Below are 144,179 nucleotides of genomic sequence, written 5' to 3' on the forward strand. Positions count from 1 at the left end.
AAGGTACTCAGGCAGGAAGGTGATCCAAACACTGCAGAACACCAGCATGCTGAACATCAGGAACTTGGCTTCACTGAGGGCATCAGTCAGGTTTCTGGCCAGGAAAACCACCATGAAGCTGAGCAGGGCCAGGGAGCCCAGGTATCCCAGGACACAGTGGATGGCCATGAGGGAGTTCTTGTTGCATATGATGATGATGTGGCCACGTTCAGAGTGTGCGTCTTTGTCAGTGTAAGGTGGTTTGTCCCCATCTACACTCCACATAGAGTGAGTTGGACCAGGGTGCAGATAGGGATGATGCAGTTTAGTGCCCCTGATACCAGAACTACCTCATCCTTCTGCCTGGAGCAGTGACCCTAAAGGCCAGCACCACAGTAATGCTTTTGACCAAGACAGAGGAAACAGCCACAGTGAAGACAACTGCAAATGTGGTCTGTTTCAAGTTGCACTTTACTGTGTTGGTATAGCCAATGAAGAGTTGAGGAGCAGAGAAAACAGAAGGTGAAGGAGATGGGCAGGGTGTAGCTGACAGTTCAGTTGTTGGCCTTGACAATGTGGTGTCTTAGTGCTTCATAAAGAGTCCAAGGACAGCAGCTGTGATGACAGTGAGACTTAGGCCGGTGAGATCCAGGACCTTTCTTAAAGCATTGTTATAAGCCAGAAAGTCACAAATTTTGCAAGCAGTGGTTTCTCTGAGTGTTGGCATATTGATGATCTAAAAACTTCCCGTACTGTTCCATATTAGGAAAAATAAAAATGTCACTTGTCTAGCTTTATTGTTTCTTTGTTTTCCTACAAACCCATTCATGAAAACTTAATAAATTGTCAATTTTTATTTTGTCTTCCTTTTTCAATACGTGGGTTTAAACTAAGAAACTTTGCACTGAGACACATTCCCATTTTGCAAAATGATCTCCTTAAGTCACTCTGTTACCAAGGCTGTATTGCCACAGAAAATGCTCCTGCCTCAATTTCCTGGAGCCCTGGATATCTGGCATGCACACCTCCCTTTTCTATTTCTTTCTAGACATAAATTAACAGAATGATATATAGAGAATAACTTAAATAATACTCTTTGTTGTTTATTATTTGAAAATCTGGCAGATCCATAAAAACATTCAATTTTTACAAAGTAATCAATGATCTAGTTCTATACGTTATTTCACTTACTTCACTTTTTTGATTTAAATTGAATCTTTAGAAAAGATTGCCCAGATATCCAATGAGTAACCTCATGATAACAAACCAACATAACTTGCTAAGTCCCAGGGCAATTCGTAGGAAGAAATATGTTGAATGATAAGTAGTTCCATTATTGACCCTCTCCAGCTATGAACATTTTTCAAACAAACATTTCTTTAATATTTATTGTCAAAGGGGTATTAAGTAGTTTGACTTTGGTATCTTTAGCAAAATTACAGGCTATATCACTACACATATAAAGATTTTTAAATCAGTTTTCCAAAATTTATGTATGAGTGCCTAATTTCTGAGGTATGGAAACAGGTTTTCACTTTTTTGTAACTCTTCATGATCAAGAAAGCCAATCATTTTAATCATTTACATGTATATATACTCTCCACACACTGCTTTGATCATGATGTAGAGTGTAATGTCTGGCCAAAGTAAGATACAGAAAGTTCTTATTTTGTTCTTGCTTTCAAAAATAGTTCACAAATTACAAAGGGTGCTACAGGTTAATATAAATACCACCTGGGGGGCATTTGCACATTTTTCTCCTGCACTTAATTTGGTAAAAATTATTTGTTGTTTTTCTGTGAATCATATTGATTTCCAATTTTATTGTATTGTCTCCACTTAGTAGCATCATTTTTATTTCTCCAGGAGCTAGTGCATTTAATTATATTTTAAAAACTGAGTTTGCTTATGGGATTACTACCTGTGAAATATATACCTTAATTTGAAATAGAATATGTGAATTTAGTTTGAAAATGAATGTAGATTGTGAACTTTGTTTCTTCTAAGTGCTTTTTCAGCCATGAGTGACACAATTTTGTTCTTGCCTTAAACGCATTGATTTTCCTCTTTTCCTTTTCTCTGAAACAAAGAGGTCAGCATTAATATGTGTTTGAGTGTTTATAAGTTTCACTTCTACTAATATCAATAAACAAAAATTTGGAGTCAAATATTATACCATGCACTTCTTTCTGTTAGTAGACAAGGTGCTGTGAAGATACTACTGCTATGGAGATTTTAAATTATTTCATAGGACTGTTTGCTAAATTTTCCTGTTGTTTTATAGATTTCAAGGCATTGATTGATGTGAAATTACTCATATTTTCATAGGAAATGTTTCTATATAACTGTAACTATTGGACAGTTTTCTGTCATTGTATACTAGCTTTCCATTATTGTCTTTCTCCTTGATCAATTATACTGAGTTGTCACTTTTTGTTATCACAATCACATTTACTTCTGTTCAGTTTAACTTTGTCTTAATTTCTTAAATATTCTTTTCAGTATCCCATCTTTCATTTTCTTTGTGTTTCATTTGCTCTACCTTTTTCTAGTGTATGATGATATTTCAAATGTAGAACTTAAGCTTTTTATGTAAATACACAACAGCATAAAAGCATACCTAATATCAAATGTATATTTTTCTTAGTAGGGTTTAATTTCAACTCATGGGGTTTTCAGTTGCCCATGATCTTTGATTTGCTTTGATCTATTGTATACATAATATATGATTGAAAATTACACATAAAGCAATTATCAACTGATATTAGTCGGTATATTATTCTCTAAATGTGCACATACAATATTTTTTGAAAGGTACCATATTGTTATACTTTCTGAAGAATATATTTTCAAAATTATTACATGATACATGACATAATTGGTCTTGATGTATTTCAGAGAACACTTGAAATCCTATTAAATATGTTTTAAAGTCAAGACTTGCATCATCTAAATCAGAAAATATTTAGTAGAAAGATGATTCCAATATATCATAATTTTTTAGAAATTTAAATATTTCCACATGGTACTTATGGTATGCAACACATTTCATCATTAGATTTCTATAAATTTTATAGACTATGTTTCAGCCTTCATCCTCATTATATCTGTGTTTTGATAACATAGTGTTTTCCTTTAGGATACTTGAATATTCCATGAATGATGCTATGCCGTTTTGACCATTTCTCATAATCCTAAAAGGATTTATGCCTCCTCTTTGTATCCTGATATAATTCTAGCACTATCTCATCTGTGTCAATGCCTATGAAACTCTCCTGAAGTGGAAATGTTAAGACTTGTAAAATCCCATATTCTGCATGCATATCTCATCCTTGCATTTGTGAAGTACACTCTAATTCATGCCAGGGTCTATCTCCCCACTCACGTATGCATTTTAAGTGAATGAGGCTTACATTCTAGGAATTAGATTGTGTTGTGTTTTATATCAGAAACATCACCCTATGTCCAATCAAACTCAATCTCTCTGTACATCTTCTTTGTGTGAAGAATAGCATCAGGCACTGGAAAATGAAGGATACCTGATCATGTCTTGACTGTAATCTTCCTGTGGACCCAGAGGTTGTAAACAGTTCGATTTAATCCTACTTCATGTTAAATTTCACAATGCAGATGGAACTTCGAAGCTGTGGAACAGGGAAAAGGGCTTGAGCAAAGAATGTTTTTAATGGGACTAGAGAAATAAATTAATGTAGTTAGATGTGGAGTTCATAAGTGCTCTGCCAGAGAATACAGGTCTATTGAATTTATGAGGGAGTCTGAAGCAAATTGATAATATCCTGTCTCATAATGACAAATAAGAGTAGCAGGAACATAAATCATTGACAGAATACATTTTGCATTAATTTCTAGAAATGCAAAAAGCCAACACAAAATTAGTTAGAATGAAATGAAAGGAAAATGAACTAGAATGCATTTCAAAGGGAAAAATGTGATACCCAACTAGACAATGGCACTCAATATAACAAATGATTTGATAAGTGATGGAGGCATTTATCATTTGTGTCCCCTACAATATATTTTCCCTCTCCTGCATGGAGGAAGTGAACATAAAAAAGAGTGAAAATAGAGTGAGCATCTCATGGAGGGCATGGGCCACAATTCCTGCTTGAGTCAGTGGTGATCTCATTGTCTGAACAAGGTTGTAATCAAAACAATAGGCAACCATTCCCTCCTGAGAGATTTTTCTAAATCCAGGACTGCAACTCTCACTATACACCAAGTGGGGAGTCTAAGGGAAAAATACATGGTGGTAACTTCTTAGGTATTTACTTTTTCAGAGGTACAGGAATGAATTTAAGTTGTATACATGCATAAACAAAATTAATTACATGATAAAATTATTTCAAAATATGAAATATATATTTACAAAAACAAAATGAGGTAAATGCATTTCTTTCTCACTCACTAGAAAGCTTATAAACAGATTTTCAAAGTGAAAGTTTGGTTATTCAATTTCTACATGTGACCTTTGCACGAGTAAAATTGTGAGCACAAAAGCTATGAAAGGATTTAGCTCATTCATGGCTAAGGAAGTGAGTCATGATTAGATTCAGCATGCCTCTGTAATTCTATAGTTCACTCTATCATAGCCTCAGATAAAGTCATTATTTGGTCACGTTGAGCATGTGAAGAAAATGTACCTAATTTAGTCTTACATCTAAGACCTTATAGAAAATCCAAATAATTGAGAATGTCATATTCTGAATTCTGTTTCCTTCCATCATTCAAGTTCACTTGATCTCCAGCAGGATTGTTAAACTGGATATTCTTCAGATAGGAATGCAGCTAAAAGAGATGAATCATTCTATGTGAACAGGGCTCCAGAATAAAACACAGAAAATATGGGTGAAGGAAAGTTCCAAAGTGTTGTTAATTCCATTTATATAAAAACAACCTTAACACTGGACATCTATTAAATTGGAGTACATGAATGTCTAATATCTAAATATCACCATGGAATCAATAAATGCCAATAATTTTCAGGAAAATAATCTATGCAAACCATTTAAATAAGATACACAGTTGGGTTAGGGAAAAATATCAACTGTGGAATCAAATCTTCTAAAAGCCACAATTTTTATTGTCTATTTCCCTATTCTCATAGCATCTTCCAACAGAGTTCAATAATTATCAGAAGATTTAAAGACAAATGAAATTTAATTACATGCATTGTCAGGTTTGCTGCCATTTAGGTTAGTCAGTGACTACAGCCTTTCCAATTGCCCTTAAAGAAAATAATGAAACATGTTTTTATGGGTAAGACATTGACATCCTATATGGATAGAAGCAATGACCTGGCCTTCTGATTCTTCCTCTTTGCCAGGGGCTCTTTGTTTGAGGATCATTTCAACTCAATTGAGAATCAACTTTTTAACAATAAGTTTGATATACAATAGCTTGCATTTTCTAGAAATGGTTTAATATACTTGGATGAAATACATAAAATAACTTTAGAGATTCAACTTGATGACACTGCACGCCATCCAAAAGAAGACACATTACCTTTCAGGGAGAAATATCATCACTTGTCTACCTCTCATTGGTTGCCTTTGTATTTCTTTGAAAAGCATCGCATGGACAGCATGGGCTACATTTTATGTACTGTAGCTCCCATTACTCGTGGCTGTATCAAGACTATTTTGAGGCAACCAAGCCATAGAAGTATTAAGTGTACAGTTCTCTAATGCATAGTCAGACTCAGAGAAGGAGCAATGGAAATTCTTGTACCAATACATAAAGAGATAGTGTTTTCTGGGTTCCTGAAAAGGGTGGCTTCTTTGACAAAATTTTTGAAACCTGAAATCTCTTCATGCTTGTGTGAAAAAATAAGAATCCCATGGAATGGATCAAGTATGAATTTTCTGCCCTCCAGCTGAGCTTGCCATCATGAATTTGTCATCCAAACTTTCTGTGACACTAATGTTGCACTCTGTTCTGATTCACATCATTTCAACTATCAGTATCATAGTAAATAACCTCCACATTGACTGATGTATCTGCAGTCAGGATATAATGTTTCTGTGTGGCTGACAAATGTAACACAGTCACAGTTAGGATGATTTTCACAAAAGATATGCAGACTCTGTTCCTGTCCATCTCAGCACTCACATCTGAGAGAAACTGAAGACCCTTAGGGCCTTCTGTGATGAGCAGTCCCGCCCAGGTCCTGCAGAAAAGAAGCATCAAGGACACCATGGTAAGAGCCAAAAACATGTCCTTTGGGGTCATCTAATAGAATAAAGGACACTTGACACTGTCAGTGTAAAATCAAATAAGCCAAAGGTAACTTAAAAGAAAAAAATAGTAGTGCTGAAATGTACTGAGTAACATGTATAAGTTGTAGAAGGAGACACGTGTTCTTCCCATCTTTTTAAACATCTCACTCAGGAGACATCTTTAAAAATCAGTGAATTATTCTGATATCCCAGAAACATATTTCTTTCTCTCTTTTCCTTCTCTTTGATCCAAAGGAAAGAAAAAGTTGTGAGAAGCCCAAGAAGTCTCTGTATATGGACTCTGGTAACTTTATACTCTTGGATAGATGCTAATCTCAGGCCCTTTATACTCTTGGTAGCTGAAGCACCATGGATGTGCTTCCATCATTTCCTGTTCCACCACCCCTCACCAGTGGAAATTTTTAGGGTTCCAGCAGTGGTCCAATCTCAGCTGAGGTTCCCCAGGGTGTTTCTGTCAGTACTTCTGCATACTTGCTTTCTCTTCTACATGTGTAATTAGGGATCTCATGTTGTCCTATGAGCATTTTGAAGGAATTCTCTAGCACCCTCCCATGACTGTGAATGAAATTTTGGAACTTGCAGCCCAGAGAAATTTTGGGTAAAAGCTTAGAATTCAGACCAAACTAGGAAACTCAGCTGGTGGCTGGGGTAAGTCCGTGTGCCACCTCAAGCCCTGGGAGACTATAAGATCATCTCTTCCAGAGCTCAATGACCTGCCCAGAGCCCAGCCACACTAGACTGGCTTAGCAAGTTTCAGGCCTATCAGGGGCATGCCCAGTGACTTTCTCCCAAACCGGGAAACTCAGCTGGCAGCTAAGGTAAGTCTGTGTGCCATCCAGGGCCCCAGGAGATTATAAGATCATCTCTTCTGGAGCTCAAGGACCCACCCAGAGCCCAGCTACACTAGGCTTATCTCAGCAGTTTTCAGGCCTGTGCAGGAAATTCCTAGTGACCTTCACCCAAAACTGGAAACTCAGCTGGCAACTGGGGCAAGTCTATGCACCACCTCGAGCTTCGGGAGACTTTAAGATCATCCCTTCTGGAACTCAAGGACCTAAACAGAACCCAGCTACACTAGACTAGCCTTGGGAGGATTTGAGGACCAACTATATTATGCCCAGTGACCTTCTTCAATTATGGGAGCAGCTGAAATGAGTTCCAGGGCATTAGTCTTCACCAGAGGAGAGCTTTAGCTCATCATCCACAGTGGTTAGGTGCCTTCCCAGCTAACTGGAGAACTGAAGGTGGCACAAGAGGGCCTGAGCACCTAACTAGTCCAGGTAACTAGTCCTCCTAACAGCAACCTCCATTCAGTCCCAGGAGCCTAGGGCACAGGACTTGATTTCCAACACATCCAGGGGAAGCCTTGAAACACTTGAAGCATAGAAATATAGGAAAATGACAAAGCAAAAAACCAAAATGAAATCTCAAACCTCCAGCCCATCCCAAGAAACCTCAGGAGCTATGCACATAGAATAAAATATATGCCATACATCTGAAATATCTTAAATAATAGTTACTGAAATAAAGAAGCAACTCCAGGAAGCTTTAAAGGATTTCAAACTAGAAATAATCTCCCAGGTAAAGGAAGAAATGATAAAACAAATGAAAGAGATGCTAAACATATCTAAAGATGACACAGTTTAAAAAAATTGGAGGAACTAAACAAAAAGGTAGAATACCTGGATAAACAATATAAGAAATAAACAGAATACAAAGATCAGATGCAAAGAGATATACAAGAAATCAAAAATTCCATTGAAAGTTATAAAAACCACTGTTATGGTTTATGTCTATGGCCCCCTGATTGCGAGGAAAAGCTTCTCTATGTTGCCACCATTCTGGAACCTCATGTGGCCTCTGTCACCATTCTGGAAAATGGCACTCTGCAGCTTTTCCCTCTAAGCAAATTCTTTCACCTTTGCAGTGAGGCTGCAGATGGTGGGGACCCAATTCCTGGGATGCCCCAGGGCCATCTTTCTTGTGTCTCTGAGTTTGCATTGTGCATTTGTGATTGGTACATTGTTTAGAGTTTGGATTGATGATGTCAGTACTACAGCCACATAGGAGTGGAGCCAGGGTGTGATATAATGGCAAGCAGAAGGTTATAGAAGAATACACTTGAAATTCCTGAGAGGATAGCAACTGAAGTAAGGAAACAACTCCATGAGATTGTAAAAGCAGTCAAATCAGAAATAATGTCTCAGATAAAAGAAGAAGCCACAAATATGCTGAAAGAATTGTTCAGTAGGTCTAAAGAAGACATAGACAAAAAAGAGGAGCAGAGGAAAGTGATGGAAAACTTGAATGAATGTAGAAAGGAATTATAATGTATGAAACAGCTTTAAAGAGAGATACAGGAAATTAAAAATTCAATCAAAACCTGGCACAACCTCTTAAAAGAGACTGAAGATAGACTCTCAAACCTTGAAGTTAGGATTGCAGCTAGTTACCATGAAAGAAAAGATCTCTTAAAAATAACATGAAATCAGAAACTAATAACCCAAAGGCAGCAGGATGATGCAAAGAAGCATAAATTAAGACATAGGTGTAGGTGAAGAAGGGGGGTCAACATAAATGAAATTAAAAGGATATTCACAGAAGTAATAGAAGAAAACTTCCCAAACATGGGAAATGAATCTGAAATGCAGATAAGTGAGGCACATAAGACTCCAAATAGCCATATCCAAAGTAAATCTATACCCAGACAATAATCAAGGTCCCAGAAATTCAGCACAATAATAGAATATTAAAAGCTCTTAGAGAAAAGAGACAGATCACCTATGAAGGAAAACCAATCAGATTCACAACAGACTCATCAATAGAAACTATCAAGTCAAGAGTGAAGTCTTTTAAACCCTGAAAAAAATCTTGCAACCCGTATTGACCAACCAAGCAAAATTATCTTTCCAAGTTGAAAGAAAAATAAGATACTTCCATGATAAAGAACAACTGAAGATATTCATGACTTCCAAAGGAACCCTAACAGAGAGAGCTACAGGATGTTCTACAGAGAGATAAAGCTGACCATGGTTCCAGGAACAGCAGCAGAGGAGGATCACCAAGCAAGACACACAATTGAATGAAGGGGAAAAGTGGAGGGCAAACAACATGATAGCAAGACAGAGAAAAATAAATGTATGGCAGTTGTAATCATTAATGTAGATGGTCTCAGGTCAGCAATAAAAAATAACATAGGGAGAGCAGATCAAGAACCAGGATCCATTGATACAGCATACACAAGAAACACATTTAACTGGAGAGCAGATTCACAGACTGAAAGTCAAAGGAGAGAAAACAATTGCTTTGTGTGACCGGAGACAAATAAAAAGCAAGAGTAATTTGCCTATGAACTTCAGAGTGGATAAGAAGGATATGGTATTTTTATGCAGTGGAAAGCTACCCAGCTGTAAAGTAGAATAATATTAAAGCTCCTGTAGGTAAATAGACGCAAATGGAGATCATGCTTATGGCTGAAGCAGTTCAAAATCATGTGTGTGAACCCTAGCATAAGAAACAGGAGTTAAAAGGATCCAAATGCAAAATAGATCATGAAAGAGCAAAAGGGAGGAAATACCTTGGAGGAAAAGGTGGAAACTACTGTCAATTTGTTATTGTCTTATCTTGAACTCTTGCATTTTTTACCCAATTTTGTTAGGTTTGGCTTTGTTCTGTCTTTTTTTGTTAGGTTCTATGCTGTCAGATGGTAGGGGCAGTTATTATGAATATAATGGGATATATTATGGTAATCACGGTTTCCTATTATATTGCTTTGAAGTCTTATAATGCTTTCATTCATTTATTTAATTGGTTTTATTCTGTCTTGTTTGATTTTATTATATGTAATGGTACGAACAGCTATTCTGAATAAAACAAGACATTATGGTCGCCATTGCTGATTTCTTCTTATCAAGCTTTAAAGCCTCACCATGCTTTTGTTCTTCTGTTTTGATTGGTTCTGTGCTGCTGTGGTTTATTTGATTTCATTATGTGTGATGATATAGACAAATTTTTTGAGGAAAATGATGTATTATAGTAGCCATTGTTCATTTTATTTTATTTGGTTTTGAAGTCCTCTAATGCTTTCATTCTTTTGAATGGCTTTATAGTATTTTTATATTTGATATTACTATGTGTGAAGATATGCTCAACTATGTCACAGAAAAGAGACATTATGTTAGGTGATATTGATGACTGGTTGTCTTGTGAAGTGCTGTGTTGCTTGCATTGTTCTGTTCTGATTTGCTTTGTTGTGTTCTCTTTTGTTTTATTCTCTTTAAAACAAAAAAGTCTGAAACTGTGTCCTCACCTTTATTCAGTCAATTGTGTATACATTCAATGGAATTTTCAATCTCCTGGATATCTGTTTCAAAGTGTTTCACAGATTCCATTTCTTTTCTAGTTGGACATTTATGGTTTCCATTATTTTCCTTAGCTCTTCTGTGTTCTCTCTGTGTCTAGTCTAGAATCATTCAGAAAATACATTTTTCTGATTGCCATTTCTTTTTTATTTGATAGATAAATTTCTCTGTAGCCTCATTTACTTGGGTCTTTTTTAAAATTTTATTTAAAAGGAAAAAGAGAAAAAACAAACAAAACAAAGCGGTATAAAGGTACAAGTAATACAGAACTGCAAAAAAAAAAAAAAAAAAAAAAAAAAAAAAAAAAAAACCAAAAAAAAACCCCAGTAAGAAATCACCAGTTAATAGATTATACATTATCGTTTTAGAGATAGTTGCTCAAGTCACAGTATCAAACATACAAAGTGAACATTCAAACAGAGAGACTGTTGCAGAGAGACGGCAAACAGTTGTGTTCAATGATCCAACCAAAAACATAAAAGTTTTCACTTATTAATTGGAAAGGCTTTATTCTGGGCTTCTTGAGTCTTTTTTTTTTTTTTTTTTTTTTTTTTACTTCTGTTGCTATCATTCTGGAAAACAAAGGTTGTTGGCTTTTGATTTCCTCTACCTCATTGTACCCTGGACTTGTCATTTGTGGCTTAGAATTCTGGTTTGTATTCGGCTTATGCATCTTGTAATTTTCTATTCTTTTTATTTTAACATGCTTTTTGGGTTGATGCGTGTATATTGTTTTATGGTACATAGATTTAGTATTGAGGCTGTCCTAGGAAACTTCTATTCCTCAGAGTTGTCTTGTAGGTGTATTTGATTCTTGGTCTTTGTGTCTACCTGAAGATATAACTTTTCCAATGTAATGTGGAAGACAAATGTCTATTTATTTAATTCAGCACACAGAGATTTGATAGTAGGCTACTCTGATGGTTATGACCCCACACAATCACAGTATTGTCATACAAGGATTACAACAAGTGTGACAACCTAGCTAAGATAGTACAACAGACAATAGCATCAAACACAGCTAAGAAACTGTCAAACGTTGGCAAGTACTGACTGGAGCAAATTAATTCAGTTGAAAATTTTCACTGCTTCTAGAGTTACATGTGGTGTTTGGTACAGAAGCCCTGATAACAAGCCATCTTTAGATTTGCCAACCAATGGTATCTCCTTTGGTCCATTAAATTTATAGCCAAGTGTGGCATTTTAATGATCAATTGTGGTCCCAGAGATAGCTAGTCAGCCTCCTACAGCAGTAGGCAGTGACAGCAAGTGCCGTGAAGAATGGAGGATATAATCGGAACACAGAGTACAATAGTTTTGATAAGTATGGCACCAGGAAATGCCAAGATTCCATGTTCTGGATTAAGAACCCTATGGCCATATCCTTCCATTCATGGACACATGGGAAAAAGGCTTAAGTATATCTGAGTGTCCTAAGCGTGGGGCCAAAGCCAGGGCTTCTATGATTTGTTCAAATGCTTTTTGTTGATTAGCTATCAAGAGACTGGCCTCTCCCTCTTGTGTCTTTATATAGGGGTCAAAACCATAAATGAGAAATTTGAGTTCCAGTTGTAACAGAATCCCACTGTCTTCAAGAATTCTCTTGTCCTGTGACCAAGTGTTTAGAATTAGGAGGGCATGGACATCTTTTTCCTTTCAGTGCCCAGTTGGTTTTCTCCTTGTGTCACTATGAAATCTTTATATGTGGTCTTTACTTGGCAGATTTGTGCTATTTCCTGGACAACATATTTCTAGCCCTCCACAGCAAATGATGGAGGTTTGTATTTTCCTGATAAGCCCTTATGGGTTACGACTACCAGAAGAATGTCATCTACATGCTGCACCTAGGTGCAATTTTCCTCTGGTGTGGTGAAAACTTTCAGGTCAGGAGCCAGATCCTCTCTAAAGATTGTGTGAGAGAGTTTAAATCCCAGTAGAAGCTGAGTTCAGGTGAGTTGTCCTTGGATGCCCTTGACACAATACTCCCATTGCAATGCAAAAATGAGCTAACTGTTGCAAAGCAGAGGTAGCAAAAGGCATCTTTTAAACTCAAGCAAGGAAACCAGGCAGCACTTGCTGGAGTAAATCCCATCAGTGTGTGTGAATTTGGTATTATTGAGTGGATGGTTTAACTGCCCTGATTCACACAACAAACATGTACTGGCCCACATTCTTTAGTTGTTTGTTTACAAACTCACAAGAGTTCCTGTGCTCCAGGATGACAGGCCTCTAACCAAGATAATCTGTTCTAAGAGTTGCATTAAATGTCCTTGAATGCCTTTCATGGCTTTCTGGGGGTGGAGCTACTGGCAGATTTGGACCAGAATTGTCCCTAGTTTCATTTCCACTATTACAGTTGTCTGATTTACACCCAGCTCAGAAGGTCATCTATAGAATACATCCTGGGAACCTTATGTGTCTGCCTATATAGCTCATCATTCCCCAGCTTGGCTGACTTATCTAACTACAGTCTCCATTCCTCTGCTTGTGAGATTGTAGGAGTCAGCATTATGCCCCAAGGTTGAGCCAACCTTCAGTCTTATTTCCCTGTGTCCCAAAGGTAAACTAGGCCTGTAGTTTTTGGAAGAAATTCCTTTCTAGAAAAAGAAATTTGGCACTTTGGGACATACAGCAATTCATGCTCGACTCTTCATAACCCTATTAAATTCTTTTTTGGCTAGTAACGTGGCTTCATTTCTGGGACCCCAGAGGATTCCAAAATATTTACATTTCATTTGGATACTGGTCCAATAGGTTGTGCTACTCCTGAGTGTTCAATCCACTATCTATTATAAAGTCCATCAGTTGGCACCCTCCTTTCATTGTGAGCATATACATTCTTTGGGAGGCTTAAGGACATGGATCGCAGTCTTGCCTACTCCTCATAGCCTGAAGTTCCTGAAAGTCTAATAATGTGGAGTCTGACTCCTTTTGAGGGTGGTAAACTTTAGCAGGTGGCTTCCTAGATTCATAATTTGCATCATTTCTGCCACCATTTTCTGGAGATTCATTTTTTAAGTTCCCATTGTTTTTACATCACACACACTGATCCCAGTATAACTGTGCTGGGTTGTGGGTCCCTGCCCTGTTTGAGCTCTGCCTTGTCAATGCCCAATCACTTGCCTTGTGATTTTTGCCATCTTTTTGTGAGTAGTGCTGCCAGTAGGTGTGCTTTTCTCTCGAGTTTCCTATCAGCTTGCCATTGGATCTCCTAGTCACAATTTACAAAGCTTTTTTGGTCACCTTCAAAATCTAGGCCACCTTCATGAAAGAAAAATCCTCTATATGTTGCAGCTTTTGCCTACTGTCAGAATTTCTGAGCCTGTTCTATAAAAGCAGCATTTATCATGTGCTAGTTTTCAACGGTTTAGGTATTAAATGGAGTATAGAGTCAAAGCACTGCTGATAGCCTCTCATAAAACTGATTAGGACATTACTCAGTTCCCTGGAGCACCCCTGGAATCTTTCCCATGTTACTGTTTTCCTTCCACCCTCTTTTATGCTTTGTAAGAGAAGCACTTGGTACTTTAAGCACTGTTAACTGTTCTCTATTTTGGGGTCCCTTTTGGGGTCTTTGAGTATTGTTTCTGATCAGATGTTCAACATTAAACATACCCACTTTGGCATTATTTTCTAATCAACAGAGGGCTTTTTGTGCCACCCTCTGGCCGTTCATGTTCAACAGCATCAAGAATAGTAGTCTCACCAAACTGAGCTTTAAATATGAAAGATGAATTCCATTAAATCTGTAAGAGCACAGGGCTTCTTGTAGGATGACAATAGTGTTTCTCATTCAGGAAAGCAGTGGTTGAGGATTGGCTGACAAAGCTATGCTGTCATTCTTGGATTTGGCTCTCCAGATCACAAGTGGGCTCATCTAGTGTCTCACAGGGATATCTGAAAAGCCTACTTATGGCCCAAGCAAAGGTGGCTCATTTGATCATTTGGCTTGTCTCATCTTCCCTCTGAGACAGAATATCTGATTCTTTCTTCATAGGTGCTGTCAGATCCAGAAGCTATGGGGAGAAGGAATTTGAGGAGGGAGCTGCTCAAGTAGGAAAAAATTAAATTCTGTTTTAATATGTGCTAGAAACAAATCTCAGTCATCCCTTTCTCATTGTTTGAGAAACCAGTAATTTTGGGATTGCAGAAATCCCAAAATTAGTAGATAAAAATCAATGCAGAAATAATTTGTATTTCTGAACACTAAACTTTGGCCAGCTTTCAACTAACTATTCAGATTTTTACTAACATGCTAATTCTACGCTAATTATATTGCAATGCTGAAAGCTGGAGCTCTCCATTTTTATACTTTCGAGAGACTATGGAAATATCTCAGAAATTGTGAAATTCTCACCTTAAAGCAATGGGGCAATACTAGAACATACTTCTATATTTTTCACCATCAAAATTATTGAGAACAAGAGTACATGGATAGACTTCAGTAACACTTGGATTCAGAGGTCTTTTTAAAATAGTAGAATTACTTCTGATTTTGTTATGGTCAAGTATATTTCAATTTGAGTTTACCAATTAAGGATCATGTTGCACAGGAATAGTAAATGGCAATGTAAACTATTTAAAATTTACCTGTCAACATCAACTTATGAATTGTGAAATGTAACTAGATGACGAGAATGAGAGAAGTGTCAAATGGAAATATTTTCAACTTACTTTTAAATTTAAAACTTGAAAAATAATGTCACTAAAGTTTAAGGAAATACTTGTCAGTTTGAGAAATGGTAACTCATGTCAAGACTGTGTATACAAACTAGGTATATAAATTAAAGATGTGATTTATATTTAAAGTAAATGAGTTTCAAAATTCAAAACATAAAAAAGAGTGAATTAAATTTCAATTTTAGTATTAAGTACATGTCTTCTCTTTTCTGAGTTCCTGTTGCATAAAATACGGTTTTCCATCCTTTGACTTTTAATCGATGAGTTTCCTTTTGGGTCACATGTGTTTCTTATATACAGCATATTGTGGGAACTTCTTTCGTGATCCATTCTGTCAACCTATTTCTTTTGATAGATGCATTGAAGTCATTTACATTTATGGATATCACAGATATGTGCTGGCTCAAAGTTCCCAGGTGATGTTCCAGTTGTTTGCTTCTGTTTTCCCCCATTGTTTAATTTCTTGTCCTATCTGCTGTTTCTTTCTGCTGCTGTCCTGGGAATTGTGGCCACTTTTGTCTCTATCTAGTATGTGTTTCAATTTCTTTCTAGGGTTGGTTTTGTAGCTATGAATTTATTCAGTTGTTCTTTATCATGGAAGTAACTTGTTTCTCCATTAAGTCTGAATGAAAGCTTTACTCAGTACGTCAGTATGAGTTGAAAGATCTTTGCTTTCAGGGCTTGAAATACCTCACTCCAAGCTCTTCTTGACATGAGGGTTTGTACTGAAAAGTCTATGGTGATTCTATTTAGCTTTCCTTGATAGGTGAGTTGTAAATTTTCTCTAACAACTTTTAGTATTCTGTTTTTGTGCTGTATGTCTGAGATCTTAATTATCATATGTCTGGGTATAGATTTATTTTGGTTGTGACTATTTTGCATTCTATATGCCTCACTTTTGTGCATATCAGATTTTTTCCTATGATTGGGGAATTTTCTGCTATGATTTCTGTGAATATTTTAGTTATGTCATTTGTATTGACTCCTGCATCTTCACTGATGCCTATTAATTTTATATTGTTCCATTTAGCTTCATCTTGAAGCTGTTGGATTATTATTTCATGCTGCCTTGTTATCTTCAACAAAAATCCTTTCATGATTTCTAGTTGCAATGATGTCCTCAAGGTTCCCAATCCAACCTCAGCTTCATTTAAATAGTTCTTCCAGCTCTGAATAGAATTTTTTTTCTTGAATATCTCTTTGATATTGTTTCATGAACTCTGCTTTTCTTTTTATTTTATTTAAGGTTTCCCGTGCTCCTGTAATTTTTTCTCTATTTCCTCTTTAGCTGTGCTCAGCATCTCCTTTACTAAGGTTGTTATTTGTGTCTTTATATGGGAGAGTACTTCTAATTTGATTTCCTCTATAGCTTCATTGAATATTTGTTTTTTTGTTTGTTTCACTTACTATCTTTTCAGAGATTTCTGGTGTGTTACTTTTAAAGTCCTCCATTTCAGTGTGTCCTGCACTTGTGCCTGGTGGACTAGATGTTTGAGGTTGCATTTTGCTTTTTCATTTTGTCATTTTCCCCTTTTGAGTTAATATTTGGTCCTTCAATCCCACTAGTGTCAACTGTTTGTAGTATGTACTTGTCACTGCAGACTCTGTTGGGTGAGTCCTATTTCTTCTTGGGCTGACAAGCCTAGTAGTATTGATGGAGATCAACATTTAGTTCCTGCTATTAACTTATCTTCACGTTATTCCATCTCAACAACTCTCCCTGTCTATAGTGTTTCTGTGAGCTTAGGCCCTAGTGTGCTGCTATAGTGTTCCTCTGTGTCTCATAAGCCTTTTTGATTTTCTCCAAGTGGAGGGAGTTCTTACTGGCACACTCCTCATCCTATCTGATGTTTTCTGTGTGCAGCAAGGAATCATCCACACTCTTGCCAGACTCATCAAGGTCTTACAGTTAGTTGGAGGGAGCTTTACTACAGGGCTTATTTAACCACTGTACACCTCTATTTTAGGTGCATACTCACCACACTGACTGAAGCCTACTGAGATCTTTTGTTTGGGCAAGGCAGTTACTGAATCTCCCTTCCAGGTAGCACAGCTAATCACCGTAGTACAAGGTTCTGAGAGAAAGGGTGGGCGCTGAAGATCAACAGCAATATTAGGTCCAGGAGGTAGAGAGTGCCCCAAAGGTATCAGCAGAAATCCTGCATCTGGCCATCTTCTGGGCATGGACCAAGGTCCGAGGGCAGCAGGCATGCCCCACAGCCAGTGGGCATGATGCAGGAAGCTCACAGAGGCCCAGGCCAAGGTCCCAGGGCAGTGTGGCATTCCTCAGTGCTGGCTGGAGTTCCACCTATTTACAGGTTTTGAGGGATGTTTCAAAGCTTCCTTGGTGCACTGGGAATCACCTGGCCCACTTATGGCTCATAAGGCAGACTTCTGGCAACTGCTGCTTGGAGCTTGCTGTGTGGGCCAGTTGTGCAAGTGGGGATTCTGTGTGTCCTTTGGTGATTTCAGACACAGAGAGTGGTCTTACTGCCTGGAAGCAAACTTTTAAGTAAGGCTTACCCATGCACTGGAATTAAACCAGCACTTGGTCAGGCCCTGGGACTGGATTCTGGGCCCTGCTTGCTGGTTGGAAGTTGCTGTGCATGGCCTGGTTAGGCTTGCTGGTACCTTCTGTGGGTCTTAGGGTGATTTCAGATGCAGGGAATAGTCTTACCTCCTCGAAGCAAAGTTCCAGATTTTCATGGGACACTGAAATTCAATGAAGTTGCACTGTCAGGGCCTACAACTGGAGCACCTGGCTTTTTCTAACTTCTTAACAATTACGTTTTGATTTAGACACTACCATAGGACTCGGAATGCTGCATTTCCTTTTTCATTTTCTTTCTGTTTAGGTGTTTGTTTTATTTTTTATTTATTTTTTATTTATTTTTTTTTTGGTTTCGGATTGTTGAGGTTTACGTCTATATTTTGTCTTCTTTCTCATTTTGCACAACTAGTTCACTTGCTTTATGATATTTTCATGTTACCTTACATTGTCTCTAGTCTCCCCACTCCATTTGGATAATCTTTGGATTTGTCTATTCACTCCATTCCCTCCCTCTTATTCTTTTCTCCAGTTTGCCAAATACTGCATAATCATGCTTTGTCCTCAAGCCTTGCTTCTACTGTATTTCACTTCAAATGTTAGTTTTCTGTTCCCTATCCCTATAAAATTTCTCTTCCCCACAGAATAAAATCACTCTACCAAGGAGAAACTTATGGAATACAATTTCCAGGTTTAGATTGGATGTTCTTAAATAACTGTAGATCTTACTCCTGTCATTGTAGATATCAAATTAGCAGATACCAATTTCTAAGCTTAGTTTGGTGATGTTGTTATTGGATTGCACTGCTTTATCCAGGATGTCTTACCAGTTGTGACCAAATGTTCATTGTGACTGTTTGGGGTGATAACTATCACCATGCTCCAGTAACAAAGGACTAGCTGGTGAGTCAAATAGGTAGCAACATCCAGTGCTCCATAAATAAGATAATTATGACCTTGTGACACACAAAAGCCAATAAACACCAGAAGATCTTAGTAAAAATGATGGCAAATATCAATTCCCACCATGGAAAAGGAATGAAATCCACACAAAACAGTTTCAAACAGATAACCAGGAGATTTAAAATTCAACTGAGTATATTCATAATTAACTATATGAAGCCAAGGATAGCATATCAGATTGAGAAGACAGGATTAGTGAACATGAAAAGAAAGATGTATCAAGAAGAGAAAGGGGCCATGAAAATGAATCCAACACCTGCAAAAAATGCAAAGAACAACAGTATATAATTGACTGAAGTTAGCAAGAAAGCTGGAGACATCAATAAATACCATGAAAAATGTGTTCACAGAAATAAAGCAGAAAATTTCCCAGAAGTGGATAAATAATTTGACATACAAATGAGTGAGGCATATAGAACTGCAAATAATCATGAGCAAAATAAACCTACATGAAGGCATGTACTAATCTAGATTCCAGAAATTTAGCAAAATAACAAATTATTAAAAGCTATTGGTGAAATGAAAGAAATCACCTATAAAGGAAAGCCAAACTGAATCACAGATTGTCATCTCAAATACTCAAGCCAATGTGAGCATGAAGTGAAACAGTTCAGGCTCTGAAAGAAAAAAAGCTCTAATCTAGATTAGTGTACCTTGCAAAAACTGTCTTTTAGAATCAAAGTAGAAATAATATACTTTCATCAAGGCTGGGGATTTAGCTCAGCATCATAAGTGCCTGCCTTGGAAGTGTGTGGTCCTGAGTTCGATCCCTGGTACCTATTTAAAAAAAGACAAAAAAATAAAATACTTTCATGACAAAGAATAATTGAATGCCTATTATAAAAAAAATCAACAGACAAATACTATTGAGGCTCTGGGGAAAAATAGAACTGCTTTCCACTGTTGGTAAGAGTGTAGACTGGTGTAACAGCTGTGCAGACTGGTGGGAAGATCCCTCAAATTTTAGGACAATGATCTTATTTTACCCAAATGTGACCCTTCTTTGTATCTTTCCAAAATTTAAAAGCATTATATCACAGTGATGTATTATAGCAGCACAATTTGTAATAGCTGAAGCTTGGAAACAGTCCTTATGCCCATTGTTGGATGAATGCATGAAAGTGATGTTTTATTTTAATACATTTGAGTACTACTGAGCCATAAAGCATAAGTCTGAGATATTTCTAGATATATAGATGTCCCTGGAGACCATATTCTTAAGTGTGATAAATCACACATGTATGTATAAATATCACATTGTCTCTCAGGTATAAAAGCTGATAGAATAGTTAAAAAACAACTGCACAATACGTATCATGAAATAGGAAGAAAATGTTCAAAAAGAAAGGAAAACTGGATGTGGAGGGAATGAAAGGAAAAGTAAAGAATGAGAAAAAATATAAAATGGAAACAATGCTTTGCAATTAAGAAGAGTAAAATGAGTTGAACTGAGGGGAGGGAATAGGATTAAGCAGAAACTAACTAAGATGCATAATTAACATGTAAAAGACCCTTATAACTAATGTGATCACTATGTATATCTAAAATGTGCCAATAAACTTAATTTGAAAAATTCACATTGTCTTAATATCTAATGAAATAGTATTAGGAGAATGGTGTGTAGGAAGGGAAGTATGAGGAGGGTTTTAATGCTCACAAATGAGCTTAGTGAACATGTGCAGAGTGAAGAGTGAGCTGAGCCATTCATACTGACCGCTGTGAGATGCACACCATTCCAGGCACCTTTTTACATGCACAGACTGAACTCTCCCAAGGGATGGAAGATGGAAAATACCATGTCAGAGCTGGAAGAGCCAATGAAAACCAAAGTTTTACAAATACATGGAAATTAAACAAGATGTTTCTGAATGACTGATTTATCAGGGAAAAACAAAAGAGAAATTTTAAAAAACACTGGTAAGGAAACACCTAATATCAAAATTTTTATAGATGCAGTGAAAACAGTTCCTTTCCTGAAGTAAACATAAATCATAAAAGAGGAAAAAAATATTTGTCAGTACTTTAACGTTGATGCTTGATACTCTAGAAAGAGTAAGAACTATCTTCAGAATATATTTTAATTTGAAATTTTTATTTTAGGAGGGCATATCTAAAAATACGAACAGTGAAAATGAAAGGCCAGCAGTCTCCTACGAGGATGCAAATGGGCTAGAGGAGATCATTTGTTTGTCTAATGAGGTGTGGTAATAGCTCTGTGGACCCAGTCTTCATGAGCAGACTGAGATTTCTGAGAAATAGACGCATGAATGGATTGGCTCTGTGAAGGATGGAGAACGTCACTTTGTAGTGCTCCACTTCACAGGCTACATCAAGGCCTGGCTTGCAGCACATGTTTTCCTCCTAAATGACTACCACAGGCTGTCAAGGGAAGCAAGTTTTGCCTGGCTGACATGGGTGGGTTCAGGGTACCAGTTCCCCTAATTGTACAAACATGAGTAATGTTCGTCGACTGGCAGAGTTCATCTTCCATCACAACATTGTGAGGTTATTCATTTTTGTGGATAACCATTGCATGGTCACTATTGGCTACCAGCCACAGGAACTCTTAGAAAAAAGTATTGTACAATTCTGTCACCTTGAAGATCAGTAGCTTCTAAGAGAAAGTTTGTAACAGATAGTGAAGTTAAAAAGGGCAGGTATTGTCTGCCATGTTCTAGGTTTGATCTAAGAAGGATCAAGAATGAGTTTTAAGTGTACAGGAATGCTATTGATTTTTTAGTGTTGGCTTTGTATCCAGCTACATTCCTAAATTTGTTTATGCCATCTAGAAATGTTTCAGTGGAGGTTTTGAGGTCTTCTACGTAGAGTACCATATCATCTGCAAATAATGTATTTTAACTTTTTCCTTTACAATTGCTACTACATTTATTTCGCTCTCTTGTCTAATGCCTGTGACTTATGTTTCCAGAACTACATTATACAGGAGTGGGGATAATGGACATCATTGTCTTGACCCTAATTTTATGTTGAAAGTTTTCAGTGTTTGTTCATTTGGTAAGATGTTGGCTGTTTATCAGACTGGCTATATCAGAGTGAGATAAAGACTATTCTGATTTTTATAGGGTTTTTATCATGAATGAATGTTGGACTATATCAAAAGCTTTTTATGCATCTATTCAGATAATCATGTAGTTTTTATCTCTTGTTTATTCATATGATGTATTACATTTATTGATTTGCATATGTTGAACCATCCTTGCATTCCTGCGATGAATCCAACTTAGTCCTGTTGTATAATCTTCCTTATCATTCACTGTATTCTTTTTGCCAGTATTTTATTGAGAATTTTTGCATCAATGGTGGAATATTCTGCCATTCACTTTTTGGTTGGTTCTTTCTCTGGTTTTGGTATTAGGGTAATACTTGCTTTCAGAAATGAATTAGAGAGAATTGCTTCCATTTCAATTTCACTGAAGAGTGTGAAGAGCATTGGCATTCAGTTTTCCCTAAATTTCTTGTAAAATTCAGTCACGTATTCATCGGGACTGGGGATTAAGGTGCTAATTACATTTTCAATTTCATAAACCCAGTTAACTGAAATTGGGTTTTTCACAGTGTTAACTCTTCTTGATACAGTTTTGGTGAATACATATATTTCTAGGAGTTCATCCATTTTCTCTGTGTCATCAAACTTGTGAAAGTAAAGGTTTTTGAAGTAGGTATTAATGATCTGCATTTCCACAGAGCCTATAGAGATTTCACCATTTTCATTTCTTATTGCATGAATTTGTGTTTTTTCTTTCCTTTTTTCATCAGGTTTGCGAGGGTCTGGTAAATTTTAGTTATTCTTTCAAATAAGCATCTCTTGGATTCATTAATTCTTTGTATTGTTTTATTATTCTCCATTGATTGATTTCTGCTCTGATCTTTATAATTTCTTCCATTCTTTTGGCTTTGTACTTGACTTACTTTTCTTTTTCTAGATGTTTGAGTGGTAGGATCAGGTTGTTTATTTGTGTTTGTTCTGTTTTTCTGATGTCGGAATTGATTGCAATAAAGTTTTCTCTGAGGACTGCTTTCATTGCATCTCACATGTTCTTTTAAAATGTATTTGTATTTTTGTTTGCTTGTAGATATTATGAATCTCTTCTTTAATTTCCTCTGTGATTCACTGAACATTTAGGAGGGTAATATTTAGTCTCTATGTATTTATGGAGGTTTTACAATTTCATTTGTCATTAATTTCCAGTTTCATGGTATTATGGTCAGATGATATACATGGGATAATTTTGATTCTTTTGCATTTGCTTAAGCATGTTATATGTCTTTGTATATGGTCTGTTTTAGAGTATGTCCCATGTACTGCTGAGAAGAATGTGTATTCTGATGCTGTTGGTTGGAATTATCTGTACACATGTACTACATCCATTTGTTCACAAGTTAGATTCAGTTCTGTTCTTCCTTGGTTTTTTTGCCTAGTTGATATGTCTTTTTGGGACAATGGAGTGTTAAGGTCAGCTGTTTTGATTGTATTACTGCTTATTTGACTTTTCATTTACATTACTATTTATCTTATAAAGCTGCTTGCTGCTATATTTGGTGCAATACATTTTTGATTGTTATCTTTTTCTCTTGAAGATTTTCCCTAATTACTGTGTAGTGAGCTTCTGTATCTTTTTTATCATTTTTTTATTTAAAGAAATACTAAACAATACAGAAGATTGGTAGAAATAATACATACGTTTAGTGAAAAAAATAAACAGTAAGAAATCACTAGTTGATGTCTACATATTGTCATTTTACAAATAGTTGTTCAGGATATAAAAATGGAACATGTAAAGTGGGAATTCAAACAGTGAGACTGAAAACAGTTCTTTTCAACTGTCCAACAAAAACTTAGTAACATGGTTGTCAATGCTACACTTAAACATACATGCAGTTACCCATATCTTCATTTATGTTTAGATTAAACAAACTAAAGCAGGTTAAAATCATTCTGAAGAATAATAGTATTGCTAGATTTCACATCATGACACTCCATGATCAGCACTGGGTACTGTAGTGTCCTTTTTAAAATTTAATGTAAAGAAAGACTAAACAAAACAGAAAACAGGTAGAGATAATACATAATTTCAAAGAAAAAATAAACAGTAAGAAATCACTAGTTGATGATTACAGATAGTCTTCTTACAAAGAGTTATTCAAGATACTAAAGTGGAGCATATAAAGTGGGGATTCAAACAGTGAGATTGCAACTGGTTCTGTTCAACTATCCAACAAAAACTTAGAAATATGATTATCAAACCTATACACTTAAACATACATGCAGTTATACATATCTTTAATTATGTTGAGATTGAACAAATCCAAGCAGGCTAATATCACTCTGCACAAAGAATAATACTATTGCTGGGTTTCACATTATGAAACTCCAGGATCAGCCCTGGGTATCTTAGTGTCTCTTTTTCTTCAAAGTATATTTTCTTTCTTGATTTGAAATTCATTTTGTCTTCAAACAGAGTAGTTACCCATGCGTTTTTCTTGCTTCCTGTCACATGTAGTATTGTTTTCCTTCCTTTGACTTTCAGAGTATGAATTTCATTTTGAGCTACATGTGTTTTTGTATACGGAAAATTGTTGGATATTATTTCCTCATCCACTCTGCCAGTCTCTTTCTTTTGATTGAATTTAGGCCATCATATTAATGGCTATAACTGATGTGTATTGGCTTATTTTTGTCATATTATTTTTCTATTATTATTCTGTTATCCTACTATTAAACCCCTATTAAACAGGGATAACCCTGTTTAATTGTTTGTTCTGCTTGTTAGTTGCTGGTTCATTCTCTTGTTGTCCTTGGAATTTTGGTTATTTCATCTCTTTCTACTATATATTTCAGTGCTCTTTCTAGGGTTGGTTGATTTGTCATTGTCATGCTTTATGTCTGTGACCCTAGGACTCATGAGTTTGCATTGTGCATTTGTGACTGGTTCATTGTTTAGTTCTTGGATTGATGGTGTCAGTGCTCCACCCACATAGGGGTGGAGACAGGATGTGATGTAATGGCAAGAAGAAGCTGTGTCTTGCTCTTTGCTGGTTCCTGCTTGCTGTTTGCAGCCACCATGAACTGGGGCCCAGCCATGCCAGCCTCCCTTGGAGCCAACTGAGTATGGATTGAAACCTACAAAAACTGTAAGAAATAAAATTTTCTTTTCCCAAATTTGGGCTTCAGGTATTTTTGTCTCAGCAATGAGTAAAAAGTAAGTAAGACGGAATTTGGTACTGAGGAGTGGGGTCGTTTGCTGTGACTATACCTGACCATGTTTTTCAAGAGGCTTTGGAAATGGCTTGTAGGCAGAGTTTGGAAAGGTTTGGACATGTCGCCTGGATGCATAGAGCTGGAGCAGCTTAGGCTGTGCTGTAAAGGAGATTCTGGTCAGAGCTCAGGAGACCAGAAGGCTGATGATAGAAATCCTTTGGTAAAGACCAGGCTTGGGAGGTTGCTTCTTCAGGGAAGAAGGACTGCATTGTTTGTTGGACTTCACATGATGTGTGTTACGGCATGTATGCATTTTGCTCTTGCCCAAATACTTTGCCTGAGACTGAGACAAAGGGCAAGGACTGCTTGATCTTGAAAAAGAAATTAAAAAGCAATCTAACATTGAGGCTGTGGCATGGCTATTGTTGAGGGCTTTTAGCCAGGTTTATGCTGCAAATCAAGAGCAAAGAGCTCAGCAGGATAATTTGCAATACTGTGAATTTGGCCAGAAGAAAAATTCAAGGAAGGCTATGGATTGTAAAGACAGAGTTGAGATTTTTATTCTTGAGGAGAAACAGAGACATAAGAAAGACGGCCCTGGGGCATCCCAGGAAGTGGGTCCCCACCATGTGCAGCCTCACTGCAAAGGTGAAAGAATTTGCTTGGAGGGAAAAGCTGCAGGGTGCCATTTTCCAGAATGGTGACAGATGCCACATGAGGTTCCAGAATGGTGACAGCATAGAGAAGCTTTTCCTCATAATCAGGTAAACAGAACCCTGTGATCCAGGCAACTGACTCCTACAGCCAAGAAAGAGAAAGCCTGGCTACTGCTCCAGCTAGCAGTAAACCTTGGTGGCACCCACAAGGTGCTGATTTTAGGTGCAAGGAAAATGCACGAATTCTGAGGGTAAGACAGCTTCCACCTCGATTGCAAAGTGCCTGGTAGGCCAAGCAGTGTGCCCTTGAGAGGGCAAGTTTTGAAGACGTAAGGGTGAAGCTGAAGGTGCAGTGGAGACCCCAGAAGTTTGGAAAAGCCAGGAATGTGGATGATTCAAGGGGAGCTACAAAAAGTGAGCAAAGAGGATTTAAGAGAAAAGCTGCAGGAGTTGAAATCACCAGAGGTGCCCTGGAGGTGGAATCACCCAAGCCTTTTGGAGCTTGTAACCAGATTGCTTCAGATGCTGAGCATGGAACTCTAGGACTTAATGTTCGTCCTGCTGGATTTGGACTTGCTTTGTTTCCAATGCTTTATATTCCACTGTTTGTAACTTTTGGAATGGTCATGTTTATCTTTTATTTGCATTTCAGAAATTGTTAACCTTGTTTCATTTGTACACTGGGTTACAGTAAAGTTTGCCCTAGATTTTGGAGGAGACTTGGGACTTGGACTTTTCAGCAATGCTAAAGCTGTTAGGACTTTGGCAACTCTTGGAGGTGGACTAAATGTCTTTTGTATAAAGAATGTACATGATTCAGGGGGGCCAGGGGTGGAATGTCATGGTTTATGTCTGTGGCCCCCAGGCCTCATGAGTTTGCATTGTGCATTTGTGATTGGTTCATTGTCTAGAGTTTGGATTGATGATGTCAGTGCTACACCCGCATAGGGGTGGAGCCAGGGTTTGATGTAATGGCAGGGAGAAGGTGTGTTTTGCTCTTTGCTGGTTCCTTCTTGCTGTTTGCAGCCACCATGAACTGCGGCTCAGCCGTGCTCGCCTGCCTTGGAGCCAACTGAGTGTGGACTGAAACCTACAAAAACTGTAAGAAACAAATCTTTCCTTTCCCAACTTGGGCTTCAGGTATTTCATCTCAACAACGAGTAGAAAGTAACTAAGACAACCACCTCAATGAAAGTGAAGATAAAATTTCAGACCTCAAAGACAAGATTACAGCTAGTGAACAGGAAAGGAAAGATCTTTTAAAAATAACAAGGAACTGAACATCTGCAAGATGATGCAAAGAAAAACAACATATGATTGATAGGGATAAATGAAAAAGAAAGAGACAAAATAAAGGATGTCAAGAGGGTATTCAGAGAAGTAATAGCTGAAAATTTCCCAAACATAAAATTGGAAACTGACATCAGGATCAGTGAAGCATATAGAGCTCCAAACAGCCATAACCCAAATAAAACTAAACCCAGACATATAATAATTACATCCCAGAAATCCAAAATAAAAATAGAATACTAAAAGCTATCAGAGAGAAAAGATAGATCACCTATAAAAGAAAATCCATCAGAATCACAGCAGACTTCTTAGCACAAAGAATGACGTCAAGAAGAGCATGGAGTGAAGTATTTCAGATCCTAAAGGAAAATGATTTCCAACCTAAACTGATGTACCCTGAAAAACTGTCCTTCAAAATGGATAGAGATATAAGATATTTCCATGGCAAAGAACAGCTGAAGAACTTCATGATCACCAAGGCAACCTTGAAAAAAATACTGAAAGACAGTGTAAACACACTTAGGAAAAAAACATTAAGCAAAGCAGACAACTAAACAGAACAGAAAGATAAAGATGCAACAGCAGAAAGATAACATGTCAATAATAAACCAACATATAACAATGAAAACCATTAATGTAAATGGCCTCAACACACCAAGTAAAAGAAACAGACTGGAAGATTGGATCCAGAAGCTACACCCAACATTATGCTACAAGAAACCTATCTAACCCAAAAGGATAATCACAGACTAAAAGTCAAAGGATGGAAAACAATACTTCATGAAACAGGAACCCCCCCAAAAGCGGGAGTAGCTATTCTGTTTGCAGACAATGCAAACTTCCAGCCAATAATGATCAGAAGAGATAAAGAAGGTCATTACATACTGGTGAGGGGGAAACTTCAAGAGGAAGACATAACAAACTTAAATATGTGTGCACCAAATTCCAGAGCACCCAGGTATATAAAGCAAGTATTAACAGAAAGTAAAAGCCAAACTAGCAGTAGCACAATTATAGCAGGATACCCTTCACATACCATTTACACCAAGGGACATATCAACCAGACAGAAATTCAGCCAAGAAATAACAGAACTGAATCACACCTGTGAACAAATGGACTTAGACATATACAGAGTATTCCATCCAACAACATCAGAATACACATTCTTCTCAGCAGTACATGGGAAGTTCTCTAAAATAGACCATATATTAGTGCACAAAACATATTTAAATAAATGCAAAAGAGTTGAAATTATCCCATGCATGTTATTGGATCATAGCACCATGCAATTAGAAATTAATGATAAAAGATACAGCAAAAATCCCACAAACACATGGAAACTGAATAACACTCTGTTGAGCAATCAGTGAGTTACAGGGGAAATTAAAGAAGAAATTAAACAATCCCAACAAGCAAATGAAAATGCAAATACAACTTGCCAAAATCTGTGAGATGCAATGAAAGCTGTCCTCAGAGGAAACTGAAAGAATAAAATAAATAACTGATGCTACATCTCAAATATCTAGAAAGAGAAAAGCAAGCCAAGCCCAAAGGCAAAAGAAGAGAGGAAATTATAGAGATCAGAGTAGAAATTAATGCAATAGAGACTAAGAAAACAATCCAAAGAATCAATGAATCAAAGAGTTGGTTCTTTGAAAGAATAATTAAAATTGATAAGCCCCTAGCCAACCTTAATATAAAAAGGGAAGAAAAAGCTCAAATTCATGCAATAAGAAATGAAAAAGGTGAAATCACTATAGACTCTGTAGAAATACAGAAGATCATCAATACCTATTTCTACTGTCATAGATTTGATAACACAGAAGAAATAGACAGATTCCTAGAAATATCTGAAATACCAAAGCTAGGTCAAGAATATGTAAAACTGCTGAATAACCCAAATTCTATAAATGAAATTGACAATGTAATTAAGTCCTTACCTACAAAGAAGACCCCAGCCCAGATGGATTCACTGCAGAATTCTACAAAAATACAAAGAAGACTTAATGCCAATATTCCTCAAATTCTTCAGTGAAAATGAAAGGGAAGCAATCCTTCCTGACTCATTCCTGTAAGCAATTATTACTGTAGTACCAAAAACCTGAGAAAGACCTAAATGAAAAAGAGAACTACAGACCAATCACCCTAATGAATACAGTGCAAAAATCTTCAATAAAATATTGGCAAATAGGATGCAGCAAATCGTGAAGAGGATTATACACTAAGACCAAGTGGGATTCATCCCAGGCATGCAGAGATGGTTCAACATATGTAAATCAATAAATGTAATCCACCATGTGAATAAATACAAAAGTAAGAATCACATGACCATTTCTATAGATGCAGAAAAAGCTTTTGATGAGGTCCAACATTCATTCATGATAAGAACCTTATAGGAAATTAGAATAGATGGTCTTTAACTCAATATGACACAGACCATCTATGACAAACCAACATCCAGTATCATACTAAATGGCCAAACCTGAAGGCCTTTTTTAAAATCAGGCAGAAGACAAGCATGTCCCTTATCACTGCTCCTATTTAATATAATACTGGAAATACTGGCCAGAGCAATTAGACAAGAGAGAGAAATAAAAGGGATAAATCTAGAAAGAAAGGAAGTTAAATTATGATTATTTGCAGATGGCATGATACTCTACATAGAAGGGTCCCCAAAACTCCATTGAAAGTCTCCTAGATATAATAAATAAATCCAGCAATGTAGCTGAATACAAAGTCAATACTCAAAAATAAACAGCATTCCTATACACTAACAACAAAACCACTGGGAGAGATAAGAGAAGCCACACCCTTCACACTAGCATCCAAAATAATGAAATATTTATAATTATTCTCAAGAAAGTAGTGATACATCTATATATGGAATATTATAATACACTGGAAAAATTTAAGAGGATCTCAGAAAATGGAAAGACATCCTTTGCTCATGGATAGGAAGGATAAATATTGTGGAAATGGCCATGATCCCAAAACTGTATACAGATTCAATTCAATCCCAATAAAAATACCATCAACATACCTCTTAGATCTAGAGAAATCACTCCTCAAATTCATCTGGAATCAGCAGAGACCTAGAATAGCAAAGGAAATTCTAAGCAGCAAAGGCAAGACAGGTGGCATCACAATCCCTGACTTGAAGTTATACTACAAAGCAATTGTAGTAAAATCAACATGGTAGTGGAATAAAACAGAGCTGAAGATCAATGGACTAGATTAGAAGATACAAACACAACTACAAACACACTCAACCACCTTATCTTAGATAATGAGGCCAAACATGCTCACTGGAAGAATGACAGTCTCTTTAATAAATGGTGTTGGAAAAACTAACCCTCCATATAATGAAAACTAAAACTAGACCCATGCCTATCACCATGTACTAAACTAAAATCTAAATGGATCAAAGATCTGAATATTAAAACAGAAGCACTAAATCTATTGGGAAACAAATTGGGTGAAAACCTTGAAGACACAAGGTTAGGTAGAGAATTCATGAACGGAATCAAACCACATGGGAAATGCTTCCCAGAATCAATAACTGGGATCATCTCTTATTAAAAAGTTTCTGCACATCAAAAGAAATCCCCAGAATAGTGAAAAGAAAACCCACAAAGGGAAACAATCTTAGTGAATTGTCCCTCAGACAAAGGACTTCTGCCTAAAACTTATAAAAAATCAGACTCTAAAATTCAACCATTCAATCAAAAATGGGCACCTGAGATAAATACACAATTCTCAGATGAAGAAATACAAATGGCAAATAAATACAAGAAAAAATGTTCATCACCATTAGTCTTTAGAGAAATGCAAATTAAAACCACACTGAAATGCCATCTCACTCCTGAAAGAATGGCCAGGGTCAAGAAAACCACCAACAACAAATGCTGGAGAGGCTGTGGGGAAAAAGGAACTCTAATTCACTGTTGGTGGGAGTTGTAGACTAGTGCAACCATTGTGGAGGTCAGTTTGGAGATTTCTCAAAAAGCTGGGATTGGAAGTCTCATTTGTTCCAGATATTCCACTTCTAGGCATATTCCCAGAAGAACTGAAAACATCATACTACAGTGATATATGTGCGCTCATATTTATAGCAGCACAATTTGTAATATCCAGATCTTGGAAACAACTTAAGTGTCCATCAACTGAGGAATGGATAAAAAAGTTGTGGTATTTTTATACAATAGAATACTACTCAGCTATAAAGAATGATCAAATTGAGATATTTATAATAAATGGGTGCAGCTTAAGATCTTAGTCATAAGTGAAATAAATCAAACTCACATGTATAAATACCGAATAGTTTCCCTAGTGTAAGGAATGATAAGAAAACATAAAAGTATGTGGTAATCATACTTCCCCATGCTCCTGGAACTGCAAGCTGGGCTGAGAATAAAGAATAAGTCTCCTGTGATAACCTCCCACCCCCAATATGGTTCTTCCTCAGTTGGATGCATGTATCTTTGCTCTATTCAGATACTCTTTCATTGGGTCTCATGTCAAGCATATAATTAAATAATGAATTTCCAAAGGGTCAGAGAATTCTAGCAAATGTCTCATGCTTTTGTGAGAAAAAGAGATGTCATTAGAACAGTGATAGACTGAGTATTATAGAAGATTTGGATTCTATATCATACTTCTGGCAGCTGCCCATGCAAAAGATTAAAATGAAATATAGAAAGATCTTCCTGGGTCATAGCACAGTGTATTGACATCATTGTAAATATTAGACCTTAGGCCACATGTTGGATAACCCAATATGAGTGGAGACTCACTGTTAGCCTGGACAGCCCCCAAGGAGTTCCTTCTTACCTGTCTAGAGGATGCAGATGTTTGTTCTCTCAGGTGTTTGGCCAGCTCTTGGGGGCTACAGACTCTCTGCTTCTGATCATGGGGCCTCACTGGTAGGAGGATTTGGGGATTTCATCTGTTGAGAGGACAGTTTGCCTGAACCTTTCCTATATGAAGGAGCTAGCCAGTACTGAAATTGAAATTTCAGGGATGGAAGCTCCTCCATCCCGCTGATGTCATGTTTTCTGTGATTTCTTTTCCTTGTAATCATGTTTGTGTTAACTAACAGTTTTAAAAGTCTTTTATTGTTTTTACTTTGCAGATAGAGGATTTTGTTCGTTGTAACTCCAGGCACCTACATTAAGCAGCTGTCACTGTAGTCTCTTTAAGGCAGCAACCTATTTGGAAGCAGACACAGCAGAATAAGGGATTCTGTCCTTTTCTTTTTGCAAATGGGATCTCTATCTATCTCATACTACTTATAACATCCAGAGGTTTGCTTGTATTTTTATCCCTACACACTTTCCAGATGTATACAGAGTTTTGAAGACAGGGACCTACTGTGCTGACAATGCTACCAGCAAACTCCTGAGCTCAAAATTTTCCTCTGCTTAAACTTCTTGAGCAGCTTGTGTTAAGGCATTTTCATTACACCTTGAAAGTGTGTGATTCTTCCATCTTTTTTCTAAGAGGTGTGTTGTTACTGATTTGCTTAATATAGAAGGTTTGACTCCGGTTCCTTGTACTGAGTGTCTGTTAGCAGCAGGTCAGAATTTTTTTGTCTGTTTTCACCAGAGAACTCTGCTTGAAATCAGCTAAATCTTGTGAAAGATTAATTACTCAGGTCACTTACTGAAAAGATTAAGAAGGGTTTCATTTGATCAAGCCATAACCCTTTATAGAGAATCCAAGGAAATGTGCTTTATTTAGGAAAGTGCATGCTGAAAGTTGGATGGGCTAATGTGCACTAGTGCTAACCAGGAGGATAGAGGCAGGAAATCAGGGAGTCTGACTAAACCTGCCTGAGAGGATTCTAACTATAAACTCCCAGTGTGATCAGACATCACCTGAATATAGTGGGGAATGAAAAACTGATTAGATACCAAGCATTATCAGATTTCAACAGCAGGTCAAGCATGTAGGCCCTGCGTCTATTCCTAGAAGGAAAGAATAAGCCACCCACTTTTCAGTTGTGCTCTGCAGTCCCCACATATGCTCAGAGATTCATGTTGGTTTTGCAGTTGGTCCTGTTCTAGACCGACACAGTGAGCTCTCTCTGTGGCTAGAACACATTTGGAATTCTGAGTTTTTATGCCTAAGCTGATGTATCCATGGAGAACAAGAGTTTAGGGACTCAAAAGAAAAATTTGATTCCTGATAAAATCAGAAGGAAAAGAAAAGAATTTATGAAAAATAGAAATGCTTACACATGAGCGCTTTATATATTTTATATCAACTGTATATTGAATTATCTAATATTAATATTTTAAAGAATCATATTGCCCAGATATGCAGAAAGAGTGGTCACACAATTTATACTTAGGCTTGGTAATAATTTGACTTTTCTGTACAAAAATATAAATATATTCAAGGTAGCATCACTCTGTCTCTGTTTTGCATCAATGTATTTTCCTTACATAATGTAATATTGTATACATTCATGCTAATTCTTATGCATGCATAATTTATATACTTTCAACCTATCATACCTCAAGTCTCACAGTTTTTTTCAATATTCTAAAATTTCTAATTAATTCCTCTTGTCATTTAGGGTCATAATAGATATATGATATGTAGATGAATGTTCCCTGATTAAACATAAAGAATGTTGAAGAGTAAAATGGCTATGTTAAAAATTATCTATTTTTACATTATCATACATGTATTATCAAATCACATCCTGCAACAAAATAATAAGTATTTTCAAACAACCACTCAGGGAAGCAGCATTTTCTTCACCTTTCCATGGGACAACTGGACTAAGTTGAGGTAAAAGAAATAGCAGTGTTTTGATGTATAGGCTATCTTTTATTCACACCTGGATTAATTATATTGCAGATATTTTCCTGAGTATTTTACTTGGTGATTTATCCTTTATCGATATTTTTGTCTTAGAAAAGACCTTCTAATTTGTGAAATAATATTTTGCATATTAAAAAAGGAAAATATTCAATTAGGTATTTTAAAAATGAGTCACTAGGCTTTATTTGCTGCAAATAGTTTTACATAAGTCATGCTTAAATAGAAATGAATGCAAGACTGTAGGTTGGAAAAAATACCTGTCATTTGCCGTTTTCTTTTTCCTATTTCCGATCTCAGTGCATAACATTGAAAATACATTTTGTATGATCTGTTCCATTGACGTAGCTATATCTTAAGTTTATTTTTCTCAAAATTTCATGCTACTTTTATGTTCTGAAACAGTTTCACTACTTTTCAGATTTTCAACATTTTAGAGTACTTGTGTAACGTGTCATTGATATAAAACTTATCACTTCTTTAAATGTTTGAGCCGTAGCAAAATTGATAGAATTTTTTAATATTAACATTTAAGAAGTATCCTTTTTAGTGTTTTTATCTCTTTACTACATCTTTAGGGCTTTTAAAGAAGTCTTATTGTAAGTTCTGTTAAGGCTGTTGCCGTACTACATGCTTTTCTGAAAGGAGTTTCATTTACCAAGTTTATACTAGAATCCCTTTTTATTCTCTTTTTTTTTAAATTTTATTTAAGGAGAAAAAAAAGCAGAGAAAGGGTACAAGTTATACAGATTTACAGAAAAAAAATAAACAGTAGGAAATCACTAGTTAATGGATTACATATTGTCATCTTAGAAATAATTGTTCAAGTCATAAAATTAAAGCTTGTAAAGTGGACATTCCAACAATGATACTGCAAACAGTTCTGTTCAATAATCAAATAAAACTCTGTGATATCATTTTCTATCTTATACACTTAAATATACATGCAGTTATATAGTTTAGAGAACTTTCTTTTCCTCTCTTTTGTACAATGACTATTACATATTTTGGGTTTCATTGCTCCCACGATTCTTATTACTTTTTTGGAAGAGAGTAAAACCAAATGTGACATAACAGTACAGAATCGGTCAAATCAAAAGGGTGGACATAATAGATAATGTAAAAACATAATACAAGGTGATCAACAATGGTTACCATAATGCCTCCCGCTATCTCTAATAGAATTGCCTATATCATTAGTTATAATAAGATTGAACAAAACAGTAAAAAACAAAACCGACAAAACCAAAACATTGGAGACATTGTAGGTCTTCAAAAGTAGATAAAAGTCAACGAGAATGGGCGTTATAATGAATCTCATTATCTTCACAGCTGATGCCTAAACTTTCGAACCTGATACTATCCAGCAAAACAGAATAGGAGAACATCAGTCAAAAACAAGATGGTGAGATAATGGAAAGTCAAAGTGAGTTACTATAATATATCCTGCTATTTTTATTTATTTTTCCTTTAATTAAAAGGATAAAAATAAAAAAGTAAATAATGGAGTGGAGATTGAGATATAACAGGGCATAACAGTGAAACAGCGCAGATCAAAACAAAACCATTTAAGCAGAATAGTGTTTCACCACCAGATAATCCTGACCTAAAAATAGTTACCATATTGTCACTTTCCTTGAAATCCTTGAGTACAACTTCGTATACTGTAGCATTAAATATATGAAAACAATCTAAAACCATTTAAGAGAATGACAGCATTACAGAGTATTTAGAATTGACTAACAGAAAATGAACAATGGTTTCTGTATAATCTCCTTGTCTTTAAAAGGTTTTTGCTTATACTATCGCACATAATAAAATCCAATAAGATACAACCTATTTAGATCAATGGAGACAGAAGAACAAAAGCTTGATGAGACTTCAAAACAAGATGATACTAAATCAGTATTACCTTTTAAGATGTCATTTTCTCCAAAATAGCTGTTCCTATCATCCAATCTTCTCTGCCTCATTTCTGTTGAGCTCTTTTTCTGTCAGTAGCTGACAGTTTGTCTTCTTCATTTTGTTCTCTGCTCCATTCGTTGTGGGCTCCCCGCCACTATTTCTGGATTCTTTGTTTTTTTCTTTTTTTAGAATATCCTGCAATACTCTCTGTAGAGTTGAATTGGTGGTTGCAAATTCCCCCAGTTCCTCTTTATCCTGGAAGCATCTTGTTTTTCCATCAATTTCCAGGGACAGTTGTGCAGGATATCTCAATCTTGGCTGGAGATTATTATCTTTCAAAGCTTGAATTATTTCCCTCCATGCTCTTCGTGATTTGATGGTTTGTGCAGAGAAATCTGCTGTAATTCTGATGGGTGTTCCCTTGTAAGTGGTCTGTTTCTTGTCTCTGACAGCTTTTAATATTCTGTTCTTGTATTGGATTTCTGGAATTTTAATTATTATATGCCTGTGTGTTGCTCTGTTTGGGTGGTAGGTGGCTGGGGTCCTGTATGCTTCATACAACTGAGTATCTTTATCTTTTGCTAAATTAGGAAAATTCTCCTGGATTATTTCTGTGAGTAGCTTTTATAGTTCATTTGTTTGTGTCCCTACTTCTTCTTTTATGTTCTTAATTCTTAAGTTATAGACCCTCTTATCATCTTCTAGTCTTTGTATTATTGCTGTTTGTTTCTTTGTTATTTTTAAGAAGTTTTTCATTTCATGCTCCCATATTACAAATCTGCCCTCCAATTCAGATAATCTGTCCTTAGTTTCTTTCAAGCTGTTATGCCAGTTTTTGATAGACTTCTTAGTTTCCTGGTAATCTCTTTGAACCTGCTTTACGTATTCTATGCTTTCTCTATTTTACAATTAAACAATTCTCCCCTCTTTTTCTGTTCTTCCATTCCACCATCTGTTTTTTCTTGGGTGGTACTTAGCATTTCTCTAACTATTCTGTTTATCTCTAGCTTTAGGTCATTAATAACTTCATTCCTGAACTTGTCTATGAGGCTCTCGAGATAGCGCTTTATATCTATTCGTGCTGTGTCTGTCCAGAAGTAGCAGCAGAGAGGCCACAATGAATGGAGCAGAAAACAAAATGAAGAAGACAAACTGACAACTAATGACAGAAAAAGAGCTCAACAGAAATGAGGCAGAGAAGATTGGATGATAGGAACAGCTATTTTGGAGAAAATGACATCTTAATAGGTAATACTGATTTAGTATCTATCATCTTGTTTTGAAGTCTCATCAAGCTTTTGTTCTTCTGTCTCCATTGATCTAAATGGGTTGTATCTTATTGGATTTTATTATGTATGATAGTATAAGCAAAAACCTTTTATAGACAAGGAGATTATACAGAAACCATTGTTCATTTTCTGTTAGTTGATTCTAAATACCCTGTAATACTGTCATTCTCTTAAATGGTTTTACATTGTTTTGATATATTTGATGCTTCAGTATACAAAGTTATACTCAAAGATTTCAAGGAAAGAGATAATACGGTAACTACTTTTATGTCGAGATAATCTTGTGGTGAAACACTATTTTGCTTAAATGGTTATGTTTTGATCTGTGCTGATTTGCTGTTATGCCCTCTTTTATCTCAATCTCCATTTTAGTATTTACTTATTTTATCCTTTAATTAAGGGAAAAATAAATGAAAAAATAACAGGATATATTATAGTAACCCACTTTGACATTCCATTATCTTGATTTAAAGCCCTGTATTGCTCTCACTATCTTGTTTTGACTAATGTTCCTCTATTCTGTTTTGCTTGATAGTACCAGGTTTGAAAGTTTAGGCAACAGCTGTGAAGATAGTGGGATTCATTATAACGCCCATTCTGGTTGACTATTATCTACTATTGAAGGCCTATAATGTCTCCAATGTTTTGGTTTTGTTGGTTTTGTTTTTTACTGTTTTTTTTTCAATTTTATTATAACTAATGATATAGGCAATTCTATTAGAGATAGCGGGAGGCATTATGGTAACCATTGTTGATCACCTTATATTATGCTTTTACATTATCTATTATGTCCACCCTTTTGATTTGACTGACTGTTCTGTTATGTCACATTTGGTTCTATTCTCTTCCAAAAAAGTAATAAGAACTGTGGGAGCAACAAAACCCAAAATGTGTAATAGTCATTGTACAAAAGAGAGGAAAAGAAAGTGCTCTAAACGATATAACTGCATGTATGTTTAAGTGTATAAGATAGATAATGATATTACTGAGTTTTGTTGGATCATTGAACAGAACTATTTGCAGTCTCACTGTTGGAATGTCCACTTTATAAGCTTTAATTTTGTAACTTGAACAATTATTTCTAAGATGACAAAATGTAATCCATTAACTAGGGATTTCCTACTGTTTATTTTTTTCTGTAAATCTGTATAACTTGTACCCTTTCTCTGCTTTTTTTTTCTTTTTCTCCTTAAATAAAATTTTTTTTAAAAAGAAGACTTTTTCTCAAAATAATAAAATTTATAAGGGTTGTGAATATATTTCAGGGAAAAGTTTCTGAGTTCAATCCCACATACTGAAGAAGAAAGAGAAAGAAAACACAAAACAAGAAAAATATAAAAAAGCCACCATTTAGTTCAGGTCCACTGAGTTTCTGGGGATGGGACTGTGAAAAAGAAAAAGAAATAATAAACTTTGGCAAGTGACAATTTTAATTTTCTCTAGATATGGAGCAGTGTGTGAAGTGTCTAGATCATCAATATGCCAACACTCAGAGAAATCATTGCTTGCATAAATAGTGACTTTTTTGGCTTATGAAAATCTTTTGGGAAAAGCTCTGGCTGGCACCACCCTGTCTCACTGCCCTCACAGCTGCTATCCTTGGGCTCTTTGTGAAGCACTGAGACACTCCCATTGTCAAGGCCAACAACCAGGCTCTCAGCTACACCCTGCTCATCTCTCTCACCTTCTGTTTCCTCTGTTCGTTGCTCTTCATTGGCCATCCCAAAACAGCCACCTGCATCCTCCAGCAGACCACATTTGCAGTTGTCTTCACTGTGGCTGTTTCTTCTGTCTTGGCCAAAACCATTACTGTGATGCTGGCCTTTAAGATCACTGCTCCAGGCAGCAGGATGAGGCAGTTGCTGGTATCAGGGGCACCAAACTACATCATCCCCACCTGTTCCATGATCCAACTCACTCTCTGTGGCATCTGGATGGGGACAATTCCACCCTACATTGACACAGATGCACACTCTGAGCTTGGCCACATCATCATTGTGTGCAACAAGGGCTCCCTCACTGCCTTCTACCGTGTCTTGGGTTACCTGGACTCCCTGGCCCTGCTCAGCTTCACGATGGCTTTCCTGGCCAGGAACCTGCCTGACACATTCGATGAAGCCAAATTCCTGACATTTAGTATCCTGATGTTCTGCAGTGTGTGGATCACTTTTCTCCCTGTTTACCACAGCAGCAAGGGGGAGGTGATGTTGGGCATGGAGGTCTTCTCCATCTTGGCCTCCAGTACAGGGCTTCTGGGCTGCATTCTTTGTCCCTAAGTGCTACATTATTTTGTTAAGACCAGAGAGAAATTCTCTTACTGGGATCAGGGATAAAACACATTCTGTGAGAAAGGAGCATTTTTATCATTAAACATATTTCTTTCTAATATAACCAGTGGTCTTGAAGTCAAAGCTGATCCATGTGTGAAGTCAGATACTATATTATATGGCACTTAGAACCTTAATAAGTGACATAACTTCTTTTTCTATTAGCATAATGGTCACTAGAAACTGTGACCCTTATTTCTTTCAATTGATTTTTATTCTGGATATTTTGTTTATTTCAATCAAAGTTAATCCTGTTGTTTCTATGATTATACTATTCACTTTTATTCTATTCATTTTTAATTTCTCAGTATTTTTTCTCATTTTAAAATGATGTGAAATCTTCCTTTGTCACTGTTTCTGAATTTTTTATTATACTTTATTGCAGTTTCTTTTGAAGGTTTATGTTATCTTCTATGTGCTGATTATAGTACATTTTAGTAAGTGTATGCATATTTGTCTTCTCTCACTTCCTTTTGCAATGAGTTGCATTACTTTAAGTGACCCATCTCACATGGCTTTTAGGATACTACATTTGACTGTTAATGCAGGTATAAACATTGTTGATTTTTGATGCCAATGTATTGAACTTATAGAATAATTTGAATATAGAAAAAACTTGTAGATGTGTAGTAGGATGCTTTTCCATTCCACATTTGCATTTCCTTGTATCTTAATTATTCTTAACTGAGAGGTATATATGTGTACAATGTACATTTTGCATTATACTCTATATAGTTTATAAAATAAGCTTTCTTGTCATGTTTATATCCAAGTATTTTAAAGGGTTTTTAAATAATGCCCCAGTAAATGGTTTACCTGCCATATATTCTTATATATATATATTAATCTATATATATGAAGTTTTATTTCTGTTCATGATGGTATACACATGTGATCTCAGCACTATGGAATAGTGAGGCTATGGAATAGTGAGACTGTAAGTTCGAGCTCAACCTCGTATACTTTGAAGCTTAACAAGTATCTGTCTGAAAATCAATATTAAATAAGTCAGTAGATGTAGCTCTCTGTGTGCTCACAACCAATTTTTGGCTTTTGAGTCACCATTTTTTTTTCTTTAAATATTTAAATTGAAGAATTTCATTAGTAATAATGAAAACTTATTTCTGATTGAAATTTTAATTGGTCACAAGATGCAGATTTTTGACACTATTAAGAGTTTACTTGAAATCAATATTTTCCATCTATTTTAAAAGACAGTATTTCTCCTTTATTGGACTTTTGAGAATGCATATGCAATAAAAACTGTTTCATAAATGAACAGATTGAAAGAGTGTTTAAATGGATGGGTGGGTAGAAACAAGGATGGGTGGGAAGAAAAGAGTATCAAAGGAAAACAGTATAAGCAGAGTTCATGGGTACATCAAGGGGACTAAAAGGAAAAGAAAATTAGGGAGTAAATGAAATGGAGAATTGGATAAGGGAGCAAACTTTTGTAAATAAAAACAAAATGGAGAGTTGAACCATTTCATTCTTCTGTTGTTCTCTTTAGATGTTCCCAATATATTCCATCAAAACTTCCGTACAACTAAAATACAAAATATACTAATTTGTCATTTTCCCTTGAGAAACAAACTTTCAGAAATCCAAGTGCCTCCTTGAGTTCCCCTCACATCTGTTCAGCCCCAACTACCAGCATGACTGATTTATTTGAAGAAATAAAGTTGTAATCTCCTGGGCTTTTAGATCCCTCTCCTGGTGTCTCCATTTTCTGTATTTCCACATTCTAGAGCTTCTTTATCTGACAACAGTCCTTTCCAAATTCTTCCTACGAAGTAGCTCCAAATGCATTCAAACTGTATGCTTATGACAGTGACAGCAATGATTTGGCTCCAAAATCTCTATAAGTCACTTCTTCATTGCTGAGGAAAAATACTGATGACCTTCAACTTAAAGGAAGACAGATTTATCCTGTCTTGTGGATTTATTCACAGGCCAGCTGGCTCAGAGGCAGAAATGCAACATGGAAGAACATGACAGAAGAAAGCTGTTCAATCATGGCTGTCAGGAAGCAAAGAGACAAAGGAGGATTTGGAGACACGGACACAGCTATTTAGGTTAAGTCCTCAGCAAACCACTTCCAACTAACTTCACTAAACTCATCCAATGTTCAATCTACTGATAAACACAGGACACTATGATAAAATCACCTTTCAGAAAGAAGATATTTTGGGATTCCTATAAGAGATTGCAGGAAAACTGGAGTGGAAAGAAAGGAAAATTTGGAACAACTGTATGAGGCATGGGAAATCCCACGGGCCTGAATAGGCCATGCCTAGCCACCTCCATTGAGCCCCTGGAACTGAGGGCATGTGAGGCGGGTTCCAGTGTGCTTGTGCCTGGGGAGAGCTTTGGACCATCACCCCCAGATCCCCACCAAGTTTTATGAAAAACCATAGGAGTCACAAGAGATCCCATGGGCCTGACTAGGCCACACTTAGTCACCTCCTTTGAGCCCCAGAAGCTTAGGTGCACGAGCTGAGTTCCAGCATGCTTGCACTTGGGAATAGTTTTGGACCATTGTGTCCAGTGGTTAGGACACTGCCCAACATCCTAGACCACCAGAGGACTCATGGGAGGACACTGTGGGCCTGACTGAGCCATGCCCAGTGACCTGCAATAAGTCCTGGGGAGGTGTGGGTGCATGAGGTGATTTCCAGCATTCCCAATGGAAGCTTTGGGATATAGCTCAAAACCCAGAAATATACGAAAATGACAAAATGAAAGGCCAAAATGCAATTTTGAATCTCTAGCCAATTCCAAGCAAGCCTAGGAGCCATGTACATAGAAGAAATTACAACCCACACACCTGAAATGCCTGAAATGATATCAATTGAAATAAAGAAAAAACTACAGGAAGCTATAAAAGAACTTAAATCAGAAATAATCTCCCAGGTAAAAGAAGAAATGATAAATGTAATGAAAGAAATGCTGAGCACATCTAAAGAAGATCTAGTTAATAAATTAGAGGAACAATGCAAAAAGATAGAAGCCCTGACTGAACAATATAAGAAAGAGAATGCATGAAGCAGATTCAAAGAGATATACAGGAAGTGAAAATCTCCATTGAAAGTTGGCAAAACAGCCTCAACAAAAGCGAAGATAAAATTTCAGACTTTGAAGACAAGATTGCAGCTAGGGAACAGGAAAGGAAAGATCTTTTAAAAATGACCAGGAATCAGGAAAAAACAATTCAATAGCTACAAGATGATGCAAAAAAAAAAAAAAATAAGACTGATAGGGATAAGTGAAAAAGAAGGGGACAATGCAAATGATATCAAGAAGCTATTTACAGAAATAATAGCTGAAAATTTCCCAAACATGAGAATGGAAACAGATATTAGAATTAGTGAAGCACATAGAAGTCCAAACAGCCATAACCAAAATAAAACTATATGCAGACATATAATAATCACTACCCCAGAAATCCAACATAAGCATAGAACATTAAAAGCTTGCAGAGAAAAGAGTCAGATGACCTATAAAGGAAAACCTATCAGAATCACATTAGACATCTCAGTATAAAGATTGAAACCAAGAAGAGCATGAAGTGAAATATTTCAGATCCCAAAATAAAATGACTTCCAATCCAGACTCATGTACCCTGCAAAACTCTCCTTCAAAATGGATAAATAAGATATATCCATAACAAAGAATAGATGAACAATTTCAAGATCAGCAAGCCAACCCAGCAAAGAATTCTGAGAGACATTCTAGATAGACATAGGAAAAATCCACTAAGTAAAGCAGACAATTAAACAAAGTGGAAAGACAAACAGCAACAACAGAAAGATAATATATCAAAAGTAAACCAATACATATCAGTTATAACTTAATGTAAACAGACTCAATTCAACAATTAAAAGAATCAGACTGGCAGAATGGATCAAGAAACAGCATCCAACCATATGCTGTATACAAGAAACCCATCTAACCCAAAGGGAAACTCATACACTGAAAGTCAAAGGATGGAAAAAATACTTCATATAACAGGAATCCCCCAAAAAAGCAGGGGTAGCAATTCTGTTTTCAGAGGATGTGCACTTCAAACCAAGAATAATCCAAAGATATAAAGAAAGTCATGACGTGCTAGTTAGGGGAAAACTTCAAGAGGAAGAGATAACCATCTTAAATATATGTGCACCAAATTTGGGAGCACTCAGATATACAAAACAAGTAATGACAGAAATGAAAAATCAAATAAGGAATAACACAATTATAACAGGAGACCTTAACATACCATTGACAGAAGGGGACAGATCAACCAGGCAGAAAATCAGCAAAGAAATAACAGAACTGAATCAGACCTGTGAACAAATGGAATTGATGGACGTATACAGAGTGTCCCATCCAACAACATCAGAGTATAAATTCTGCTCAGCAGTACTTGGGACATTCTCTAAAAGAAACCATATAATAGCCCACAAAATATAACATACTTAAGTAAATGCAAAAATATTGAAATTATACCATGAATATTATCAGATCATAGCACCGTGAAGCTAGAAATTAACGATAAAAGAAATTACAAAACTCCCCACAAACACATGGAAATTGTGTAGTACACTGCTGAGCAATCAGTGGGTCACATAGGAAATTAAAGAAGAAATTAAACAATATCTACAAGCAAAAACAAATGCAAATGCGCCCTACCAGAACACATGGGATGCAATGAGAGCAGTCCTCAGAGGAAAATTTATTGCGGTGAATTCCCACATTAGGAAAACAGAATGAACATAAATAAACAATCTCTTGCTACACCTCAAACATCTAGAAAAAGAAGAGCAAGTCAAGCCCAAAGCCAAAAGAAGAGAGGAAATTATAAAATCAGAGCAGAAATCAATGCAATAGAGACTAACAAAATAGTACAAAGAATCAATGAATCAAAGAATATTTGAAAGAATAAATAAAATTGATGTCTCTAGGCACCCTTATTTTAAAAAATGAAAGAAAAAACTCAAATTCATGGAATAAGGAATAAAAAAGGTGAAATCACCATAGACTCTGTGGAAATACAGGAGATCATCAACACATATTATGCAAACCTCTACTCTCATAGGTTCAATAACACAGATAAAATTGACAGATTCCTAGAAACATATGAAGTACCAAAGCTAGTTCAAGAAGATGTAAAACTGCTAAATAATCCAATTTCTATTAATGATTGAAAATGTAATGAAGTCCTTACCTACAAAGCAAAGCCCAGGCCCAGACAGATTTACTGTGGAATTCATGTAATTCAAAGAAGACTTAAAGCTGACACTCCTCAAATTATTCCATGAAATTGAAACCTAAATATTGCTGGAAGCAAATATTACTCTAGTACCAAAACCTGAGAAAGACCCAACCAAAAAACAGAACTACAGACCAATCTCCCTAATGAACATAGATACAAAAGTTCTCAATAAAATATTGGCAAACAGTATGCAGTAAATCATCAAGATGATTATACACCATGACCAAGTGGGATTAATCCCAGGCATGCATGGATGGTTCAACATACATAAATCAATAAATGTAATCCACCATATCAATAGAGCCAAAAATAAGAATCACATGATCATTTATATAGATGAAGAAAAAAGCTTTTGATACGGTCCAATAATTATTCCTGATGAGAACCTTACAAAGAATTGGAATAGACGGTCTTTAACTCAATATGACACAGACTATCTATGACAAACCAACAGCCAGCATCATATTAAATAGCCCAAAGCCAAAAGCTTTTATCTTAAAATCAGGCACAAGACAAGAATGTTCATTATCACCACTCCTATTCAGAATAGTGCTGGAAATACTAGCCCGAGAAATTAGAGAAGACAGAGAAACAAAAAGAGCAAGGATAGGAAAAAAGTTAAATTATCATTATTGCAGATTACATGATACTCTACATAAAAGACCTCCAAAACTCCATTGAATGACATCTAGCTATAATAAATAAATTTAGTAATGTAGCTGGAAAGTCAACACTCAAAAAGTAGTATCATTCCTATACACTAACAACAAAACCACTGAGAAATAAGAGAAGCCATATCCTTTACAATAACATCCCCCCAAAATGAAATACTTAGGAATCAATCTAACAAAAGAAGTAAATTTTCTATTAAGGGAAAATTATAATACTCTGAAAAAGAAATTGAAGAGGCCTTCAGAAAATGGAAAGACATCCCTTGTTCATGGATAAGAAGAATAAATATTGTGAAAATGGCCATTCTCCCAAAATTCTTGTACATATTTAATAAGATCTCCATCAAAATACCACTAACATACCTCATAGATTTAGAGAAATCACACCTAAAGTTTACCTGGAGCAAGAAGAGACCTAGAATACCAAAGGCAATTCTAAGCAACAAATGCAGGCATCACAATTCCTGACTTGAATTTGTACTACAAAGATACTGTAATAAAATCAATATGGTACTGGAATAAAAACAGACCTAAAGGTCAATGGAACAGAAGATACAACTACACCTTATCTTTGATAAAGGGGCCAAATATGTCTACTGGAAAAAGGATAGTGCCATTGTAAAAAAACAGAGGAAAACAAAGTACTCTAAAGGATATAGCTGCATGTATGTTTAAGTGTGTAGGACTGATACCCATCTTTCTACGTTTTTGTTGGGTTGTTGCAGTCTCAGTGTTTGAATGTATGGTTTTTATGCTTTATATCTTGTACCTACTTCTAAGAGGACAATATGTAATTTATCAACTAGTGATTTCTTACTGTTTATTTTTTGAAATTATGCATTATTTCTGACCTTATTCTGTTTTGTTTTTATCCTTAAAGAAATTTTTTAAAAATTATGAACTGCTATCTCAGAGTAAAACAGAATTAATAGTGTCTTACAGCAAACAAATGATACCTGTTTCTTGAATGAGATATGGTTTTTGCAGCCCTATAAACATTATCATCAGAGATTGAACTTTACTCCCCCAATTTCCATTTGTGTACCTTTGCTTTCACTTGCCTCATGACTTTGTCTAAAATTTAAAATACTGTAACTAGATGGAATAAAGGTGGTGAGAGTCACACTTGTATCATTTTGCCGTTTGTAGGAAAATTTGAATTTTTTTTACCATTTAGTATGTTGACAAGTATGTTGTTATGGATAGGGTTTAGGTTAAGATATGAAACTGTCTACCTGTTTATTATTTCTTGAGGGAATATTTGATTTTGTTGAAAGCATTTTTTATCTTTTCAGATAGTCATATGATTCTTTTCCTAAATTTCATTGATCTGTTCTATTTCATTTATAATTTGCAATGTTGAAACATCCTTGCATCCCTGAAATGAAAATGAACTGATTGTGTGATGTGGTTATATGTGTTCTAGAAATTTCTTTGAAAGTATTTTAATGACAACATTAACTTTCATATTCATAATGATGCATATTTACAGTTTTGCTTTTGGATATTCTTACTGATTTTGGTAACTAAGTGATATTGATTTCATAGAAGAATTCTATTTCTTGGAATTGTTAAATACGTGTTGGTGTTAGTCTTCTTTCAAGGTCAAGTAAAGTTCAAGCAGTGAATTCCTCTGGTCCTGTGTTTTTTCTTGTTGGGATACTTTCCATGATGGCTTCAATCTCATTCCTTGCTATAAATCTCCTTAGAATTATACTACTCTTTTTGATTAACAATTCTTGTTGGTCATGTGAGTATTGCAATGTTTCAATTTCTTCTAGATTTCATAGTTTATTGGAATATGTGTGTTGTAGTCTGGGGTTATTACACAGAGAACAACTCAGGTCAGGACATGGAGTTTATAATATTTTTATAATGGTCACTGAAAGTTAACACAGGACAATGCAGGAAATCTATCTGCAACACCAAAGACATAGATTATTTAAGTCAAGAGCCTAAACCCCATGGCAATGTCCCACATGAGTCCAGATAAAAAACCCAGAGCTCAGGACAACGCCTCCACGAGTCCAACTGGAAGTCCAGAGCCCACAAGAAGGACTCACGCCAGTCTCTTTTATGGATTCGTGCCAGGAAGACCCAAGGGTCAGCGGTGGAAGCCAGAAAGTCCATGCCAGCAGGATGAAGGAGCTGTGCTAGTGGGATGAGGGTTCTACACTGGAGCTGAGAAGTCACACTCACAACAAAGAACGGGGCTGTCCTGAAAGGAACCACAACTGTCCTCAGCGACATGGAGGCCCCGTGCTCCTCCGATGACAAGCACAGTCGGGAACATGCCAGGAAGCAGCGTGACGAGTTCACCCTGGAGACCAGGCAGCACATGTCTTCCCCTCCGGAGCCAGGAAGCAATGCTCGATGTGAGGACTAGAGCTCCTCCAGGAGAACCAACAACTCAGACAGCAACTTGTAGGAGAACTAACAATGCCTCCATAATGCCTCAATCCCTCTCCAACAGCTCTCCTCTCCACTTATTTATCCTGGCAGCCCTCCTCAGGTGGAGCATCTTCTCTCAATGCATGCTGATGTAATCCAGCTGGCGTTAAGTTGACCACTAGTTATCGAACCATAACAATGTGTTTTCAAAATAGTCTGTAATGATTTCTTGTGTTTGAGAGGTATCTTTTTTATTTTACATATTGTGTTACCTAATTTTGTTAGTTTTGGTTTTCTGTATTTTATTAGTTAATATGTTGATTTATGTTTTGCTTATTTTTTAGAAAACAATGCTTTTTATTCCTGTGCATTTTTCTTATCTACTTCTTTAATTTAAGCTCTGATTTCTATTACTTTCTTTTTACTGGTTTTGAGGTTTTCTTTTTATTACAATTTTACTTTTTAAATGTTTATTTCTTATAAGTATGTATGTACATGAAATAAAGACTATACTCCTTGTGAGTGTTGGAACATGCACATGTTTGCTTTTTTAAAAAATTCTCTATGTTCACAAGACATGTCATCAGGTTATTGTTTTGAGAGTTTTCTGATTTTTACATATAGGTAGTCATACATATAAACTTTCCTGTTAGAATTACATTTGCATATAAATTGTGGATGCTGGTATACTGTATTTCCACTTTCATTTTATACTATATATTTTTATTTTCTCTGTAATTTCTAATCTATTCAAAAGTATACTGTTTAATCTCTATGTGTTTGTATAGCTTAGATTTTTTACTGCTGATTTCTAGTTTCATTTTATTGTGAGTTTAAAAGATTCAAGAAGTAATTTTTATTACTTTGTATGTGTTAAACAGCCTAAAATATGACTTATTTTTGAAAACATTCAGTAAGTTATTGAAAATAAGTTTATTTTGTTGCTTTTTAAAGAATACCTGCAGATGTCTGTTAAATCCATTTGCTTTACAGTGTAATTTAATGCTGATATTTTCCAGTTGAGTTTTGGCATAGAGGTTTTGTTGGTGAATATTGGACATTAGCTTCATTTTGTCACTGTATTTGGATTACTCTAGTAGCATGCATTTTGTGAGACTGGATACATGAATGTTTGGTTCATATATGTTTACAGTATTTCAAATTTTCAGTTGATTGTTGTCCCTTCAGTATGCAATGGTCTTCCTCATCTCTTCTGAACATTTGACTTAATTCTGTTTTTAGTTATGACTGTAGCTACATATGTTTGTTTTTTAATCTCATTTGCTTGGAATAGCATTTTCCATGCTTTCACATTCACTCTATATATTGAACTATATACGATTTTGTCACCCATCCACATAAGAAAAAAATACAGTGATCAATATTATTATAATATCTTTGTATGGAATATCACTGGAGGACAACACAACTTGGAAGAACTGTATCTTTTCCTCTGGGAAAGAAATTAGTGTGGTCTGGGTTGTACAGGGCATAGTTATGTCAGAGTAGGCAGAATTAGGACTTCCTTATTGACTTTTATCTGATTTAATGCATTTTTAAGGAGGGGCAAATAGGTATCAAGTTGATATGGGATGAAAATATTCATAAAATTGAAATCACTGCTTTTATATCTCCCTGACTGGGCAAAGGATGCAGACATAGTCAATGAACATAATTTCTTTGTATATATTTGAGGCCTTGTTTACATGAGACATATCATTTGAAAGTATCAAGATAAAACAGTCCTTTTTATTTTAAAGACAAAAAAATAAATTAAAAATTACAGTAAAACAGAATTTCAAAATAGATTAATAGAAGGGCAATTGCTCAAAGGAAAAGAGGAACTGTGGTGAAGATAGCCCTTTTTAAAGAGAGTGGACATCAATTACATCCACTCAGGATGAATGGAACAAAAGGTAAAGGGAAAATTTACTTTGGCTTTGAGCTTTCCCATCTTCTGCAGCCATCACATTTTAACCTTTAGATTCTCTGGTTTTGTATTTGGACTAGAGCCTTCAGCTTCTTAAGAGTTTCAATTTGAACTGGAACCACACGTAGTCTTTCTTGACTTTCTAGCCTGAAAACAGGAAGTCATGGGATTTTTTTAGCCTCAATAATCATTAAGAGAATTTCACTCACATAAAACTCTTTTTCATCCTTAATCACTCATGTCCATCTGTGAGTAAAACTGTCCCGGATAATTAATAAACAACCTTCAGAAATCTTGTTAAACTTTCAAACATTTTAGGAATAAAGAATAAGTGGTTGCCTTTTCCATACAAATTGCATGTCTCAGAAGATTTTAAAAAACAACATAAATTCTTCTGAGTGTTTCATGTTAAGACTACATACACCCAAGAGAGAGACTTCTTTACAGGTAAACAGTGAAATGTTTCATGTGATCCCATATGTGAGACACACACAACTGTTCAGTGACATTTGCAATTTCCCACTTAGATTTGATGGCAAAACCATAGAAAAATATGATAATGTCTTATTGTATTCTCCTTACTTTTTCCACACAATAATGCTGGATCAAAAATAGGTCTTCTCTTATTTTCTTATATTAGTATTTTAACCTTATCATGAAGGTTGACAAACTAAATGCACATTAATGTCTTTGAAATGTCATTAAAATATTACTTCAAAATCTTTAAGTTTTATAAATGATTCTATCTTTAAAAGAAGCTGAAAGATAGACTAAGTGAAATCTGATTAAAGAACATGTTAATTTTTTATTTGTTTTGTCTTCTGGAAGAATTATAAAACTGATTTGGGTGTCTCTCTCACATTCTTATTTGGTTGCTGTAGAACTTCTGTGTGCTTCTTAAAAAGGATTTTAAAATTTAATAATTTTTAAATAGATTTATTAAACTGATCTTGTCACACATCTTGAAGAGTAAAAACAGTCTATCTGACTTTCAGTTGAGCAGGGCATTTTTTGGTAAAGACTTTGAAACACTCCGTTTTATATTATTCTTACAATGTTTAGAATGTTCAATTTTAGAAAGTTGTATGAAATTTAGACATAATTTTTAAAGTTCAACTTGAAATGGAATGCCAATCAGTAATCAAAACAGACAATAATCTATGAAAAAATATTTATATCAAATTTCATAACTGGAAAAACACTTTCATCTTTATAAAATGATATTTATTATGCATTTTATTTTCTCAGTTTTGTGGCCAAAAAATAAAACACAGAACAATAGAAAACACTAAAATTAGATTTGTACTATACTTTATTTACTGTAAATAATTCTCTAAATGTGTTATGCACATAATCATATTTTCAACTAAGGATAAGTTTGTGCATTGAGAGTGTGTGCATTTGTTTACTTGTATGCATTATTTATACTAAGTTGCATGCTATTTACATATAATCTACTCTATATTTTGTGTGGGACAGATGTATGTTTTCTTTTTACTTATAACTAACTCTGACTTATCATAGCAATTTTCATTGTAATATTTAATATGTATCTCTCTTTTAGCCCGTCTTTTTCTCTATTATGAAATGCATTAGGCTAATTTTTTTTTATTTATGAGAAATGTTTGTAGGATCACTTGATAGATAGATGGATGAATTACATGAATTATTTAATCCTCAGTCCCATTGACCAAATAAACTACAAGTTTATATTAACTATTTATATGAGAACAGTGAGTTTTAAACAACTTATATTATTCACCAGACAGATTTTGTATATACTAAAAATTCAGACAGAGGTTTTTTTTTGTTGTTTCGTTTTTATCGGTACCAGGAATGCCTACTTGCAAGGCAGGCACTTATGCCGCTGAGCTAAATCCCCAGCCGCCCAGACAGAGTTTTGATGATGCTCACTAACATATATTCTGATATATTTTGTCATATAAATGCAATTTATAGCTACAGTAATGTTTTCTTATTCAAATATCTGTCATTTATTCACATGCCACAATTCATTGGCACAAAGGTTGAATAGGTTTCCCTTTTGCCTGAAGAATTTCTATACACCATTTATAAGTGTTTATATTATTGAATTATTATATCTCAATTTTAGTGGTTTATAAATATCATTATGTGATTGCAATGATATATTTGAGAAACTCCAAAGAATCATATAATTATAATCCATATATGAATGTCTCTAAAGTTTACTTATGCTTCAATTTTTTAAAGTCTTTCAATTAATATACCTATCAGTGTATCTTAGTATTTCTAAATCTTAAAAATACACATATTTTGGATGAAAATTGAGTATAGTATAGTATTTTGGGCCTGTGTACTGGTGTTTAATCATCAAATCAAATAATAGTCCACCTCTCATTTGTGATAAAAAATACATTCTTAGAACTGAGCAATGATCTTTGATGAGTAAAATCAACCACACATAAGAACCACTAATTTACCTCTTGTTCTGCTAGCTTCATCTGTACCTACTAATAATTGTAAGTTGAATGTATATTCAAATAAAGTGATTTGAAAATTTTGAATGTATCTTATTTACACTAGCATGGCATGAAGTAAACCCTCTGAGGTGACAAGGCAGGAAAGCTATTGAAAATGATGTCTCTATCTCAAATAAGCTAGAGGGAACAATGCAATCTCACAGTGATAAATGCATTCATTCTGCTGGGCATCACAGATCATCCTCAGTTGCACACTCCAGTCTTTTCCCTGTTCCTCATCATATATATCATCTCACTGGTGGGAAATGTGAGCATGATTGTCCTCATGCAGGTGGACTCCAGGGTGCAAATGCCCATATGTTTTTTCTCAGACACCTGTATCTCAGTGATCTTGGCTACTTTACAATTGTGAGCCCCAAAATGCTGGTAAATTCTGCTGTTAATCCAAATACAAACTCTTATTATTCTTGTGCCACACAATTTGCTTTCTTTCTTGTGTTCATTACTTGTGAACTTTCATTCTGTCTGCAATATTTTTATGACTACTATATAACCGTCTGCAAGCCTCTGGTCTACACTGTCATCATGTCCCAAAGAGTATAGTGAGAGTGATGGTGTCAATTCCATATCTTTACAGTAAAATTTTTCTCTTCTATTCATTATGAAATTTTCTTTTCATCATTTTGAAGCTACAAGATTATCAGCCACTTCTGTGAGTCTCCCCTTATTATCTTTGCTCTGCTCAAATACAAATGACACGGAGTTGATAATTTTGATCTCAGCAGGTTTTAATTTTGTTTGCTCTCTTGTAGCACTCCTTTTTTACTACCTCCTTATCTTTGTAGCTTTTCAGGATGAATTTGGCAGAGGGCAGGTACAAAGCACTCTCAATGTGTGGATCCCACCTGACCATGGTTACACTGTTCTATGGGATTTTGATATTTATGTATGTGCAGCCCAAGTCCAGTCATTTGTTTAACACTGACAAAGTGGCTTATGTATTTTACACTCTTGTTATTATAATGCTGAATCCTCCAATCTATGGCTTGAGGGACAAAGATGTGAAATATGCCCTCAGAAGGATGTGGAAGGAGGTATGCAAAGTTTTTCTTCATGCTTACCTGAAATATGATTCTGATATGTTAGATAGAAGATGGATAACAACATTTCATCTCTTTATTCTAAGTACTAATATATGCTTTTTATATTGTGAATAATTTTAATGATTCTAATTTGGTTACTTTATTTAAAAGTAGAATTTTTTTGTATTCCTTAACAGATCATTTATAAAATACATAATATGTCAACCAGAGTGGAGTGTGTGTGTGTGTGTGTATCTATCCATCTACCTATCTATACGTATATATAGAATCCTAGTTTGCTAAGGTGATTTTACTTATTATTTTTTTCAAATGTAAACTATTAAATGAAAACATGAGATCTCTGAAATTTACAGTATAGGACCCTGAAACCATGCTCCATGTGCATGTGTTCAACCAAATATGGATCAAGAATATTCTGAGAACAAAATCACCACATAGCTATAAAAATCCATGCAACAGAGCTGCCGGCCGGAAGGAGAGAGCACAGCCGAGTGGAGGGAGCCTGTTCCAGCCCAGTCCACAGCCTCTCCCACCTGAGGAGTGCATCACAGCTGCCCACCGGATGGAGGGAACTGGAATGAGCCACTGGAACCTGCTCCGGCCTCGCCTGTGACCTTCTTTTGACCTGGAGAGCACCAGCACTACTGCCTCGGCCTAGAAGAGGGAGCAGCCCTGCTGAGGAAGTTTGAGGCCTACCTAGACCATAGGGGGACCCTCTATCAGCCTGGGGAGCTTTGCCTTCCAAGGAGCTGGAGGACTACACAACATCCAATCCCTGGGAGAGTATGAGATCCTGGCTTTAAGGGATTGGGGGTCTGCTGGGCTTGCAGCCACACTAGATTTGGCTTAGCAGGATTTGGGATTGCCTGGACCACACCAGGTGACCTTCTATCTCTCAGGGTAACTTTGCTACCACAGAGGAAACTGTGCAGCTTGAGGAGGCTTTAGGTTTACCTGAGAGGAGGCTGTCAACCCTCTTTTAATCCAGGTGCTCCACTGCCCAAGGAGGGAGCTGCACTACCAGAGGACACCCAAGAGCCCAGGACATAAGAGATAATTTCAAACATGCCCAGGGGAAATTCTGAAACAACACTTGAAACACGGAAATATAGAAAAATGACAAAATGAAAGACCAAAATGCAATCTCAAACTTCCAGCCCATCCCAAGAAAGCCTAGGAGCCATGTACATAGAAGAAAATACATGCCATATACCTGAAATACTTGAAACAATAGTAACCGAAATAAACAAGCAACTCAAGGAAGCTTTAAAGGAATTCAAACTAGAAATAATCTCTCAGGTAAAAGAAGAAATGATAAAAGAAATGAAGGAGATACTGAACATATCTAAGGAAGACACAGCTAAAAAATTGGAGGAACTAAACAAAAAGAATCTCTGGATGAACAATATAAGAAACAAACAGAATATAGAAAACAGATGCAAAGAGATATACAGAAAATAAAAATTCCATTGAAACTTGTAAAAACGACCTCAATGAATGTGAAGATAGAATTTCAGACCTCAAAGACAGGATTGCAGCCAGTGAACAGGAAAGGAGAGATCTTTTAAAAGTAACAAGAAATCAAAAAATAACAATTCAACACCTGCAAGATGATGCAAAGATAAGGTTGATAGGGATAAATGAACATAAGGTTGATAGGGATAAATGAAAAAGAAGACAAGATAAAGGATGTGAAGAGGATATTTAGAGAAGTAATCGCTAAAAATTTCCCAAACATGAAATTGGAAACCGATATTAATATCAGTGAAGCATATAGAACTCAAAATAGCCATAGCCAAAATAAAACTACATCCAGACATATAATAATCACCATCCCAGAAATCAAAAAGAATAGAATATTAAAAGCTACCAGAGAGAAAAGACAGATCACCTATAAAGGCAAACCGATAAGAATCACAGCAAACATCTCAGCACAAATAATATACTCAAGAAGAACATGGATTGAAGTGTTTCAGATCCTAAAGGAAAATGATTTCCAACCTAGACAGATGTACCCTGCAAAATGGTCCTTCAAAATCGATGGAGAAATAAGATACTTCCACAACAAAGAACAGCTGAAGACCTTCATGATCACCAAGCCAATCCTGCAAAGAATACTGAAAGCTAGTTTAGATACACTTAAGAAAAAAACACTAAACAAATCAGACAATTAAACAGAACAGAATGATAAAGATGCAACACCAGAAATATAACATGTTAACAATAAACCAATATAGAACAGTTATAACCATTAATGTAAATGGTCTCAATGCACCAATTAAAAGAAACAGACTGGCAGAATGGATCAAGAAACAAAATCCAACTATATGCTGTCTACAAGAAACCCATCTAACCCAAAAGGATACTCACAGACTGAAAGTCAAAGGATGGAAAACAATACTTCATGCAACAGGAACATCCCCCCCCCCAAAAAAAAAAGCGGGAGTAGCTATTCTGCTTGCAGACAATGTGAACTTCAAACCAATAATGATCAGAAAAGATAAAGAAGGTCACTACATACTGGTTAGGGGAAAACTTCAAGAGGAAGAGATAATTACCTTAAGTGTATATGCACCAAATTACAGAGCACCCAGTTATATAAAACAAGTAATATCAGAAATGAAAAACCAAATTAGCAGTAATACAATTATAACAGGAGATTTTAACACACCATTGACACCAATGGACAGATCAACCAGACAGAAAATCAGCAAAGAAATAACAGAACTGAATCACACCTGTGAACAAATGGAATTGATAGACATATACATAGTATTCTGCCCAGCAACAACAGAATACACATTTTTCTCAACAGCACATGAGTCATTCTCTAAAATAGACCATATATTAACTCACAGATCATATTTAAATAAATGCAAAACTGTTGAAATTATCCCTTGCATGTTATCGGATTATAGCGCTATGAAATTAGAAATTAATGATAAATGATACTGCAAATATCCCACAAACACATGGAAACTCAATAACTCAGTTTTGAGTAATCAGTGGGTCACAGAGGAAATTAAAGAAGAAATTAAACAATACCTACAAACAAATGAAAACACAAATACAACTTACTGGAATCTGTGGGAAAGCTGTCCTCAGAGGAAACTTTATTGCACTGAGTTCCCACATCAGGAAAACAGAATGAATACAAATAAATAACCTGTGTTACACCTCAAACATCTAGAAAAAGAAGAGCAAGTCAAGCCTAAAACCAAAAGAAGAGAGGAAATAATGAAAATCAGAGTAGAAATCAATGCAATAGAGACTAAGAAAATAATCCAAAAAATCAATGATTCAAAGAGGTGGTTCTTTGAAAGAATAAATAAAATCAATAAGCCCCTAGCAAACCTTATTTTAAAAAGGGAAGAAAAAGCTCAAATTCATGCAATAAGGAATGAAAAAATGTGAAATCACTACAGACCCAATAGAAATACAGAAGATCATCAACACCTATTTCAAAAACCTCTACTCTCAAAGGTTTGATAACACAGAAGAAACAGACAGATTCCTAGAAGCTAGGTTCAGAAGATGTAAAACTGCTGAATAACCCAATTTCTATTAATTAAATTGAAAATGTAATTAAGTCCTTACCTACAAAGAAGAGTCCAGGCCCAGATGGATTCACTGCAGAATTCTTCAATAAATACAAAGAAGACCTCATGCCGACACTACTCTAACTCTTCAATGAAATTGAAAGGGAAGCAATCCTTCCTAAGTCATTCCTGGAAGCAAATATTACTCTAGTACCAAATCCTGAGAAAGACTCAACTGAAAAAGAGAACTACAGACCAATCACCCTAATGAACATAGATACAAAAGTTCTCAATAAAATACTGACAAATAGGATGCAGCAAATCATCAAGAAGATTATACACCATGACCAAGTGGGATTCATCCCAGGCATGCAGGGATGGTTCAACATACGGAACTCAATAAATGTAATCCACCATATCAATAGAGTCAATAGTAAGAATCACATGATCATTTCTTATAGATGCAGAAAAAGCTTTTGATAAGGTCCAACATTCATTCATGATAAGAACCTCACATAAAATTGGAATAGATTGTCTTTACCTCAACATAATAAAGGCCATCTATGACAAACCAACAGCCAGTAAAATGACCAAAAATTGAAGGCCTTTACTTTAAAATCAGGCACAAGACAAGGATGTCCTTTATCACCACTCCTTTTTAATATAGTACTGGAAATACTAGCTAGAGCAACTAGACAACAGAGAGAAATAAAAGGGGTAAAGGTAGAAAAAGAACAAGTTAAATTATCACTATTTGCAGATGATATTATACTCTACATAGAAGACCCCCAAAACTCCACTGAAAGACTCCTAAATATAATAAATTCAGCAATGTTGCTGGGTACAAAATCAATAATCAAAAATCAATAACATTCCTATACACTAACAACAATATCACAGAAAGGGAAATAAGAGAAGCCACACCCTTCACATTAGCAAGCAAAAAAATGAAATATTTAGGAATTATTCTTATGAAAGAAGTGAAAGACCTATACAGGGAAAATTATAATACACTGAAAAATGAAATTGAAGATGATCTCAGAAAATGGAAAGACATCCCTTGCTCATGGATAGGAAGAATAAATATTGTCAAAATGGCCATTCTCCCAAAACTCTTATACAGGTTCAATGCAATCCTGATAAAAAATACCATCAACATGCCTGATAGATATCGAGAAATCACTCCTAAAATTCATGTGTAGTGAGAAGAGACCTAGAATAGCAAAGACAGTTCTAAGCATCAAAGGCAAGTCAGGAGGCATCAAAATCCCTGACTTGAAGTTATACTACAAAGCAACAGTAGTAAAATCAACATGGTACTGGAATCAAAATAGAGCCGAAGATCAGTGGAATAGATTAGAAGATACAACCACAACTACAAACACACTCAACCACCTTATCTTTGATAAAGGGGCCAAACATGTTCAGTGGAAGAATGACAGTCTTTTTAATAAATGGTGCTGGAAACACTGGCTCTCCATATGCTGAAAACTAAAACTAGACCCATGCCTATCATCATATACTAAAATAAAATCTAAATGGATAAAAGATCTAAATATTAAAAAAGAAACACTAACTCTATTGGATGAAAAATTGGATAAAAACCTTGAAGATATAGGGGTAGGTAGAGAATTCATGAACAAGACTCAAACCACATGGGAAATACTTCCCAGAGTCAATAACTGGGATCACCTCTCATTAAAAAGTTTCTTTACGTCAAAAGAAATCTCTAACATAGTTAAAAGAAAACCCACAAAGTGAGAAAAAATCTTAGTGAACTGTCCCTCAGACAAAGGACTTCTGTTTAAAACATATAAAGAATAAAAAATATCTGACCCCCAATATTCAAAGACCCAATCCAAAAATGGGCATCTGAAATGAATACACAATTCTCAGATGAAGAAATACCAATGGCAAATAAATGCATGAAAAACTGTTCATCATCATTAGTCATTAGAGAAATGCAAATTAAAACCACACTGAGATTTCATCTCACTCATGAAAGAATGGCCAAGATCAAGAAAACCAACAACAACAGATGCCAGTGAGGCTGTGTGGAAAAAGGAACTCTCCTGCACTGTTGGTTGGAGTGCAGACTAGTGCAACCATTATGGAGGTCAGTAGGAGATTTCCTCAAAGAGCTCAGACAGGAAGCCCCATTTAACCCAGCTATTCCACTTCTAGATATATTCCAAGAAGAACTGAAAGCATCATACCACTGTGATATATGTGCACCAATGTTTATAGCAGCACAATTTGTAATAGCTAGATCTTGGAAACAACCTACATGTCCATCAACTGAACAATGGTTAAAAATGTTGTTAGATTTTTATACAGTGGAGTACTACTCAGCTATAAAGAGTGATCACATTGAGACATTTATAAATAAATGGATGCAGCTTGAGACCATACTCATAAGTGAAATAAATCAAACTCACATGTATAAATATCAAATAGTTTCCCTAGTGTAAGCAATGATAAAAATATATAAAAGTATGTGGTAATTATGATTCCCAGTCATACTGGGTTGAAGCCATATAATGCTTTCACTCATTAATTGGAATGGTTTTAATCTGGGTTGTTTGATTTTATTGTCTATGATAGTGCGAATAGCTATTTTGAGGAAATTAAGACAGCTTAATAGCTAGTGCTGATTTAATATCCTGTTTTGAAACCCCATTAAGTTGTTCATCTGTTTCCATTGGTTTTAGCATGTTGTATCTTATTATATTTTAATATATGTGATAGTATAAACAAAATTTTTATAGGCAAAGAGATAATATAGAAACCATTGTTCAGTGTTGTATCTTATTATATTTTAATATATGTGATAGTATAAACAAAATTTTTTATAGGCAAAGAGATAATATAGAAACCGTTGTTCAGTTCCTGTTAGCTGGTTTTAAATACCCTGCAATATTTTCATTCTCTTGAATGGTTTCACACTGTCTTGATAAGTTTGATGCTATAGTATATGAAGTTATACTCAAATATTTCAAGGAAAGAGACACTATGGTAACTCCTATTAATGTCAGGCTATCTGGTGGTGAAACACAATGATGCTTAAATTGTTCGATTCTGACCTATGTTGTTCCATTGATATTTTCTCTTTTATCTCAATCTCCTCCTTTTTTTTCTTTTTTTAAAAATTAATTTATTTCTTATTATCTTTTAATTAAGGGAAAACTAAATTAAAAATAACGGGATATATTATAGCAACTTTTTTGTTTTCCTGTTAACCTGATTTGAACCCCTGTATTGTTCTCCACATCTTGTTCTGACTGATTTTATTATATTCTGTTTTGTTTAATAGTATCAAATTTGAGGATATACACAACCACTTTGAAGGCAACAAGATACTCTATGATGCCCATTGTGGTTTGACTATTATCTTCTTTGGAAGTCCTGTAAGGTCTCCAATGTGGGTTTTATTGGTCTTGTTCTGTACTGTTTTGTTCAATTCTATTATACCAGATGATACAGGCAACTATTTTTAAGATAGCAAGAGGCATAATGGTAACCATTTGTTAATCACCTGGTAATCTCTTTTTGCATTATATACTATGTCCACCCTCCTGTTCTAACTAACTCTGTTTTGCTTTGTCACATTGGGTTTTTTGTTGTTGTTGTTCTGTTTTGTTTGGTTTTGTTTTTTGTTTTTTTTCCTCTTCAAAGAAAAAGTTATGAGAACTGTGGGAGTAATAAAACCCAAAATGTGTAATTGTTATCATAAAAAAGAGAGGAAAGAAAGAGATCTAAAGGATATAACAGCATGTATATTTAAGTGTGTAGGATAGAAAACCATATTAGTGAATTTTTGTTGAATCATTGAACAGAACTGTCTGCAATCTCACTGTATTAATGTCTACTTTGTATGCTTTAATTTTGTAATCTGGACAACTGTTTCTGAGATGACAATATGTAATCTATTAACTAGTGATTTCTTACTGTATATTTTTCTCTTGAAATTCTGTATTACTTGTACCCTTTTACTGTTTTGCTTTGTCTTGTTTTTCTCATTAAATAAAAAATTTTTTAAAAATCAATGCAACAATACAGTGTCTTGCATAAGTAATTATGCACTTTTATATTGTGTTTGTATTGTGTTAGGAACCATGAGTAACAATCAGGTCCAAATTTTGTCAATAAAATATTTTAAGTGACATAATAGATAAAACTACATCTAAAGTAAAGTGACATTCAAATAATAATAGTGCTGACCAATTTAAAAATGCACTACTATCTAGGCTCCCAAACTGGTGCAATCATAGAAGTGGATGATGTAATAATTTTGGCAAGAATCTCAATTCATATCTCTCACCATGAGTTAAATTAAGGTTAAAATGGGTCAAATTTCTTAATATTAAAACAGAAACTCAATCAACTTGAATGTGATAGAGGTTAAACTCTTGAAGTGACAGGCATAAGCAAGGACTTTGTGAATGGAACTCCAGTTCAGGAAATAACACAAAGTGTCAACAAATGTGATTATACTAAACTAAAAGTGATATGAATTGAAAAGAAAATAAACAACAGAATGAAGAGACAATTTTTTGCCAGAATGGGAGATGACTTTTGCTGAAATTGTAAGCCATAGTTTTTCACCTCCTAGAGTTTGAAGTAGAGCTTACATTTTGTTAAAGTTTCCACTCCTTGTTTTGAACTCTGTATATTTTACACAAGTTATTTTAGAATATGTTAGTTGACCTTTTTAATGCATAAAATCACTATGTATCTTATTAGCAATATTAAAGCGAGGCATGGTGGTGCATACCCGTCCTCCTAGAGCTCAGCAATCTGAGACAGGATGATTGCCATGAGTTTAAAATCAGCCTGGGCTGCATAGTGAGTTCAAGGCCAGCCTGAATTACACAGTACAATCCTGTCTCAAAAACAAAACAGTGTAAAAGCCATTGTGAATATATTCACAGTGTCAAGATACTCTCAGAAACAGAGTAATAAAACAATGGTGAATTTTTTAAAAAATTAATAATAAAACATTGGAAAACTAATGAAAAAGACATAAAAGGATGAGTCACATAAACACAAATTAAACAGGATTTTTAGATGTGCATAAGCATATATTCAAATATCTAAGTATTCAGATCCATATTTTGGACTCAAATGAAGACAGTGGGGGGGGGATGTTCAGTTTCAAGGCCAAGAGCACAACAATTTATATTGCATCAACTGAGGAGTTAAAACTTTTTATATACAAGTTTTAATAAACAATTTTACATTCATTTTTCCTATTTGTTTGTTGCTGTATAAATTCCATGACACTCTCTACATTTTAGATTAACATGCAGAATGCATTTGAGGATTCATGTTTTAGAAAGCTTGTTTGAATACAAATTTTAAATTTATAAACTAAATACTTACCAGTGTATGGTGTACCCTAAGCTTTATGTTGCACATTAAAGATAAGTAGACTATCAAAAATTATCAAATATTTATTTTGGAAATATTAGAGAATGAAGAACCCCCTCAAAATAATATCATCATAATATATTAAAATGTTCAAAAGATTAAATTTAGGATTGAAAACATATAGCATGCACATCTGTATTGCCAGCACTCTAGGAGGCTGAGGCAGGAAGAACACTAGCTTGTGTTCAGTCTGTGAGACTTAGTGACTTATTGAATTTATGTCAAAGTCTGAGCATCTGGATTTAAGATATATGCTAGTCAAAGACCCCAGGTTCAATCCTTAGTCATACAATAAAATTTTTAAAAAAAGAATTCACAGTGAAAATTCTATGGAGATAATAAAACACCTAAAAATATTGAAATAACTTTCTGGACTCTTATTACCTGCATCAAAATATTGGAATCCATGGAGGTCATAGGTGTTAACAGTTTGAAGTTATGCTTACTGAGAGCACAGATTTATTCTATGTTCCAAAATACTAAAGCGTCTACAAAAAATCTAAAACCACTAGTTTTAGGGAGGGTTTATCAGCAGGGAAGAGCTCCTCTGCCTCTGCTCCGCTCCATCCCTACCCTGCTGCATAAGCAACAGCACATGGCATAGTCTGATATGATAATAACTGACACAATGCAGCACCAGACACTTATGTTGTTTGATGGACCTTGAAAGCCTGGAGCCAGTAGTCTGAGCAACTATTTAGAGGATAACAATATGAAATCTAGTAGTGAGTGTGAATTTTCCACTGATCTATTACAGTTTTATTTCACTCCTCTGTTTTATTCCATTTAAAATAAAACCTAAAATAAAATACTAGTTTTATTTATAACACAGGTTATTTTACCCCTCATAGTTTTACTCTCCACTTCTGATTTTGCCAGAGGAAGTAGCACATAATTCATTTGATTACAATGACTGAATCGTCTGAAAGACTTACAAAATTTCCTTGACTTTTATTCCAATTCACTACGACACCTCAATATTCTCCAGGGACCTGATATAGACACAATTCAAGGAAAGAAGGAAAACAATATGAAGTGTAAACCTGTGAAGTGAAGTGAAGTGCAAAACAGCCAACTAAGAAGGAAAACGACTCAATTATTAATGAGAAAAAGTTTAGAAATATTATAAAACATGAGAAATAAAATACTGAGTATAAGCAGAAGCATCATAATTTGTTATTAGATAAACAAAAATTTAAATCACAGTGAGACAGTACTTTTGACACCTCCTGGTTTTGTTTAAAAATTAAGAAAGAACTTTCTATAAAAAAATTTCCAAGAATGTAGAGAAAAGCAAAGTTTCAACCATCCTGATTGTTGATACAGTGCTATAGTAAATTGGGGAAGCAGACAATTTTTTCAAACATTGAAGTTTATACAATCAAATATTCAGTAATTGCACTTTTCAATCTAAACAAAGAAAAATAATACACATATGAACAAGCATATTAGTAAGAAGGCATTTATACTGGGTCATACATAAGAAACCAAAACTCAAGTATCTATCAATAAATGATCAGTAAATGATTGTGGCTTAATTTTTGGTGGCATATCCACAGAAAGTCTAGCAAAGCATGAATGAATGTAGAAAGTAATGTGTTGTGTGGAGGTGCCAAATCAAGTGTAGGTGTTATGTGTCATCTAAGGGAAGCTCAAGAGCAGAAAAATTAATTCTTGTATTCAAGCAGTAATCTGAGGGTGGTAAAATGCTATTGTGGGAATGAGGTCTGAGGAAATTTTCTTAGGGTGATGTGGCCTAATGTGTCAAAGTGATAAAGCAAGAAGAAATTTTCTTTGTGTTGAAAAGTTTTATACCTTCATTTCAATGTCAGTCAGTAAGTATAAGTGAAATATATTTTAAAACATTGGTTTGCTCAATTGAGATCCATCTTCAATTTTAGGCTAATTTTCCTTTATTTCCAGTACACATGGAAGTCAATGTAGACCTACTTTCCACTACGTGGCACCAAGAATTCCTTAAAGAAGCCTTAGCTTTGTGACGAATGGTGCCATTGAGTGGTCATCATAGTGATATCTTGGATGGAAGCAATTGCGCAGGGTTTGTCATTTTAAAGAATGGGCAAGCATGTCACTAATTTAAACATGCGACTCTGATAACAAGACTTCAGGATATCAATTATATGATTTTAGATAACATATGATCTGTGCATCCTCTGATTATGATACCAGTAATCTGTGATGAATATAGGTGAAACACAGTAATCTGAGATGGACAGGTGAAAAGTTGCAAGATTTGTCTCAAAATAACAAAAACAACAAAAGATATGGAGATAAGGCTAAGGGTGAGGGAACCACTTGTTCCAATCCTCATCAATGTTGGAAGAAAAAGGAAATGCAAATAAAGGAAAAATGAATCTATGAGTACATATATAGAGAGGAACAGAGAATGTGCTGAGTTAAAGAAATAAATTTCCACCGGACAGGAGAAATGATTTTGTCATCGCTGTCCTTTGGAAGTCTTTTTTCCATTTCCTGGATGGATGGGGTGAATATGAAATGAACATGGAGAATGTCGCAAGGCCAACTCTTGCCAGTGTGATTGCTGATCTCATTCTCTGGGCAAGGGGTGCAATCAGAACAGGCAGGTTTTCCCTCCTGAGAGGTCTTCCTGAATCCACAATGACGACTCTCACTGCAGACAGAGTGGGGCATCTGAAGAAAAAATTTAGGTTGCTGAGTTCTTAGAAATGTATCAATCCTTTAGAACTGGGAAGAAAAACAATTTGTATACATAAATAGTATTACATATATGTATGTGTGAGTGCCATATTTAACAACATAAAATTAATTTATAAACATTTACAAAATATAACTAAATGAGAAAATTGATAAAATTGAAATTTTTGAGTGCCATAGTTTCCCATTACGTAAAATTTGGTATACAAAATCTACAGCAATATTTTGGTTATTTGTTGCTATTGAAGTACTTTATAATTATATCCAATTATACCTCTGTAATTCCTGTGGCTCACTCAATCACATCATCAGATAAAGACAGTCGTTGGTCATGTGCCACATGTGGGGTAAATGTTCCCAATTTGACCTTAAGTTTAAGGCCTTCTGGAAAATTCCAAAAGTTGAGATTTCATACTGTACATCCACTTTGCTTCTGTCATTCTAATTCACTTGGCCTCCAGCAGGATTGTTAAATTAAATGTTCTTCAAAATTGGGTGGAGCTAAAAGAAAAATCACTCCACCTGAGCAGGACTTCTATATTAAGATACAAATGAAATAGGGAAAGTTCCTAATTACCTTCAATTTTTATTACATAATGCAACATTGACATAGGTATTTAATAAAGTAGAATAAATGAAGTGTCATGGAAGACAAAATATTTCATTTTTCCTACAATGCCAATAAATCTCAGGAAAAAAATTTTATCCAAACTAACAAAATTTTCATGCAAGTTACAAAATAAGTCTAAGGCATCTCAACAGTTTTAGATCTCATGTTTCCACAGATTGTAGTTACAAAATGAACTTTTCACAAGCACAAAGCATTGTAGCATGAAGTGAGAAATTCAAGATACTGTATTTAATATAGAGTTTAACACTATTTTAATTCAAGAATACAAAGACTTCTTTTATACTAAAGTTTACGGAAAATATTTAGATTTTTATACTAAGTATAATATCTGAATAGCCATATTCATCTTTTAGATAAAAGAAATGATCTTTTCTCATATTGATTTTTTCTATGCCAGTTCTTTCTTGCTAAGTGCCCACTCCTACAAAGTTCAAGTTTACCTCCTTAGCATGACCTAGTATGGAATCACTCGTACTTTTGGATAATGTTTTCTAAACTTCTCAGGCACCTTGATTATATTGCATGCTGTTAAAAAAAGATGATTTACCTGCCAGGGGGAAAACACTGTCACATTCTTGTTTTCCATCAATGACGTTTGTGCTTGTTGAAGAAGCATGTCATGGAGGGCTTGAGCCACAGCATTCACAGCATTGTGTACATTGTGACTCCAATCAGGCATGGTTATGTCACAGGCAGCCATGCTAGAGAGGCATTGGGTGTGCAGTGTTTCAATGAACAGTCAGCATTGGAGAATGAGCAGTGGAAATTATTAAACCAAAAACTAGTGAGGTAAAAGCCTTGTGAGTATTTGAAAGGGTAGGCATCTTGGACAAAAGTTTTGAAACCAGAAATTGTTAGACAGAATGAGTGTTCTATGGAATGAATTGAGGATGAATTTTTTTCCCAGTAATGTCAGCATGCCACTGTGAGTTTGTCACCCAGACTTTTCTTGTTACTAAGTACTGCTCTGTGTAATAGCTGACATCATTTAGGTAATCAGTATCATAGCAAATGATTACCATTATTTATTTGTGATGTTTCCTTGGTCAAAATAACATATTCATTTGCAAATGATACAAGATGAGATGTGACTATTTTCACAAATGCTACACAGATTCTGTTTCTGACCATCTCTCCTGTCATATCTGAGAGAAACTGAAGTCCTTTGTGACCTTCCATAATGACCAGTCACACTCAGGCCCATCTGAAATGAACCAGCAAGGACATCATTGCAAGGACCAGAGATGTGTCTTTGGGGGCTGCCTGATAGAAGGAAACTGTCCATTATCCCTTAGCATTGGATCAAAAGACCCAAATGTTACCTAAAGGGAAAGAAGGTTGGAAGGAATATAAGGAAAGTGGTGACAAGCTCAAACCTGGAGAACACTAAATAACAGGTAGGCATTGAAGGAGATACTCTTCATCCAGTCTTTCTATTTATCTCACTTAACAAAAGCTTTTTAGAAAAGAACTACAAGGCACAAATTGTTAGGAAGAATTTTTGTTTCTTTCTCCTCCTATTTTTCTGTAGACAAAAAACCCTTCTGAGCAAATCACTTAGTTTTTTTATCTTATGTATTGAAATTTCATCGTGGTTAAGATGCATTTTAAACAGGATCCTTCTTTCACCCTGTTTAGTCATCTCAGAATGTCCCCTTCCAAACTTTGGTTTTTATATTTCCTAATCTCCCTCATCCTCACCTGTGGAAAATTACAGAGCTCCAGGAAGGTTCTGACCTGAGCAGAAGCTGCCATGATGTTCCTGTTAGCACTGCTGCAGACTTGCTTTTTCTCCTACAGGAGTAATTAGGGATGTCACTCTGTCCTGTGAGCAAAATGAGAGAACTCTCCAGCATAACCCAGTGACTATAAAGGAAATTATGAAACTCATATCCCAGAGACATGTTTGGCAAAAGGTGAGGAATCTTGTTAATCTGTTCTATGGTGAGTAGGAAGGCTAGAACATTCTGGTAGCTGTAGGGCATGTGCCTGCATAGAGACTGTAGAGGTCTTTATTGTAAACATTTAATCTATTGCAATCCAGTGCCATAGCATTTACAAACTGAATGCTCAGCTTCTTCCCCTAAATGAATGTTTTACAAACTGAGACATAAATGTTACATTATTAGTGATCTTGTTTTGGAAATGTAATTAGGGTCAGATGATAACTAAGAGGATTTCTAATGACTAAGCTGGCTGTCTCAAAAGATTTCAGGACAATTGCTTCATCTTCCTGCTATAGGAGTATGCATTGGCCAGACAATCACTGATGAGCAAAAAGATGATGTTTTTGCATTTTCTTAGCCAAAACTGAGATGTTTATAATTATCATTTTAATCATTCAGTTGAAGTCTATTTTTATACAGCAGTCAAAATTCAGGTGATAGCCTAACTATGGCTATACAACCAAGAAATTAATTCCATCTTTTGGAGAACCAGTCCTCATGCAGTCTTAGGTTTTATATTTAACACATACTAAGCACTTCATAGTCTAGCAATTGATACACATAGTCTAGCAATGATACATGATTCCACATGGAAGTGGGAGTAGCAAAAAAGAAGGAAAATAATGTTAAAGGAAACATCTATGGTGCATTAAGAAACTTGACTGGGGGGTGAATATGATCTGGTGATAGTCTGAAATTGTGTTACCAAACCTCTGCCTCATCAAAGTAATGCATCTGAGCAAAAATACCTCAGTGCAGGAGGTATTCCAGTCCTAGACTCACACTATACTAAAAAGCTGCTGTGATAAATAAAAAGCATTGACAAAAAACCAACTTGTAGACTGATCAAACAGAACAGAAAATGCAGAAACAACCCTAGGTACACTTACTTTGATGTGGACTAACTCTTTTCATTTGATGAAATATACTATATTAAATAAATACTGCTGGGAAAACTGACTATAGCCATAGCAATGGTTGAAGTAGTGGAAAGTATATATATATATATATATATATATATATATATATATATATATGACAAGCTAAGAAATTATTAAGGAAATATTTGAAACATAATCGATTCAATTATTAAAACATAATGCACATAAAGCCATATCATGTGTTTTGCAAAGATCCATTTAGAGCAGTTGCTTAAGGTAAATACTAAGGAAATAAGATTCTTATCATGATCCACTAAAATGTACATTATTGTATTTCTATATCTTCATTTGATACTAAAAATAAAGGTTTGTTTAAAAAATAGACATAAGTTTGAGCCCTATCAATTTGCTTCTCAATATTCACTTGCTTTAATCAGAGACCATGAACATGTATATTTTAAATTTAGGAAGTTGCAATTGTGTGAAAAGATGAATTTTATCAATTTTACAGGATATAAGATGGGGGCACATAAATTTTCTTGAACCTGTTGGTGAATAAGTCAAAATATGATGTATAAGGAACATGATTTACAACACATAGAAACAGTACATCCCACTTCAAATGTAGTACATATACGTGGGTGCAGAAAAGTCTGATATATTATTTGGACTATTTTAATTATTTCTGAATACATGGGCCATCTCTTCCTGTAAAATATTAAACTTATTTTTGCAATACATTATTCATATACAGAGAAAATATATGTAATTTTCATTCAAAACTTCATTTTGCTTATGGTTTTAGTAAAAATAAAATTATCTGATTTTTGCCTTAGTAATTCTTCCCAGTCAGTAAGTCAGTTTGGACACTAAGGGTTGTGTCCTTATTAAATAAAATCCTTACTATTATCAAAAAATGCAACAATTGTTTTTTTAAAAGCTTTCAAGGACTTGATTCTACTTGACACTAGAGTTCTTTGATCCACCAGCTCCATATTCCTGCTACTTTATCATTGTCTGAAAACCATATTCCCCAGCATAGCAGAATTAAAGCTCATGGAATGTCACATCAGCAAGTGAAACAGATAGCAGAGATTGCAAATTCTATGAAGGAAAACACACCTTCCATGTACAATATGACCTTCCTGTTCTGCAAGGTGCTCCAGAGACCTAGGTAGAGAGGATGTTAGTCAGATAATATAAACAGATCTTATCTCAAAAGCCATGACATAATGAGGAAAAGTGTCCAGCAGCAGAAGTGTCAGCTGGCATTGGGATACAACGATAAATATGAGAAAGAAACAGATGCCACCTGTGGAAGTGAGAGGTCAATGTTTCCCCCCATACCATTATGGCTCACAATTACAAGAGCACATGTGACTTCAGCATCTGATAAAACCCAATCAGTCCGTCCCATTCAGGGACACAGTGAATTTGCTAGAGTCCTCTGATTGTGTACAAAATCCAGTAATTACCTGTATGTCATAGTGTCTGAGAAGACGGAGTGCCCATGCATGTATGTGAAGAAGAATAGATCTGGAAGCTGAAAACCTCACATACTAATTATTCCTTATTCTTGCCCTGGTTTGCAGGTCTGGGGGTCATAGAGGACACACTGCAGAAAGCCATGATGTGCACATTATGAGATAGTAAGAGTATCTACAGTACAAGTCTCCTCTAGCGGGAGGCTTATGAGTCACAGTGCATGCTCTGTAGTCATGTAAGATATTTAATTCATTACTAAAGAAAAGAAGGCTCAGTATTGTATACTTGGTGTGTTTGTTATCCAAACAAGTTTTCAGTTCATTTTTAGATCTTTTCACCATTTGAGAGTCATTTACTATGTTTGATAGAATACATCTTTAGCTTTATTTGATCTAAAATAGTTCTTTTCACTTTTTTGTCATATATAAAGGAAATATTAAACTGCATGTCACACTGTGTCTTAATGGTTCACATTAATGATTATTGGACAGGAAAAATCCACAGAGAATGTATATTTTCTTTTTTTATCACATTATGAGCAAATACTATCATTTTGTTTCTTTCTATGTGATGTTCAATTTGAATAATTTTTAATCTTTATTATTCCACAGTTCTCCAATGTAAGGCTTCTTTTCCATTCTGCAAACAGTGCATAATCTGAAGGGTGAATATTTGAAAGCATGTGGTTTTTAATTCTGTCAACACCCTTTGAGCAAGTGGTTTTAGTATACATTAATAATCACCACCAAAATCATCTATCACATTGAGAGATATAAAGTTGTAATTTTTCTATAATTTATTCTTTACTTATTATCTGAAACTATTTTGTACTGAAAAGTGTCAGGTTAATTTTATCTTACCAAAATTTTTGAAAACTAACTAACTCAGGAAAAGTTTTACAGAAGCTAGTATGCTTTCATTAGTATCACTGCGGCAGCATGACTGCTATTATATTAGGGATTTCTGTTGCACTACCAATCAGACAGCTGCTTGATGCTGGGTTCCCCATAATGCCTCAGACCCTTATTCTTAAGAATATGAGCCAGTGCAGTGGCAGCTCAGTTGAGGCAGCAAGCAGCATGGGTAGCACAAGGTAGAGAGTGATGAGATTCTAACACTGAAAAGAGGAGGCTAAGGACAGAAGAGCTTATGTTTCCTGTTTCAAAAGATGAGATAGATTACAAAGAAATTCAAATTAATTTCTGGACAGTATTTTACATTTATTGGTGGGGAGGACAGAGTAGCAATATAGTGAATATGGTTGTAATCACCTACAGATACTTAGACATTATCCTTTCTGATAAAAAAGAAAACAAATACATAAGAAAGACACTGGTTTGCAGTGCCATAAAGGAGTCCTTCACAGGCTTCAGTTGAACAAGGTCAGTGTAGTATACATTAATAAAAAGGGAAAAATGTCCCCAACCACCACATCTCCATCCTTGTACACACTGGTGCTCCTTCCATATAGGGAGGGGTCATTTTCAAAACTACACACTAAGGGAGGGTACTGCAGGGGAAAGAACACAATGACCAACAGCAGCATCTTAGAGAGTGATGGAAGAGTGATGTCTGAGGGGAAACCTTGCCATCTCAGACACATAAACACATACATCATGTGTGTATTTACCTGCCACTGTTTTAAATTAGGCTTGGATGCTGTTATGCCCCTGATTCTTTTAAGCAAGTCTTCCCAGAGGACCCAGGAAGAGTTTGCCACCTGGTTTCTGCATTTGCAATCTGGTTTTTAGGTGAAAAAATCAAGTTGGAAATTACACTTGAGCCTTACTCTGACCACTTTGAGCCACCATAATTCTACTGATCACCCAATTCTACTGCTAGCAACATCCCAGAGACCGTCTCCTCCTGGGCAGATTTTCCCCTCAGCCTGTGTCAATAAGCCATCTGAGATATTATCCATGAATTACAGTAGAAGTTCAACGTTAGGTGTTCACTGAATGGTCTGAGATGGCCGAGACCCAGCCAAAGACATCTGTGTATTATGTGATCCAGAGTGTGAGACAGCCTCATGCACTCAGGTTTCTAACATCCATCACTCCCTATGTGGCCCATGGTTAGCTGTGTAACAGTCATTGCACAAACTCACATTCACATATTTCTTCATTTTGTGGAATGCCAATTATTACCCTCATTGCAGAAAACTAAATCCCCAAAGTACACATAAAAGAAATTACATCTTTTTATTTTAGGTTTTTTTTTTTTGGCCTTTTTCCTTTTATCAGTACTGGGGGATTGAACTCAAGATTGCCTGCTTGCAAGGCAGGTGCTTGTGCCTGAGCTAAATCCCCAGCCCCTGTTTTAGTTTAATTAATGCATGTTTGCAGTAAATGCAGCTTATAGTCATCTTGGACAGTCATCAAGCACATAACATAGCTTATTTCTTTTTCCAATCCTGTTCCCTGTCACTTCCTTCCTTCCTTCTCTAAATCATCTATCCCATTTTCACTATTGTTTCTATCAATCTTATCTCATGCTAGTGGTATACAGTGCTCACATTCTTTGAGGTTACTATGTTTCTGTAGATAGTATATTTTTGTCTTACTATTTCCCCCTTGCCATCCACTCTGTTTTCAACCTCTGTCTACAAAACCATTGTCCACTTGCAAGAGATGTATTCCACTGTGCCTTCTAGCCATCCTTCATTGTGCACTTCTTCCTCCAATTTCCTTAAGGGAAAGATGCTCTATGGCAGTAGTGGTGAACCTAAGCTATGTGTGCATCATTAGTCAATTTGTTACCACTGAAAGTTCTAAAATGTTTGTCATCACTGCTTTATGATATGTAAACTTTCATATCTGATTTACTTCACTTATTAAATTTTCCAGGTGTATCCATTTTCCCACAAATGTCTCATTATTTGTCCTTTACAACTTTAATACTCTATTAAGTGCAGATGTCACATTTTGTTTATGCAGTCATCTGTTGCTGGGTAAAAAGGCTACTTCCATGATTTAACTATTACACTTCATGCTGCTAAACACTTGTAATAGTATACCATTTTAATATGATGTCCGTGGCCCTTTGGGGGCGATTCCTAGAAGAGGGATAGCTGGTTCATATGGAATTTCTAATGTTTAACAAACCTTTATACTGATTTACTTCATGGTTGTACTACTTTACATACCCAGCAAAAAAAATTAGATGTGTCCCTTTTACATTGCAATTGCATGAGTATTTGTTACTTTTTGACTATTCGATGACTGTCATTCTTTCCAGAGCAAAATGGAGTCTTAGCATTGTCTTAATTTGCATTTTCTAATGGCCAGAAATGTTTAATATTTTTTCACATAGTCGTTGGCCATTTGTCCTGTTTGCTTCCAGAAGTGTGTGCTCATTTCACTTGCCCTTTTACTTACTGGAGCTTTCATTTTAGGTGATCTATTTTTTTTACATGTATCAGTCCACATATTAGTCTTCTGATGAATTTTTACACATATTAGTCCTCTGAGGGATGCTACCAAAAATTCTTTCCCATTCTGTAGGTGGTATCTTCATGTATGAAATGATTTTGCTGCTGTGAAGGAACTTTTCAGCTCAAAGCCTTTGCATTTAATGATTCTTAATGTTATTTCTTCTCCAACTGTGTATCTGTTTAAGAAATCCTGTCCTTTTCTCATTTTTCTTTTCCCTTCCTTCTTTTCTCCCCATCCCCTTAATTTTGCCTTTTCCCATTTGAAAATTTTCTTCCTATTTCATATCTTTTATACATTTCGTTTCTTATTTACATTTTCAGCAACGTTTTTTGTAAACAAGAAGGGGAAGACTGGTAGAAGGGAAAGGAGGACAATGAGGAAAACTAAGAGCCAACACATATCATGTCCAGCTGCAAATTTAGTGTGGTGAACGTTATTATTATGTACATGTAAACAATATCAGTAAACTTAATTTAATTAATGATTGAAAACATACATACAAAGAATAAAGTCTCCCAAATAGAATAAAAATAAATAAATCCTTCCCCACATCTATGACTTTGAGTGTTTTGCCTATTTATCTTCCAGTAGGTTCAATATTTTTGCCTTATCATTTAGAGTTTTGATCTACACTGACTAGTTTACTACATTGTGAGAGATATAAGCCGAGTTTTAATTTTCTATAAAAAGATATCCAGTTTTCCCAGCACCATGTATTAAATAGATTTTAACTCTACTTTCTGCTTTTGTCTCTGTGTAAAATTTCAAATAGCTTAATGTTTCTGAAAAAGTACTGTTCTACTGCACGGATCCACATGTCTGTTTCTGTTCTAGTACCAAGCAATTTTATCACTGCTTGTTTGCATCAGAGCTTGAAGTCAGCTGTCATGCCTTCTCTTGCTTTGCTGTTGTTGCCCAAGATTTTTTAATTCTATTTTTTTATTTTGAAGGTAGTAAAATACAACAGAACAAGATGGATCAAAGCCAATTTAGATGGTGTAGTGAAGTTGGTACAGAACTTCAGAACAGGTTACTGGGAAAACAGTAATAGGAACCACAGTATCTCATTATCTTCACAATAGTTGTTCTTTTAGTCAGGTATGGCAAAATAAAATGAAATACAGAATATTATAGAACTCATCAGAACAAAATATTGAACAATACCATTAACCAGAATAAAGCAAAACAGTGGTAAAAATATGTGCCTTCAAAGAGATGGTACCAGGAAATCCACTATTTGCTATATTGCATATGGTCAACCTCCCAAGAGATGCTCAGATCTCTGGTTTCCATTTGCTAATGGGGTGGGAGTAGGTGGGATGTTTGATTCTCAGCCTGTGTGTTGGTAGGCTCACTATCACTTACCAGGGAGGTGAGGTGGTTGCTTGGCTTTCCACTGGCCTAGGTTCTAACATGGTGCAGAACTCAGGAGATGCTGGTGATTCTCTCCCTGGGGCAGCCACAGCCTGCCACAGCACAGCTGCTTACCAGGGAGATTAGCTTGTTGCCCAAGATTTTTATATAGACTGGGTGTCCTCTAGTCCAACATAAGTTTTAGGGTTCATTTATACTGTTCTGTGAGATGTGCTATTGGTATTTTGATCTGTCTTGCATTAAATCTGTATAAAACCTTCGGGAGAATGATTATTTTAAGTATGTTGATACTGCCTACCCTGAAACAGGGGCATCTTTCAATGTGCTGATGTCCTCTTCAATTCCATTTTTTAGACTATTGCAGTTTCCTTTGTAGAAAATTTTCACTCCCTTTGTTTAATTTGTCAATGTTTCATTTGCTTTATGTGTCTGTGGATGCCACCATTTTTATAATTTCTTTTCACTGAGTTCCTTATTGGTGTACATAAATGTTAATCATTTTTGTTTTGATGTGTTATCCTGGTATATTGCTGAGATTGGTAGCTAATTATAAGTGTATTGGTGGAATTATTCAGGATTTTTATGTCAAGTATACCATGTGAAAATAATGATAACTTGAATTCTTATGTATGCCTTTTAATTCTTTCTCTTGCCTGATTGTTAAAACTAATATATTGAGTGCTATGTTGAAGAGAACTGGTGACAGTGTTTATCCTAGACTTGTTCATGAGTTTGGATTAGAGTCAAAATGCTTTTAGTTTTTTCCTGTTTAATACAATGTACAATGTTGATTTTCATAGGTAGATTTTTAGCAAATTCAAGTATGATATTTCTATGCATTTTTTTCTAGGTTCTTATTGTGAAGGTGTATCAGATTGTGTCAAAGGCCTTTTCTGCGTCTATTGGTATGATTATGGAGATTTTGAACTTTCACTTCACCATGCAAATATTATATTAATTAACCTGTGTATGTCTACTCTTTCTTGTAATTCTGGAATTAAATGTATCGGTATTGATATATATTCATTTGATGATGTACAGTGTTCTATTCACTGTCATATTAATGATTTTACTTGTATATTGATTAGGGACATTATTCTGTAGTTTACATATTTAGTTTAGTGTTTATCTGATTTTGGAATCAGTGTGATGCAGATTGTGGAATATTTTCACAACATTAATGTCTTGGAGCAGCTTAAGGAGCATACCAGATATATCACATTTAATATATTTGCTAATTCAGCAGATCAGGTCATTGGATTTTTAAAACTGGTAGACTTTTTATTACTGTCTCAATTTCATTTCTTGATTATTATATCTTTCAGGATTATTCTGTGTCCTGTTTATCTTTGATAATTTCTGACTCTAGCCAGAGTCCCTGGCTTCAACTGATTCAAAGAGATTATCAGGAAACTAAAAACTCCATTGAAAACTGGCAAAATGTCTTGGCAGAAACTAAAGTTAGCCTTTTGAAACTTGAAGACACTTTTATGATATATGATCACAAAAGTAAAGAGCTCTTAAAAATAATGAGGAACCAGAAAGAAACAATTCAAAGGCTAGAAGATGACAAAAGTATACATAACTTAAGAATAAAACACATGAGCTAACAAGCATAAGTAACCAAAAATGAACTATAAAGACTATTCACAGATATAATAAAGGAAAACTTCCCAAGCATAGGAAAAAGAAATGATATCCAGATAAATGAGGCATATAGAATTCTAGCCACCTACAACCAAAACAGATCTACACCCAGACATATAATAATCAAGATTCCAGAAATCCACCAAAAGAACAGAATATTAAAAGCAGCCAGGGAAAAGAAGCGAATTACCTACAATGGAAAAATTATCAAAATAACAACAAACTTATCAATACAAAGTCCCAAATTGAGAAGAGCCTGGGGGGAAATAGTCCAAGTCCTGAAAGAAAATAATCTGCAACCAAGACTGATGTACTCAGAAAAACTCTCTAAAAATTAATGGAGAAATAAGATGTTTCCAAGACAAGGAGGAACTGTGGGAATTCATGGCCACCAACCCAACCCTACAAAAAATACTGAAGGACATTCCAGAGAGCGAGAGGAAAAAAATACCAGGATTCCAACATTAGTGGCAGGAGAGGCCTCAGTGAATGGGGCAGACAGTGGAATGAATGAGTAAAGTGGATAAATTATAGCAGAAAAATAGAATATCAGATATGAGGCAGAGACAGTAAGGTATAATCTTTAATATAGATAGCCTTGATACACTAAAATAAAAAAAAAGAAACAGGCAGAGTAGATTAGGAGGCAGGTCCCATTGAGTTGCTCTGAATATGAAATACACTCAACTTGAAAGAGGGTTAATAAACTGAATGTCAAAGATGAGAAAGCATTGCTATATATGGCAGGAAACCAGAGAGAAATAGGGACAACTCATCCAGCAGCTGCACATAGTTTGGAAAGCTATGACACTTTTGGGCAGTGTGGAACTACACAGCTGGAAGGAAGGAAAACCCTATAACTTTAGTAAGTAAAGGAGTACAGCTCAAGATCAATCTCATTGGTAAAAAGGTTCAGTGACACTCAGATAGATAATGGGCTGGCTAGCTCTAAAGGAGCCAGTGGCACCCAAAACATACAAAGCATCCTGAGAAGGAGAAAGGTGAAAAACTGCCAAAAAAGGAAGGCAGAGGTCATTGTTAATAGTGTATCAGGATTTAAAAGTCAGAGTAGTTTTATCGCTCTGTTTAGTTTGATTTTATTTTGTTCTGGTCTGTCCACTCATATCAGATTTGAGGGCCCAGACATCTAACCCAAAAATAGCAGGTTATACCATAGTAACTATCCTTAATTTCCTATTAACTTAAACTGAAACCCTGTATTACTTACATTGCCTTACTATGACCGATCTTATTTGAAGCTGGTTTGTTAGACCGCATGTCTTTGTTACTTTTAACTCATTGTTGAGACAAAATACCTGAAGCCCAAAGTTGGGAAGGGAAAGGTTTATTTCTTACATTTTTTGGAGGTTTCAATCCATATTCAGTTGGCTCCAAGGCAGGCTGGCATGGAAGGGCCCCAGTTCATGGCGGCTGCAAACAACAAGCAGGAACCAGCAAATAGCAAGACACACCTTCTTCCTGCCATTACATCACATCCTGGCTCTACCCCTATGCGGGTGGAGCACTGACGCCATCAATCCAAGCAGTAGACAATGAACCATCACAAATGCACAATGCAAACTCATGAGGCCTGGAAGACACAGACATAAATCATGACACTGTGGTGTTGCTTTGGCTGATTTTATTCGAATTTGGTATGCTTGATAGTATCAAGTCTAAGAGTAGAGGCAACTACTCTGAAGATGATAAGATGTAAAAGATATCCATACTGGTTTTGATTATTAATCACTTTCAAGTCCTACAATGTCTTCAAAGTTTTGATTTTATAAAAATAGCTATGTAATATTATGTTTAACTATATTAAGCCTGATTATGTGGACAAGTCTATTGAAAATAACAAAAAAAGCATAGTAACTACCATAGATTATCTAATATTGTGGTCTTACGTGTCTTTTTCATTGCATGTTTTTCTAGGAATTTGTTTCGCTGTCTTATTATGATCTGTTTTTCCCTATAATGCAGAGAGGATAGATATACATGCAGAAATTCACACATGGGAAGAGTTTTTAAATTATTTATGGGAACAGATCATATAATGCAAGATGTAATGGACAGATAGTCTGAAGAAGAAGATGCATTAAAAAACTCAATGCCAGTTCTGTAACATTATAATATAAAATCTAGCAATAAGAAATAAGTTACTTCCATGACAAAGAACAGCTGAAGGAATTTATGCTCACCAAACGAACTCTAGAAAGACTACTAAAAGACACACTGCACAAGATAAAAATGACTACAATTCCTAAATGACAACAACAACAAAAAAAAATAATCAGGCAGGGCAAACAATTGAACAAGAGGGAAAAGCACAAAAACAAAAACAGAAAAATAAATGAGAAAACTAAGTCAATACATACCATTTGTAACCATTAATGGAAATGGTCTAAATTCATCAATTAAAAGAAATAGATTGGCCGGATGCATCAGGAAACAGGATTCAACAATTTACTATATTCAAGAAATACATCTATCTCAAAAAGAAACTCAGACTGAAAGACAATACTCCAAGCAAAAGGAACCCAGAAAAAAGCAGCTGTTCTGTTTGAAGACAATATACACTTCCAAGTAAAAATGATCAAAAGAGACAAAGAAGTTCATACATAGTTGTTATGGGAAAATTCAAGAGGAAGAGATAAAAATCATAAAAATAAATGCACCAAATAAAGGGGCACCCAACTACATCCAGCCAAGGTTATTAAAGAAAAGGAAAGAAAAACCTCAAATTCTTGCAATTAGGAATGAAGAGTGTGAAATTACTACACACCCTGTTGAAATTCAAAAGGTTATCAGTACATACTTTTAAAATCTTTACTCACATAGGCCAGGAAAACACAGGGGAAATGGACAGGTTCCTAGAAATGTATGAATTACCAAATCTGAATGAAGAAGATTATAAAAATTTGAATAACATAATATAAGTTAGAGAAATCTAAAACATATTTAAAACTTATGAATAGGTCCTGAGGGAGTCATGACTGAATTTTACAAAAAAAATACAGAGATTATTTAAAACCAATACTCAAATTCTTTAATGACACTGGAAGAATAGCAATTCTCCATTATTCATCCCTGGAGGCAATTATTACTCTGATATCAAAACCAAAGAAAGAGCCAACCAAAAAAGGAAAACAATAGACCCATCTCCCTAATGAACATTAGTGCAAAATCTTCATTAAAATTCTAGCAAACAGAATGTAGTATATTATCAAGAAGATTTTACATCATGACCAAGTGGGACTCATCCCAGAAATATAAGAATGGTTCAACATACACAAATCAATAAATGTAATATACCACATCAACCAAGTTAAAGGCAAAAATCACATGATCATCTCAGTAGGTGCAGAAAACGCTTTTGATAAAATCTAACACTTATTCATGATAAAAACCAACAGAAACTCGGAATAGATGGTATCTACCTCAATCTGATAAATGTTTTCTATGACAAATCAACAGACAACATCATACTAAATGAACACAAACTGAAACCTTTCACTCTAAAGTCAGGAACAAGAGAAGGATGTCTATTATCACCACTCCTATTCAATATAGTTCTGGAAATATTGCCAAGAGCAATTAGATAGGATAAAAATGAAAGTAATAAGGATAGGAAATGAATAAGTTAAATTATTTTCCAATGATATGATACTCTACCTAGAAGACCCCACAAACTGCCTCAAAACACTACCAGAGTTAATAAGCAAATTCAGCAGCATTTCTAGGTACAAATTCAATACTCAAAATTCAATAACAATTCTGTACACAAACTCAATGAAAAAAATTATGGAAATAACATCTTTCACAATAGCACCTGAACTAAAATGAAATACTGCCTTAGTTACTTTTTACTGGCCGCTGAGTCAAAATAACTGATGCCCAAAGTTGGGAAAGGAAAGGTCTATTTCTTACAGTTTTTGGAGGTTTCAGTCCATACTCAGTTGGCTCCAAGGCAGGGTGGCATGACAGGGCTGCAATTCATGGCAGCTGCAAACAGCAAGGCAGAAACAGGCAAGAGAGAGAGACACGCCTTCTTCCTGCCATTACATTGTATGCTGCTCCACCCCATGTGGGTGTAGCAAAGACACCATCAATTCAAGCACTAGAAATTGAACCAATCACAAATGCATAATGCAAATGCATGAGGCCTGGGGGCCACCAACATAAACCATGACACTTAGGAGTCAATCTAAGAAAGAATGTAAAACATCTGCACATTGATAAATACAGTACTCTAAAGATGGAGATTGAAGAAGATATCGGAAAATGGAAAGATATCCCTTCCCCTTGGAGAGGAAAAACCAACATTTTGAAAATGGCCATTCTCCCAAATCTGTTATACAGATTTAATGCAATACCTTTAACATATCTCACAGATCTAGAGAAAATATTTCTAAAATTCACAAGAGACCTAAAAGAGCAAAGGTAACAAAGGCAAGGCAGGAGTCACAACCCTTGACTTGAAATTATATTACAAATCTCCTGTGATAAAATCACCATGTACTCACACACACATAAAAAAACAGATCTGATGATCAATGGAACAGATTAAGAGATGCAGACACAGCTAAAAAGACTCTCAGCCATCTTGTTTTTAACAGGGTCCAGACATATTCACTGCAAATAGATAGCCTTTTTTATAAATAGCACTGGAAAAACTAACTTTCTACATTCCAAAGACTAAAACTAGGGGCTGGGGATTTAGCTCAGCGGCATAAGCGCCTGCCTTGCAAGCAGGCAGTCGTGAGTTTGATCCCCGGTACCGATAAAAAGGAAAAAGACCAAAAAAAAAAAAAAAAAAAAAAAAAACAAAGACTAAAACTAGATCCATGGCTATGACTGTGCACTAAATTAGAGTCAACATGGATCAAAGATCTGAATATTAAAATAGAAATGCTAAATCTGCTAGAAAAAAAGGTAGGTAGAAATCTTAACAATAGAGGGTTAGACAAAAAATTCCTGAACAAAATACAAAGCACATGGGATAATACTTCAAACAATGAACAACAAAAAATTAAAATTTTTGCACTTCAAAAGAAATCACCAACTGAGAAAAAGAGAATCCACACAATAGGAAAGAATTTTAGTCTGTCCCTCAAACAAAAAACATCTATCTACTGTTATACTAAGATGCTGAAAACTTAAAATAGTTGATTAAAAGATAATTAACAAAAAAAAGTTACTTAAAAAGATAGTTATTAGTAATGTTGTCATTCTGTACTGAGCTCATTACCCTAGTAACCAAGCACCAACCACATAGTTGTAAATTAACTGACAGCATCGTTCTGCTGTTCTGTAATGCATCATCCCCCCTACCTTAGTGACCTGTGTGCAATGTCAACTTTTATTTCCCTTGTAAGAGACAAATGATGCTGTGTCAACCATTGTTCCCTTTATGAGAGACAAATGTTCCTGGAATTGGCAGACAGACCAAGGGCTATGAATTGGCTAACCACCCACTGTGAAATGCCTCTTACCTCAAGCAAAGGGGAACAAAGGCCCACCTTGTTTCTGTTTCTCATCGCTATATACTTAATGATCAATGAGCTAATCATAAATGAACTATAAAAATCAGTCAAAATTCTGACTCAGTTGCACAGCTTTGCAAATTCCATCTGCACTGTGTCGCTGGGCCAGCTAAAATAAAAGTGCTTCTTTTAAAAAAGACGTCTTGCCCCGTTTGTCATCTTGGGGTCTTGCCCCGTTTTTCATCTCAGGGGCTCTGTGGGGATTACAACGTCTACAATATGTAAAGAACTGAAGAAATATCAGGGCACCCAAATTCAATGACCCAATCTAAAAATGGACATCTGAGATAAGCACATAATTCTCAGATGAACAAATACAAGTGGTACATAAATACATGAAGAAATGTTCAATATCACTGGTCTTTTGAGAAATGCAAATTAAGTCAACACTGAGATTTCATCTCACTTCAGAATGACTGCCATCAAGAAATCAACCAATATCAAATGTTGGCAGGGCTGTGCGGAAAAAGGAACTTTTCTCTACTGTTGGTAGGAGTGTAAACTGGTACAACCACTGAAAACCAGTGTGGAGATATCTGAAAAAAAAAATGAAATCAGAGGTCCCTTTCAATCCACCTATTCCCCTTCTGTGTATTTTCCTAGAAGAACTGAAACATTGCCAGAGCAATATATTTGCACCTATGTTTATAGAAGCACAGTTTGTAATGGATAAATCTTGGAAACAACCCAAATGCCCATCAACTAAGGAAGGGTTAAAAAGATGTGGTATTTTGGGAACTTTGCAGTTTCCAACTGCACTGGGTCAGCTTAGTGGGTCTTGAGCCCCCCTGCACCAACTGACCTGCTCCCTTCCCTGCTTGGCAGACTCTGGGGTCTTGGGCTTGCCAGTGCCCTCTGTTCTGGAGGCTGGGTGGCCTAAGTGAATGTCCCTGCACCATCCCCTGAGCCCAGGGAGTTTGGGATCCTCACTTTGGCACTGGCCAGGGAACTTTGCAGCTTCCTGATGCATGGGACCAGCTCAGCTGGTCTTGAGCCAGCCTGCACCAATTGCTCTGCTCCCTGACCTGCTTGGCAGACTATGGGGTCCTGGGCCTGCTGACACCCTAAATTCTAGAAACTGCACAGCCTGAGTTGAGTGTCCCATCTGGCACTATCCAGAACCAGGGAGTTTGGGATCATTGCTTCTGGTAGGATCTTCACAGCTTCCTGCCACACTCAACCTGCACAATAGGGCTTGGGCCTGCCTGCCCCACCCCCAGTGATCCTCTCTCAAATCTGGAAATTGGGCAGCCACAGTACCAGGAGCTGAAGGCATAGAAAAGGGTTTCCAACAGGCCCTGGGGAAGCCTTGGAATAACACTTGAAATACAGAAAAATAGGAAAATGCCAAAACAAAAGGCCAAAATACAATTTCAAACTTCCAGCACATCCAAAGAAACCTTGGGAGCTATGTACACAGAAGAAAATATATGCTATACACCTGAAATACCCAACACAATAGCAACTGAAATAAAGAAGGGACTCTGGGAAGCTTTATTTTTTTTTTAAATTTTATTTAAGGAGAAAAAAAAGCAGAGAAAGGGTACAAGTTATACAGATTTACAGAAAAAAATAAACAGTAGGAAATCACTAGTTAATGGATTACATATTGTCATCTTAGAAATAATTGTTCAAGTCACAAAATTAAAGCTTGTAAAGTGGACATTCCAACAATGATACTGCAAACAGTTCTGTTCAATGATCCAATAAAACTCAGTGATATCATTTTCTATCTTATACACTTAAATATACATGCAGTTATATAGTTTAGAGCACTTTCTTTTCCTCTCTTTTGTACAATGACTATTACACATTTTGGGTTTCATTGCTCCCACGGTTCTTATTACTTTTTTGAAAGAGAGTAAAACCAAATGTGACATAACAGAACAGAATCGGTCAAGTCAAAAGGGTGGACATAATAGATAATGTAAAAACATAATACAAGGTGATCAACAATGGTTACCATAATGCCTCCCGCTATCTCTAATAGAATTGCCTATATCATTAGTTATAATACAATTGAACAAAACAGTAAAGAATAAAACCGACAAAACCAAAACATTGGAGACACTGTAGGTCTTCAAAAGTAGATAAAAGTCAACGAGTATGGGCGTTATAATGAATCTCATTATCTTCACAGCTGATGCCTAAACTTTTGAACCTGATACTATCCAGCAAAACAGAATAGGGGAACATCGGTTAAAAACCAGATGGTGAGAGTAATACAGGGCTTTAAATTGAGGTAATGGAAAGTCAAAGTGGGTTACTATAATATATCCTGCTATTTTTTTCCTTTAATTAAAAGGATAAAAATAAAAAAAAGTAAATAATGAAGTGGAGATTTTTTTCATTAGGAAATGAAGTTTGTGTCTAGAGGTCTAAGGATGCCTTTGGCAATGAGACAAGTTGCAGTGTATTTCCACGCTCAGAAGTCCCATGGAGAAATGAAACTCCATATCCAAAATACCTGTGTTCTAGGGGCATAGGTGTGGAGTTTCCCATTAGTGCTGCTTCAGATTGCCCTTAGCAGTTTATGTGACACTTATGAGTGTAAACTCTTGAAAGAATAAATCCCCAGAGCTTGGATTCCTTTGTTGCAAGTTTAGTGCAGAGACTGAAAGCTACCTGAGCACTTTGGAAGGAGCTGCTCTGTAAAGACACTGGAGGCACACATTTTATTTTCAGGTTGCTATTGTGATATGCAGTTTGAAAATGCTGGGAGATGAAACCTGCTTTGGGTGAGACACCTTTAGAATTCTTGTGATTGACCCACAGAAGATTTCAAACAGAAGGGTAACTCACTGTGCTGAAAAAGTCTGCAGTAGGAATGGAGATCTGCTTGCTCCTAGAATATGGGTTTCCTCATTCCCCATAGAAAAAATGAATGGAAGCTATTGCCCAACTCATAGTAGGTGATGGAAAACTTTGCTCATCTTTGACAAAAGAGTAGCCCAGAGAACTAAATGTATCTGTGCACTGAGATCTTTGTGCTTGTGGAGTGAATGGAGAGGCTGAGGTTTCCTTTCTCCCAACTTTTTCCCTGGGAAATGCAGTTTGCTGCTAGAGGCATATGAACTGGTCAAAGGCTTCATTACTTCTATGGGGAATGAGGAAACCCAGGTTCTAGGAGAAAGCAGTCTTCCAATCCTACTGCAGGCTCTTTCAGCACAGTGAGCTACGCTTCTCTTTGAAGTCTGCTGCCAGAAAATCACAAGAACTGAAAAGGCATTTTACCCAAAGTGGTTCAATTAGTCCATCCTTCCCCCATCCACTTCCTCAGCTCTCCCATGTTTACTCTGTGCTTCTGAGTCAGCCCCAAAAACTATTAATCTAATGCTGCCCACTGACTAAGGTACAGAGAAGGCTAAAGATCTGCCCTTGGGATTGCAAAGACCACAATATCAGATAGGAGTTTCCTGTTTGTTGTGGAAGAAGAAGCAAGTGGCATGGCATTCAGTCATCAAGCCAATGACATGGAGGATGAACATGATGTTTATTATCACATGCTCTTAGAGGCTCACTGCACAACGAACACAGATATCCACATGGCTCAATATTATCCTAAAGCCTAAGGGCACCCTAAACTTAAAGGAGGAGAAATGATAGAAAGTGAAGGTCCACAAAAGGTTTGCAGCTCTCCCTCTATACAGAAGCAAACTTAAATGTAGAAGTCAATTTTTTCATTTATTTGTTTGTAAATGATCCATCAGTTTTTTATTTCCTTTGTGCATTGAGGTTAAAAATACAGATATGAGAATATGCCATTTAAATTGTTTTTAAACACAGTGTTTGGTAGTACTATGTATGTTGACATTTTTGTGTCACCATCAATATCACCCACCTTTTTGTATTTTCATCTTTTTTAAAAGAGAAAAAAAGAAAGGAAATAAAAAAAAACAAAACAGTAAAAGGGTACAAATAATACAGAATTTCAAGGAAAAAAATACAGTAAGATATCACTAGTTAATAGGTTACATATTGTCATCTTTGAAATAATTGTCCAAATTATAAAATTAAAGCATGTAAACTGAACATTCATACAATGAGATTGCACACAATTATAACAGGAGAGCTTAACACACCATTGACATCAAGGGACAGATAAACCAGACAAAAAATTAGAAAAGAAAAAACAGAACAGAATCACGCATGTGAACAAATGGGATTGATAGAGTATATACAGAGTGTCCCATCCAACAATATGAGAAGACACATTCTTCTCAGCAGTACATGGGACAATCTCTAAAATAGACCATATTTTAACCCACAGAACTTATTTAAATAAATGCAAAAGAGTTGAAATTATCCCATGCATGTTATTGGATCATAGTGTCATGAAATTAGAAATTAACGATAAAACATACTGCGAAATTCCTACAAACACATAAAAACTGAATATCACACTCCTGAGTAATCATTGGGTCACAGGGAAAATTTAAGAAGAAATTGAACAATATGTACAAGCAAATGAAAATACAAATACAACTTACAGAAATAAGTGGCATGCAAGGAAAGCTGTCCTCATGGGAAATTAATTGCTCTGAGTTCCCAGATCAGGAAAACAGAATGAATACAAATAAATAAGCTGATGCTAACCTCAAATATGTAGAAAAAGAAGAGCAAGACAAGCCCAAAGCCAAATGAAGGGAGGAAATTATGAAGATCAGAGCAGAAATTAATGAAATAGAGACTCAGAAAACAATCCAATGAATCAATGAATCATAGAGTTGGTTCTTCAAAAGAATAAATGAAATGGATAAGCCCCTAGCCAACCTTATTTTAAAAAGGGAGAAAAAGCTCAAATTCATGCATTAAGGAATAAAAAAGGTGAAATCACTATAGACTCTGTAGAAATACAGAAGATCAGCAACACCTATTTTGAAAACCATTACTCTCATAGGTTTGATAACACAGAAGAAATAGACAGATTTCTAGAAACATATAAAGTACCAAAGCTAGGTCAAGAAGATGTAAAACTACTGAATAAACCAATTTTGTTTAATGTAATTGAAAATGTAATTGAGTCCTTACCTACAAAGAAGAGTCCAGGCCCAGATGGATTCACTGCAGAATTCTACAAGAAATATAAAGAGGACCTAATGCCAACACTCCTCAAACTCTTCAATGAAATTGAAAGGGAAGCAATCCTTCCCAAGTCATTCCTTGAATCAAATATTATTCTAGCACCAAAACCTGAGAAAAACCCAACTGAAAAAGAGAACTACAGACCAATCTCCCTAATTAACACAAATGAAAATATCCTCAATAAAATATTGGCAAATAGGATGCAGCAAGTCATCAAGAAGATTATACACCATGACCAAGTGGGATTCATCTCAGGCATGGAGGGATGGTTCAGCATACGTAAATCAATAAATGTAATCCACCATATCAATAAAGCCAAAAGTAAGAATCACACAATTATTTCTATAGATGCAGAAATCTTTTGATAAGGTCCAACATTCATTCATGATAAGAACTTTACAGAAAATTGGAATAGATGGTCTTTACCTCAACATAATAAATGCCATTTATGACAAACCAACAGCCAGTACCATATTAAATGGCCAAATACTGAAGGCCTTTGTACTTTAAAATCAGACATAAGACAAGGATGTTCCTTATAATCACTGCTATTTAATATAGTACTGGAAATACTAGCCAGAGCAATTAGAAAAGTGAGAGAAATAAAAAGGGTAAAGATAGGAAAAGAAGAAGTTAAATTAGTATTTGCAGATGATTGATACTCTACATAGAAGACCCCCAAAACTACTCTGAAATACTCTTAGATATAATACATAAATTCAGCAATGTTGCTGGATACAAAATCAATACTCAAAAATCAATAGCATTCCTATACTTTAACAACAAAATCACTGAAAGAGAAATAAAGTAAGCCACAGCGTTCACACTAGCAATCAAAAAAATGAAATATTTAGGAATGACTCTCATGAAAAAAGTTAAAGACCTATGCAGGGAGAATTATAGTATGCTGAAAAAAGAAACTGAAGAGGATTTCAAAAAGTGGAAAGACATCCCTTGCTCATGGATAGGAAGAATAAATATTGTGAAAATGGACATTCTCCCAAAACTGATATACAGATTCAATGCAACCCCAATAAAACTATCATCAACATACCTCATCGATCCAGAGAAATCACTCCTAAAATTCACCTGGAGCAAGAAGAGACCTAGAATAACAAAGACAATTTTAAGCAGCAAAGGCAAGGCAGAAGGCATCACAATCCCTGACTTGAAGTTATACTACAAAGCAACTGTAGCAAAATCAACATGGTACTGGAATCAAAACAGAGCTGAAGATCAATGGAATAGGTTAGAAAATACAACCACAACTACAAACACACTCAACCACCTTATCTTTTCTAAAAGGGCCAAACATGTTCACTGGAAGAATGACAGTCTCTTTAATAAATGGTGTTGGAAAAACTAACTCTCAATATGCCGAAAACTAAAATTATACCCATGCCTATCCCAATGTACTAAATTAAAATCTAACTGGTGATTTCTTACTGTTTTGTTTTGTTTTGTTTTGTTTTGTTTTGTTGTAGTTCTGCATTACTTGTACCCTTACACTGCTTTATTTTGTTTTGTTTATTCTCTTTTCCCTTTTAAATAAAATTAAAAGAAAATCTAAATGGATCAAAGATCTGAATAATAAAACAGAAACACTAAATCTATTGGAAGACAAATTGGGTAAAAACCTTGAAGACATAGCAGTAGGTAGAGAATTCATGAACGGGAATCAAACCACACAGGAAATACTCCCCAGAATCAATAACTGGGACCACCTCTTATTAAAAAGTTTCTGCATGTCAAAAGAAATCTCCAGCATAGTGAAAAGAAAACCCACAAACTGGGAAAAATCTTAGTGAACTGTCCCTCAGACAAAGGATTTCTGTCTAAAACATATAAAGAATTAAAAAAAATGAGATCCCCAAAATTCAAAGATCCAATCCAAAAATGGGCATCTGAGATAAACACACACTTCTCAGATGAAGAAATACAAATAGCAAATAAATACATGAAAAAACGGTCATCGTCATTACTCATTAGAGAAGTGCAAATTAAAACCACACTGAGATTGCATCTCACTCCTGAAAGAAGGGCCAGAATCAAGATAACCACCAACAACAATTGCTGGAGAGGCTCTGGGGAAAAAGGAACTCTCCTGCACTGTTGTTGGGAGTGCAGACTGGTGTAACCATTGTGGAGGTCGGTCTGGAGATTTCTCAAAAACCTTGGATTGAAAGTCCCATTTTTACAGCTATTCCATTTCTAGGCATATTTCCAGAAGGCTTGAAAGCATCATACCACAGTGATATATGTGCACCCATGTTAATAGCAGTACAATTTGTAATAACCAGATCTTGGAAACAACTTAAGTGTCCATCAACTGAGGAATGGTTAAAAATTTGTGGTATTTTTATACAATGGAGTACTACTCAGCTATAAAGAGTTATCACATTGAGATATTTATAAATAAATGGGCACAGCTTGAGACCTTACTCATAAGTGAAATAAATCAAACCCACATATATAAATACTGAACAGTTTCCCTAGTGTAAGAAATGTTAAGAATACATAAAAGTATGTGTTAATCATGATTCCTCATTATATTGCGTTGAAGCCTTATAATGTTTTCATTCATTAATTGGGATGGTTTTATTCTGGGTTGTTTGATTTTATTGTCTGTGATGATATGAACAGCTATTTTGAAGAAAATGACATCATAATAACTAGTGCTGATTTAATATCATGTTTTGAAGTTCCATCAAGTTTTTGTTCTTCTGTTTCCATCAGTCTTATCACGTTGTATCTTTTTGGATGTTGTTATATGTGATAGTAGAAACAAAAATTTTTATAGACAAGGAGTTAAAATAGAAACCCTTGCTTGTTTTTCTGTTAGTTGGTTCTAAATACCTTGCAATACTTTCATTCTCTTGTATGGGTTTACACTGTCTTGGAATGTTTGATGCTATAGTATACAAAGTTATACTCAAATATTTCAAGGAAAGAAATACTATGGTAACTACAGTTATGTCGGGTTTTCTTGTGGTGAAACACTATGTTGCTTAAATTGTTTTGTTCTGACCTGTGCTGTTGTGTTGTTATGTCCTCTTTTATCTCAATCTCCTTCATTTATTTATTTTTTTAATTAAGGGAAAATAAATAAAAAATTGCAGGATATGTTATAGTAACCATTTTGATTTCCTATTAACTTGATTTGAATCCCTGTATTGCTCTCACCATCTTGTTTTGACTGATTTTACTCTATTTTGTTTTGCTTGATAGTATCAAGTTTGCGGATATAGGACACTACTTTAAAGACAATAAGATTCATTATGATGCACATTCTGGTTTGACTATTGTCTTCTGAAGTTCTGTAATGTCTCCAATTTTTGGTTTTATTGGTTTTGTTCTGTACTGTTTTGTTCAATTTTTTATAACTGATAATATAGGCAATTCTTTTTAAATAGCAAGAGGCGTTATGGTAACCATTCTTGATAACCTTGGTATTTTTTTTTTTCCATCATGTACTACGTCCATCCTTTGCTTTGACTGACTCTGTTTTGTTTTGTCACATTTGGTTTTATTCTCTTCAAAAAAAGTAATAAGAACTGTGGGAGTAATAAAACCAAAATGTGTAATAGTTATTGTAAAAAAGAGAGGAAAAGAAAGTGCTCTAAAGGATATAACTTCATGTATATTTAAGTGTGTAAGATAGATAACCATGTTACTAAGTTTTTGTTGGATCATTCAACAGAACTGTTTGCAGTCTCACTGTTTGAATGTACACTTTTTATGCTTTAATTTTGTAACTTGAACAACTAAGATGACAATTTCTTCTAAGATGACAATTTGTAATCCATTAACTAGTGGTTTCTTGCTTTTTTTGAAATTCTGTATTACTTGTACCCTTTTTCTGTTTTGTTTTTTTCTCTTTAAATAAAAATTAAAAAAAAAACATCTAAATTGGTGGGTGCAAGAGAACTCAAAGCAAAGTTCTCACTTATGTCCTCCAGTGAAGTTGTGAGTAATGCTAAGTTCTCCCAATCTGCATTATGTGTCATTATTTGGAACACTGTCCTCCAGGACAACTTCTTTATATCAGTATCCTAAGGGTTTTGTTGTGGTGGTTATGGTGATTGTGCTGGTGACTGTGGCTGTTTTGAATGCTTGATCATGTTGAAATTTGAATTAAACATATGACTAACATAAGTTTCTCCTGAGATTAGACCAAAATCTTTAACCCTTTTCTTTTTCATGGCAGTATATTTTTGGATAAACATTCCTAAGAAGATGGGAATCCAAAGCAGTTTATGTTACCATCAAATTTATCTAATGTCATTCTGAAGTTTCAAACTGATAAAATAAATATTCACTAAAATAGCAAGAAAAAAAGAATTGAAACCTGAAGAACTATTTCCAAGATAACACTATGTAATGCATTAGCATTAATTAACTATTTTTTGAAATTCTGTATTATTTCTACTTTTTGTTTTATTTTTTCTGATTTTATTTTACTTTTAAATTTTATTTTAAAGAGAATAAAACAAAGTGGACAGAACAAAGTAGATCAGCACAGAACAATGTAAGCAGCACAGCACTGCACTATAAGACAACCGGATATTAACAGTAGCTACCATAATGTCTCTTTCTTTGAAATAATTGAGCTTACCTTCACATACAGTAACATCAAAAATAACGAAATAATAAAAAACCATTGAAGAGAATGAAAGTATTACAGGGCATTCAGAACCAAATAACAGAAAATGAACAATGGCTACTATAATATCTCATTTTCCATTTAAAATTTGTTTATACTATCACACATATTAAAATATAATAAGCCACAACATGATAGAACCAATGGAAACAGAAGAACAAAAACATTGTAGGACTTCAAAACAAGATGATTAAAATGTTAATATATGACAATGTCCAAATTTCCAAGATAAAATTTCAAATTTAAATGTTTTTGTGGGAAAAAATTATATATATATATATATATATATATATATATATATATATATAATGTACCAACAATTAACAAACTTTATACTATTGGGAAATAGTAAGAAAATGTTCAAATAAGAAAGAAGCTAGTAAGGAGGAGGGAGGAAAAAGGAAGGAGAAAGATCAAACTGTGAAAGTAGAGAAACAGAAGCAAAGATTTGTAAATAAGGGAGGGAAGTGGGGCTGGGGATTTAGCTCAGCGGCATAAGCACCTGCCTTGCAAGCAGGCGGTCGTGAGTTCGATCCCCAGTACCGAGAAAAATGAAAAAGACAATAAATAAATAAATAAATAAATAAATAAATAAATAAGGGAGGGAAGAAGATTGATGGGAGGATAGGGAAGTGGGGGAAAGGTTGATTCAATATACATATGTACAGATATGTATTCCCTGTTTAATGTAATCATTGTTTATATCTATAATACACTAACAAAATTAGCAAAACATTTTCGTGGTTGAAAATTTAGCAAACACATAATGTTCTAGATAGTGCATAAAAGCATCTGAGATAATATATCACACATTAGCACTCACCCAAAAGTTTTGTCAAATTTGTCATGACTCTCTTTAAAAATAAAATGAGGAGAGCTTTTCCAAGCAAATGCAGAGATTTTAAAGCACAATCTTTAGAAGTAATTCAGAATAATAATGAAATGATAACTGAGAAAAATAACACATATACAATAATGTTTTAAAGAAACTTACAATGACATGGAAAAGTTGTAGTGAAACAAAAACCAGGAAAAAAGACATGTGCTATGTGTCATTTTTATATTAGTTGACAAATGTCTATACATTTATACTGTTTATACCACAGAGTTCATATTATAAATCACAGACAAATATTGAATTATTTATTTACATGAAAAGAGAACTGTGAAAAATATGTTTATTGCCAAACAAATTGAAGTGTCACTAGTTAGTTTCCATACTTTTATTTATACAATTATACATTGGAATGCACATAGAGATATAAAGAGAGCAAAATATAAGTGAATTTTGAGGACATAAAGTTTACTACTTATTTAAGATTTTAAAATGACATATGCAAATATTCATAATGATTCCAGTTAATCACTTTAAAATATAGGACATGGATAACCAAGTTACCTTTACCGGAACATAAGAAATATTTTAGAAATATTGGAAAAGTTTATAGCAAGATAACATAAATGATGAAAAAGACATCAGATAAAATATTCTTAAGGGAATACATGAAATACAGTCAATATGAATGACCGTGGGCAGTGGGATCTGCAAAAAGAGTATAAGGACCCTTGCCTTTGGTTGGTGGACCAACTGGATCCCCAAGACCCAGAACAATCCATGTGTTCACTGGCACACAAGGCTTTGAAGGACAGAGTAATCAGCAAGACCAGTGCTGTGGAAGCATCTGAGGTAGCAACAAGGAGTCAGGAGCTAAACTCTGGAAAAGTCCACTGACAGAGGAGCAGTCACATGCCCACATTCAAAGGCCAAACTCAGTTCCATACTCAGCACATTCTTGGGACCTGACAGGGATGTTATCACAGAACCATAAACTCCAAAGGGGTTTTACTACGTTATTTTCCCTCATTTGTTGAATTGGCTATCCCTTTACATTCTGATAGATTATTTTGTTTTGTTTTGTAGTCCATGATTATTTTTATATTTGGGATTGTTTTCCTCTCCTTTTTGTGTCTGGTCTTCTTTATCATTTGTTCTTCCCTTTTTTCTTCTTTTATTCACTGTTTAATTTTCTTACTTTTCTTTTTCACTTTCTTGCATTGATCCTCTTTCTCATTTTGCCTCAACTACTTCTTGAATTTAAACTGTTGAGTAATCATTGCCTCTGCTTTTTGTAGTTACTGCTTCACGTTGTATTTTATTCATACCTTCCTGTGCCCTCCAGTTTCCCAAAACACTGATGATCATTCTTTGAAGTCTAACCTTGACTAATGCATATCTGAACTCATTCATCATTTAAGTCTGACTGCTACATGTTTTAACCTCCCTGCCTCGCACACATGATTAGTTGTAAAGTCACTGCATACAAGCGCACAATATATGTTTGATTTTGTTATATAACCTCAGAGTTTTCTTCTGTGGATGGAGGTAAGGTTACCATAGGCTTTTAGCAGTTAAGCTGTACTTGAAACTTATTATTAATTGTACTAATCTATCCAGCATGTGATAAATGTTATGAATATTTTTCTCCCATAAAATTACACTGTGGGATGATAATCATTACCACAGTCCAGTAACAAATGATTGGGACCTGAGTCAAATTTCACAATCTATATGAATTTGGATGGTAGGTTCTTGGGATAACTACAAAGGATCACTTATGCCTGGAGGACATTGCTGAATAAGAGAAATCTAGGGAAGCCTCAATGCTAGTGATAAATATGTAGATCATAAGAAATTGCAAAGCCTTAAATTAGAAAACAAAATGAAATGAAATGAAAACAAAGTATAAAATGAAAAGACAGAAGCAAAATGAAACCCCAGACTAACAGCCTACCAAGGAGAAGCCTAGAACTCAATGAGGTAGATGAAATCAGAAGTCAAACATGAGAACTTTCTGAAAGGAAAACAACAGAAGTGAAAAAGGAAGTAGAAGAGTCCATAAGAAAAAAAAACCAAACAACTCCTGAGCACAGAAAGAAATGATATTTAAAATCAAACTAACTAGAGGAGATACAGGTACAATTATTTATAAGCTTAGAAAAATGATGGAAAATAAAATTGCCCAACATAGGAAAAACATTGTGATCCATGAAACAGAACCAAACCAAAGTCCAAGAGAATAACATCTTCAAAAAAAAAATTATATGCAGCACATTGAACAAAGGAGAGGATAGAATTTCAAATTTTGAACACAGAATTGAAGCTAGTGATCACGAAAAGAAGGATATATTCAAAATAAGAGAAAATGAAAAGTCAGTCCAACAGTTTCAGATGAAGCAAAGAAAAATAACATAAGATTGATTAGCATAATGACAATGCAGGAGACAGTACAAAGGACATAAAAATCTTCACAGAAAACATTCCAATCATGGATAAAGAATTTGATAGACAAATAAATGAATCATGTAGAACTCCCAACAGTCATACTCAAAATAAAAGTACACCAAGATATATAAGAATCAAGATTCTAGAAATTCAGCACAAAAATAGAATGTTAAAATTTGATACAGAAAAAAAAATCACCTATAATGCAAAGCCCATAAAAATCATGGCAGATTTCTCAACAAAAACCTTCAAATCAAGAAGATCTTGGAGTGAAGTATTTAAAGTCCTAAAGTAAAACATCTTCCAACCCAGGTTGATGGAGCCCACAAAGCTATCTTTCAAACTTAATGGAGAAATGAGATACTTCCATGACAAAGAAGAACTGAAGAAACTTATGACCACCAAACCATCCTTGAAAATAGTACTACAAACTATTTCAGAGAGAGGTAAAAAGGACCACAGTTTGTACAACAACAACAGAAAGAACCCATCAGGAAAAGCAACCAATTAAACAAAGCAGCAAAGCAAGGAATAGTAATATTCCACCATGAGAAAATATTATGAAGAACAGAAGCTAACACATGACCATCTATGGAAATGGCCTCAGTTAATCAAATAAAAAAGAAACAGACTAGCAGAATGGATGCAGAAACAAGATCCTACAATATGCTGCATATAAAAAAACATTTAACTCAAAAAGAAATTCATAGATTAAAGTCAAAGGATGGAAATCAATGTTAAACGCAAAAGGAGCCTAGAGAAAAAAAAAAACAGTAGTACCTACTCTGTTTTTAGATAACATGAACGTGAAACCAAGAGTGATCCAACAGATAAAGAAAGTCACTAAGTATTTGTTGGGGGAATTTTAAGTGGAGTAGGTAACCATTGTAAATATGTATCCACCAAAAATGGAACAACCAACTATGTAATAGTTATTAATAGATATGGAAAATCTAATAATTGGAGTTTTAATTGGAGAATGCAATACCTTATTGTCACAATGAGATAGATTGGCTAGACAAAAAAATCAGCAAAGAAATATCAGAACTGAACCAAATCTGTGAACAGATTGGCAGATATTTTCAAATATTCACCAAACATCATTACAATACACATTCTTCTCAGCTGCATGTGGGACATTCTCTGAAATAGACAATTTACTCTCCCAGGAACATGCTTACCTGAAAGCAAAAGAATTGAAATGATTCCATGGATATCACCTGACTATAGTGCAATGACATTGGAAATCAATCACAAAAACTCCAAAAACACATGGAGGTTAACACTGTACTAAACTATCAGTGGGTCCCAGGTGAAACCAAGGAAGAAATTAAACAACATCTAAAGCTAATCAAGAATGCATATACAAAAACCAGAGCTTATGGAACACAAGAAAACAGGTTCTGGGGGTTTGGGAAGTTTTTCGTGGTGAATTCTCACATCAGGAAAGCAGAATGAACACAAATAAACAACCTAATGTTTCATCTCAATCTTCTACAAAGAGAAGAGCAAAACCAAACCAGATCCATACGAGGGAGGAAATTACAAAAATTAGAGCAAAAATAAATGCAGTAGAGACCAAGAAAACAATACAAAGTATTAATGCATCAGAGAGCTGGTTCTTTGAAAAGGTAAATAAAATTGATAATCCCTTAGCCAACCTCATCATAAAGAGGAAAGCCTAAGTAAGACTCAAGTTCACCTACTGAAGAATGAAAAGGGGGAAATTATTTGGGATCCAGTGAAAATTCAGAAGATCATCAATACCTATGTCAAAAATCTTTACTCGCATGGGATGAAATATAAGAAAAATGGAAAGATTTGTAGATACATATGAATTGCCAAATCTGAATCAAGAAGTCATAAAATTTTTGAATAACCCATTATCAGTTAATGAGATTGAAATTAAAAACTTACCATCAGAAAAAGTCCCTGTTCTGATGGACTGTATTCTACAAGAAAGGTAGACAAGATTTAATGCTCAAATTCTTTAATTAAATCAAAGGAATGCAATAGTCACAAACTCATTCCTGCAGGCAAGTATTACTCAAATAATAAAACCAGAAAAAGACCCAAACAAAAATGATTACTATAAGACAATATTCCTAAACATCATAAATGAAAAAATCCTCAATGGATACTAGCAAATAGAATTCAGCACATCATCAGACAGATTATAGACAATGGCAAAGTGGAATTCACCCAAGGAATGCAGGAAAGATTCAACATATGTAAATCTATAAATGTAACATATCATATCAACAATCAAAGACAAAAATTATATGATCATTTCAATAGATGTAGAAAAGTTTTGATAAAGTCCATCACTCTTTCATGATAGAAAAACCTACAGAAAATCATAATAAATGGCCTTTACCTCTACCTGATAAAAGCCATCTATAACAAACCAATAGCCAACATCATACTAAATGGAAAAAAACTAAAAGCTGTCATTTTAAAATTAGAAACAAGATAAATATTCCACTATCACCACTTCCCTTCAACAAAACTGACGCAAGGGTATCTGAGAACAGAGGGCAGTCATAAGTACATGTGAAGAAGAGTCAATCTGGAAGCTGAAAGCCTCAAATATGAATTATTTTTTGTTTATGCTCTGGCTTTCAAGTCCAAGAATCATGGAAGACACTGCATAAAGCCATGGTGTGCACATTATGGGAAAGCAACTGAATATCTACAGTATAAGTCTCCTCTAGCAATAAACATATGAATAGTAGTGGATGCTCTGGAAGGATACAAGATATTACATGCATAAGTAAAGAAAATTAAAAGTCACAGATTTACACACAGAGCATGTTTTATGGTAGCAGTTTGACATTAAATTCAGCACAAAGTCTTGGACTCTGATTCTGAAGAACAGTCACTGTGTTAAACAATGGCGATTCACTTGGGAGGGGAAAAATAGACTAAGGTAATAGTGATACATCCTTCAGCATCCAGGACAAAAAACAGTAGGCTAAATAGATAAGAACTTGTCTTAGAGTTTAAAAAGCTGAGAAAGCTTACAGGGAAACTCACAATAATTCCTGGAAGGTATTTTATGCCAATGGATGGGGAGGACAGGGCAGCAATAGAGTCAATGTGGATGTAAGAGAAGCTTAGGCACTATTCTCCCTGATAACCAAAAACAAACAAAACATACATAAAAAACACACTTATGGCATCATAAAGGCATCCTTCAGTGGCTGTATCTGTGAGATACCAGTGTAGTATATATAAATCAAAAGGGAGAAAAAGTTCCCCAATCACAACATCTCTGTCCTTGTTCACACTGGTGCTTCTTCTATGTAGGCATGGTTCATTATCAAAATTTGACACTATGACAGGATATTGTAGGAAAATGAGCAAGGTGATCTACAGGAACATCTTAGGGAATGTCAGCAGTGTTGTCTGAGTGAACCAAAACCTTTCTCTGTCAGCCATGGCAACACATATATTATATGTGTATCTGTTTTGTGTTATTTTTAAAAATTCTGATGAACTTTATGATGCCTCTGACACTCTTCAGCAAACTCTCCCAGTGGAACACAGAGCAATTGAACCATTTGCCACCTGGGTTCTGCATCTGAGGTCTGGTGTCCAGATAAAAAACACAATTTGGAAATTATAAGTGAGTATCATTCTATCTACCTAGAGGCACAATGACTCACCCAAATCTATTGATAGCAACCACCTAGGGGCCACTACCTCCTGGGAAGATTTGCTTCTAAGCCTGTGCCACTAATACTTTTGAGACATTGCCTATAGATTGCCTGAGATGTCCTATGTTAAGTGTTTACTGAAATTGTCTGAGATAGCCAAGGTCTGTCAATAAGATCTGTGTAATACATAATCTAGAGAACAAGACAAAAGATAACAGCCTCAGTCACCTATGCTTACCGCATCAACTGAGCTCTTCCAGCACAGCCCATGCTTGGCAGCATAACAGTTATTTGCATTGAAATTCACATTCACTTATAGCATCATGGAATGTCACTTACAATGAATTCAGAATATATATACATACATATATATATATATATGTATATATATATATATATTACTAACTCAACAAAGGTGCCAAAGTAGTTACACTTTTTAATGTTATTTTTATTAATACATGTTTGCAGTATATGGAGAATGTTCATACCAAGGGGAGTCATCATGTTCACAATACAGCTTGTTCCTTTTTCTGTCCTATTACCTCCTACCTTTTTCCCTCCCTCTAGATACCCTTTCCACTCTTCATCTATGTTTATATGATTAGTCATATCTCATGTTTATGGTACTGAATGTTGACATTCATTGAGGTCATTATTTTACTGTACATGGATATCATTTTGCTACATCTTTCCCCCTGCCCTTCCACTCTCCTCTCACACACTATCTACAGGACCACTTTTCTCTTGAAAGTTATCTGTAAGTTTTCTCCTTATAACCATCTTCAAAGCACTTTGTACTTTGCCTTAATTAAGTGTGAGATGCTCTATGGCAGTGGTGGTGAACCTGCAGCATGTGTGTCAGAGCAAGCACTTTCTTATAATTGAAAGCTCTGAAAGTTTTGTCATCACTGCTTTATATTTAAACTTGTGTATCTGATTTACTTCACTCAACATTGCTTTTCTCAGTTGCATCCCTTTTCTTAGGAGTGACTCAAATTTTTCCTTTCTAACTGAATGGTATCCTGTTTTGCAAAAATACCACATTTTCTTTATCCAATCATTTGTTGATGTCTATACAGGCTGCTTATAGCCTTTAAGCTACTCATAATTATCTTATCCTGCTAAAGTATTTGTACGTATGTACTGCTGGATTATGATGTATTAAGCACTGTGGGGAAGATGTGTAGAAGAGGGATTGCGGGGTCATATGGAATTTTTAATGTTTTCCTTGGGAAATCTCTGTACTATTGATTTCCATCATGACTATACAACTTTACATTTCCAACAAAAATGTAGCAAAGTTCCTTTGTCATCACAGACCAATAGTTCTTATTTTTCACTTCTCATTGATTGTCATTCTTTGTACAATCAGATGGGACCTTAGAAAATTTGCATTTTCTAATAGCCAATGATGTTGATGTGATTTTATCACAAAGTTTCTGCCCAGTTGTACATTTTTCTGATGTATCTGCTTATTTCACATTACTTTTTTAAAAATTTTATTTAAAAGGAAAAACAAAACAAAACAAAACAAAACAAAGCAGTGTAAGGGTACAAGAAATAGATAACTACAAAAAAAACAGTAAGAAATCACCAGTTAATAGATTACACATTATTATCTTAGAGATAGTTGCTCGTCACAGTATCAAAGCATACAAAGTGGACATTCAAACAGAAAGACCACAAACAGTTGTGTTCAATTATCCAACCAAAACCATTAATATGGTCACCTATTTAACACCCCTAAACACACTTGCAGTTGTATCCTTTAGAGCTCTTTTTTTCCCTCTCTTTTTTACAACAAAATTTACACATTTTGGGTTTGATTACTCCTTAGTTCTTATTACATTTTGGGGGAGAGAATAAAGTCAAATATGGAAAAACAAAGCTGTCAGTCAAAACCAAGGATAGACATAGCACATGAGGTAAAACAGAGTACAAGGTTATCAACAATGGTTATCAACGTTGTCTCTTGTTTCCTTAAAAAGAATTGTCTATCTCATTAGATATTATAAAGCTCAACAAAACAGTAGAGAACAAGACCAATAAAACTTAAGCATTGTAAACATTACAGGACTTCCAAAGGAGACAATAGTCAAACCAGAATGGGCATCTTAATGAATCTTATTGCCTTCAAAGTAGTTGCCTATACCCTCAAACTTGATACTATCATACAGAATGGAACAGAGTCTAATCAGTCAAAACAAGATAGTGGGAGTATTACAGGACATCAAAACAAGTTAATAGGAAATCAAAAAAAGTTACAATTATATATCTTGCTAATTTTAAAAAATTTCCCCTTAATTAAAAAAAGCATAAAAAATAACTAAATAATTTTTTAATGAATAAAGGAGAGATTGAGATAAAAGAGGACACAACAACATAATAATACAGGTCAAAGCATGACTGTTTCAGCAACCTAGTGCTTCACAACCAAATAACCCGACTTAATAGTAGTTACCATAGTGTCTGTCTTTTTCCATGAAATATTTTAATATAACTTCATATACTATAGCATCAAATATTTCCATATCAAGAAGCCCAGAATAAAGCCATTGCAATTAATAGGTGAAAACCTTATAAGGCTTCAAGGTCACATAATGGGGAATCATGATTACCACATACTTTTACATATTTGAATCATTACTTACATTAGGGAAACTATTCAGTATTCACACATGCGAGACTGATTTATTTCACTTATGAGTATGGTCTCAAGCTGCACACATTTGTTGATAAATATCTCAATGTGATCCTTCTTTATAGCTGAGTAGTACTCCATTGTATAGAAATGCCACAACCTTTTTATCCACTCCTCAGTTGATGGACACTTGGGTGGTTTTGAAGATCTGGTGATTACAAATTTTGCTGCTATAAACATAGGTGCACATATATCACTGTGGTATCATGCTTTCAGTTCTTCTTGGAATATGCCTAGAAGTGGAATAGCTGGAATAAATGGGACTTCCAATCCCAGCTTTTTGAGAAATCTCCAGACTGACCTCCACAAAGGTTGTACCAGTCTACACTCCCACCAACAGTATAGGAGAGTTCCTTTTTCCTCACAGCCTCTCCAGCATTTGTTTTTGTTGGTGTCCTTGATCCTGGCCATTCTTTCAGGAGAGAGATGGAAGCTCAGTGTGGTTTTAATTTTCATTTCTCTAATGACCAATGGTGATGAACATTTTTTCATGTATTTATTTGCCATTTGTATTTCTTCATCTGAGAATTGTGTATTCATCTCAGATGCCCATTTTTGGATTGGATCTTTGACTTTTGGGGGTCTGAGGTTTTTTTAATTCTTTATATGTTTTAGACAAGAGTCCCTTGTCTGAGAGAGAGTTCACTAAAATCTTTTTCCAGGTTGTGGGTTTTCCTTACACTATGCTGGAGATTTCTTTTGACATGCAGAAACTTTTTAATAAGAGGTGGTCTCAGTTATTGATTCTGAGAAGTATTTCCTGTGCGGTTTGAGTCCTGTTCACGAATTCTCTACCTACCCCTATGTCTTCAAGGTTTCTACCCAATTTGTCTTCCAATAGATTTAGTGTTTCTGTTTTAATATTCAGATCTTTGTCCCATTAAGATTTTAATTTAGTACATGGTGATAGGCATAGGTCTAGCTTTAGTTTTCGGCAGATGGAGAGCCAGTTTTTCCAGCACCATTTATTAAAGAGACTGTCATTCTTCCAGTGAACCTGCTTGCTCCTTTATCAAAGATAAGGTGGTTGAGTGTGTTTGTAGTTGTGGTTGTATCTTCTAATCTATTCATTGATCTTCGCCTCTGTTTTGATTCCAGTACCATGTTGATTTTACTACTGTTGCTTTGTAGTATAACTCCAAGTCAGGGATTGTGATGCCTCCTGCCTTGCCTTTGCTGCTTAGAATTGCCGTTACTATTCTTCTGGTTCCAGATGAATTTTAGGAGTGATTTCTCTAGATTTATAATGTATGTTGATGGTATATTTATTGGGATTGCATTGAATCTGTATAACAGTTTTGGGAGAGTGGCCATTTTCACAATGTTTGTTCTTGCTATCCATGAGCAAGGGATGTCTTTCCATTTTCTGAGATCATCTTCAATTTCTTTTTTCAGTGTATTATAATTTTCCGTGTATAATTCTTTCACTTCTTTCATAAGAGTAATTCCTAAATATTTCATTTTTTCGCTTGCTAGTGTGAAGAGTGTGGTTTCCCTTATTTCCCTCTCTGTGATTTTGTTGTTAGTGTACAGGAACGCTATTGATTTCTGAGTATTGATTTTGTATCCAGCTACATTATTGAATTTATTTATTATATCTAAGAGTCTTTCAATGGAGTTTGGGGGGTCTTCTATGTAGAGTATCATGTCATCTGCAAACAATGATAATTTAACTTCTTCTTTTCCTATCTTTACCCCCTTTTATTTCTCTATCTTGTCCAATTGCTGTAGCTAGTACTTCCAGTATTCACATTACGTTTTTTATACGGGCTCTTACATTTTAGATGGTCTAAGTCTTTTGAATCCTTTATATAGTGTAGATTCTAATGCACTGCTTTAGGTATATCTGGCAGAAAGGTTTTCCCATTGCCTGGGTGGTCACTCCCTTCTACTGATTTATTTTTCTGCTGTGCAGAAACTTTTCAATTCATTGTAGTTCCATTTGTTGATTCTTACTCTTATTTCCATTGCAGTTGTGCTTCCATTTATGAAATACTTTCCTACACCTATGACTTCAAGTGTTCTGCCTTTTTATCTCCAAGTAGGCTCAATGTTTCCATTCTGATGTTTAGATATTTGATTCCCTCTTGTTTATTTTACTACATAGTGAGAGACATGGGCCCAGTTTTAATCATATGTGAGCTGATACCCAGGTTTTCTAGCAACATATAATGAATAGACTTTCTTCTATTTATGGTGTACATTTGGCTTCTTTGTACAGGACCTAACTCTGTCTGGCATGCTTCTGTCTTCACTTTTCTAGTCTATTCATCAACGTGTTGTTTTCTGCTCTAGTCCCAAGCCATCCTATCATAGTTTCTTTGTAGCATAGCTTGGAGTCAAGTAATTTGATGCTTGTTGCTTTGCTTTAGTGCCCCCACATTTCTTTTTATAATTATGTCTCTTTCAGGTCCATATAAGTTTGGAAGGTGATTTATCTAGTTTTTAAAGTATGCCCTTGATATTTTGATTGGCTTTCCATTGACTCTGTAGAAGACATATAAGTATGGCCATTTGGACTATGTTGATTCTGCATATCCAGGAACAGGAACAGGGGCTGATTTCATATTCTGATAATCTCTTCAATCTTGTTTTTCACAGTATAGAAGTTTTCTTTGCAGAAAATTTACATATCCTTGATTAGATTAATTTTTAGATATTTCATTTGTATTGAGGCAATTGTGACTAGCATTGTTTTCATTATTTCCTCCTCACTGTGTTATTTATTGGGTACACAAATACTATTGATTTTGTTGTTGATTTGTTATACTGCTGGATTTCTGAAGTTGATTATTAATACTGAAGGAGTATTTGTTGAACTCTATGAAATTCATGGCAACTGAAAATGAGGATAATTTGAGTTCTTCATTTTTTCTGTGTATCCTTTATATATATTTTTTTTCTACTGGGAATCAAACTTTGGACCTTGTGCTTGCCAGACAGGTGTGTTCCACTGAGTTCTATACCTGGCACTTTATTTTTTTTTATTTTGCCTGATTGTTATGGCTAATATTTTGAGTATCATGTTAAACAGCAGTGATGATAGTGGTGAATATCTTTGATTTGTTCTTCAGTTTATATTAGATTTAAAACACTTCAGTTTTTCACATTTATTATAATGTAAATTATTTGTTTGTCAAAAGTTGAGTTTAGCAAATCCAGATGTGATCTTTGTTAGTCTATTTTCTTCATGGTTCTGTTACAGAGCAATGTTGGATTTTTTTCAAATCCTTTTCTGCATTCATTGATATGATTATGTGGTGTTTGAGCTTTTTTTCATGTGATGTATTACATATATTGATTTGTACATATCAGACCATTCTTATTCTTCTAGGATAAAATCTATTGGTCTTGATGTGTGATCTTTTAATGAAGTACTCTTCCTATTCATTCATATCTTGCTGATGATTTTACTTCCATTTTCATTAAGGAGATTGGTTTGTGGATTCCTTTTTTATTTGATACTTGTTCCTATTTTGGAATCAGTGTGATTCTGGCTTCTGTAAATCAATGTAAATCAAGGCTCTCCACTCCTTTCAAGTACTTGAAAAAGCCTGCACATTACAGGTGACAAAAAGCCCTTAAAGGATTTGTAGAATTTAGCACAAAATTAATCACATCCTGAATAATTTTTAATTTGTACATTCTTTATTGCTGTCTCAATGTCATTGCTTATTATTGTGTTGTTTAGGATTTTTGTGTTCTCTTGTTTAGTTATTGATATTTTCAATGAATCTAGGTATCTCTTAATTTATAATGATATGGACATTTCACACAGAGTTCCATGTCTAGTGATAAATTAAAATTAGTAATAAAGCACATGTAGCACTTTTTATTCAAAATATCTTTTCCTGGAAGCTCATGAATTGGAGAGACAAATAACAATGTTTTTCTCCTAATGTAAAACGATGTTATATAGGAAACTTTCAATCAATATCAATAATACACATCTTCACTGCAGTGTAGTGGACAATACAATTTCCTTTTCAAATAAGTCATAGACACTGGAGTAACATTCTCTTTTCACATTGTATATCATGTCCTCTCTAAACCAATAACTATGAATGATATCCTGAGTAATCATTCAAGATGAATTAGGTATTTTCAAAAATCCATGTTTTGCTCAGTTCTTGGGAAACATATATCATTTGTAGCACTTTATGGCAGATGTAGTAAAAATTCCTACCCTATAAAAGGTTTCAATTTTCACGCAAAGACCTATTATAATTTTAATTCTATAGGAATGCCATCATTAGATCCATTTGTATTTTGGGGGAAAGGATACAGATTGTTACTTTTGCAGCCTCTGTGAAAGTCCTTAATTATGGAACCTTGATAAAGGTGTAAGATACTACTTGTTAGGGGAAAAACACTATCATTTCTCCTCTAGTCACTGAATATATTTCAGCTTGAAGTAGAGGCATCTCATGGAAGTTGTGGGTTAGAGCATACACACTACTATATGTGTATAATGCAACTCTCATCAGTCAAACTTGTGTAAATAGTATTTATAGGCAACTATGTCAAAGAAGCATTGTGGTGACAGTTCTTCAGTGAACAGTTGAAAGGAGAGATGGAATAAACTATTTCATACAGTATATCATGGTGTTAATACCTTTTGTATGTGGATGGCTTAGCTGTCTCTTTTCATTTTTTCAAGCCAGAAATATCATGGTCATTTATGAAAATCAGAGTCTCTTAAGACTGGCTCAAGTATGAAATTGTTTTGAGTGAATGTAGCCTGCCATAGTTAGAGTGTAACCCAGGTTCTCCACATTGCTAAATTTTCCATGTAAAATGATATCTGTTGCACTATCTGAATCAAAATATATGATAACAATATTTGCTTGGAATGTGTCTGCACATCCCTGTACTTAAGAAACACATCCTGATATCATTTGAGATCTTTTGTAGTACTAAGTTTGCTCATACAATTTAGATATACACAATGATCACTCTCTTAATTCTCATTATTGAGACAAAATACAAGACATCCAAAGTTAAAAGGACAAAGATTTATTGCCTCACAATTTGTAGAGGTTTCAGTCCATAACTGGTTGGATACAAGGCAAGCTGATACATGGCAGAAGGGCAACTGTTCATGGCAGTGAACTATAACAAAAGCAATAGGAGAAAGATGCAGTACCAAAGCCTCTTTAAGTGCCTCATATAGTATCATGTCTACTTGCATTAGGGCAGTGCCAATCCAGTCAGTGGGCTTATCCAGAAAACTTTTTGAGTTAAATATGTTTCTTGAGGCAGCATATTGTTGATTATGTTTTCTTGGTATCTACAGCCAGTCTGTCTATTTTGATTGGTGAATTGAGATCATTTACATTGATGGTTGAAGTTGATGTGTGTTGACCAGTTCTTTTCACTTTACTTTATCGTCCATTTTGTCTTTCCCCTTATTTTAATATTTTTCCCTGCCTGGTAGATTTTTTATATTGCTGTTTTGTAACTGTGGTTTTCATTAACTCTCTCTAAAATGCCCTTCAGTATTTTTGAAGAGTTGGTTTTGTGGTCATGAATTTCTTGAGTTGTTCTTTTCTGTGAAAGCATCTTCTCCACTAATTTTAAAAGAGAATTTTATAAATCACATAAATCTGGTTGAAGACTTTTCTTTCTGAATGTGAAATACTTCACTGCCATTTCTCTTTAACTTAAGGATTTGTGTTAAGAAGTCTGTTTTGATTGTGAAGGGCTTTCATATGTGGATGATTTGCTGCTTTTCTTTAACAGATTTTAATACTCTATAGTTGTGTTGAATAATAATACTCTATAGCTGTGTTCTGGAATTTTGATGAATATATGCCTCAGTGTACTTTTATATTGGTAATAGATAATTAGAGATCCATATGCAGCAGTTTTTTGGATTTCAAATAATATTTTGATATTCAAAGGAGACAGACTGATGCACCCCTGTGCACCACCAAGAAAGGCCATATCCTACAGGCAGCCAGTGTGGGTAGAGAGAACTTGCAGATCCACCATCACCTTTAGGATGCTGGCACCAGAAGGCTCTTTCCTGCAGGCAGCCAACAGGATTAGGGACACATAGCCCGGCAAGCCCTGTGAATATATAGGCCACCATCTGAGGCCCTTGTTTCACTCAGAGAGCCATAACCCACTAGCAGATTCAGATAAAAACATCCCTGTGTGTCAGCCACCACTGTTTGAGCCTCAGTGTAGATCCACAGGCTGAGAGAAGCAGTCCCCCTACATGTACCCCTGATAATCAGCAAAGACCCAGTATAGCTGCATAGCTCTGGCGAAGCCCACTCCACACCCTACTACCTCCCTATAAATCTGGATTTAGAGGAATCCAGGTGTCTGTTCCATACCCCTGTGCTGTTTAGGGGCAGCCACTGAGGGAAGTGTCTGGGACCACAACCAGCTTGTTGGGAGGAACCCAAGAGATTGTCAAAAATGAATGAGTAAAACGGAAATCAGATCTCTAGCCCACACACAATAAGTCTTGGAGATACAGTTATAGAAGAATACACTTGAAATTCCTGAGAGGATAGCAACTGAAGTAAGGAAACAACTCCATGAGATTGTAAAAGCAGTCAAATCAGAAATAATGTCTCAGATAAAAGAAGTCAATAATATGCTGAAAGAATTATTCAGTAGGTCTAAAGAAGACAGACAAAAAAGAGGAGCATAGGAGAGCGATGGAAAACTTGAATGAATGTAGAAAGGAATTATAATGTATGAAACAGCTTTAAAGAGAGATACAGGAAATTAAAAATTCAATCAAAACCTGGCACAACCTCTTGAAAGAGACTGAAGATACACTGTCAAACCTTGAAGTTAGGATTGCAGCTAGTTACCATGAAAGAAAAGATCTCTTAAAAATGACATGGAATCAGAAATTAATAACCCAATGGCAGCAGGATGATGCAAAGAAGCATAACTTAAGACTTATAGGTGTAGGTGAAGAAGGGGGGGTCAACATAAATGAAATTAAAAGGATATTCACAGAAGTAATAGAAGAAAACTTCCCAAACATGGGAAATGAATCTGAAATGCAGATAAGTGAGGCACATAAGACTCCAAGTAGCCATATCCAAAGTAAATCTATACACAGACATATAATAGTCAAGGTCCCAGAAATTCAGCACAATAATAGAATATTAAAAGCTCTTAGAGAAAAGAGACAGATCACCTATGAAGGAAAACCAATCAGATTCATAACAGACTCATCAATAGAAACTATCAAGTCAAGAGTGAAGTCTTTTAAACCCTGAAAAAAATCTTGCAACCCGTATTGACCAACCAAGCAAAATTATCTTTCCAAGTTGAAAGAAAAATAAGATACTTCCATGATAAAGAACAACTGAAGATATTCATGACTTCCAAAGCAACCCTAACAGGGAGAGCTACAGGATGTTCTACAGAGAGATAAAGCTGACCATGGTTCCAGGAACAGCAACAGGGGAGGATCACCAAGCAAGACACGCAATTGAATGAAGGAGAAAAGTGGAGGGCAAACAACATGATAGCAAGACAGAGAAAAATCAATGTATGCCGGTTGTAATCATTAATGTAGATGGTCTCAGGTCAGCAATAAAAAATAACATAGGGAGAGCAGATCAAGAACCAAGATCCATTGATACACCCATACACAAGAAACATATTTAACTGGAGAGCAGATTCACAGACTGAAAGTCAAAGGAGAGAAAACAATGGCTTTGTGTGACCGGAGACAAATAAAAAGCAAGAGTAATTTGCCTATGAACTTCAGAGTGGATAAGAAGGATATGGTATTTTTATGCAGTGGAAAGATACCCAGCTGTAAAGTAGAATAATATTAAGGCTCCTGTAGGTAAATAGACACAAATGGAGATCATGCTTATGGCTGAAGCAGTTCAAAATCATGTGTGTGAACCCTAGCATAAGAAACAGGAGTTAAAAGGATCCAGATGCAAAATAGTTAATGCAAGAGCAAAAGGGAGGAAATACCTTGGAGGAAAAGGTGGAAACTACTGTCAATTTGTTATTGTCTTATCTTGAACTCTTGCATTTTTTACCCAATTTTGTTAGGTTTGGCTTTGTTCTGTCTTTTTTTGTTAGGTTCTATGCTGTCAGATGGTTCGGGCAGTTATTATGAATATAATGAGATATATTATGGTAATCATGGTTTCCTATTATATTGCTTTGAAGTCTTATAATGCTTTCATTCATTTATTTGATTGGTTTTATTCTGTCTTGTTTGATTTTATTATATGTAATGGTACGAATAGCTATTCTGAATAAAACAAGACATTATGGTGGCCATTGCTGATTTCCTATTATCTAGCTTAAAGCCTCACCATGCTTTTGTTCTTCTGTTTTGATTAGTTCTGTGCTGCTGTGGTTTATTTGATTTTATTATGTGTGATGATATAGACAAATTTTTTGAGGAAAATGGTGTATTATAGTAGGCATTGTTCATTTTATTTGGTTTTGAAGTCCTCTAATGCTTTCATTCTTTTGAATGGCTTTATAGTATTTTTATATTTGATATTACTGTGTGTGAAGGTATGCTCAACTATGTCACAGAAAAGAGACATTATGGTAGGTGATATTGATGACTGGTTGTCTTGTGAAGTACTGTGTTGCTTGCATTGTTCTGTTCTGATTTGCTTTGTTGTGTTCTCTTTTGTTTAATTCTCTTTAAACAAAAAAGTCTGAAACTGTGTCCTCACCTTTATTCAGTCAATTGTGTATACATTCAATGGAATTTTCAATCTCCTGGATATCTATTTGAAAGTGTTTCACAGATTCCATTTCTTTTCTAGTTGGACATTTATGGTTTCCATTATTTTCCTTAGCTCTTCTGTGTTCCCTCTGTGTCTAGTCTAGAATCATTGAGAAAATACGTTTTTCTGAATGCCATTTCTTTTTTATCTGATAGATAAATTTTTCTGTAGCCTCATTTACTTGAGTCTTTTTTTAAATTTTATTTAAAAGGAAAAAGAGAAAAAACAAAGTGGTATAAGGGTACAAGTAATACAGAACTACAAAAAAAAAAAAAAACTAAGAAGTCACCAGTTAATAGATTACACATTATTGTTTTAGAGATAGTTGCTCAAGTCACAGTATCAAAGCGTACAAAGTGAACATTCAAACAGAGAGACTGTTGCAGAGAGACTGCAAACAGTTGTGTTCAATGATCCAACAAAAAACATAAAGTTTTCACTTATTAATTGGAAAGGCTTTATTCTGGGCTTCTTGAGTCTTTTTTTTTTTTTTTTTTTTTTTTTACTTCTGTTGCTATCATTCCGGAAAACAAAGGTTGTTGGCTTTTGATTTCCTCTACCTCATTGTACCCTGGACTTGTCATTTGTGGCATAGAATTCTGGTTTGTATTTGGCTTATGCATCTTGTAATTTTCTATTCTTTTTATTTTAACATGCTTTTTGGGTTGATGCGTGTATATTGTTTTATGGTAGATAGATTTGGTATTGAGGCTGTCCTAGGCAATTCTATTCCTCAGAGTTGTCTTGTAGGTGTATTTGATTCTTGGTCTTTGTGTCTGCCTGAAGATATAACTTTTCCAATGTAATGTGGAAGACAAATGTCTATTTATTTGATTCAGCACACAGTGATTTGATAGTAGGCTACTCTGATGGTTATGACCCCACACAATCACAGTATTGTCATACAAGGATTAAAACAGGTGTGGTAACCTAGCTAAGATAGTACAACAGACAATAGCATCAAATACAGCTAAAAAACTGTCAAACTTTGGCAAGTACTGACTGGAGCAAATTAACTCAGTTGAAAATTTTCACTGCTTCTAGTGTTATATGTGGTGTTTTGTACAGAAGCCCTGATAACAAGCCATCCTTAGATATGCCAAACAATGGTATCTCCTTTGGTCCATTAAATTTATAGCCAAGTGTGGCATTTTAATGATCAATTGTGGTCCCAGATATAGCTAGTCAGCCTCCTACCGCAGGAGGCAGTGACAGCAACTGCCGTGAAGAATGGAGCCTATAATCAGAACACAGAGTGCAATAGTTTTGATAAGTATGGCACCAGGAAATGCCAAGATTCCATGTTCTGGATTAAGAACCCTATGGCCATATCCTTCCATTCATGGACACATGGGAAAAAGGCTTAAGTATATCTGACTGTCTTAAGGGTGGGGAAAAGCAGGGCTTCTATGATTTGTTCAAATGCTTTTTGTTCATTAGCTATCAAGAGACTGGCCTCTCCCTCTTGTGGCTTTATATAGGGTCAAAACCATAAATGAGAAATTTGAGTTCCAGTTGTAACAGAATCCCACTGTCCTCAAGAATTCTCTTGTCCTGTGTTTAGAATTAGGAGGGCATGGACATCTTTTTCCTTTCAGTGCCCAGTTGGTTTTCTCCTTGTGTCACTATGAAATCTTTATATGTGGTCTTTACTTGGCAGATTTGTGCTATTTCCTGGACACCATATTTCTAGCCCTCCACAGCAAATGATGGAGGTTTGTATTTTCCTGATAAGCCCTTATGGGTTACGACTACCAGAAGAATGTCATCTACATGCTGCACCTAGGTGCACTTTTCCTCTGGTGTGGTGAAAACTTTCAGGTCAGGAGCCAGAGTCTCTCTAAAGATTGTGTGAGAGAGTTTAAATCCCAGTAGAAGCTGAGTTCATGTGAGTTGTCCTTTGATGCCCTTGACACAATACTCCCATTGCAATGCAAAAATGAGCTAACTGTTGCAAAGCAGAGGTAGCAAAAGGCGTCTTTTAAACTCAAGCAAGGAAACCAGGCAGCACTTGCTGGAGTAAATCCCATCAGTGTGTGTGAATTTGGTATCATTGAGTGGATGGTTAAACTGCCCTGATTCACACCACAAACATGTACTGGCCCACATTCTTTAGTTGTTTGTTTACAAACTCACAAGAGTTCCTGTGCTCCAGGATGACAGGCCTCTAACCAAGATAATCTGTTCTAAGAGTTGCTTTAAATGTCCTCGAATGCCTTTCATGGCTTTCTGGGGGTGGAGCTACTGGCAGATGTGGACCAGAATTGTCCCTAGTTTCATTTCCACTATTACAGTTGTCTGATTTACACCGAGCTCAGAAGGTCATCTATAGAATACATCCTGGGAACCTTATGTGCCTGCCTATATAGCTCATCATTCCCCAGCTTGGCTGACTTATCTAAGTACAGTCTCCATTCCTCTGCTTGTGAGATTGTAGGAGTCAGCATTATGCCCCAAGGTTGAGCCAACCTTCAGTCTTATTTCCCTGTGTCCCAAAGGTAAACTAGGCCTGTAGTTTTTGGAAGAAACTCCTTTCTAGAAAAAGAAATTGGACACTTTGGAACATACAGCAATTCATGCTGGACTCTTCGTAACCCTATTAAATTCCTTTTTGGCTAGTAAAATGGCTTCATTTCTGGGACCCTAGAGGATTCCAAAATATTTACATTTCATTTGGATACTGGTCCAATAGGTTGTGCTACTCCTGAGTGTTCAATCCACTATCTATTATGAAGTCCATCAGTTGGCCCCCTACTTTCATTGTGAGCATATACATTCATTGGGAAGCTTAAGGACATGGATCGCAGTCTTGCCTACTCCTCATAGCCTGAAGTTCCTGAAAGTCTAATAATGTGGGGTCTGACTCCTCTTGAGGGTGGCAAACTTTAGCAGGTGGCTTCCTAGATTCATAATTTGCATCATTTCTGCCACCATTTTCTGGAGATTCATTTTTCAAATTCCCATTCTTTTTACATCACACACACTGATCCCAGTATAACTGTGCTGGGTTGTGGGTCCCGGCCCTGTTTGAGCTCTGCCTTGTCAATGCCCAATCACTTGCCTTGTGATTTTTGCCATCTTTTTGTGAGTACTGCTGCCAGTAGGTGTGCTTTTCTCTTGAGTTTCCTATCAGCTTGCCATTGGATCTCCTAGTCACAATTTACACAGCTTTTTTGGCCACCTTCAAAATGTTCAACAGCATCAAGAATAGTATAGTCTCACCAAACTGAGCTTTGAATATGAAAGATCAATTCCATTAAATCTATAAGAGCACAGGGCTTCTTTGAGTAGGATGACAATAGTGTTTCTCATTCAGGAAAGCAATGGTTGAGGATTGGCTGACAAAGCTATGCTGTCATTCTTGGATTTGGCTCTCCAGGTCACAAGTGGGCTCATCTAGTGTCTCACAGGGATATCTGAAAAGCCTACTTATGGCCAAAGCAAAGGTGGCTCATTTGATCATTTGACTTGTCTCATCTTCCCTCTGAAACAGAATCTCTGATTCTTTCTTCATAGGTGTTGTCAGATCCAGAAGCTATGGGGAGAAGGAATTTGAGGAGGGAGCTGCTCAAGTAGGAAAAAATTAAATTCTGTTTTAATATGTGCTAGAAACAAATCTCAGTCATCCATTTCTCATTGTTTGAGAAACCAGTAATTTTGGGATTGCAGAAATCCCAAAATTAGTAGATAAAAATCAATGCAGAAATAATTTGTATTTCTGAACACTAAACTTTGGCCAGCTTTCAACTAAGTATTCAGATTTTTACTACCATGCTAATTCTACAGCTAATTATATTGCAATGCTGAAAGCTGGACCTCTCCATTTTTATACTTTCAAGAGACTATGGAAATATCTCAGAAATTCTGAAATTCTCACCTTAAAGCAATGGGGCAGTACTAGAACATACTTCTATATTTTGCACCATCAAAATTATTGAGAACAAGAGTACATGGATAGACTTCAGTAACACTTGGATTCAGAGGTCTTTTTAAAATAGTAGAATTACTTCCGATTTTGTTATGGTCAAGTATATTTCATTTTGAGTTTACCAACTAAGGATCATGTTGCACATGAATAGTAAACTTGCAAATGTAAACTATTTAAAATGTATCTGTCAACATCAACTTATGAATTGTGAAATGTAACTATAGAAAACAGATGATGAGAATGAGAAAAGTGTCAAAATGAACATATTTTCAACTTACTTTTAAATTTAGAACTTGAAAAATAATGTCACTAAAGTTTAAGGAAATACTTGTCAATTTGAGAAGGTAACTCATGTCAAGACTGTGTATACAAACTAGGTATATAAATTAAAGATGTTGATTTATATTTAAAGTAAATGAGTTTGAAAATTCAAAACATAAAAAAGAGTGAATTAAATTTCAATTTTAATATTAAGTACATATTAAGATAGCATTGATTTTCTAGATTGAAAACAGTGTGTGATTAAGATTTTCTTTAAAGGCAAGTCTTTGAGTAACTATTCATTTGAACTGCATGATTTTCACTGAATTTCTGGGGGCATGCATGCACCCATGCACACACACACCCAGACACTCACACAAACACACACACACACACACACACACTCATGATATTATGAGCATAGTTGACATCACCAAGTAAGTTTTGACTTGTCTTACTGAGGCCATGTTCACAATTTTGAGACCACACTATTGTTAGTAATTGAATTGTATCTTCTTATGTATAACGTTAATCTCCATAATTGTGAACAGCACTATAATTTAATGCTTCAGAATATTTGGGCAGCCTTAGGGAATGGATGATTTAACATTTTTAACAGCCAGATTAAAATTCATTTGAAGAGCCAGAGCAGTGAAAGTGATTTGTGAACACACAATAAAATTATATAAAAAATTTTACTTGGCAAACTAATCATACGACGATAATTCTATTAAATGATGATACTAACAAAAGGTAACATATGTGAAATCTATAAAACTTAAAAGAGACATATGAAGCAGAAAACAAAACATAAATAATTCACATAGCTACAAGTTATAGATATTGAGAATTTGTGTAGGTTGAAAAAATATGGATGTTAAATCAGGTTTAACAACTTGAAAAGCATATAGTCATCTGTAATACCATTGCTGTTTGTAGTTTTAGGCAATAGCATTTGGCTTATTTGATGCAATTATTATATTAAAAATGAGGATGTATTTTAAGGTTAAAAGACTTCATTTTCATTCAGATTTTAGAATGAATAGTGATGATTAAGTCTGAAATTTTAAATATGTGGTAGAAACTAAATGTGGTTGGTATATTTACAATGTCTATTTCCCCTAATCTTTCTTCTGCTCTTTAAACCTGTCAACATGTTGCTCTCAGATCTTATGAGAAAAATTTAGCACTTAGGAAGAAATATGTAGCTTAGCAGCCCTGCACTGGAAGCAAGATGGAGAAGACCTCCATGGCCATCATAGCCTTCCCCCTGCTGTTGTGGTATGCAGGGAGGAAGGTGATCTACACACTGCAGAACACCAGCATGCTGAATGTGAGACTTGGCTTCATTTAACGTGGCCAAGAAAGCAACCATGAAGCTGAGCAGGGCCAGGGAGCCCAGGTATCCCAAGACACAGTAGAAGGCACTGAGGGAGCCCTTATTACACATGATGATGTGGCCATGCTGAGATTGTGCATCTGTGTCAATGTAGGGTGGATATATCTCAGCCACACTCCACAGAAAGTGAGTTGGATCAGGGAGCAGATGGGGATGATGTAGTTTGGTGCCCCCAATACCAGAAACTGCCTCATCCTTCTGCTTGGAGTAGTGAACTTAAAGACCAGCACCACCGTAATTGTTTTGACCAAGACAGCAGAAACAGCCACAGTGAACACAAGTCTAAATGTGATTTTTCAAGGTTGCAGGTGGCTGTGTTAAGATGGCCAATGAGGAGCAAAGAGCAGAGGAAGCACAGGAGGATCGAGATATGCAGGGTATATATGAGAGCCATTGTTGGCCTTGACAATGGGACTGTCTTGGTGTTTCACAAAGATGGTCAAAATCACAGCTGTCAATAAAGAGAACCTGACAGCTATAAAGGTTAGAGCCATCCCTAGGGATCCTCAAAGGATAGGACATCCACAATCTTGGGGAGACAGAAATCTTTGTTTCCATTTGCGTACTCATGCTTTGGGCACTGTGTACACTGCTCTGTATCTGGGGGAAAAGCAAAAATTCAGTATTTCTTTTTCAGAAAGTGTTCATGTTTACCAAGTTGATGAAATTCACTACTTTTGCAATATCACTATGAATATATATTAATATATAGAATTGTGATATACCAGATTGTATTTCTACATGTATAACTCAGAAAAAATTCATCTAACTAAATGTCATATTAAATGCATTCAAGTGGCATGTCCACCAGATTCATCAGAATGCGATAGGAGGCCAGGTCATCCTGGGACTCAGTGATGTCACTGTGATTGTGAGCTCTTCTCCATCCTTCTCTTGACTCTCCTCCATCTTCTTCTGGGTAAGATATGTATTGTTACAAAGTTTACTCAATATGATGTATTTCAAAATTTTCCCTCATTCCTCCTCAAATGGAGAAATGTGTAATCCTGATACAACTTGAGTTTTATAATTTCTCTATTGCTATCCAACTATTATCTCTAACCTGTCATCCTGTTTGATTGGACAAGTGTTTCCTCATCTTATATTTTAACTTTTGTGTGGTGATTCTTGGGAATAATATTTTTACAGTGTTCAAACTTAAATGTTGTCACATGCATAATTTAAAACATGTTTACAATTATGTATAGAAGTTTCTATTTTTATTTTCTTTTATTTTCTCACTTTTCTTCTTATATTTGTAATTCCCTGTTATTTTTCATCAATTTTTCTATGTGAATATTTAAAAAATGAAAGCATTTTCATTTTGAATGCAATTATATTACTGTTTTATAACTCTTTGGGGAAAATTTTGTATTTTAATACTTTTAAGAACAGTTTATTTTTAAAAGTCTGCAATATTAAAAGTTTAAAATCTCCAAAATTTAAAACTGAATGTAAGCTTTGTACTCCTTTGCATTGTATACGACATTTGATGTGACAGTCTCCACTCTAATTGATGAAAACATAACATTGTGTGCAGAATTCATGACATGGCACACAAAATAATGTAATGATTCTAAAATAGGTTTTCCAATTTATCCATTCAAGTGAGTAACAAGTCCCAAAACTGAATGTTATTAGGCAATGCAAACATATACTTTAAAAAAGAAAAATTTTATATACTTGAAATTTGTTATGAGAGTTTTGGATTTGAGACTAAACAGTATCAAGAAGCTTTGAGAATTACACATGCATTCTTGCATAGGTCAACTTCTCCTGATTCACTGTATGATTTCAGGTCAACTTTCTCTCTCTCTCTCTCTCTCTCTCTCTCTCTCTCTCTCTCTCTCTCTCTCTCTCTCTCTCTCTGTCTCAGAGAATGGGATATAAAAACAGATGACAGTAGAAGTCAGCTCTTTAGTTGAGAATAATATAATCAGCACTGCCAGACAAGAGTATGTACCTGGTGACTGTGACTATAAAATGATTATATTGAAAGAACGAATCAGTAGATGAGTGGGAAGCAGTTCTTCACTCTGATCCCACTGACAATGCTCAGCTTCCCATTATTGAGAAGTTGTCAGAAGGAACAGTTATTATGATGTCATTCTCTATTTTTTACCTGTCTGATTTGAAATGTGGGTCTCAGGGCAAAAAAACACAGGTAAAGCAGCAGACAGGTCATGCTTCTTGAGGAATTTTTCTGAACTCTGGCCCACAGCTCTTGCTACACACTGAATGAGGAATCTAAGTGGAAGAGAGAAGCACTGGTTATGATTATGCACATTATGGGCAGATGAAATGTGATTATATATATTTTGAGATTAATAAGAGTGATATTTGACTTTTATTAAGAAATGATCAGGATGTGTTTTCCCACCCAGTGCTATGTTCATATTACCTAGTTATCACATTTGGGATCATAATAATTATAGTTCTATTGTTTTTGAAACTATTTGTCAAGCATTTCCAGAGTCCATGATCACTTTATTTTGTTACAAATGACATACTTGTGCCATTTTGCCTTCTGATTTACCCACTTCCTCCACACCTTCAGAGGCACATTTTTATTCAGTAACAGTTAAAAGACCTTGTACTCCTGAGGGGAGTTTTACCAGGCCATTATACTTGGTTGGACATAAGCTTATGTTTTAGAAAATAGTGCAATGAGATGATATTTTGGCTAAACTCTGAGAGTATGTAGTGAGAAAAACAGTGAACAAACCAACAAAATGGTGCGAACACAGAAATACTGAAAGAAGACTGTGAATCTCCACTGAGTTTATTGCACTTCTGACTTTCATAATCAAGAGGACACCATGCTCTAATAACGAACAACATGGGCAATGTGCAAAGCATGATTGTTATATTAATCTTAAAAATTGCATGATTGTGTCCACATATGGGAAGGTGAAACGATACCATATCAGTGCCTTTGAATGCTAAGAACAACGAAGTTTGGAGGCCAAAGTTTCTTAACACTGACAAAGGACAATGTACTAATGTGTAGGAAAACTAAATGTTATGTTAATCTCTGATTTATTTAGTGTGAGTCAAAGCATAAAAAGACTTTTGCCATGTATAACTGAAAGACTGACTTATACAGAGGGACATGATTGATACACATCTACCTATATTTTTATTGCTATCTGTATTTATCACTCCACGAATAAACCAATCTAAGAATAAACCAATATATAATGGATTTTACAGACAAGTTGTTTCTCTAGATGTTAGCTCAGAAGATGCATTACAGAGACAAGATGTGAAAGGTGAATTTAGTGCTTAGTAGAAGGCATCACAGTCTGATTCTGGAACTGCTTTTTGCAAGTATATAATATTGAAATGGTGTCATACCTCTGTGAACCAAACAGGCCATTCTATCCTCTCTTCATTGATGACCAAGCCTTGATCATATGGGCTCTTAGAGACAAACTCTCCTATTTTAACTAGCACCCTAAGGCCAGCTGGAAAATTTAGTGTGTTCTGGATGTCTTACTGTGCCACCTGTTGTCTTTTTTCATCAAAGGATATGGAGTATCCAGCACTATTTGTAAATTCCATTTTCTTCAGGTGAGAATGAAGCTCCAAGAGAGGCATCATTTTGGAAATGAACAGTGCATACAAATTAAATGTACTCTAAACAATTTTGTCAATACTCCACACTCACGTGTCATTGTTGATTGTCTGTTCTGTTTGGGTGGTTATGGTTCCATGGATATAAGTGGGAACCCTGGTCCTCATGTAGGAAAATGACAAAATGAAAGACCAAAATACAATATCAAACATCCAACCCATCCCAAGAAGGCTTAGGAGCCACGTACATAGAAGAAAATACATGCCATATACCTGAAATACCTGAAACAATAGTAACAGAAATAAAGAAGCAGCTCCGGGAAGCTTTAAAGGAATTCAAACTAGAAATAATCTCTCAGATAAAAGAAGAAATAATAAAAGAAATGAAGGAGATGTGAACATATCTAAAGAAGACACAGATAAAAAAATTGTAGGAATTAAACAAAAAGAAACTCTGGATGAACAATATAAGAAACAAACAGAATATATAAAACAGATGCAAAGAGATATACAGGAAATCAAAAACTCCATTGAAAGTTGTAAAAACTGCCTGAATGAATGCGAAAATAGATTTTCAGACCTCGAAGACAAAATTGCAGCCAGTGAACAGGAAAGGAAAGATCTTTTAAAAATAACAAGAAATCAAGAAATAACAATTCAACACCTGCAAGATGACACAAAGAAAAACAACATAAGGTTGATAGGGATATATGAAAAATAAGGAGAGAGGTGCAGAGGAGGAGCTGGGCAGATCTGGGGTGCCCTCATCGGCCTCTCTGTGTGTCTGGAGGACTGTGGATATTTCCGCCCAGACTGTTGGAGTTCCCCCAGGCTTCCAGGTGCAGTGAAAGGGAGAGGTAGGTTTGAGGCCTCTACATCTGCCTCCCCATCCCGGTTGCACTTGGAGAACTGCTGAGCTCCCGACCGGTGGGCAGACCCACACTATCACCTGAGCCCAGCCTGTTTTGCGGCCACGCCTAGCCATCAGTGTACAGAGGAGGAGCTGGGCGGATCTGGGGTGCCTGCATCGGCCTCTCTGTGTGTCTGGAGGACTGTGGATATCTCTGCAAGCAGGGAGGGATCACATGTTCCTGAGGCACCGCGGCCTGTGGTGAGTACCCTAACCCGGCTGCGATTGAAGAACTGTGGAGCTTCCAAGGGCAGGTGGGCGCACAGTGTCCCTGAGGCCCAGCTTGTCTGGAACTGCAGAGCTCTGAGCAGACAGAGGAGGGCCACTGGTTCTGCAGGCCCAATGGCTTGGGGTAGCGTGGTGCCAGAGTCTCACTAGCTCCAAACATAGAAGGGGATTTTCAACAGATCCGGAGGAAGCTTTCAAATAACACTTGAAACACAGAAATATAGAAAATGACAAAACGAAAGACCAAATTACAACCTCAAACCTCCAGCCCATCTCAAGAAACCCTAGGAGCCATGTATATAGAAGAAAATATATCCCATCCACCTCATATATCAGACACAATAGCTACTGAAATTGACAAGCAACTCCAGGAAGCTTTAAAGAAATTCAAACTCGAAACAATCTCCCAGATACAAGAAGAAATGATAAAAGAAATGAAAGAGATTCTAAATATATCTAAAGAAAACACAGATAAAAAATTGGAGGAACTAAACAAAAAGATAGAATCCCTAGAAGAGCAATATAAGAAACAAACAGAATACATAATGCAGATGCACAGAGATATACAGGAAATTTAAAAAAACTCCACTGAAAGTTGTAAAAACCGCCTTAATGAAAGTGAAGATACAATTTCAGACCTTGAAGACAGGATTGCAGCTAGTGAACAGGAAAGGAAAGATCTTTTAAAAATAACAAGGAATCAGGAAACAACAATTCAACAACTGCAAGACGATGCAAAGAAGAATAACATAAGAATGATAGGGATTAATGAAAAAGAAGGAGACAACATAAAGGATATCAAGAGGATATTTAGAGAAGTAATAGCTGAAAATTTCCCAAGCATGAGATCAGAAACTGACATCAGGATCAGTGAAGCATATAGAACTCCAAATAGACATAACCAAAATAAAACTAGACCCAGACATATAATAATCACCATCCCAGAAATCCAACACAAGAATAGATTATTAAAAGCTGTCATAGAGAAAAGACAGATCACTTATACAGGAAAACCTATCAGAATCACAGCAGACTTCTCAGCACAAACAATAAAGTCAAGAAGAGCATGGAGTGAAGTATTCCAGATCCTAAAGCAAAATGATTTCCAACCTAGACTGATATATCCTGCAAAATTATCATTCAAAATTGATGGTGAAATACGATACTTCCATGACAAAGAACAGCTGAAGAACTTCATGAACACCAAACCAACACTGCAAAAGATAGTGAAAGACAGTTTAGATACACAAAGGAAAAAACCACTAAGTAAAGCAAATAATTAAACAGAACAGAAAGATTAAGATGCAACAGCAGAGAGATAAGATTCTTACAATTAACCAGCATTAAACAGTAATAACCATTAATGTAAATGGTCTCAATGCACCAATCAAAAGAAACAGACTAGCAGAATGGATCAAGAAACAAAATCCAACCATATGCTGTTTACAGGAAACCCATCTAACCCAGAAAGATACTCACAGACTGAAAGTCAAAGGATGGAAAACAATTCTTCATGCAACAGGAATCCAAAAAAGGCAGGAGTAGCCATTCTGTTTGCAGACAACGTGAACTTTAAACCAACAATGACAATAAAGGACAAAGAAGGTCACTACATACTCGTAAGGGGAAAACTCCAAGAGGAAGAGATAACTATCTTAAATATATATGCACCAAACTCCAGAGCACCCAGTTATATAAAACAATTATTAACAGAAATGAAAACTCAAATTATCAGTAACACAATTGTAACAGGAGACTTTAATACGCATTGACACCAAGCGACAGATCAACCAGACAGAAAATGAGCAAAGAAATAACAGAACTGAATCATACCTGTGAACAAATGGGTTTGATAGACATATACAGAATGTTCCACCCAACAACATCAGAATACACATTCTTCTCAGCAGTACATGGATCATTTTCTAAAATAGACCACATATTAGCTCACAGAACATATTTAAACAAGTGCAAAAGAGCTGAAATCATCCCTTGCATGTTATCGGATCATAGCGCTCTGAAATTAGAAATTAATGATAAAAGATACTGCAAAAATCCCGCAAACACATGGAAACTGAATAACACACTCTTGAGTAATCAGTGGGTCACAGAAGAAATTAAAGAAGAAATTAAACAATACCTAAAAAAATGAAAATGCAGATACAACTTACCGGAATCTGTGGGATAAAATGAAAGCCGTCCTGAGAGGAAAATTTATTGCACTGAGTTCCCACATCAGGAAAACAAAATGAATACAAATAAATAACTTGATGCTACACCTCAAACAGCTAGAAAAAGAAGAGAAAGTCAAGCCCAAAGCCAAAAGAAGAGAGGAAATTATAAAAATCAGAGCAGAAATCAATGCAATAGAGACTAAGAAAACAATCCAAAGAATCAACGAATCAAAGAGTTGGTTCTTTGAAAGAATAAATAAAATTGATAAGCCCCTAGCCAACCTTATTTTTAAAAAGGGAAGAAAAAGCTCAAATTCATGCAATAAGAAATGAAAAAGGAGAAATCACTACAGGCCCAATAGAAATACAGAAGATCATCAACACCTATTTCGAAAACCTCTACTCTCAAAAGTTTGATAACACAGAAGAAATAGACAGATTCTTAGAAACATATGAAGTACCAAAGCTAGATAAAGAGGATGTAAAACTGTTGAATAACCCAATCTCTGTTAATGAAATTGAAAATGTAATTAAGTCCTTACCCACCAAGAAGAGCCCAGGCCCAGATGGATTCACTGCAGAATTCTACAAGAAATACAAAGAAGACCTAATGCTGACACTCCTCAAACTATTCAATGAAATTGAAAGGGAAGCAATCCTTCCTAAGTCATTCCTAGAAGCAAATATTACTCTAGTACCAAAACCTGAGAAAGACCCAACTAAAAAAGAGAACTATAGACCGATCTCCCTAATGAACACAGATGCAAAAATCCTCAATAAAATATTGGCAAATAGGATCCAGCAAATCATCAAGAAGATTATACACCATGACCTAGTGGGATTCATCCCAGGAATGCAAGGATGGTTCAACATATGCAAATCAATAAATGTAATCCACCATATCAATAAAGCCAAAAATAAGAATCACATGATCAATTCTATAGATGCAGAAAAAGCCTTCAATAAGGGCCAACATTTATTCATGATAAAAACTTTACAGAAAATTGGAATAGATGGTCTTTACCTCAATATAATAAAGGCCATTTGGGACAAACCAACAGCCAGCATCATACTAAATGGCCAAAAATTGAAAGCCTTTACTTTAAAATCAGGCACAAGACAAGGATGTCCTTTATCACCACTCCTATTTAATATAGTACTGGAAGTACTAGCCAGAGCAATTAGGCAAGAAAGAGAAATAAAAGGGGTAAAGATAGGAAAAGAAGAAGTTAAGTTATCATTGTTTGCAGATGACATGATACTCTACATAGAAGACCCCCTAAACTACATTGAAAGACTCTTAGATACAATAAATAAATTTAGTAATGTGGCTGGATACAAAATCAATACTCAGAAATCAATAGCATTCCTATACACAAACAACAAAATCACAGAGAGGGAAATAAGAGAAACTGGACTATTCACATTAGCAAGCAAAAAAATGAAATATTTAGGAATTACTCTTATGAAAGAAGTGAAAGACTTATACAGTGAAAATTATAATACACTGAAAAAGGAAATTGAAGATGATCTCAGAAAATGGAAAGATATTCCTTGCTCATGGATAGGAAGAACAAACATTGTGAAGAGGGCCATTCTCCCAAAACTGTTATACACATTCAATGCAATCCCAATAGAAATACCATCAACATACCTTATAGATCTAGAGAAATCACTCCTAAATTTCATCTGGAACCAGAAGAGAGCTAGAATCGCAAAGGCAATTCTAAGCAGCAAAGACAAAGCAGGAGGCATCACAATCCCTGACTTGAAGTTATACTACAAAGCAACAGTAGTAAAATCAACATGGTATTGGAATCAAAACAGAACCGAAGATCAATGGAATAGATTAGAAGATACAACCACAACTACAAACACACTCAACCACCTTATCTTTGATAAAGGAGCCAAGTTGGTTCACTGGAAGAACGACAGTCTCTTTAATAAATGGTGCTGGAAAAACTGGCTCTCCATCTGCCGAAAACTAAAGCTAGACCCATGTACTAAATTAAAATCTAAATGGGTCAAAGATCTGAATATTAAAACAGAAACACTAAATCTATTGGAAGACAAGTTAGGGAGAAACCTTGGAGACATAGGAGTGGTAAAGAATTCATGAACAGGACTCAAAAGCACAAACTGGGAAAAGATTTTAGTGAACTCTCTCTCAGACAAGGGACTCTTGTCTAAAACATATAAATAATTAAAAAAAACTCAGACCTCCAAAATTCAAAGATCCAATCCAAAAATGGGTATCGGAGATGAATACGCAATTCTCAGATGAAGAAATGCAAATGGCAAATAAATACATGAAAAAATGCTCATCATCATTGGTCATTAGAGAAATGCAAATTAAAACCACACTGAGATACCATCTCACTCCTGAAAGCATGGCCAGGATCAAGAAAACCAACAACAAATGCTGGAGAGGCTGTGGGGAAAAAGGAACTCTCCTGCACTGTTGGTGGGAGTGTAGACTGGTACAGCCTTTGTGGAGGTCTGTCTGGAGATTTCTCAAAAAGTTGGGATTGGAAATCCCACTTATTCCAGCTATTCCACTTCTAGGCATATTCCCAGAAGAACTGAAAGCATCATACCACAAGGATATATGTGCACCTATGTTTATAGCAGCACAATTTGTAATCGCCAGATCTTGGAAACAACCCAAGTGTCCATCAACTGAGGAATGGATAAAAAAGTTGTGGTATTTCTATACAATGGAGTATTATTCAGCTATAAAGATGGATCACATTGAGATATTTATCAATAAATGGGCGCAGCTTGAGACCATACTCATAAGTGAAATAAATCAATCTCCATGTGTGAATACCGAATAGTTTCCCTAATGTAAGTAATGATTCAAATATATACAAATATGTGGTAATCATGATTCCCCATTATGTGGCCTTGAAGCTTTATAAAGTTTTCATTCATTAATTAGAAAGGCTTTATTCTGGGCTTCTTGATATGGAAATATTTGAAGCTAGAGTATATGAAGTTTTATCCAAATATTTCAAGGAAAAAGACAGACACTATGGTAAATACTATTAAGTTGGGTTATATGGTAGTGAAGTACTAGGTTGCTGAAACAGTCATGCTTTGACCTCTATTGTTATATTGTTATGTCCTGTTTTATCTCAATCTCCCCCTTATTCTTTAAAAAATTATTTAGTTATTTCTTATGTTTGTCTTAATTAAGTGAAAAAATTTTAAAAATTAGGATATATAATAGTAACTCTTTTTGATTTACTATTAACTTGTTATGAAGTCCTGTAATACTCCCACGATCTTGTTTTGACTGATTAGACTCATTTCCATTCTGTATGATAGTATCAAGTTTGAGGATATAGGCAACTACTTTGAAGGCAGTAAGATTCACTCAGATGCCCATTCTGGTTTGACTATTGTCTTCGTTGGAATTCCTGTAATGTTTACAATGCCTAAGTTTTATTGGTCTTGTTCTCTACTGTTTTGTCCAACTTTATAATATCTAATGAGAAGACAATTCTTTTTAAGGAAACCAGAGACAACGTTGATAACCATTGTTGATAACCTTGCACTCTGTTCTACACCATGTGCTATGTCTATCCTCGGTTTTGACTGACAGCTTTGTTTTGCCATATTTGACTGTATTCTCTCCCCCCCCCAAAAAAAGTAATAAGAACTAAGGAGTAATAAAATCCAAAATGTGTAATTTTTTTGTAAAAAAGAGAGGGGAAAAAAAAGAGCTCTAACGGATATAACAGCAAGTGTGTTTAGGGGTATTAAATAGCTGACTATATCAATGTTTTTGGATCATTGAACACAGCTGTTTGCAGTCTCCCTGTTTGAATGTCCACTTTGAATTCTTTGATACTGTGATTTGAGCAACTATTTTCAAGATGATAATATGTAACCTATTAACAGGTGATTTCTTACTGTTATGGGTTTTTTTTTTTTGTAGTTCTGTATTACGTGTACCCTTACACAGCTTTGTTTTGTTTTGTGTTTTTCTCTTTTTCCTCTTAAATAAAAAAAAGGAAAAAAAAGAAAAAGAAGGAGACAATACAAAGGATGTCAAGAGGATATTTAGAGAAGTAATTGCTGAAAACTTCACAAACTTGAAATTGGAAAAAGATATCAGGATCAGTGAGGCATATAGAATTCCAAATAGCCATAACCAAAATTAAACTACACCCAGACATATAATAATCATCATTCCAGAAATCGAACAAAAGAATAGAATATTAAAAGCTGTCAGAGAGAAAAGATACATCACCTATAAAGGAAAACCAATCAGAATCACAATAGACTCCTCAACGCAAACAATAAGTGCAAGGAGAGCATGGAGTGAAGTATTTCAGACCCTAAAGGAAAATGATTGCCAGCCTAGACTGATGTACCCTGAAAAACTATCCTTCAAAATCGATGGAGAAATAAGATACTTCCACTACAAAGAACAGCTGAAGAAATTCATGATCACCAAGCCAATCCTGCAAAGAATACTGAAAGACAGTGTAGATACACTTAAGAAAAAACCACTTAACAAAGAAGACAATTATATAGAACAGAAAGATAAAGATGCAACAGTGGAAATATAACATCACCAATAAACCAATGTATAACAGTTATAACCACTAATGTAAACAGTTTCAATGCACTAATTAAAAGAAATAGACTGGCAGAATGGATCAAGAAACAAAATCCAACCATATGCTGTCTACAAGAAACCCATCTAACACAAAAAGATACTCACAGACTGAAAGTCAAAGAATGGAAAACAATACTTCATGCAACAGGAACCCAAAAAACAGCGGGGATAGCTATTCTGTTTGCAGACAATGTGAACTTCAAACCAATAATGATCAGAAGAGATAAAGCAGGTAACTACATACTGGATACGGGAAAACTTCAAGCGGAAGAGATAACTATCTTAAATACATATGCACCAAATTACAAAGCACCCAGTTATATAAAACAAGTAATATCAGAAATGAAAAACCAAATAAGCAGTAATACAATTATAACAGGAGATTTTAACACACCATTGACACCAATGGACAGATCAACCAGACAGAAAATCAGCAAAGAAATAAAAGAACTGAATCACATCTGTGAACAAGTGGAATTGATAGACATACACAGAGTATTCCACCCAACAACAACAGAATACACATTTAATACACATTTTTCTCCACAGTACATGGGTGATTCTCTAAAATAGACCTTATATTAACTCACAAAACATATTTAAAGAAATGCAACAGAGTTTAAATCATCCCCTGCATGTTATCAGATCATATGAAATTAGTAATTAATGATAAAAGATACTGCAAAAATCCCAAAAAACACATGGAAACTGAATAACACACTCTTGAGTAATCAGTGGGTCACAGAGGAAATTAAAGAAGAAATTAAACAATATCTACAAACAAATGAAAACACAAATACAACTTACTGGAATATGTGGGATGCAATGAAAGCTGTCCTCACAGGGAAATTTATTGCACTGAGTCCCACACCAGGAAAACAGAACAAATACAAGTAAATAACTTGTTGCTACACCTCAAACATCTAGAAAAAGAAGAGAAAGTCAAGCCCAAAGCCAAAAGAAGACAGGAAATAATAAAAATCAGAGCAGAAATCAACGCAATAGAGACTAGGAAAACAATACAAAGAATCAATGAATCAAAGAGTTGGTTCTTTGAAAGAATGAATAAAATTGATAAGCCGCTAGCCAACCTTATTACAAAAAGGGAAGAAAAAGCTCAAATTCATGCAATAAGGAATGAAAAAGGTTAAATCACTACAGACCCAATTGAAATACAGAAGATCATCAACATCTATATCAAAAACCTCTACTCTCAAAAGTTTGATAACCCAGAAGAAATAGACAGATTTCTAGAAGCATATGAAGTACCAAAGCTAGGTCAAGAAGATGTAAAAAATGCTGAATAAACCAATTTCAATTAATGAAATCAAAAATGCAATTAAGTCATTACCTACAAAGAACAGCCCAGGCCCACATGGATCCACTGCAGAATTCTACAAGAAATACAAAGAGGACCTAATGCCAACACTCCTCAAACTCTTCAATGAAATTGAAAGGGAAGCAATCCTTCCCAAGTCATTCCTAGAAGCAAATATTACTCTAGTAGCAAAACCTGAGAAAGACCCAACTGAAAAAGAGAACTATAGACCAATCTCCCTAATGAACACAGGTGCAAAGATCCTCAATAAAATATTGGCAAATAGGATGCAGCAAGTCATCAAGAAGATTATACACCATGACCAAGTAGTGAATATCCCAGGTATGCAGGGATGGTTCAATATACATAAATCAATAAATATAACCTACCATATCAATAGAATCAACGTAAGAATCACATGATCATTTCTATAGTTGCAGAAAAAGCTTTTTATAAGATACAACATTCATTTATGATAAGAACCTTGCAGAAAATTGGAATAGATGGTCTTTACCTCAACATAATAAAGGCCATCTATGACAAACTAACTGCCAATATCATACTAAATGCCCAAAAATTGAAGGCTTTCACTTTAAAATCAGGCACAAGTCATGGATGTCCCCTGTCACTGCTCCTATTTAATATAGTATTAGAAATACTAGACAGAGCAATTAGACATGAAAGAGAAATAAAAGGCATAAAGATAGGAAAAGAAGAAGTTAAATTATCACTATTTGCAGATGATATGATACTCTACATAGAAGACCCCCTAAACTCCATTGAAAGACTCCTAGATATAATAAATAAATTCAGCAATGTGGCTGGATACAAAATCAATACTCAAAAATCAATAGCATTCTTATACACTAAAACAAAATCAGAGTGAGAAATAAGAGAAGCCACACCCTTCACACTAGCAACCGAGAAAATGAAATATTTAGGAATTACTCTTATGAAAGAAGTGAAAGACTTATATGGGAAAATTATAATAAACTGAAAAATGAAATTGAAGGTGATCTCAGAAAATGGAAAGACATCTCTTGCTTATGGATAGGAAGAATAAATATTGTGAAAATGGCCATTCTCCCCAAACTGTTATACAGATTCAATGCCATCCCGATAAAAATACCATCAACATGCCTCTAGAAATCAATCCTAAAATTCATCTGGAGTGAGAAGAGACCTAGGATAGCAAGGACAGTTCTAAGCAGCAAAGGCAAGGGAGGAGGCATCACAATCCCTGACTTGAAGTTATACTACAAAGCAACAGTAGTAAAATCAACATGGTACTGGAATCAAAACAGAGCCGAAGACCAATGGAATAGATTAGAATATACAGCCACAACTACAAACACACTCAACCACCTTATCTATGATAAAGGGGCCAAACAGGTTCACTGGAAGAATGACAGTCTCTTTAATAAATGGTGTTGGAAAAACTGGCTCTCCATATGCCGAAAACTAAAACTAGACCCATGCCTGTCACCATATACTAAAATAAAATCTAAATGGAGCAAAGATCTAAATATTAAAACAGAAACACTAAATCTATTGGAAGACAAATTGGGTAAAAACCTTGAAGACATATGGGTAGGTAGAGAATTCATGAACAAGACTCAAACTGCACGGGAAGTACTTCCCAGGGTCAATAACTGGGATCACATCTTATTAAAAAGTTTCTGCACATCGAAAGAAATCTCTAACATAGTGAAAAGAAAACCCACAAACTGGGAAAAAATCCTAGTGAACTGCCCCTCAGACAAAGGACTTTTGTCTAAAACATACAAAGAATTAAAAAAAATCAGACCACCAAAATTCAAAGATCCCATCCAAAAATGGGCATCGGAGATGAATAAACAATTTTCAGATGAAGAAATACAAACGGCAAATAAATATATGAAAAAAATGTTCAGCATCACTAGTCATTATGGAAATGCAAATTTAAACCACACTGAGATTTCATGTCACTCCTGAAAGAATGCCAAGATCAAGAAAACCAACAACAATTGCTGGAGAGGCTGTGGGGAGAAAGGAACTCTCCTACACTGTTGGTGGGAGTGTAAACTGGTTGCAACCATTGTGGAGATCAGTCTGGAGATTTCTCAGAGAGCTGGGACTGGAAGCACCATTTGACCCAGCTAGTCCACTTCTAGGCATATTCCCAGAAGAACTGAAAGCATCATGCCACAGTGATATATGTGCACCCATGTTTATAGCAGCACAGTTTGTAATAGCCAGATCTTGGAAACAACCTAAGTATCCATCAACTGAGGAATGGATAAAACAGTTGTGGTATTTTTATACAATGGAGTACTACTCAGCTATAAAGAATGATCACATTGAGACATTTATAAATAAATGGACGCAGCTTGAGACCATATTCATAAGTGAAATAAATCAAACTCACATGTATAAATACCGAATAGTTTCCCTAGTGTAAGAAACGATAAGAATACATGAAAGTACATGATAATTATGATTCCCAGTCACACCGGTTTGAAGCCATATAATGTTTTCACTCATTAATTGAAATGGTTTTAATTTGGGTTGTTTTATTTTATTGTCTATGATACTACAATAACTATTTTGAAGAAAATAAGAGCGTAATAGGTAGCGCTGATTTAATATCATCCTGTTTTGAAGCCCCATCAAGTTGTTGTTCATTTGTTTCCATTGGTTCTAACATGTTGTATCTCATTATATCTTAATGTATGTGATAGTATAAGCAAAATTTTTATAGACAAAGAGATAATATAGAAATTATAGATTATAGATGTTCGGCTTCTGCTAGCTGGTTCTAAATACCCTGCAATAATTTCATTCTCTTGAACGGTTTCACACTGTCTTGAAAAGTTTGATGCTATGGTATACGAAGTTAGACTCAAATATTTCAAGGAAAAAGTCACTATGGTAACTACTATTAATGTCAAGCTATCTGGGGGTGAAACACAATGATGCTTAAATTTTTCGATTCTGACCAATGTTGTTCTATTGATATGTTCTTTTTTATCTCAATCTCCCCCCCCCCTTTTTCTTTCCTTTTTTTAAAAAATTAATTAGTTTCTTAGTATCTTTTAAACTAAGGGAAACCTAAATTAAAGATAGTGTGATAGATTATAGTAACTTTTGTTTCCCTATTAACCTGATTTGAACCCCTGTATTGTTCTCCACATCTTGTTCTGACTGATTTTATTATATTCTGTTTTGCTTAATAGTATCAAGTTTGAGGGTATAGGCAACCATTTGGAAAGCAACCAGATATTCTGTGATGCCCGTTATTGTTTGACTATTATCTTCTTTGGAATCCTGTAAGCTCTCCAATGTGGGTTTTATTGGAGATGTGGGTTTTATTCTGAACAGTTTTGTTCAATTCTTTTATAACAGCTGATGTAGGCTACTCTTTTTAGGATATCTTTTTTCTTTTCTTCTTCAGAGAAAAAGTTATAAAAACTGTGGGAGTAATGGAAACTAAAATGTGTGATTGTTAGCGTAAAAAAGAGAGGAAGGAAAGTGATCTAAAGGATATAACTGCAAGTATATTTAAATGTGTAGGATAGATTACCATATTGCTGAGTTTTTCTTGGATCATTGAACAGAACTGACTGCAATCTCACTGTATTAATCTCCATTTTGTATGGTTTACTTTTGTAATCTGGACAGCTGTTTCTAAGATGACAATGTGTGATCTATTAACTGGTGAATTCTTACTGTATATTGTTTCTCTTGAAATTCTGTATTACTTCTAGCCTTTTACTGTTTTGCTTCGTTTAGTTTTGTTTTTCTCTTTAAATAAAAAAAGAAACACAATCATAATATTCTAGAAGATTGCCTCCCAAGTGGCAGTCAGCATGATCTTTTATCTAACCCAGATTCATAATTTGATTTTAGACATAGTAGATGCTAACTTCATACACTGATGAGGACTAAACATCAATATACTGGTTTAATGCATTCTGCTGATGGTACCATGAATGTGAAGAAATGCCCAAGCTCATGAAAATATTCCCCTAACTGTGTGTACCTTTTTTATCTGACATACCTGCATAAAACTTAAGAAAATGTGCAACATGAATTATTTCTTTCTCTAATTTGAAACACTTTTTTTTCATAAAGTGAGAGCATCCTGAAACACCTGGGCTTATTTTGGTATTATGCAGTCCAATATATATGGTTCATGACATTGTGATGTGGAAAATAACTAATCTCTGAATCTTTTAATAACTCTTGTTTAAGCTCTTTGATACATGAAGCACAAGCACTCTAAATGATCCACCATATCCTTCAGGATCCATCGTGCCAAACAATAGATTTTCTTAGAGTCAAGGAATAAAGTTCAGTGTTGTACACAGATATAATTGTTGTTAGTGTAATGCATATTTTTCATTTGAAGTACATTTATATAATGATTCAAAAATCTAATTAATGTGCTTTCCAGTATACATAATAACAAGACTCCAGTGGACTTGCTTTGAAATCTGTATTTCTTTAAATTGTTTTTTATTTTTTTAAAACTGTTCTGTTCTGTTTTGATAGGGTTAATCTTACCCTCTTTGAGATGTAAAACAAATGTGTAGGACTGATAATCATATTACTGAGCTTTTGTTCGATCATAGAGCAGAATGGTTTGTAGGGTCACTTTTTTGAATGTCATTCTAAATACTTTAATTCTATAACCTGAACAGCTATTTCGAAGATGACAATGTGTAACTTATCAACCGGCAATTTCCTACCTTTTGTTTGTCTGTAATTTTGTATTATTTCTACCCTTTTTTTTATCTCCATGTATTTTTTTTCGTTTCCTTTTCTTTAAATAAAAAAAAAGAAGAAGAAATTGTATCAGTTCCAGGAGATTGTAACCAGGAAATGGTAGAACATAGTTCATTTTCTATTTTGTGCCAACAGAGAGATTTGATGCCCCAAAAGACAAATATACTAGGAGCCTGTAAGATTATTGCCCATGTTGATATCTGTTACACTATGGGTGAAATGAGCAAATTACACAATACGAAATAATCTAGTCAGAAACTATCAGAAATCATATACACTCATCCATGGGATATGTTCTGAGTAGACAAATCAATAGAATTACAAATTAGACTAGTGCCTTCCAGGAATGGAAGGAGGAAAGGGGAAAATCTATGGATAATAGGTGATAGTGAAAGTATTTCGGCATTTAACGAGAAACATCATCAGGTTTGTCAGTGAGCATATATTTTGGCCTACTAATTTTATTTCATTTATACTGATAAAAGAAATGTGCATAGGTTATTTTAAAATATTGTACATTTAGGTGTCAGAAGTACAGAAAGTTAGTTACACCGAAAGCATCCAATGCTGGTTAAATGAGTGTTGGCATACTTAGGTAAAGTGACACTTTATAGGCCTGAAAAATATAACAGAAATGATAAGAAGCTTGCAGAAAATTGGAATAGATGGTCTTTACCTCAACATAATAAAGGCCATCTATGACAAACTAACAGCCAATATCATACTAAATGCCCAAAAATTGAAGGCTTTTACTTTAAAATCAGGCACAAGACATGGATGTCCCCTGTCACTGCTCCTATTTAATATAGTACTGGAAATACTAGCCAGAGCAATTAGACATGAAAGAGAAATAAAAGGCATAAAGATAGGAAAAGAAGAAGTTAAATTATCACTATTTGCAGATGATATGATACTCTACATAGAAGACCCCCAAAACTCCATTGAAAGATTCCTAGATATAATAAAAAATTTCAGCAATGTGGCTGGATACAAAATCAATACTAAAAAATCAATAGCATTCTTATACACTAAAACAAAATCAGAGTGAGAAATAAGAGAGGCCACACCCTTCACACTAGCAACCAAGAAAATGAAATATTTAGGAATTACTCTTATTAAAGAAGTGAAAGACTTGGGGCCCAATGGGAGGATGCCATTTCGAAGAAGACAATTTGTAACTTATCAACTGGCAATTTCTTACCTTTTGTTTGTCTGTAATTTAGTATTATTTTTCTACCCTTTTTTTCTTTAATCTCCATGTATTTTTTTTTTCGTTTCCTTTTCTTTAAAAAAAAAAAAAAAGAAAAATGAAATTGAAGATGATCTCAGAAAATGGAAAGACATCTCTTGCTCATGGATAGGAAGAATAAATATTGTGAAAATGGCCATTCTCCCCAAACTGTTATACAGATTCAATGCCATCCCGATAAAAATACCATCAATGTGCCTCATAGATCTCTAGAAATCAATCCTAAAATTCATCTGGAGTGAGAAGAGACCTAGGATAGCAAGGACAGTTCTAAGCAGCAAAGGCAAATTATAATGTCATTACATTCTGTGTTCAGAGTGAGATGAGGTTGCAGAGTCTGATGTCACCACAAAATCTGTCTTCAGCAAAATAAATTGAGAGATGCCACTGAAATCAAGTAAATACAATCAGGACCAACAGGCTGAGGTCTTCTTACACCTTAACTCAGTAATTTTCATTATTATTATTATTATTATTATTATTATTATTATCTTGAAAGAAGTAAAGGAAGCCAGTATTAGTCCCATGGACCTGTAGTTCTAGGCTGGGCATATTGGCCACACTGGGTCTTAGAATTCAAGGCAAGAGGATCACAACTTGAAGGACAGCATGGGAAACTTGTAGGCACTGTGTAGCCTGGGAGTCAGGTTCTATGGACCCTAGTCCATACTGTGGCACCACTAAGGATGCAAAAGAAGACATAGCAAGAGGATATTCCAAGAATTAATCTTCCTGGCTTTGATGGGGACTCTTGTAATTTGGTACTTTGAGGTTTTGGGTTTTTTGTGTCACCTGTGTAGGAGAATGATGCTTAATTCTTCTGCAAACCTGATAAAAACAGCAATGCCATCAGAATATCACTTTCCTCACCTGTGACATGGGAATAATCATCCAGAACCTTAGCCTTATTTTCTGTGTAGGGTGAGATTGACACTGGTTTCTCATGGAAGCTGTGGGTGTCTTCATGAGGAGGTCATGTGCACTGTTAGCATGTGTGATTGGTGCAAGGGCTGTGTACAATCAAATGGCCTTTGTACAATCAGATGGGTAGAGAATCCCCCAGGTTGTCAGAGCCCAGGACACCCTAGATTCTTGTGAATCATTTCTTCTTCCTCAGTTCAGTCCTTCCTGTACCCAGCCTCTGCTCAGAAAACATGCATGGAGAAGAAAGGTCTTATCAGTGAGTTCCTGACACACAGGTTCAGGTGAACCTGAGCTGCCTTTGTCCAAATCATCATTCATTTACTAAATATTTCTTCTATCTTTGCAATGTCCCTATCTGTGCTCACCTGTGCACATTGAAGGAGGTTAGATTCCAGGATCTCCCAGTCTGAGAAGGGGAAGAATCACTGCATAAAATTACACTGGACCTTCAGAGCCAGAAAATAAATAAGAGGTGAGCACTTAAAACTGAACTCCTAGACCAAGAGGAGGAGGAGAGGAGCACTGAGCACTCCTGCATATTCTTCCACCTGTCAGCCTGTGCCCCTTGTTGTCCATGATGAGGTACCCTTGAGGGAGCCATGCTTGCAATGGTTCAGGATCTGATGACCTTTCAGGTTGTGGTCACGGACTTCACTCAGGAGGAATGGGCATTGGTGGACCCATCCCAAGGTCACTGTACAGGGAGATGATGCTGGAGAACTAGAGGAAACTGGTCTTGCTCAGTGAGCTTGGCACCATGCTGTATTTTCTTAAACATGTCTCAGGTGGCCTTTTATTCTTTTGTTTTCACTGAGATAAAAATCCACAGAACTTAAACTCATTTTAGGGAGTAATTTAGTATATTCACACTGTTATGGAACCATCCACACTATCTAATTTTAGAACATTTCTTCCCCCTAAAAGAAATTCCAACTCCATTCATCAGTTGATTCACATTCCCTTTCTTACCTCCTCACACCACTTGGTCTCCTGGCAACCACTTAGTCCAATTTCCATGTATCTGTGTATTCTGGATATCACATAGAAAGGGGGTCATAAAATATGCAGACTTCTGTCTTACTTCCTTTGTTTAGCATGTTTTCAGAGTCATCCATGTTTTGACAGGTATTTAAGTTTCCTTAATTTTAATGGCTAAGTATTATTCCATTGTGAGTATATGCCACTTTTTGTGTATCCTGCCATCAGTGGGTGTATTTTGGATTTCTTTCACTTCAGACTACTGAGAACAGCATGGTGTTGGTTTGTCATAGATGACCTTTATTAAACTGAGGTAAAGACCTTATACTCAAATTTTCTGTAGGGTGTTTATTATGAGTTGATAATCTATTGAGACGGTCATGTGATTTTTATCATTGGTTCTGTTGATATGGTGAATTTTAGTTGTTGATTTGTGTATATTAAACCATTCCTGCATTCTTCAGATGAATCATACTTAATCATGGTCAATAATCTTCTTGATGACTTGCTGTATTCTTTTGCCAGAATTGTATTAAGAATATTTACATTTATGTTCATTAAGAGATGGCCCAAATTTCACTTTTTTAGTTGGGTCCTTCTTTGATTTTGGTATCTGTATAATTTTTACTTATAGGATTGACTTTAGGAGTATTGTTTTCCTGTCAATATCATTAAAATGATTGAGAAGTAGTTGTATTAGGTCTTCTCTAAATTTCTTTTAGAATTCAGCAATGAATCTTTCACGACCTGTGATTTTCTTTGTTGGCAAAGTTTTAATTACATTTTGAATTTCTTTGACTGATATTTATTTAGTGTACTTAAAACATTTGGTTCATTTCTGGCAATTCTTATGTATCTCGCAACCCATATTATGTCTTCTGTCCTCATCATTTCTTATGCTTAAAATTTATAAACTGAAAAATTACTTCTAAGATAAAAATATGCAATATTAACATGCAATATATAGATAAATGTTCAAACAATGAAAGTACAAGCTGTTCTTTTGGGTGAACTTACAGGGATTAATACATTATTATCTATCTTGTGTATATATATATATATATATATATATATATATATATATTCACATATATATGTACCCCTATGTACATATACTATCTTTCTTTCCTTCTTTTTCTCCTTTCGCCTATTCTAGTTGTTCTTTCCTTTGAGCACTTTCTTTCCCTTTCATTTTCCCAATGTCTATTATACATTTTGGATCTTATTACTTTTTCAGTGTGTTTTACACTAGCAAGACAATAGGATATTTACAAATGTGAGTGTGATTTATTTAATTTTGAGTGTGGTCTCAAGTTGCATCTGTCTACCTATAAAGTCAAGTTTGCCCTCCTTTATAGCTGAGTAATACTCCATTGTATAAAAATACCACATCTTTTTTTATCCCTTCCTCAGTTGATATGCATTTGTGTTGTTTCTAAGATTCAGCTGTTACAAATTGTGCTGCTGTAGTTATGGGTGCACATGTATTGAGGCAGCATGGTGTTTTCAGTTCTTCTGGGGAAATACACAGATGGGGAATGGTTGGACTGAAAGAGACCTCCAATGCTAGATTTTGAGAAATCTCCACACTGAGTTCCACAGTGGTTGTTCCAGTCTACACTGTTACCAACAGTAGAGAAGGGTTCTTTTTTCTTCAAAGCCCTGCTAACATTTGATAATGGTTGATTTCTTGATGGCAGTCAATTTTTCTAGATTGAAAGTAAATCTCAGTGTTGACTTAATTTGCATTTCTTCAAAGAATAGTGATGAACATTTTTTTCATGTACTTATGTGTCACTTGCATTTCTTTTCTTTCTTTCTTTGTACCAGAGATTGAACTCATGACCCTGTGCTTGCCACACAGGAACTTATGCAGCTGAGCTAAATCCCTGGCCCAGATATTTGTATTTCTTCATCTGAGAAGTGCATGCTTATCTCAGAGGCCCACTTTTACATTGTGGGTTTGAATTTGAGGGTGTGATATTTTTCAGTTCTTTATATATTGTAGATATATGTCATTTGTTTGAGGGACATTTGGCTAAAAATCTTTCTCATTCTGTGGATTGTCTTTTTACTCAGTTGGTGATTTCTGCTCAAGTGCAAAAATTTTTTAATATGATGAGATCCCAGTTGTCTATTGTTTGAAATATTCCACATGTGGTTTGTATTTTGTTCAGGAACTCTTTGTCTAACCCTATATCATTGAGATTTCTACCTACCTTGTCTTCCAGCAGATTTAGTGTTTCTATTTTAATATTTAGATCTTTGAACCATTTTGACTTTAGTTTAGTGCATAGTATAGACATGGGTCTAGTTTTAGTCTTTGGTATGTAGAGTCAGTTTTTCCAGCACCATTTATTAAAGAACTTATCTTTTTTCCAGTAAACATAGTTGGTCCCTCTATCAAAAATAAGGTGACTGAGAGTTTTGGTAGTTGTGTCTGCATCTTCTCATCTGTTCCATTGGAAGTGCATGCTGATTGTAATACAGTAGAATGGTAGAGTTACTTCCAGTCAAGGGTTGTGATGCCTCCTGCTTTGTATTTATGGTCGTTGCCCTTCTAGGGATCTTCTGAATTTTAGGAATGTTTTCTCTATATCTGTGAGGTATGTTAATGGTATTTGATCTGGATTACATTAAATATTTATAACAGTTTTGGGAGAATGGTCATTTTCACTATGTTGGATTTTCCTATTCAAAGACAATGGGTATCTTTCCATTTTCTGATATCTTCTTCAATCTCCATCTTTAGAGTGCTATATGTTTCAATGTGCAGATATCTTACATCCTTTGTTAGATTTATTGCTATGTACTTCATTTTTGTTTAGATAATATTGTGAAAGGTATTATTTCTGTAATTTTTCTTATTGAGTTTGGTGTTTGTGTACAGAATTGCTGTTGAACTTTGAGTGCTTGCTTTATAATGTCTATACTGCTAAACTTGCTTATTAATGCTAATAGTCTTTTGATGCAGTTTGTGGGGTCTCCTATAGAGAATATCATGTCATCAGCAAATAATAATTTAAGTTCTCCATTTTCTATTCTTACTCCTTTTATTTCTCTCCTCCTTAATTGCTCTTGTTAGTGTTTCAAGAACTATATTAAATAAGAGTGTTGATAATGAACATCCTTGTCCTGTTTCTGGTTTTAGAGTGAAAGGTTTCAGTTTTTGTCCATTTAGTAGGATGTTGGCTGTTTGCTTGTCATAGATGTCTTTTATCAGATTTAGGTAGTTATCATTGATTCTGGATTTCCATAGGGCTTTTATCATGAAAAACTGTTGGACTTTATCAAAAGCTTTTCCTGCATCCACTGAGATGAACATGTAATTTTTGTCTTTGACTCTTGTAAATGTGGTGTATTATATTTATTGATTTATGCATGCTGAACCATTCCTGCATTCCTGGGATGAGTCCTTCTTGGTCATTATGCATAATCTTCTTGATGATTTACTACATTCTGTTTGCTAATACTTTATTGAAGAGTTTTACACTAATGGTCATTAGGGAGATGAGCCTACAGTTCTCCTTTTTTGGTTAGCTCTTTCTCTGGTTTTAGTTTCAGAGTAATACTTGCCTCTAGGAATGAATTAGGGAGAATTGCTTCCCTTTCAATGTCATTAAAGAATTAGAGAAGGTAGTAGCATTAAATGTTCTATAAATTTCTTGTAGAAATTGGTCATGACTCCATCAGGACCTGGGCTTTGCTATGTTGGTAAGTTTTTAAATATGATTTAAATTTCTCTAATGTATATTGTGTTATTCAAATTTTTATATCTTCATTGAGATTTGGTAGTTCATACATTTCTAGGAATCTGTCCATGTCCCCTGTGATTTCTGTATATACGGGTAAAGATTTTCAAAATAGGTGTTGATTACCTTCTAAATTTCAACAGGATATGTAGTAATTTCACACTTTTCATTCTTAATTGCAAAACTGTGAGTTTTTTCTTTCCTTTCCTTGATAAGATTGGCTAGATGTAGTTGGGTGCTTCTTTATTTGGTGCATTTATGTTTATGATTCCTATCTCTTCCTCTTAAATTTTTCTCTTAACAAGTATGTAGTGACCAGCCATGCTCAGTGACCTCCAAACAGCTAACGGTTTCCTGCATTCCGTCTTGAGAGCCAAAAGTGTGAAAGGGAATTCCCAGCCCATGGGGGAAGCTTTGGAACATAGCTCTCGGGTGGTAATACTCCCTTGCAGTCTAGCATATCACTGGACAATGCATGAGAGTTTACCAGGAGACTAACTGGGTCATGCCCAATGACCTTCAAGTGGTTAGCTGTTGGCTACATTACACCCCAGGAGCTGAAAGTGCACAAGGTGATTCCCAGTGCATGGGAAATCTTTGGAACATTGCTCAAAACCCATGAATATAGGAAAATGACAAATTGAAGGAGCAAAATGCGATCTCAAACATCCAGGCAATCCCAAGCAAGCCTAGGAGATATGGACATAGAAGAAAACGTAAGCCATACATGAAATAACAACCAAATAAAGAAAAACTCCAGGAAGCTATAAAAGAACTGAGATCATAAATAATCTCCCAGGTAAAAGAAGAAATGACAAAGGTAATGAAAGAAATATTGAAAACATCTAGAGAAGACATAGTTAAAAAATTAAAGGAACAATACAAACAGATGAAAACCTTGAATGAACAGTACAAGAAACAAACAGAATACATAAGCCAGATTCAAAAGAATATACAGGGAATCAAAAATTCCATCAAAAGTTGGCAAAACTGCCTCAACTAAAATGAAGATAGAATCAAAGACAGAAATGAAGCTAGTGAATAGGAAAAGAAATATCTTTTAAATACAACAATGAATCAGGAAATAACAATTCAACAACTGCAAAATGATGCAAAGAAACCTGTAAGATTGATAGGTATAAACAAAAAATAAGGTGACAATGTGAATGATATTAAGAGCCTCTTTAAAGAATTAATAACTGAAAATTTCATCAGAATGTAAACTGACATACAAATCTGTGAAACATTTAGAACTCCAAATAACCAGAACCTAAATAAAACTACACTCACACATATAATAAGCAATATCCAAGAAATACAACATAAGAATAGAATATTAAAAGCTGCTAGAGAGAAAAGACAGATCACATATAAAGTAAATCCCATCAGAATCACAGCAGACTTCTCAACACAAACAATGAAGTCAAGAAGAACATGGAGTGAAGCATTTCAGATCCTAAAAGAAAGTGGCTTCCAATTCAGACTGATGTACCTTACAAAACTGTCCTTCAAAATGGAATGGAGAAATAAGGTACTTCCACAACAAAGAACAGCTGAAAAACTTGATGACCACCAAACTATCCAGCAAAGAATACTGAAAGACGTTTCTCTTAGTTATTTTTTACTGGTTGCTGAGACAAAATACCTGATGCCCAAATTTAGGAAAGGAAAGGTTTATTTCTTACAGCTTTTGGAGGTTCTAATTCATACTCAGTTGGCTCCAAGGCAGGGTGGCAGGGCAGGGCTGCAGTTCATGGCAGCTGCAAACAGCATGGCAGAAACCCTCAAGAGAGAGACACACTTTCTTCCTACTATTACATTGTATACTGGCTCCATCCCAATGTGGGTGTAGCACTGACACCATCAATCCAAGTTCTTGACAATGAACCAATCACAAATGCACAATGCAAATGCATGAGATCTAGGGACCACTGACATAAACCATGACATTCCACCCCTGGCTCCCAGGACTCATGTGCAACTTTCATACAAAAGATATTTACTCTATCTCCAAAAGTTGCCGAAGTTCTAATAGTTTCAATATTGCTGGGAAGTCCGGTTCCCAAGTCTCCCCCAAGATATATGCCAAACTCTTAACTGTGATCCACTGTACAAATGAAACAAGGTTAAACAGTTCTGAAATGTAAAGGCACAAGATAAACATTACTATTCCAAAGGTTACAAACAGAGGACTATAAAGCATTGGAAACAAAGCAAGTCCAACATCCAGCAGGGTGAATATTAAGTCCTAGGGTTCCATCATCAGCATTTGAATCAATCTGGTTGCAAGCCCCAAAAGGCTTAGATGATTCCACCCCCATAGCATCTCCAGGGATTTCAGCTCTTGAAACTTCTCTCTTAAACCCTCTTTGCTCACTTTTTGCATCTTTCCTTGGATGATCCACATTCCTGGCTTTTGCAAACTTCTTGAGTTTCCACTGCACCTGTGGCTTCACCTTTAAATCTTTACAATTGCCCTCTCAGAAGCACACTCTTTGGCCTCCCAGACTCTTTGCAATTGAGGGGGAATCCATCTTACTCTCAGATTTTGTGCATTTTCCTTGCACCTAATATCAGCCCCATGTGGATGCCAACAAGGTTTGTTGCCAGATGGAGCAGTAGCCAGGCTTTTGTCTGTCTTGGCTGTCGGGGTTGATTGCCTGGATTGCTGGGCTCTGTGAACCTGACTGTGTAGAAAAGCTTCTCTATGTTGCTGCCATTCTGGAACCTCATGTGGCCACTGTTGCCATTCTGGAGCATTGTGCTCTGCAGCTTTCCCCTCTGAACAAATTATTTCACTTTTGCAGTTTTGAGCCTGCAAAGGGTGGTGACCCACTGCTTCCTCCAATGCCCCCTGGTCATCTTTCTTATCTCTCTTTTCTTCTTAGCAATCAAAGTATCAGCTCTATCTTTATAATCCACAGCTTTACTGGAGTTCTCCTTCTGGCAAAACCCACAGCATTGTAAATTATGCTGCTAGGCTCCTTGCTCTTGATTTGCAACATAAAGCTGGCTAAAAGCCCCCAACATTATCCATGCCACAGTGGCAACATTCCAATGCCTCAAAATTTCCTTTGGCAGATTAAACAGTCTATTGCCCTTAATCTCAGTCTCAGGCAAAGTCTCTGGGGATAAGCAAAATGCAGACAAACTTTCTGCCAAGCCATAACACATATCATGGGGAGTCCAACAACCAATGCAGTCCTTTCCAGCAGAAACCTCCCAGGCCTGGTCTTTACCATAACACTTTCTATCAGCCTTCTGGTCTCCTGAGCTCTGACCAGAATCTCCTCTACAGAGCATCCCAAGCTGCTCCAGCTCTATGCATCCAGGTGACATATCCAAACCTTTCCAAAGTCCGCATACAAGCAATTTCCAAAGCTTCTTGAAAAACATGGTCAGGTATAGTCACAGCAAAAGACTCCACTCTTGGTACCAAATTCTGTCTTAGTTAATTTTTACTGATCGCTGAGACAAAATACCTGATGCCTAAAGTTGGGAAAAGAAAGATTTATTTCTTATAGTTTTTGGAGGTTTTAGTCCATACTCGATTGGCTCCAAGGCAGGGTGGCATGGCAGGGCTGCAGTTCATGGCAGCTGCAAACAGCAGGGCAGAAACCTGCAAGAGAGAGAGAGACACACACACCTTCTTCCTGCCATTAAATTGTGTACTGGATCAACCCTATGTGGGTGCAGCACTGACACCATCAATTTAAGCTCTAGAAAATGAACCAATCACAAATGCATAATACAAAGGCATGAGGCCTGGGGGCCATTGACATAAACCATGAAAATATTCTAGATAGACATAGAAAAAAACCACTAAGCAAGGCAAACAAACAGACTGGAAAGGTAAAGAATCAACAGCAGAAAAAAAGCATGTCAAAGATAGACCAATATATACCTGCTATAACCATTAATATAAATGGGCTCAATTCACAATTAAAAGAAAAACACTAGCAGAGTGGATCAAGGAACAACATCCAACCATATGCTGTCTACAAGTAACCCATCTAACACAAAAGGAAACTCATAGACTGAAAGTCAAAGGATGGAAAACATTACTTCATGCAACAGGATCCCACCAAAAAGAATCAGGGGTGGCTATTCTGTTTGCAGACAATGTGCACTTCAAACCAAGAATGATCCAAAGAGATAAAGAAGGTCACTACATACTAGTTAGGGGAAAACTTCAAGAGGAATAGATAACAATATTAAATATAAA

General features: G+C 35.4%; 1 protein-coding gene and 2 pseudogenes across 1 annotated transcript; 2 read left to right on the forward strand and 1 right to left on the reverse strand.

Moving 5' to 3' along the window:
* Window positions 1-706, reverse strand: part of LOC106025110 (vomeronasal type-2 receptor 116-like) — an 883-nt pseudogene extending 177 nt beyond the window's left edge.
* Window positions 707-7,006: 6,300 nt separating this feature from the next.
* Window positions 7,007-39,253, forward strand: LOC106025090 (vomeronasal type-2 receptor 116-like). The gene is made up of 2 exons (XM_063232816.1): window positions 7,007-7,054; window positions 38,618-39,253. The coding sequence occupies exons 1-2, from the start codon at window positions 7,007-7,009 to the stop codon at window positions 39,251-39,253; spliced, it is 684 nt and encodes a 227-aa protein (XP_063088886.1).
* Window positions 39,254-41,564: 2,311 nt separating this feature from the next.
* LOC134470309 (olfactory receptor 8K3-like) lies at window positions 41,565-53,728 on the forward strand (annotated as a pseudogene).
* The last annotated feature ends 90,451 nt before the right edge of the window (window positions 53,729-144,179 follow it).

The sequence above is a fragment of the Cavia porcellus genome, unplaced genomic scaffold (assembly GCF_034190915.1).
Source record: "Cavia porcellus strain 051 isolate PalLab524CR breed Dunkin Hartley unplaced genomic scaffold, mCavPor4.1 scaffold_21, whole genome shotgun sequence".
NCBI classification, from domain to species: Eukaryota; Metazoa; Chordata; class Mammalia; order Rodentia; family Caviidae; genus Cavia; species Cavia porcellus.

Bases quoted from the DNA above. Each gene is read 5' to 3' on its own strand.
- LOC106025090 (XM_063232816.1), top strand. From the start codon at position 7,007: ATGCCCAGTGACTTTCTCCCAAACCGGGAAACTCAGCTGGCAGCTAAG. The intron at 7,055-38,617 runs GTAAGTCTGTGT...CCCATTGTCAAG, and splicing joins AAACTCAGCTGGCAGCTAAG to GCCAACAACCAGGCTCTCAG.